General features: G+C 41.8%; 1 protein-coding gene across 1 annotated transcript; it reads right to left on the bottom strand.

Moving 5' to 3' along the window:
* Nucleotides 1-9,955: 9,955 nt before the first annotated feature.
* cmc1 (C-x(9)-C motif containing 1) lies at nucleotides 9,956-83,785 on the bottom strand. The gene is made up of 4 exons (XM_063069288.1): nucleotides 83,675-83,785; nucleotides 52,467-52,559; nucleotides 22,679-22,769; nucleotides 9,956-10,504 (listed from the first exon to the last, which is right to left on the bottom strand). The coding sequence occupies exons 1-4, from the start codon at nucleotides 83,691-83,693 to the stop codon at nucleotides 10,384-10,386; spliced, it is 324 nt and encodes a 107-aa protein (XP_062925358.1). The 5' UTR covers nucleotides 83,694-83,785; the 3' UTR covers nucleotides 9,956-10,383.
* Between the last annotated feature and the right edge of the window lie 40,010 nt (nucleotides 83,786-123,795).

The following is a 123,795-nucleotide window of genomic DNA, read 5'->3' as shown; positions in this document are numbered from 1 at the left end:
TGACTTGTGACAGCATCGCATGCCCACAAGTCACTAACCCTAAACGTACACCAGGGAGGAAACTGGAGCACCCAGAGGAAAGCCACACATCATGGAGGGAAGCGTACTAGCTTCTTACAATCAACGGTGAGAATTGAACCTGGGCTGCTGGCGCCGTATGGCGATGCAGAAACTGCTACACCACCGTGCTGCGCCCCGCCACCCCGCCCCCCACATTAGAAGGCGACTTAGAGAAAGTCGTGCCAGAGAAGCACAAAGTCTTTGGCAAAGTTGCACCACTGTTCGTACTTACAGCACTGAGACATAGAAAAACTTTCACATGTTGAAAATCACACTGGAATAATCACAAGCCCTCTTCCAGGCATCAAAGGCATGCACTGTAGATGTATAAAATAAGAGGCATAGATAGAGTGGGCAGCCAGAGAGCAGCAGTGGACAATATTTAGCACACATTATCTGTGTGCAATGACCATGGTACGAAGTGTGTTTTTCCTGAACAGCATGCTAATGTTAAAGCTATAATGTGCGTGCTAGTAAAATTGACCTTAGTACTTACAGCTTCATATTTTCCATATTTACCTGAAGGTACTGAAGCATTGGGCTGACCGGTGGTGTAGTGGCATCAGCACTGGACTTCGAGGCAGATGGTCGTGAGTTCAAACCCAGCCGGGTCCCAACCCGGCAGCAGCAGTATCTGTGCGGAAGAAAGGCCTGTGGACATACCCAGCAAATCTATAGGGTCGTGACTATAACAGAATCAGTGAAAGATCAACCAGAGTGCAGAAGACCACAAACTGTGCAAATACAAATATATATTTATGTGCAAATAGTAATAAATAATGAGAACATGACACAATAAGGTAAAGAGTCCTCAATGTGAGATCATTGGTTGTAGGAACATTTAAATGTTAGAGCAAGTGTATGTAGTTATCCCCTTTTACTCAAGAGCCTGATGGTTGTGGGGTAGGAACTGTTCTTGAATCTGGTGGTGTGAGTCCTGAGGCTCGTGACTCTTCTACCTGGTGACAGCAGCGTGAAGAGAGCATGACCTGGGTGGTGGGGATCTCTGATGATGGATGCTGCTTTCCTATGAGAGTATTTCATGTAGATGTGCTCAGTGGTTGGGAGAGCTTTACCTGTGATGTACTGGGCCAAATGTAGGATTTTCCGTTCAAAAGCATTGGTGTTTCCATACCAGGCTGTGATGCGGCCAGTCAACATATGCTCCACTATAGATCTATTGAAGTTTGTTAAAGTTTTACATGTCATGCCAAATCTCTACAGACTCCTAAGGAAGTAGAGGTGCTGCCGTGCTTTCTTTGCAATTGCAATTAGGTGCTGGACAGATCCTGTGCAATAGTAACACCCATGAACTTAAAGTTGGTGACGTATACTGTACGTTGATAATAAACTTACTTTGACTTTAATTAGGTACTGATCTGAACTATAGAGAAACATGTAGTAAAACTGTGTTACTGATGAATTAATGTGTGTTGGATGCCAGTACTGGTCTGAGCCTAAAAGAAAAGGAAAAGTGAGGGAGATCAATAAGAAAAAACTTACTTTTTTTTTGTATATTTTTAATTTTTGTGACTTTACAACATGTAACCATGATCCTGCCAGTGCTTAGCATGTGCCAAAGAGCACAATAACTAACACACATTGTGGATGTTGCTGTTTATTTGACTGTTAGTATATTTACTAGAAGCAAATATACCAAACAGGAAATATGCTGAACATGTCCTCACAAACTTAAGAAAATCAGTAACAAAAGAATCATAGATTTCCTTATAAAATGCCAGACAACAGATTACTGGTACCTGCATGATTTGATTGCTTAAATAGTGTTCTCAACTACTGGATGAGATTTTTATCTTGTAACTACAGTTTCTTTTTGTTTCTTTATTCCCTTTTCGGATCAGGATATGTGGTAAGCTTTGCTTTACACAGTTACAGATCACATGATTACATGAAGTATGTTAGTTGCCCTGCTCGGTTGATTTTGGCATATTATCCATATGATGAACAAGTAGTAATTGGAGTTTGGTAGCTTTTGGCTTCCATGGTAAAATACACTCAGTGGCCACTTTATTAGGTACACCTGTACACCTGCTCGTTAACGTAAATATCTAATCAGCCAATCATGTGGCAGCAACTCAGTGCATAAGAGACATGGTCAAGAGGTTCAGTTCAAACATCAGAAAGGGGAAGAAATGTGATCTCAGTGACTTTGACTGTGGAATGATTGTTGGTGGTATTCAGAGTGGTTTGAGTATCTCAGAAACTGATGATCTCCTGGGATGTCCATGCACAACATTCTCCAGAGTTTACAGAGAATGGTGCGAAAAACAAAAAAAAAATCCAGTGAGCAGGAGTTCTGTGGGAGAAAAAGCCTTGTTAATGAGAGCGGTCAGAGGAGAATGGCTAGATTGGTTCAAAGCTGACAGGAAGGTGACAGTAACTCAAATAACCAGACGTTTCAACAGTGGTGTGCAGGCGAGCATCTCGGAATGCACAGCGTGTCGAACTTTGAAGTCGATGGGGTACAGCAGCAGAAGAGCACAAACATACAGGAGATACGTAATAAGGTGGCCACTGTGTCTGCGCACTTATTCATCTTTGTATATTAACATCCTACACTGAAACAGCTTGTTACATATAGCAAACCACTCAAGGTGCTTTACAGGGACTAAAAAGGGAAAAACTGGGGAACTGTCTGATTTATAGTCCTTCAAGAAGTTCTATTTCTTACAATTTCAGCTTATAATTTCTAATAAAGAACAATATTGGTGTGAAACAGAACCCTCCCACACAGCAAAAAAACACATAATCTGACTCAATTTATCTTTCATTTTGAAACTACATGTATTATTCACTAATCATTATATTCAAAAAATGGGCTTTCATCACAAATATGAAGTGTCAAAGACTCTGAAATATTAGAGGAATGACTAAGATGATTTTCCATACAAACAGCAATGGCAACAAATAATAATTGTTTCCATTTTAATTCAACTTTCATAAAGAGTGGGACCAGTTTTAAAAGTTTAATTGTAAAATTAAATCTCTCCTGACTGCAGAGAGCATCTGTTTGGAAATTTGGTATGTAACATTTCAGGTTTTCCATGGCTTGTGCCCTAGAACAGAAAAGCCTACAGAAAGTGGGGGATGCACCCAGTATGTCACTGGAAAAGCCTCCCCCCACCCCACCTCACCACTGAGCACATTCACAAGGAGAACTGCTACAAGAAAGCAGCATCCATCATCACCAAAGACCCCCACCATCGCGGCTATGCTCTCTTCTCACTGCTGCCATTGGGAAGGCAGTACAAGAGCCTTAGGTCCCACACCACCAGGTTCAGGAAAAGTTATTACCCTTCAACCATCAGGCTCCTGAACCAGTGTTGATAACTTTGCTCACCACAACACTGAACACGACTTTAAAGAACTCTACAACTCATGTTCTCAGTATTAATTAATCAATCACTTTACTTTTTTGTATTTGTACAGATTGTCTTCAGCACATTGGTTGTTTGTCAGTCTTTGTGTGTAGTTTTTCATTGATGCCATTGTATTTCTTTGTTCTAACACAAATGCCCACGAGGAAATGAATCTGAGGGGAGATGGTGACGTATATGTACTTTGAACTTCGAGGTCAAAGTAAATTTATCATCAAAGTGCATATACTGTATGTCACTATATAATAGCTTCAGATTCATCTTCTTGCAGATATTTACAGGAAAGTGAAGAAATACAATGGAATTTATTAATGTATGGTCACTGAATTATAAACCAAAGATCAGTGAGACTTGAACACCACAATATTGGCATGAATCTCATAGGTGATTGCTTCTCTTCAATGACTAGATCCACGGCAGTCAGAATACTACAAATATTCTTGGTGTTACTATGCCTACAAGAGGGAAAACAGCTGATATTCTCTGTTGGTTGGAATAAAGGGCAGCACTATGGGCAAAAAAATTAGGGTAGTGGTGACTGGTACAACTACACTGAACATTAACAGGTTTTTGTAACTTAATTAATGTGAATTTGCCTGTAATTTTTCCCTCCAGTTTCTGAATCTTATTCCCAGATGTTACAAATCATTAATGAAATTTTATCCCACGGTGCATGTCAGTTATTTGGCTAAACTTCTGTAGGTTGCATTAGTGATTGTAAGTGAGCAGGTGAGAAGACAATAGCTTTACGTTCAATACACACAGCACCCTGACTGGCAGGCTTCACTGAACAAGATTGTGTGCTGAAATTCTGGAGTGTTGCCTTCTCCCTATCTGAGGGGATGAAATTAATTTTGTCCCAACATTCATGTTGATGCCACGGCCAGGAAAGCTCACCAATTCTCTACTTCCCCAAGATGCTAAAAGAAATTTGTCATGCCCCTGTCAACCCTTAAGAATTTTTATTGATACGCCGTAGAAAGCATTCTGTCTGGATGCATCGTAGCATTGGTGTGACAACTGCTCTGTATGTGACCACTAGAAGCCACAGAGGTTTGTGGGCACAGCTCAGCACGTCACAGAAAGCAGCCTCCCCCTTGACAGACTCTTGTCTACACTTCTCGCTGCCTCAGTAAAGCAGTCGGCATAATCAAAGGCCCCACCACCCCAGACAGTCTCTCTTCTCCCCCTCCCATCAAGATACAAAACCCAGGCTCAGGGACAGCTTCCACCCCACTGGTATCAGACTGCTGAGCAAACCTCTCGTACAATAAGACAGACTCTTGACCTCGTAATCTATCTTGTTTGGTTCTTGCCTGCACTGCACTTTCTCTGTTACTGTTATGCTTTATTCTGCATTTTGTTACTGCTTTACCTTGTTCTACCTCAATCAACTGTGTAATGATCTGATCTGTGTGAATAGTATGCAAGACATGTTTTCACTGTATCTTGGTACATGTGATAATAATCAACCAATACCGATACCAACCATCCTGCTGTAATGGGCTAACTCACAAAAAAACTAAAATCAACCTGGTACTATTTCTGTTCATAAAATTATTTGGAGTTGATTAAAATTTTAACAAATTATGTCAGTTCAAAGAAAGGCTAAAGGAAAACCTGGTATAAAGTTATATAAGCAATTAAACACACATCCACAACTTGCATTACATATGAGAAACTAAGATCTTATTAATGTGACACAAAATGCTGGAGGAACTCAGCAGGTCAGGCAGCATCTATGCAGGGGAATAAACAGTCAACGTTTCTGGCCCAGACCCTTCATCAGGACTGGAAAGGAAGGGGGCAGAAGCCAGAATAAGGAGGTAGAGGGAGAGGGGGAAGTACAAGCTGGCGGGTGATAGATGATACCAGGATGCATTTAAGGTCAGAGGGGTTAATTTCAAAGGATATGTGAGGGGTATTTTTTTATATACAGAGAATAGTGGCTGCCTGGAACTTCCCGAAGAAGGGTGTCGGCCTGAAATGTTGACTGTTTATTCCTCTTTATAGATGCTGCCTGACCTGGTGTTTTGCCTGGTTTACTCTGGATTTCCAGCATCTGCAGAATTTCTTGTGTTTGTGCACTGTATGGAGTGGTGGTAGAGGCAGAAACATTAGGGACTTTTAAAAGACGTTTGGATAAGCACATGTATGTGAAGAAAATGGAAAGATATGGACATTGGTTGGCAGAAGAGATTAAATAGCTATTTGATTACTGTTTTAATTGGTTCAGCATAACATTGTGGGTTGAAAGGTCTGTTCCTATAAGATTCATTTTCATGCAGGCATTCATATTAAATGAAAAGAAACAATTGAATCAATGAACCAGAATCAAGTTTAATATCACTGGAATGTCTTTGAATTTGATGTTTTGTGGAAAAACATTGCAATATATAATTTAAAAAATCTATAAATGACAATAGGAATTTTGAAAGATGTGTAGTGGAGAGTATATTGACTGGCTGCATTACGGAACTACCAATGTCCTTGAATGGAAAATCCTACAAAGTGTAGTAGATACGGCCCATTCCACCATGAGTGAAACCCTCCCCTCCATTCAGCACCATCTACATGAAGCACCATCGCAGGAAAGCAGTACCCATCGTCAGGGACCCTCACCACCCAGGTCAAGCTCTCTTCATGCTGCTGCCATCAGGAAGAAGGTACAGGAGTCTCAGGACCCACACCACCAGGGTCAGGAATAGTTATTACCCCTCAACCTTCAGGCTCTTGAACCAGTGGGGATAACTTCACTTGCCCCATCATTGAAATAGTCAATCATTGAGTATGCTGGCAGGAAAATGAATCTCAGGGTCGTATATGATGGCATACATGTATTTTGGTAATAAACTTACTTCGAACTTTTAAGAAATATATTTAAAAAATTAAATAAGTAGTGCAAAGGTGGGGGGAATGATGCAGTAAAAAACTACAAAGACAAACAAACAACTAATGTGCAAACGTTGCTACACAAATGTTGAAGAGGAAAAGCTTTCCCAAAATTTTACATCAAGCTGCCTTGATTGCTCATCACATTTTCAGAAACGTTTCTGTGATTTGCATAAAATGAATTACTGAGGTGCAGTGACTCAGTAGGCAAAAGTAAGCAGGCTGAATTGAAGCATTTTCTGCCAAGATCTAATTAAAAAATATAGAATTCTGCATGTTTCTAATCTGTAAATAAAGTAGTGGGCAACTCTAAAGCATTTATCATGCCATTACTTACCTCTAGTGTAGATATTACAGATAGCCACTGTATGTTAAAAGGTTATTTTGCAGGTCTGATTTTTTTTACAGGTTTAATGTGCAATTTGCCAGGACAGCGCAAGCCATACTGTTGCGTTCTCACACTTAGTATGCAGTGACATAGCTGTACATATTAAAGTTAAAAGCATAACTTGAGAAAACAAAATTAAGAAGCCTGCATGTCAATTAATATCAAATTGCCAGCATTAATGACCAGAAGAAATGGAAATACTTCAAAATAATTCACTATTTTTAGAATACTTGTGCCATTGAGTCAAGCTAGAGCTTAAATTATTAAAATAAAATTTACATTTTGAAAAAAAAAACATCAGATTTCACCTGTGATTACTTTTGGAAATGTTATCACGAGCGTTAGTGTGAAAGCTTAGATTTCACATGGAGGTGTTATTTAAGTGTAAATTTATCACTCTGAACAGACTGAACACTCCATGCATCTGCCGTGCATTGCAGGTTTAATGTTGGGTTTCTATGTCATCCCCAAGCATTTTCAGATCAGTAGACAGATGAGTAACTTTTACACTTACCGGACATGCCAGCTTTAGTTTGAGGCAAGTTCATTTGATTATAATGCTTTCTTTAGGAAACGTTAGAACATCAAGGACATATATATACAGAAAGGTGCCAGAATAAGGCCAGTAACACCGTGAAGGATCCCACCCATCCTGCTCATGGACTGTTTGTCCCACTCCAGTCAGGGAGAAGGCTACGTAGTATCCACGCCAGGACCACTAGACTCAAAAACTAACTTTCCCCACGATGTCAGGGTGATCAACATCTCCACTCATTAACCCGTCCCATCACTGCTACTTTATCATTTCCTGTCAGTCCCCTTGTGTACAGATACTCATTAACCTAGCGTCACTTTATGTGCCTACAATTGGTATATGTATATAAGCTAATTTTATGCATTGATGTTTATTGCGTTCTTTGTGCTGTGTTTTCTAATGTTGCAGCAGATACGCAGTAATGATTATTTTGTTCTCCTTTACACTTGTATACTGATGAATGACAATATACAATCTTGAATCATCAGCAATAAAAGTGAATTGACTTGCAACTTGGTCCATCCCCATACATACACTGTTCAATGTTAGATGAGGAAATGGTATTATCATGGTCAATCTAATGCGATCTCTTGTCAAGGAGGATTTGTGTGCAACATCATGTTGAGGCAGGAAGGAGAAGCAGATACGAGACTCCTAATTTGGATTAAAATGGTTCCCAAGAGCACTTCTGCCTTCAGTGTTTCTGCCCCACCAAGAATTCCCTTGGATAAACACAGGAGATTATGCAGATGCTGGAAATCCAGAGCAACACAGTCAAAATTCTGGAGAAACTCAGCAGGTCAGGAGGACAAGAAGCTATCAGATTGGGCAATCATCAGTCCTGATGAAGGGTCTCAGCCTGAAATGTCAACTGTTTATTCCCCTCTATCAATGCCGCCTGACCTGTTGAGTTCCTTCAGCATTTTGTGTGAGATGCCCTTGGGTTATCTCTGAGACCTTCCTTATGAAGATTGAAGACCTGCTTCACTGGGTTTCACAATTTAAATTTCATCATTCAAAAATAAAAGTATACTTCAAGTGTAACAAATAAAGAGATCCAGCTTAAAATCAGTGAGTTTTCCATCGTACTCCCAAATTGGACTTGGTGGAAATGTGTTGGTCATCTAGACGTGATGCACTCACCATAGGATGCATTTATAAGGAATGGTAAGAGTTGAGCAGAATATACGGTATTTCTGTTTTTTGCACTTTGTTAAAATCTATTCAATATACACATACTGTAATTGATTGATTATTTATTATTATTATTTTTATGTTATTTATTTATTTTTCTCTTCTATATTATGTATTGCATTGAACTGCTGCTGCTAAGTTAACAGATTTCACGTCACATGCTGGTGATAATAAACCTGATTCTGATAATGTTGAAAACAATGGATACCAGCCCCAGGACATCCTTGAACCGTGTGGGTCGTTGAGGCAAAGTGGTTCAATGTTTTTCGTGGCAAATAAAACTTATCTTAATTTTTGGTTTTACGTTTGTTGATTTAATGATAAATTAGGGTGGCACAGTGACTAGGGCAGCACATTAGTGTAGTGGCTAGCACAGCACTTTAAAATATGGATGGCTCAGTTCCTGCTGCTGCATGTAAGGAGATTGTACATTCTCCCCGTGCCCGTGTGGGATTCCACCTGCTGCTCCGGTTTCTTCCCACAGTCCAAAGCCGTAATGGTTGGTAGGTTAATTGACAAATGTAAAATGTCTCATGATTAGGCTAGGATTAAATTGAGGGCTGCTGGGTGGCATGTCTGAAAGGGCCAGAAGGACCTATTCTGGGCTGATCTCAATAAATAAGTGAAAAATAAAGGTCAAATTATCAGTATATTTTGGGAAATTTCATAACAATCCAAACTTTCCTCTTTGGATTTTATTGAAGTCTGTGATTGGAATGCATGATTATATTTTATTTGTTTGCCTATTTAACACACCCCTCCACCATAACGTTATCATTCTCTGTCACCTTATGTACAGATACTCGTGTATCTAGCACCATTTTATGTACATACAATCAGTCTATATACATAAGCTAATCTTATGTATTTATATTTATTAAAAACATGATGCTGGAAAGGAATAAACTGTTGAAGTTTTGGGCCAAAACATCGAGTATTTATTCATTTCTATAGATACTGCCTGACCTGTTGAATTCCTCCAGCATCTTGTGCATGTTGCAATTTTTTTATTGTGTTCTTTATGATGTCACTGGGTTTTTTATGCAGCATTGCATCCAGAGTAACAATTGTTTTGTTCTCTTTTTACACTTGTGTGCTAATGAGTGACAGTAATCTGCCTTTGACCTGAATTTTCCTGCACATTATTGACCATTTATTCCCACACAAACATCAATAAAATAAATACATTACACTATAGTGTTGGGCGGCATGGCTCGGTGGGCTGGAAGGGCTAAGTAAATAAAATTATAGGCCTTCAACCCATAACCAGAGGAAAACTTGGTAAAAATCTGTTGCTGCTCTGATCTGCTGCATATTGATCTGATTTGAACGTGGCATTATACAATTACATTCACAAGCTGACTCTCCTGTGGCTGATGACCAATGTGTGACTAATTTAGGGGAACTTCGAACCTCATCAGAAACCTGGGTACGTGATAACAAACTGAAAGTTAAACGGAACTTGAAAATCAAAACTGTTCTGGAAAAACATAAAAGTGAAAGCCATTTTATTCAGGTTTTTCTTCTGTACTCATAATTGCTTTACTATCAATTTACAATGCATATAGAGCCAACAATAGTTATCACATAACAGATAAATCCAAATTCAGAATTCCAAAACAATTACAGCTGTTTAAATTAATTAAGACAGAATACACTGATCAATACATTTAACTGAAAGATATACTCTCCAACTCTATTATCAGGGGACTCTGATTGCAAGAAAAAAGAATGTCCGTGAAAAATTTTGTAATACAGCTTAATAAAGTCTCAAAGTCGCAGTTGACAATTTAATAAAGTCTGCAGATCAAACATAAGAAATTAATCCAGATTATAATCAGTGAATTTTCTGGATGTATTCTTTCTGTTAGTTACTGATTTTGTGATGTGGCACGTGCTTGATTCTCCAAGTTCAGCTACATGCTACTCGGTACTTTCTGTTGCCTTTTCTTAGAAGGAATGCCAGTTCTTTGAAATTCTTCCCTTTCTTTCAGATATTCTTGCTTACATTCTTCGTATAACGTTGAATCATTATAACTTAAGATGAAAAGAACAAGAAAAAAAATTTTAGTGTGAAATAATATTCTACCAAAATGTAATTGGGAAGCAAAACACATATCTGTATTTGGTGAACGCAGGAGATCCTGCAAATCCAGAGCAACACACACAAATACTGGAGGAACTCTGCAGGTCAGGTAGTATCTATGGAAATAAATGAACAGTTGACGTTTCTGGCCAGGACTCTTCATCAGGATTGAATACTTGATGCACACTGCAAGTAAATTCTTAAAACTAAAAATGTTTAACGATGATAAAAAGTAACACATTTTTTGGAAATTCATGTACATAATGAAAGAGAACAGTAATCTGACCATTGGAAGGACATAATTATTGCAACCTAAAGGTCAATATCCTAAGAAATCATTCTTCTCTTTCAGAAGTGCACGTGCATGTGCTAATAATTAGATTATCAAGCAGTCACAATACCCTTGAGGAAAAGGCTTTAGGGTGGCTCTCTACACAAACACGACATACCTAGAAGTGGGTGGAATAGATACTAACGGAGCGAGCAGGAACAATATTCTCTCCAGTGTAAATGCCAAAGCGTATTATACACAAGTATTTGCAAACTAATGATATCGTTATTCTCCAGGTCTGTACTTAGATGTAACATTATGTGTAACCTACATAAGCAGATATTGATTCCAAAATCGCTTGAGGCTAACATCTCATTCGTTTATTTATGAGCATCAGATGCCTCGAAGTTGTCATGCATTAAACTATGTGAAGTTCTGTATTCCTGCAGTTGGGAATGATTTAAAATTAGAAGTTAATGCTTATCATTTCAAGTGGAAGTTTTATTTTAATAACAGTATAAATATTAATTAATGCCAACCAACCACTGGACATTAAATCCAGGTCTTGGCAGTGATGCTCAGACCATGAAATAATGACTAATTTAAAAAATCTTGATTCATATCCACATATTTGTAACTAACCTTACCGTAGAGCTTATGAACTTCCACTGTTCGCCTTTTGCACTATTTACTATTTTTTAACCTGTAGCAAATTTTATGTCATGCATTGTGTTGCTGTCACACAAAAAAAAACTTAACAATGTATGCCGTGATAATAAACCTAATTCTGATAGACACAGGAGAGTCTGCGGATGCTGGAGACCTTGAGCAACACACACAAAGTGCTGGAGGAACTCAGCAGGTCAGGCAACAGGCATCTCATTCTGATATATGAATTTGGATTGCAGTTGTTCAAATTAAGGATAGGTCAATGTTCTAAAATTACCTTTTAAACGACCATCATATCACTGATACATTTTGAAAATACTTGAAGATTTTCTAAACACTGTGTTATAGTTTTTCCAAAGTGCTGGTGTTTAAGACCGTTAGACATTGGAGCAGAATTCGGCCAATAACCCTGTCAAGACTGCTCTGCTATTCCAACATGGCTGATCTATTATCCCTTTCCACCCCATTCACCCTTACTAATCAAGAACTTATCAAACTCCGCTTTAGATAGACCCAATGAGTTGACTTTCACAGCCGTCTGTGGCAATGAACTCCACTGATTCACCGACCTCTGGCTAAGAAAATTCCTCCTCATCTCTGTTCAGAGGCTACCCACTGGTCCTAGACTCTACTGCTATAAGAAATATTCTGTCCATATCCACTCTGTCTAGGCCTTTCAATATTTGATAGGTTTCAATTAGATCCCCCCCTTATTCTTCTAATCTCCAGTGAGTACAGGCCCAGAGCCATCAAATGGTCCTCATACATTAACCCTTTCATTCCTGTGAACATCTCCTGGACCCTCTCCAAAGCCAGCACATCCTTTCTTAGATAAGGGTCCAGAACTGCTCACAATGCTCCAACTGGGGTCTGACCAATGCCTTATAAAGCCTCAGCATTATTATATGTCTACCTGCATAAACTGAACGTGTTATTCCCCAAACTACATTTGAGCATTTTGCAAATTTTTCTTACTGTTACTGAAAAGGAACTGGGCTTCAATCACTAAATTAAATTGGTAAGGAAAATTATTTGCCCGTAAGTAACAAGTTAATATTGCTTGTCGCTTTAAAACACTCAGCTCAATGTGCTCCCAGAGAGAACATGTTAAGACGTTTGATAAAACTAGGCAGCAGCTGAGGCATAAGAACAAACCTTGACCTTTATTTACAGTCTGATTAAAGTGTTATTTTCACAGAGATGGAAAACTTGTGAAAACTGAGCAGTTTATTATTTACAGGGCCAAATTTTCAATCATGTAACCCAGCGCATGTAATAAATCAGCAAATGAAAATTTAAAGAAAGCCTGCAGATGCTTGCAATGTGAAACAGAATTTGCTGTGCATATGAAATAGGTCAGGCTGCATCTATGGAAAGGGAGACGGAGGTAATGCTCCAAGCTGGTGACCCTTTGTCACAGCTGGGAAGGAAAGAGGAGAAGCTCATCTAGCTGCAGGGAGAGTGGAGTGGAGGGAGAACATTTGGGGTGACCAGAGGGATGAGTTATACACAAGGTTATCGAATCACTGAGTGAAGTTTGAGAATGAAAACAGTGACAATAGAGTGCAGCGGTTGCAAAAACATTCACACATTTTGTATGTCAAGAACGAATAGCTGAAATACAACTGATATAGAAACTGAAATAAAATTTAACAAAATTTGTATTTTAAAATAAAACTTATGAAAGTTTGATGAAAACTTAACAAAACTACAAAAATCATGTTTTAAAATATTAATTAGCAAATATTACAATCCTCTTGTTTATTTTCACTTCTTTAAGGCCAGAAAGGTTGCTAAAATACCGTTAAAAATTCGCACGTCATCCAATAAAACTGTACGTTTTCAAGATAGTTTTCAATGAAGAATATTTCATTAACTATACGAGGCCCTTGTTAGATCACTATTTTCATAAAATAAAACTGGAGAATGTTGCAAATGAACACTCTGTGAACAAAAGGAATCACTCCTAGCAACTTTATCCGTGTTAGGTATGTATTTCAGTTCTGACGTTGTCATAGAACACAGACTAGTACAGATTGGGACTAGTATAGCAGGAAACAGGCCCTTCAGCCCACAATGTGCCAAATCAGTTAAATTAGCATCAAACCAAACCAAACTAATCCCGTCTGCCTACACAATATCCATATCCTTCCATTTTCCTCACATTCATGTGCCTACCTAAGCATCTCTAAAGTCTCTAATGTATCTGCCTCTACCACCGCCCCAGGAAGCACATTCTAAGCACCAACCATTCTCTGTGTAAAAAACTTGCCCCTCGCATCTCAGCTTAAATGCATGCCTCTGGTATTAGACACTTCAATCCTGGGAAAAGATACTGCCTGTCTACTCTATCTATGCCTCTCATAGTCTTATAACATTTTATCAGATCTCTCCTCAGCCTCTGCTGCTCCCGACAACACACGCCAAGTTTGTCCAACCTTGCATTATAGTACATGCCCTCGAATTCAGGCAGCATCCTGGTGAACCTGCACCTTCTGCAGAGCCTCAACATCCTTCCTATAACGGGGTGAGCAGAACTGTAAGCCATATTACAGATATGGCCCGACTCAAGTTTTATAAAGCTGCCACATAACTTCCTGACTTTTGAATTCAATGCCTTGACTAATAAAGGGAATCAGGCCGTATGCCTTCGTAACCACCCTATCAACCTGTGTAGCCACGTATAGCAAGCTATCAACTTGGAACCCAACAGCCCTCTGCTCATTGACATCCTGTTAAGGATCTTACCCTTAACAGTGTACTACTCTCTCTTTGCAGTTAACCTACCATGGTGCAACACTTCCCATTTGTCCATCTGCCCTTCCTCTGCACGCTCTGAGCAGAAGGAATCACTTCCAGCAACTCTATCTGTATTTAAATACGTATTTCTGTTCTGAGGTTGTTCTAATGATGCTGAGTTCCAAAGTGTAATGATAGCAAACACTCTTCCATCACTACAATGGCAAAATCCGAACGATGATTCCCAGCAGTCCTCCAGCTCAATGGCTACTCTGTCTACATAAATCTCAACATTCATTTGAAGAAACTTTCTTAATTTCCACAATAACTGCAAATAAAAAAAGACTGTCTACTGGGACAAACGTCAAACACAACTTACTTATGGTGCAGGGTTAAGAAAACCACTCATTAACCCAAAAACAGGATTTGAATTGCATCTGGATGATAGACTTACTGAACAGGCTTAACTTAACAATAATGTTACCCACCATTCCTACCTGGAGGAAGGGAAATTGTTCTAGGGCACAAAGTATGTTAGCTGGTGACTAAGGTCCTCTAAGGTCCCAGTCCGGTAGGGTGAAACAGGAGGAAGATTATTCTCCACTCAGTGACAACCTTATTAGGTCCAGGAGTGTATCTAATGATGTGGCCCTGGGAGTGGGACCCGGTGTGGTCTTCTGCTGCTCTCGCTGGTCTACTTCAGAGATGTTCTTCTGCACACCACCGTTGTGTCACGTGGTTATTTGAATTTTTGTTGCCTTCCTGTCAGCTTGAACCAGTCTGGCCAATCTCCTCAACACCTCTCATTAACAAGGTGTTTTTGCCCATAGAACTGCCACTTACTGGATGTTTTTATTTTGTTTTTTTACACCATTTTCTGCAAACTCTATAGAGATTATTGTGCATGAAAATCCCAGGAGATCAGCAGTTTCTGAGATACTCGAACCACCCCATCATGCACCAATCATTTCACAGTCAAAGTCACCTAGATCACATTTCTTCTCCATCCTGATGTTTGGTCTGAACTACACCTGAATCTCTTGACCATGTCTGCATGTTTTTATGCATTGAGTTGCTGCCACATGATTGACTGATTCGATATTTGCATGAACAAGCTGGTGTACCTAATAAAATGGCCACCAAGTGTATATTACACTGGGATTCATATGAGATATTAAAATGCAAAAGTGTTTTAATCCCAGCAATGCAATCTCTCACTTTTATAAATCCAACCAAGAATTGAGGACAGAAGGAAGCAAACTCACCCAAAAAGGATTCAAGGAAAAACTTTCAAATCAGAGGTCTGTAAGACCATAAGACCATAAGATAAAGCAGAAATAGGCCATTTGACCAAATGAGTATGCTCCACCATTCTGTCATGGTTCATTTACTATCCCTCTCAACCACATCCTCTGGTCTTCTCCTTGTAACCTTTGACTCCCTGACTAATCAAGAACCTATCAAACTCTGCTTTAAATATATTCAATGACTTGGCCTCCCTAGCCGTCTGTGGCAATTAATTCCACAGATTCACTATTCTCTGGTTGTAGAAATTTCTCCTCATCTTTGTTCCAAGTGGACAACGCTCTATTCTGTGGCCGTGCGTCCTCTGGTCCTAGACTCTCCCACTACAGGCGACATCCTCTCCACATCCACTCTATTGAAAGATTTTGCTTAATGACAGTTAATTCACATGAAGGCAAAAAAAACGTGCACATTCACCAGTATTCAATCATCAGAGTAATTTTTTAATCTTTCACACCCCTCTCAAAGCTGCATTGCAGTCTGCTGCTGCTGACACTAGCATTGCTCGTTTGCCACGATCTATATGCAAAATGAGACTTTTTTATTTTTTGACCATTTGCAGACAATGAGACATTTAATACATTTTTATTCTGCGTCTCACACCTGGTTAACTTATCTAGCATCTGTTACAGTTTCACATAATTGAAAGTGGTAGCATTCCTTAAATCTTGTAACATTTCTGACCAACCCAGCATGCTCATTATTTTAACTTTTAATCTGCAGAATTGAATATGTAGAGAAAAAAGGCATCAAGCAAGCTAGATATTAATTGTGTAATCCTGAGACAACCACAAAAAATGAAGGTGTTAAAAATCTTGGTGTTACAGAAAAAATATTCATGAGAAAGATTATTGCAGAGTTAAGTACTTAGACTGTGAAGTATCCTGCACACCCCTGGTCACCTTGCCCACCTTGCTGTAACAACTAGGACAGTAGAGATGCCAGGCAGGATAGTTGAAAGCACCTCTTGCGGGATGCGGGAAGGTAGAGAGACGTCCAGCGTCCCTGATGACTACAACTGTGAGCAGTGCATCCAGCTGCAGCTTCTAACAAACTACGTTAAGGAGCTGGAGCTGAACCTGGATGAACTCCAGATCATTCAGGAGGCTGAGGGGGTGATAGATAGGACATATAGAGAGGTCAAGAAAGTTCAGTCGCTCAGCACTCAGGATGAGGTAGTAAATTGGATTAGACGTTGGCTTCGTGGGAGAAGCCGGAGAGTGGTAGCAGAGGGTTGCCTCTCCGACTGGAGGCCTGTGACTAGTGGTGTGTCACAGGGATCGGTGCTGGATCCTTTGTTGTTTGTCATCTATATCAATGACCTGGATGATCATATGGTTAACTGGATCAGAAATTTGCGGATGACAACAAGATTAAGGGTGCAGTGGACAGTGAGAAAGGATATCATGGCTTCCAGAGGGAAAATGGGCTAAAAAATGGCAGATGAAATTTAATGCAGACGAGTACGAGGTTTTGCATTTTGGTAGGACCAGCTAGGGTAGGTCTTACACAGTGAACAGTAGGCACTGAGGACTGTGGTAGAATAAAAAGAATCTGGGAATAAAGAAACATAATTCATTGAAAGTGCTGTCACAGGTAGATAGGATCGTAAAGAAAGCATTTGGCACATTGGCCTTCATAAATCAATGTACTGAGTACAGAAGGAAGGATGTTATGTTGAAGTTGTATAAGCTGAGTCCATGCCAACCACCCAGCACCTATTCAGACTATCTTTCTATCTATCTATACTCTGGCCCTATGAGCCACATCACCCAGCCGCTCACCTATCGAGTCTAGCCTAATCACGGGATTTACAGTGACCAGTGACCAGTATGACTCTGGATTGAGAAGAAACCGGAGCACCCAGGCAAAACCCATGCGTTCAAAGTGAGGAATGTACAAACTCCTGACAGGTGACATCGGAATTGAACTGTGAACTCTGATGCCCCCAAGCTCTAACAGCATTGCGCTAAATGCTACGCTACTGTGGTACCCTAAGTTTATAACAAATGTTCAGCCCATTGGAACATGGAAGAAAGCTGAAGCACCTGGATGAAAGTTATGGGGTCACTGGAAGAATGCACAAACCCCACATAGACAGCACCCAAAGTCAGGCCTGAACCTGTGAGACAGAGGCAAAAGATCTTCCAGTGGAACTGTTGTTTTATTTTAAATGCACTCTCTTGTCCCAATCCACTATTACCATTCGATTTGCCTCATGAAACTCTTAAACAACCCCATAATTTTGTGTCTTCTAATTCTGCCCACATATTTTTGGTGGGGATTTTTATCTCTCTCTCAAGGTGTCATCCCAGTAACTGGACACAATATACCAAACACATCACACCATTCCTATAAGGCACAGCCCAAATATTCAAAGTCAAAGTCAAATTTATTATTAAAGTAAATATATGTTACTATATACCATCTTAAGATTCATTTTCTTGCAGGATTTATGGGAAAGTGAAGAAATACAACAGGATTTATGAAAAACTATACATAAAATAAATGTTTAAACGTGCAAAAGACAAACTCTGCAAATGAAAAAAAAATTGAGAATTTGAGTTGTAAAGAGTCTGTGAAGGTGCGTCTGTAAGTTGTAGAATCAGTTCAGAGTTATAGTGAGTGAAGTTATTTATGTCGATTCAGGAACCCGATGGTTATAGGGTAATAATTGTTTCTGAATCTAGTGATGTGGGATCTAAAAACTATTCTTGTAAAATAATTTGTTTAGATTTACTATAACATTTTAACTTTTGTATTCCATAAACCCAATATTTTGTTTGGAAAAGATGTGAGGGGATACAGAGGGCCACCAAGTATGATTCTACAAAAGGAAAATGCCGCCAATGCTGGAAATCTGAAATAAAAATGGAAAAAGTTGGAAACACTCAACAGGTCACATGGTGTTTGCAGAGATTTGGCAGATCCTGCATTGTTTCACCTGCTCCCTCTTTTCCAAACTCAGCGTATAACTTTCTCCATTCACAGAATTTATTGTTTGGTGTTGTTTACAAAGATTTTGTTTTTAAAGTAAAGTTAGGTTTGTAAAACCTAAGAGAGAGGTTATGGCTATTTGGTAGGAATTCCCTCTGTTGCTTCACGCAGTTGGAGGCTCAGAGGGAAAGAACATAAAGATATTCTGAACAGAGAAAACAGAAGATATTCTGCAGATATGGAAACCCAGAGTAAATCTTACAAAATGCTGGAGGAATTCAGCAGGTCAGGCAGCATCTATGGAGAGGAATAAAGAGTCGGTGTTTCGGGCCAAGACCCTTCATCAGGACAATAAATCTCATAATTTCTCCTATCTGAAGTGCTTATCTTCTATTGTTATCTCTACTTAATCACAACAATACTTCTAACTAATTTATGGTATTTTTGGTAAGAATTTTTAAAATTTAACTTTGATTGGACAGCTGAGGCTTGCTGTCAAAACATGAAGATGGCAATAAGTTGCTCCAGCTAGGTGGCAACAGAGCGGAGGCTAATCTTTGAAGGACAGTAGTTTCAAAGCTGAAGTAAACATGGGACATATCAAAAGGATTACCTTTTTTCTCCATCTTGAACTGGAGATTAGCATACTATTTATTTAATGTATAATTAATGAAGCTTGTTTTCATTTTGATTACTTTATGATTATGAAGGGAATACATTGATGCATGAAGATTTCTTAGTGTGGCTGTCCTTACTTGCACAAGAAACAATGAGGAAATCCCCTCATTTTCTGAGGTACAAGCAACAAAGGGAAGTCCTTCCAAACAGTTATAACCTAATCCTTTTAATAAGCTGATCTTGAAGATTTGGAAACAGGAGATCAAGGCTGAGCTTCCAAGAATTTGGCCAATCTTCAGGAAGAATTTAATTCATTTGGTATTGTCCCACACATGCTTCAACCTTAAAGCTATTCTCTATCACAGAACCACTTGGCTCTGGCAAGTAACTTGTTGCCTCCTTCATATTTATGGACAACAAGTTCTGTGGGTATTAGTGGTTAGTGCAATGGTTATTACAGCTTGGGGAATCAGAGTTCGGAGTTCACTTCTGACCTCATTCGTAAGGAGTCTCTGTACGACCTCGTTGTGGAATGCATGGGATTTCTCTGAGTCCTCCCACTGCCCAAAGACGTATTGGGTAGGTTAATTGGTCACTGTGAATTGTCCCATTATTAGGTTAGTATTAAATCGGGGTTGTCAGGGGTTGCTGAGTGGTGCGACTTGAAGGGCCGGAGGGGCCTATTCCGTGCTGCACCTCTAAATAAATAAAGCAAGTAAATAAGTAAATAACTATCCACCGAAAATATATGATTGCATACACATATCCAGAATATATGCATAAGGTTGCAGCTCGTATATTCAGTGGTCGAGTATAAACGGGTCTGAAATATTTTACTTGCGCTAACATTAGCATCACATAATGCTGTGTGATGAGTTGCAATCTACGGTCAGTAGCGTATTGAAGAACCCATTTTCACTTAACCTATCTTTTGGAGCCAGGTGGTGGGGCCAGTTAGATCTACTAAGATCATCTCATTGCAAAGTCTGCAATATATTGGTGGGAACCAGACAAGCAAGCAACAACCCCCTTTCCTCTCACCTGGACTCATCTATCACTTGCTACCTTGTACTCATCCCCCTACCAACTTCTTATTCTGGTTTTTGCCCTCTTCCTTTCCAGTCCTGATAAAGAGTATCAGCCCCAAAACTTCAAATGTTTATTCCCCTCCCACAGATGCTGCTTGGCCTGCTAAATTCACCAAGTATTTTATGTGTGCAGATTTCCAACATCTGCAGGATCTTTTGTGTAAACAAACCAACAAGCTGGGACAGGAAACATTATTAGATGTGGAAGCTGATCGAGTGACACAAGAGACTGCAGATGCTGTATTCCGGAGCAATTCAGCGGATCGACCAGCATCTTTGCCATGTGTTTGTGATGCTGCTACAAATAAGTTTTTCTTTGCACTGGTGCATATACAATAAATTCGACTTTGACTTTGTGGGAGGAAAGGTATATTCAGTGTTGAGGATCAAAAATCTGCATTAGGTAATGCAAGAGAGCTACTTGAAGAAAACCTTGTCCAATTACCATCGCCATACAACCTATAGCACCAGAGGTCCCAACATACTGGAACACTGGTATAAGAAATGCCAACCATTCCATGTCTAGATTGCATTTCAGTAAATTGGATCACTTGGCCATCCTTCTCCTACCTACATACAGGCAGAGGCTAAAAATCAAAGCTCCAGAGATTAGGACTACAAAGAGGTGGTTGTGGGATGCAGAGGAGCAGCTATGGGATTGTTTCAAATCTTTGGATTGGGCTATGTTCAAGGACTCATCTGTGAACCTGAATGAATACACCAAGGTATCACGGACTTTATTAAAACAGTTGTAAACAAGTGGGTCCTAGAAAGATGTCGTAGAGTTTTTACCTGAGATGTTGACAATTCCTTTCTCCTACAGATGCTGCTTGAACTGCTGAGTTTCTTCATTAAATCAATGTCTGGTACCAGATCAACACACACAAAATGCTGGAGGAACTCAGAAGACCAGGCCAGCCTAAAACATCAACAGTACTTTTTTCCCATGGGTGCTGCCTGTCCTACAGAGATCCTCCACCATTTTGTGTGTGTTGCTCAGGTACCTGATGTTGCTCTGTACCTTTGTTCTTTTTGACAATGTCACTATGATTCTCAACTTGTAGGTAAGAAAACAAAAGCTACAGAAAGGACTGCTCCAGACGACTGCATTACTACCAAGATTTATCTGTTGCAAGAATTCCCTACAATTCTTCTAAATTTTAAATTCTATTTTTTTTGGTAAAAACATTATGGACTGTCTAACTTTTAAAGCTCTGGGTGTTGTGCTGTGAGGTACCACAGTAGTCATTTAAACAAGATGTGAAAATTTGATCACAAATTCTGAAACTAATAATCTGATCAGATACTACTCGATCTGCTGAATTCCTCTAGCAGATTCAAGCTAGTCCACTTTCAATTGAGCACTCTTAGTAATTTTCCAAAGGGGCAAGCCTCCTTGACTTAAAGGCATTCTCAGCGATGCGCTTAGTAAAATCTGAATGAGACAATTAGGAATACTTGAATCTTTTTTATCTCAGGCACCAAATTGGAATTGAACTTTAACAGGCTACACACTTATTCTTACATTGGAAGCAGCAAATTCTAACTAACAGATTACATTAAATCAGAAAAACTTCACAATCCTACTATCCATACTGAGAGGCAACAGTGAGAAATATGGGATATGTTTATTAAGATGATTATTACAATGAAACAGCCAGCGAACATCACTTCTTTTATATCTTTATTTTCTTTCAAATGCGGTTCTGCTACTGTTGGAACTTGTGATCTACTGTTCAATGCCTGAGATCTACACTCTGATGGTGTGTTTTTGGGTCAGGAGTGATCTGGTTCTGTGAGGCTTCGAGCGAAGCACGTGGCCTCGAGGCCAAGAAGCCAAGAGACAGAGCGCGAACCCACAATCGACTCCATTCCTTGCCGTTTAAAGCGCCGAGGAAGATTGAAATCATCAAGGAGTGAACAGAAGGCGAATGGGTGCTCAGCGCTGCCTACCAGCCTCTTGGTTGCTGATGCAAGAGGAAGGTGTCTGTGTGTGATGGTCTCTCTCTCCCTCTTGGTTGCTGGTCCCAAGGAAGGTTTCTGCCTTCCAATCATCTCTCTCTCCCTCGATGCTTTCGGAGGATGGTGCTGGAGCAAGGTAATTCAATGCGGTTTGTGGTTTGGACTCTGTAGTTCACGTTATGATGTGTTTCTGGTTTCTGGTCATTTCTTTTTTTGTTACTATTTTGGGTGATTTTGTATTGTGGTGGCCTGCAGATAATGAACACTGACCTGAACTGAATATGCCTCGACTCCCCCTTCAATTTTGTGTTTTATATTCTGTGCTTTTTTTTATTGCTGTTTGTGCATTTCTTTTTGCAAGTGGGGAGGGTGGATTGATGTTTTTCTTTGAACGCCTCCATGGTTTTTCATGGCTGTCTGTGGGGAAGACGAATCTCAGGGTTGTATAAGGTACACATACTTTGAAAATAAATGTACTTTGAATCTTTGGTAAACATTTCAATGTCCATAATTTTATCATATATCACAATACTTACTGGCCAGTTAGACATTCTTTTAGTGCAGCATTTTCTTTTCGACATTTTACAACCATTAAAAACCCATTTTTCTGGCAGCATTGGGTAAAATCTGTAATGAGACAGTATAAATAGGTCAGAAATTAAAAGTACATGATTCTCTTGAATATCAAAACAAAGCCAATTAAGTATTTTAACTGTGCTTCATAATGAATGTGATAGAACTTCTTAAAATCATCACAAACACATACACAAAAACACATTAAAAATGTCTTAATCTAAAGTAAACCAGGAGGCAATTAAGCACTTACAGTATTTAATTAATTTAAAGAATAATTTAATAATTTAATTTGCTTAATAAAACCAGCTGCCTTAAAGATTTAGATTAAAAGATTACAAACAGTTCAGAGTAAATTTTATTATCAGAGTACGTACAACCCTGCGATTCATTTTCCTGCGGGCGTACTCAGCAAATCTACAGAACAGTAACTAAAACAAGGAAAGATCAACCAGAGTGCAGAAGACAACAAACTGTGCAAATACAAATATAAATAAATAGTAAGAAATAACGAGAACATGAGGTAATGAGAAAAAGAATCCTTAAGGTGAGATCATAGGTTGTGGGAACATCTCAAAGAATGGACAAGTGAGTGTAATTATCCTCTTTTGCTCAGGACCCTGACGGTTGTATGGTATTAACTGTTCTTGAACCTAGTGGTGAGAGTCCTGAGGCTCTTGTACCTTCTACCTGATGGCAGCAGCGAGAAAAGAGCATGGCCAGGGTGTTCAGGATCTCTAATGATGGATGCTACTTTCCTAAAACAGCATTTCATGTAGATGTGCTCAATGGTTGCGAGGGCTTTATTTGCCACAGATACATCCCATCGAAACACACAGTGAAATGTGTCATATCAAATCAACAAGCATTGTGCTGGGGAAAGCCCATAAGTGTGACCACACTTCCAGTACCAACATAGAATGCCCACAAATCACTAACCCTAACCCATACATCTTTGGAATGTGGGAGGAAATTAGAGCACCCAGAGGAAACCCATGCGGTCATGAGGAGAACATACAAACTCCTTACAGACAGCAGCGGGAATTGAACCCTGATGTTTTAAAAACTGAGGCTGTAAAGCATTGCATTAACTGCTATGCTACTGGGCTTATGTCTAGAACTGCTATAGTCTTTAGCCAGCATAGACAGATATGACATATCATCTGATGCTCGTCTTATCAAATAACAAATGTCATGAGATTAGAAAATCTAGTCATACAGGCGCACAACCCAACATACCTCAGCAATACACTATTAACTGTCAATTAACTGGTTGTGACACAGGCGAAATCCGTTTCACTGCAGCGCAACTGGAACATATCCAGAGCACTCAGCTTGTATCCATATTGTCATGTGCTCACACACAGGAGGAAAAAGATATTTAAAATCTGAGAAATAATATAATTATTGAGCACATTATGGAACATAAGGCAGCACCCACCTGATGTAATAGAACATATAGAAAATCCAGTACTATGCAAAAGTATTAAACATATATACACACACACACACACATATATATATATATATATATATACACACACACACACACACATATATATATATATATATATAGCTAAGACTGTTGCACAGTACTGTATATTGGTTAAAATAGGAAGGTGGTTGGAAAACAGAAATAAAAGTACACAGCTTTGTATTAGCTCAGTAGTACTGAGTGTGATTTGGTAACTGAAAAGACATAAGATACAGTACTCTGCAAAGTCTCAGGTACCCTGTTTAGTACAGCACAGTGTAGGCTCTTCGGCCCATGAAGTTGTACCGACCTTTTAATCTACTCTAATATCAACCTAACCCTTCCCTCTCACATAGCCCTTGTTTTTTCTACCATCCATGTGCCTATCTTATATGTTCCTAATATATCTGCCTCTACCACCACCCCTGGCAAGGTGCTCCATGCACTCACCACCACTCTGTAGAAAACCTACCTCTGATATTTCCACTATACATTCCAATTATGCCCCTTATTAGCCGTATCTTGGTCAAATACTAATTATTATCAAAGCTACTCTGCATAAAATAAAGGAAGTCACTTTCTGACTGCTGTATTGGAAATTAATGTCAGGTACCAGATGTTGCTCCGTACTTCTGTTCTTTCTGACATGGTCACTATGGTTCTCAGCTTGTAGGTAAGAAGTAGGAACTGCTCCATACTACTGGATTATTATCTAGATATATCTTTTCTGAGAATTCCCTTTTAATTTTCTAAAGTTTATTATACTTCTTTTGAAAATAATTGTGAACTGTCTACCTTTTAAAGCTTTGGAAGCTGTGCTGTGAGAAACCACAGTACCCATTTGAACGAGATCTCAAAATCTGATTGCAAATTCGGTAACTAATAATGTAATCTGAGGCAGTATGTGCTCAGTCAGCAGGCGAGGCAGTATCTATGGAAAGAGAGATAGTTTATGTTTCAGCTCTGGAACTCTTCATTATTTTCTACATGAAACCCCTTTTTCCTGGGCATCTCTAGACTTGCAGCTCATTAGCTCCTTGCTAACAGCCACTGGACTAGGTGTTAAGAAACACACACAAAATGCTGGTGGAACACAGCAGGCCAGACAGCATCCATAGGAAGAAGCACAGTCGACGTTTCGGACCGAAACCCTTCATCGGGACTAACTGAAAGAAGAGATAGTAAGAGATTTGAAAGTGGGAGGGAGGAGGGGGAGATCTGAAATGATAGGAGAAGACAGGAGGGGGAAGGATGGAGCCAAGATCTGGACAGTTGATTGGCAAAAGGGATACAAGGCTGAAGAAGGGAGAGGATCATGGGATGGGAGGCCTAGGAGAAAGAAAGGGGGAGGGGAGCCCAGAGGAAGATGGAGACCAGGCAAGGAGTTATTGTGAGAGGGACAAAGAGAGAGAGAGAGAAAAAGGGAGGGGAAAATAAATAAATAAATAAGGGATGGGGTAAGAATGGGAGGAGGGACATTAACGGAAGTTAGAGAAGTCAATGTTCATGCCATCAGGTTCAACCAGCATTTTGTGTGTGTTGCTTGAATTTCCAGCATCTGCAGATTTCCTCGTGTTTAGGTGTTAAGAAAACCACCTTTCTCAAACTCTGTACGCCTAGGGTCGAAATGACTTGGGTCTCACCAAATCCGTGAGGTTGAAATGTCTTCTCCCCCTCCAAGTCCCGGTTTGTGTGAATACAGTGATTTACTGCCCCATGCAATCGCCCATCGGCAAGAAATAACAGATCGTACACTGATACAATTATAAAGAAAGTACATTTATAAATGTTAACTTAACCAAAGAGTTATTAAAAAAAAAGATAAAAGCAAAAAGGACCCATTATAATTAAACAGTCACGTGTGCACAGGTTGGAGCTGAAATCTTCCAAAAGCCAATGTGTCTGATGTACTCATGGCACCAATTCATATTTACCTATCCCTGGCAGAAATCCCCCTCTTGGGCTCCATCTAGATGGAATCCCATGGCCGGTTCTCATGGGCTTCTTCTCTCTCCATCTCCCGCTGAAAAAGACCTCGACCCACCTCAATGTCCATCAGAAAACCTCTTTCCCAGTGTTCTCTGGAACCTTCTCCCAGTTCCACCCTCCTGCTTGGATAACACAACATTTCTAAGGATCCCTTATCTTTAACGGTAACCCATACACTACCAGCAGAACACAGTGGTTCTATAGAAAACAATTACAGTAAAATCCTTCATAGGACGTTACATACAGATGATGTTTGACCTTCTGAGCGTGTCCGACATTTTCAGTTTTGTTTCAGATTTCCAGCATCTCTGTTTTTTTAACATGATTTCACAAGACTGCAGAAATAGATTGGTTTTGGTAAATTTTTTTCTGTTAACAATCGATTTTATGCTTTCATTTTACAACTGAAAGTTAACAAAAGAACTAGCAATAAATTTCATGGAGCGACAATGCAACATCCCAGTGAAATAGGTTACTGTACTAATTTTATAGTTCTTAAAATAATCAAAACAATCTTGATGCACAGGCTTGCATGCTTTGAAGCTTGGGGAAATCTAAGTACTTTGACACTATTTAAATTATTTTTAAGTGCCCTTTTTGTACCACAAAAGCAAGAGCAAAATATCCCTGCATTTTGAAAGGGCAAGTGATTGAAAAGACATGTTCCCTTCCTTGACACTTTTTAGCACTGACTACAACTTTGAAATGGAATACAATGTGCTCCTAAAATTGAATTTATGAATTCAAATTTACAATTTCCACAAACTGCTAAAATTTTTTGCTTGAATTATGCAATGGTAATAGCCATTATCTAACAATTTGAAAATGTGTAAACCTTTAACATGCCACAAATTTGACTTAGCACAGGGCAGAAAAAAAAATTCCAGAGTTTTACCATGTGTAAGAGTGACACTGGAAATCATGTGATCTCGAGTAGAGAAATGACAATTTTTAATGAGTGACATTAATAAACAGTGAGTGACTTACCAGCACATTCAAGTGGAATAATAATTCAATATCCTTCAGAAAACTGTGCAAATAAGCTTTCAACTTTTAAAAATACAGTGAAAGTAAAATGAAAGCACAGCTTTATGTACAAATGTTTTAACTTTAAAGATACACAGAATTTAAATGCAAGTGATTAGAATGTACACTAACAAGGGCTAAAATACAAATAATATTCAGTAGCTAATCAAAGCAACACTAAAGTTAGAACTTGATTGCAGATTTATTACAATTCAACTAGGTCTGTGGCTATTTTATTTACTTTTTTTCAAATTTAGAGATAAAGCCTGGTAACGAGCCTGCACCACCCAATACCACCCACGTGACCAATTAATGTGGAAGGAAATCGGAGCACCCAAAGGTAACCCCTACAGTCACAGGGAGAGTCCGCAGACTCCTTACAGACGGTGGTGGAAATGAACCCGGGTCGCTGATGGTATAATAGAGCTCGACTAACCGCGATGCTACCGTGCCGCAAACAGTAACAAACTTTGAGAACTCCATTCCATTATTGTATGTTGAAAGTACTAAATTAGTTAAATTTATGATATGCACAAATCTTGCCGCATATAAACTGGTGTGATACTTTACAATTTAGATATTTCAAGGATCAAGGATCAATTTTATTGCCATATACATTTACATGCATTAGGAATTTGTTGACATGCAACAAAAACAACATTCAATAATTAGGCAAAATAAAAAATATATAAAAATAAAGATAGAAGTTAAAGTACAGATACGGAATAAAATGAGCATAAATACGTAAATACCAGCATGTAGTTACAATGTAACCATCAATATAAAAATTAGTTTGAAGTGTCTACAGTGCAGAACGCTGACTGAGCTAATAGATGGGGAAGGTGCTGTAAAAAGAAATGGTTGATCTGATAACTGCCTGGGGAAAGAAACTCTTAAGATGGCGTGAAGTTTTTGTTTTAATAGCCCTGTAGTGCCTTCCAGAAGAGAGTTTTTGGAAAATGCAGTTTGCTGGGTGAGGAGTGTCCTCAGTGATTTCTCCTGCAGTGATGGTAGACTGCAGCCGATAGCCTTTTTCTGCTAACCTGACAGTTTGCTGAAGTTTTTGTATATTGTGAGAAGATGCTGAACCAAACCAGACAGTAAAGGCTGATGGTGCAGGATCCTCTTACAATATACAAAAACTACTTTTTGGTCATTTTACTGGGAAAATCCATTATCAAATTATAACAGGGACTTTAAAACCATCACTCACAACTCATAAATTCAGATATTATGTAATTGAATTATAAGAACATATTTTGGATTGGGTAGAAGAAAATGTGTCCTGTGCTACTTCCTCAGAATTTAAAACTGAACTGATGAATAATTGAAATTACGTTCAGTAAAATAACAGTCTGATTCTACAGGAATAGCTGACTTTAAACATCTCTGTCATCAGTCTTTAGGAAATTTATGTTCTGTATATTTGTTCTGCAATCTCATGAACCCAATGTTGATTATCCAAACTGATTCAATTTCATCGTCAAAAAAGACTACATGACAAAACTTTTTATGACCTATTTAATATCTAACATATGCCAGTGGTAGATTTTAAGCCTTAAATTAGCTATTATCAATGTTTTGTCACTTATTTAACAACCAGGTTTTAATTAGTTTTTTTCTCAGTAATCTGATAATTTGTTTGCCAGGAAGATGCAGCAAGACTGCAGACCAATTACCAAGATCGCACACTGCATGCTAATCCAATTTAAATTTCAGCAAATTGCTGTCAAACCTGATTAATAAAGAATTTTAACAAATTCTCTTGCTCCATGTAAATTCCTAATTTACTTTCCTCCTTCCTTTCACAATCTACTATTCCAACCCACATTAAATTGAACCTGAACCAGAAGACAGACAGCCTATTCACATTGTTTTACACTGAAACCGCCAGATGGAAAAATAAAAAGGAAAATCAGCCAATTTAAAATAAAACAAAAAATGCTGGAAATATTTGGCAGTTCAGGCTGCATCTGTGGTAAGGGAAACAGAGTTAGACCATGAGACATAGGAGCAGAATTAAGCCATCAATCATGGCTGATTTATTTTCCCTATCAATCTCAGTCTCTTGCCTTCTCCCTGTAACATTTCAAGCTCTTACTAATCAAGGGTGTATCAACCTCCACTTTAAATATACCAATGACTTGTTCTCCACAGCCATCTGTGTAAATGAATTTCACTGATTCACCACCCTCAGACTAAAGAAATTAATTATCTCTGTTATAAAGAGATTCTGTGGCTGTGTCCTCTGTTCCTAGACCTCCCATCATGGGGGATCATAAAACTATAACACATAGGAGCAGAATTATGCCAATCGATCCATCAGGTCTGCTCCACCATCCCATTATGACTGATTTATCATCACTCTCAACCCCGTTCTCCTGCCTTCTCTTTGTAACCTTTGGTGGCGTGACTAATCAAGAACCTTTCAAGCACTGCTTTACCCGCTCCATCTAAGCCTCATTCAATAGGTTTCAATGAGATCCCTCTTCATTCTTCTAAACTCCAGCGAGTACTATGCACCGACTGCAGTGGCCTCTGGTCCTGGACTCTCACTATTGGAAACATCCTCTCCACATCAACTCTATGCAGGCCCTTCTCAACTCAAAGGAGCTGTACAAGTGAGTTGAAATTTGATTCAGACTTGAACTACTTTCGAATCAGAATCAGCATCAGGTTAATTATCACTGACATTCTGTATATCATGAAACTTGCTGCTTTGTGGCAGCAGTACACAAATATTATACTATAAATTGCAATAAGAAATATATATATAAATTAAATAATAGTGTAAATAGAGAGCAAAAATAGTCAAATATTTGGAATTAATAAAAAGAGTAATTAAAAATTTTGGATAATTATAATGAAATCAAAGGACTGGCAAGCTTTGATTGTGTTCTGTTGAAAGGTTTCACAACCCACAGAACAGAAATTTGCAGACTACACATTGATGGCTGCAGTTTTTACTCCTGAGGTTTACAAATTTTAAAGGGTTAAACATAGCAAAATGAATTAACAAGTTTTCATACATGCCAGTATTTTTGCATTATGTACAACATACAGTAATACTCTAGAGAAAATTCGGTTTAACAAGCCAAGAGTGGGTGCACAAATTTGGAAGAACTGATAAGTGTCAAACTTGGAACCAAGGGAGGAGGAGTAAGGACTTGCAAAAGCAACACAAAAAAATCATTTATACTGAATTATTAATGCAGGTCACATCTCACAAAGTACTTCATAAGATATAGGAGCAGAGCGTAGAAGAATGAGGGGAGATTTGATAGAGGTATATAAAATTATGATGGGTATAGATAGAGTGAATGCAAGCAGGCTTTTTCCACTGAGGCTAGGGGAGAAAAAAACCAGAGGACATGGGTTAAGGGTGAAGGGGAAAAAGTTTAAAGGGAACATTAGGGGGGACTTCTTCACACAGAGAGTGGTGGGAGTGTGGAATGAGCTGCCAGATGAAGTGGTAAATGCGGGCTCACTTTTAACTTGGACAGGTACATGGATGAGAGGTGTATGGAAGGATATGGTCCAGGTGCAAGTCAGTGGGACTAGGCAGAAAAATGGTTCGGCACAGCCAAGAAGGGCCAAAAGGCCTGTTTCTGTGCTGTAATGTTCTATGGTTCTATGGAATTAAGCCATTTGGCCCGTTGAGTCTGCTCCACCATTTCATCATGCCTGATCCATTTTCCCTCTCAGTTCCAATCTCCTGCCTTCTCCCCATATCCTTTCATGCCCTGACTAATCAAGAACCTATCAACCTCTGCTTTAAATATACCCAAAGACTTGGCCCCCACAGCCCCTGTGGCAACAAATTCCATAGATTCACCACTCACTGGCTGAAGAAATTCTTTCTCATCACCTCAGAATGCAAAGATTCCTCATCTCACAAGATACTTCACAGAAGCATTAATGCTTAGGAGAGTGACACTGATCTACATTAAAGAGATATTAGGGACTATGAACAAAATATAGAGAAGGGTTCAAGTTAAATTGCACTTCTAGTAAAAGCGAGAGGTGGAGAAGTTTATGGATGGATATTCAGACTTCAGGGTCTTGGCTGTAGAAGGATAATTACCATTGGTGGTGTGGTTACATTGGGTATTGTGCAGGAGCCCAGAATTAGATAATAAAGACATTAATTAGTTCGAAGATTTTCAAGTAAGAATGGGAACCTTAATACTGAGGTGTTGCTTGGATCAACAAGATAACAATATCTTAGCAAGCACAAAAGCATTTGGTGAATGGGCACTTACAAGTGTACATGCAACAAAGTTTGTATAAACTCAAGTTTACCAGTAGAAAAAACTATAAAAGCATTTCAGTACTCAAGTCTAGAGAAAATAAAAGCACGGCTAAGGGTTACAACAGTTGAGCAGAGGCAGAGGTAGGGCTAGGTGATAGCATGGAAGTTGAAGTATGCAGCGTTAATGATTACATGGAGAGGACTGAGACATAATAGTGGGATCTTCGATGATCAATGTTGCCTTCTTGAGGCAATAGCAGTTAGTTGGCTATCAGCCAGTTAGCTCAGAATGCATATGGTCCTGTAAGCTACTGTTGTCCATGTTGAAACATGTTAAGGGCCAAAAATGCTTGTGATTGCCTCTGACACCTATCTGCAACCTCCTTCAATTCATAGGAGCAAAAATCCATCAGCTTGGTTGCAGTGTCAGAGGTCTGTGGTCTGCAAAATTGCTTGGAAAACAGACAGTAAGTTAAATTGTAGCATTTAAGAGAAGTTTGGATAGATACATGGATGAGAGAGGCATGGAGGACAATGGTCCAGGTACAAGTAGATAAGACTAGACAGAAAACCAGACTGGCATTGGCTGAATGGGCTGAAGAGCCTATTTTTGTGCTGTAGTAGTCTATGACTCTGTGACTCTATAACCGGGGGCTGAAATGTGACTGCAAAATTGTGTGAAGCCAAGTGTGAGAAAGTTGATGGAGAAAGGAGTGGAGTTAGTGGAGTCAATATAATTCCATCGACACCAGGAAATAATTTCTGTCTTCTCAATATTTAACTGAGAGGAAATGTTTAACATATTGCAAAGGGGGGAGGGGAAGGCAAAAGACAGGAAATTATGGGCTGGTTAGCCTGACCTCAGTGGCTGTTAAGACTTTTAGAATCGACTATTAAAGATGGCATTCAGAGTACTTGGAAGTATGTGCTAAAGTAGGGTGAAGTCAGCTGTTTTGTTAAGGGGAGATCTTACCTGACAAATCTATTAGAATTCTTTGAGGAGGTAACAAGCTGGTTAGCAAAGGAGAGTCAGCTAATGTAATTTATTTCGACTTCCAGAAAGCCTTTTGCAAGTGGCTGCAAACAAGACTGCTATACAATTGCTCGCCAAACAAGGTAAAAGCCCATAGGTCAGAGGCAAGGTACTAGTATAGGTAGAGATTGGGTGACTGACAGAATTCAGAGAATAGAGATAAAGGAGCCCTTGTCAGGGTGGCTGCTTGTGACTAGTAGTGTTCCACAGGGGTCAGGTGATTTGGCTGGAGATTTTCACCTCATTCTTCAATGATCTGGATAAAGGAACTGATGACATTGGAGCCAAGTTTGCAGAGGATACCAAGATAGAAGGAGGGACAGCTAGTGTCATGGAGGTAGGACGTCTGCCCAATGACTTGGACAGTTTGCGAGATTGAGCAAAGAAGTGACAGGTGGAGTATGGCATAGGAAATTTTGAGGTTAAGCACTTTGGTAGTAAAAATAAAGGTATAAAATGTTTTTTTTTAAATGGGAAGAGAATTCAGAAATCAGATGTACAAAAGGATTTGAGAGTCCTCACTCAAGATTCCCTTAAGTTGAGTTATTAGTAAAGAAGGCACATGCAATGTTAGTATTTATTCTGAGAGGTTTAGAGCATAAAAGCAAAGATGCTGAAGCTTGAAAAGGCATTGATCAGACCTCATGTGGATCACAGTGAGCAATGTTGGGGCTCATATCTAAGGGATAATCTGCTACACCTGGAGAGAGTCCAGAGGAGACACACAAGAATGACCTCTGGAATGGAAGCCTCGCCCTAGAAAGAGCATTTGATATCTCTGGGCCTGTACTTGATGGAGTTCATAAGGATGGGGGCGGCGCGATCTCATTGAAACCTACCAGATACTGAGAGGCCTGGATAGAGTGGATGTAAAGAGTAGGAGAGTCTAGGATCCAAAGACAAAGCCTCAGAATAAAATCAGTAATATACTGATGCTCATAATTCATTTGTACCTAGTTTCACAACCTGGTCTTTAAAAAAGAGTTGATTTTTTAAAAAAGTTAAATAAAGGCAGCACTGTAGTGTAGAAGTTAGCCAGTGTCTACAACCTGGGATCAATTCCACTGCTGTTTGAAAGGAGGACACACATTCTCCGATGACTGTGTGGATTTCCTTTGGGTGCTCAGGTTTCCTCCCACATTCCACATTAAGGTTAGTAAGGTGTGGGCATGCTATGTTAGTGCCAGGAGCATGGGGGCACTTGCAGCCTGCCCCCAGCACATCCTTGGACTATGTTGGTCACTGACAGAAACACAGAAAACCTACAGCACAATACAGGCCCTTCAGCCCACAAAGTTGTGCCAAACATGTCCCTACCTTAGAAATTACTTGACTTACCCATAACCCTCTATTTTTCTAAGCTCCAAGTACCTATCCAAAAATCTCTTAAAAGATCCTATCGTATCTCCCTCCACCACCGTTGCCGACAGCCCATTCCACACACTCACCACTCTCTGTGTAAAAATCTTACCCCTGACATGTCCTCTGTACCTACTCCCCAGCACCTTAAACCTGTGTCCTCTTGTGGCAACCATTTCAGCCCTGGGAAAAAGCCTCTGACTATCCACACGATCAATGCCTCTCATCATCTTATACACCTCTATAAGGTCACCTCTCATCCTCCGTCACTCTGAGGAGTAAAGGCCGAGTTCACTCAACCTGTCTTCATAAGGCACGTTCCCCAATCCATGCAACATCCTTGTACATCTCCTCTACACTCTTTCTATGGTTTCTACATCCTTCCTATAGTGAGGCAACCAGAACTGAACACAGTACTCCAAGTGAGGTCTGACCAGGGTCCTATATAACTGCAACATTACCTCTCAGCTCCTAAATTCAATTCCACGATTGATGAAGGCCACTACACCGTATGCCTTCTTAACCACAGAGTCAATCTGCACAGCTGCTTTGTGCGTCCTATGGACTCGGACCCCAAGATCCCTCTGATCCTCCACACTGCCAAGAGTCTTACCATTAATACTACATTCTGCCTTCATATTTCACTTCACACTTATCTGGGTTGAACTCCATCTGCCACTTCTCAGCCCAGTTTTGCATCCTATCAATGTCCCGCTGTAACCTCTGACAGCCCTCCACACTATCCACAACATCCCCAACCTTTGTGTCATCAGCAAACTTACTAACCCATTCCTCCACTTCCTCATCCAGGTCACGTATAAAAATCACAAAGAGTAAGGGTCCCAGAACAGATCCCTGAGGCACATCATTGGTCACCGACTTCCATGCAGAATATGACCCGTCTACAATCACTCTTTGCCTCCTGTGGGCAAGTCAGTTCTGGATCCACAAAACAATGTTCCCTTGGATCCCATGCTTCCTTACTTTCTCAATAAGCCTTGCAAATGTCGTATGTTTCAATGTTTTGATGTGCATGTGACAAAGTAAGGTAATCTTTAAATAACACACATAAAAAATGCTGGTGAATGCAGCAGGCCAGGTAGCATCTATAGGAAGAGGTACAGTCAACGTTTCGGGCCAAGACTCTTCGTCAGGACCAACTGAAAGAAGAGATAGAAAGAGATTTGGAAGTGGGAGGGTGAGGGGGAGATCCAAAATGATAGGAGAAGACAGGAGGGGGAGGGATGGAGCTAAGAGCTGGAAAGTTGATTGGCAAAAGGGATACGAGGTTGGAGAAGGGAGAGGATCATGGGACAGGAGGCCTAGGGAGAAAGAAAGGGGAGGGAAGCCCAGAGGATGCGCAAGGAGTTATAGTGAGAGTGATAGAGGGAGGAAAAAAGAGTGAGTGAGTGAGTAAATAAATAAATAGATAGATAGATAAGGGATGGGGTACAAAGGGGAGGTGGGACATTAATGGAAGTTAGAGAAGTCAATGTTCATGCCTTCAGGTTGGAGGCTACCCAGACGGAATATAAGATGTTGTTTCTCCAACCAGAGTGTGGCTTCATCTTGACAGTAGAGGAGGTCATGGATAGATGTATCAGAATGGGAATGGGACGCGGAATTAAAATGTGTGGCCACTGGGAGACCCTTATATTCCGTATTCCATCTGGGCAGCCTCTAACCTGATGGCATGAACATTGACTTCTCTAACTTCCATTTATCCCCCTCCTCCCCTTCGTACCCCATCCCTTATTTATTTATTTCTCTCTTTTTTCTCCCTCTGTCCCTCTCACTATAACTCCTTGCCCATCCTCTGGGCTCCCCTCCCCTTTCTTTCTCCCTTGGCCTCCCGTTCCATGATCCTCTCTCTTCTTCAGCCTCAAACCCTTTTTGCCAATCAACTTTCCAGCTCTTAGCTCCATCCCTCCCCCTCCTGTCTTCTCCTATCATTTCGGATCTCCCCCTCCCACTTTCAAATCTCTTTCTATCTCTTCTTTCAGTTAGTCCTGATGAAGAGTCTCGGCCTGAAACGTCAACTGTACCTCTTCCTATAGATGCTGCCCGGCCTGCTGCATTCACCAGCATTTTTTATGTTGCTTGAATTTCCTGCATCTGCAGATTTCCTCGTGTTTAATCTTTAAAAAATCATTTTTGGATATTGACAAAGCAGTTGTGTTGCTTGAAGGGTCAACATTCATCCCTCTAAAAACTGAGATGAGATGATGCACGGGTGCATGACAAGGCTGTATGTTTAGCTCCCTGCTCTACTCAGTTTATACCTATAACTGTGAGGTTAAGCACAGCTCTAATGCCGTATTTAAAATTGCCAATGACACCACACTGTTTTTGACTGAATCAAAGGTGGTGATGAAGGAGAATGAAAATCTGGCTGAGTGGTGCCACAACAGCAACTTCTTACTCAGTGTCATCAAGACCAAGGAGGAGGAAGCTGTAGGTCCCTGAGCGAATCCTCAATGGAGGATCAGAGGAAGAGAGAGTCAGCACATTTAAATTCCTCAGTGTTATCATATTGGAGGACCTGTCCTGGGTCTGACACGCAAGTGCAATTACAAAGAAAGCATAGCAGTGCCTCTACTTCCTTAGGCACTTACAAAGATTCATTATGACATGTAAAACTTCGACTAACTTCTACAGATATGTAGTAGAGAATGGAAAATCCTACAAAAAGTAGTAGATACAGCCCAGTCCATCATAATGAGCACATTTACATGGAGCACTGTCACAGGAAAGCAGCATCCGTCATCAAGGACCCCACCACCCAGGTCATGCTTTCTTCTCACTGCTGCCATCAAGAAGGTGGTACAGGAGCCCAGGACCCACGTCACCAGGTTCAGGAATAGTTATTACACTTCTTGGACTAGAGAGGATAACTTCAATCATCCCATCACTGAACTGTTACTTTGAACTTTGAATTTCTTCAGCCTGAGGCAGTGAATCTGTGGACTTTATTGCTGTAGAGGCTATGTCATTGGATATGTTCATAGCAAATATTGACAGGTTCTGAGAATGGGGTTGAAAGTAAAATCAGTCATAATTGAATGGCAGAGTAGTTACTGGGCTGAATTGCTTAATCCTGTTCCTATATCTTATGGTCTAATGTTTTTTTGCTGGACATACAGACAAATATTGAAAAATAGTACAGGAAGTGGCCTAGAAACTACCCTGCTACAGTATTTTGCATTCGAGCAGAGTTGTGTTACCTTGATGTTGTTTGTGAAAGTCACATTATGTGTGAGAAATTAAACTGCAGTGTTCAAAGAACAGTTTTGTTGAATGTCCCAATGCAATGCCACAATGAAGTTCGGTTCAGCATGCTCTAACATGGTCGGGTGTTGCAAGTTCTCACACTTCTCAACACACAATTACTCTTAGAAGGCCATAAAGTACCACAGCTGGGGTATCCAGGGAGGAGTAGAGCCTTTGGTGAAGGGACTTGTTGATTCCATTCTGAGGTAGCTCCCTCACCTTTGGTCCCCATCAGACACTCAGCTTTCACCTGGCTTCAAGTAGCTGTTTATATGCGACAAAAGCCCCATCCCAGTAACCACTTCAACAGGTGGGCTAAACCAGGTGAGAGACTAATGAGGTTGAGAAACTTAGTGCTTATGAATTATGAAAATGCAGTTGCAAGAAAAAGCTTGTGAATCCTTTGCAATTACCTGGTTTACTGCATTAATCACTCATAAAATATGATCTGATCTTCATCTAAGTCACAATAATAGACAAGCACAATCTGCCTAAACTAATAACACACAAACAATTGTAATTTTCATGTCTTTATTCATTTTTCATGTTTAATCATTCACAGTCCAGGCTGGAAAATGTATGTGAACTCTTGTGTTTAATAACTGGTAGAACCTCCTTGAACAGCAATAACCTCCACCAAACATTTTCTATAGCTGCTGATTAGACTCACAGAACGCTGAGGAGGAATATTAGACAATTCCTCCATACAAAACTGTTTCAGTTCATCAATATTTCAGGGATTCCTTTCATGAACAGCCATCTTCAGGTCACGCCACAGCATCTCAAGTGGGTTAAGAGATCTGGTCTCCGACTTCACCATTACAAAACATGAATTTTCTTCTCTTTAAACCATTCTATCATTGATTTACTCTCCTGTTTCAGATCATTGCCTTGTTGCATCATCCAACTTCTATTAAGCTTGAGGTGACAGACCGCTACCCTGATATTCTTTGTAAAATGACTTGATACAATTAGAATTTGTTGTTCCCTCAATGATTGCAAGCCATCCAGGCCCTGAGGCAGAAAAACAGCCCCAAACTATGATGCTCCTTCCAGCATGCCTCACAGCTTTTTTTGGTGTTGTGTGCTGTGCTTTTTTGTTCTCTAAACATAGAGCCAAAAAGATTGGTCAAAAAGATTAACTTTTGTCTCCACTGTCCACAGAACATTGTCCCAGAAGCGTTGTGGAACATCCAGGTGGTATTTTGCAAACTTGAGATGTGCAGCAATGTTTTTGTTTGGAGAGCAGTGGTCCTTCCATGAACACCATTCTTGTTCAGTGTTTTCTTATAGTGGATACATGAACAGAGACTTTAGCAAGTTCTAGAGATTTCTACAGGTCTTTGCTGTTATCCTTGGGTTCTTTTTCACTTCCTTCAGCATTGCATGTTGTACTCTTGGTGTGATCTTTGCAGGGAGAGTAACAACAGGACTGAATCTCCTTCATTTGTAGAAATTTTCTCTTACTATGGACGGATAAACACTCAGGTCTTTAGAAATATTTTTTGTAGCCTTCCTAGCTTCATGCACCTCTACAATTCTTCTTCTAAGTTCCTCTGAAAATTGTTTTGATCAAGGCACGGTGCACATAAACACGGGATAGCCAGAGGCTTTTTCCCAGGGCTGAAATGGCTAACACAAGGGGTGATAGCTTTAAGGTGTTTGGAAGTAGGTACAAGGAGGATGTCAGAGGGAAGTTTTTCACACAGAGACTGGTGGATGCGTGGAATGCACCACCAGCGATGGTGGTAGAGGCAGACACAATAGGGTTGTTTGAGAGACTCTTAGATAGGTACATGGAGCTTACAAAAATAGAGGGCTTTGCGGCAGGGAAACTCTAGGCAATTTCTAGTGTAGGTTACATGATTGGTACAACTTTGTGGGCCAAAGGGCCTGTAGTGTGCTGTAGATTTCTATGTTCTATGTGAACAGATCTTTCCTGAGAAGAGCAGGCTCTGTCAAGAACCTGACCTTGTGTGTCTTTTTTATAGGGCAGGGCATTTCTGCAACCCATACCTCCAATCTCATCTCATTAATTGGAACACCTGACTCCAAATAGTTTTTGCAGAAGGCATTACCCCAAATTGTGTTTGTCTATTATTATGATTTAGATGAAGATTACACCACATTTTATGAGTAACTAATGCAGACAACTAGGTAACTGCAAAGTATTCACAAACTTTTTCTTGCAAATGTAATTCTATTACTGATGCTATTTGGGGAAATTTTGACTTTGGAAAATGTGAGGCTTTAAAGAGGGTGCAGAAGAGGTTCACACAATGATGTCTGGATTAAAGAGTATTAGCTATAAGGAGAGATGGGTAAAACCAAGGTTGTTTTCTCTGGGATGTCAGAGGCTGATAGGAGACCTAACATAAATTTATAAAATTAAGAGAGACATAGATAGGGTAGGAAGTCAGTCTTTTTCCCAAGGTAGAAATGTCAAATACTACATGGCATAGTATTAAGGTTAGAGAGGGATAAGTAAGTGTGGTAAGTTTTTTTCTCCCCTACAAAGAGTGGTAGGTGACTGGAAAGGACCAGCAGGGGTGGCAGCAGAAACAGACAGGAGAAATGGCATTTACAAGGCATTTAAGCAGGCACATGAACTGGGAATGGCGGATTCCACGTATCACCTTCCAAGCTCTGTGTATACCTCCCTCCCACTTCTATATACTGGCCATCTTCTCTCTCAGGGTCTTGACTTGAAAATTCGACCATTCCATTCCTACCACAGATGCAGCTTGATCTGCTGAGTTTTTCCAGCAGTTTATCTTTTTCTGGGTGAATTTAATCCTGGATTGGCACGGGAGAGCAGAAAGACAGAGGAATAGCGATGGAATGAAAAAGAATTTTAAGGGAGTAGTAAAATGCAAAGATTGCTTTACATTCAAAGTTGTTGTAATTTCAAATAGTTACAACATTTTATTCAATGATAGGATGTCAAAAGCATTCATCTGTACCATGTTTATGCATGAAATGGGGTAGGTTTGGGTTCATGGCAACACTTGAGGGTTGGCCACAGTACAATCCATGGACTCACATTTCACAATATACTTCAATGTTTTGATGTGACAAATAAAGCTAATCCCATAAGGGCTTTGTTTCTAAATAAGATGCCATGGTGTTAAAGGGACTGTCTTTTGTTTGAAATGTTAACCAAGTACCTACCTGGTCTCTCAAGTGAACCGAAGCTACAGGAAACGTCCTTGCTGTTCTGCCCAATACTTACTCCTCAATCACCTCATTAAAAGACAGATGATCTAGTCACTTCATTTTACTGTTCTGTGTGATTGAAAAAAAATCCCAGATTTTTGAGCTTCAGGATTTAACAATTAAAGGGCTCTTTGGTGATATAAATAATAATCAAAATTGAAGTAATCAATTGAGCAGTTCAAGAGGGAAGATTAAACGGCTGATATTTGGAAGTTTGGAATGAAGCAGACTAAATATTTGAGGTAGAATAAGGACATCATTTATAAAGGATCTCAGCCCAAAACATCAACTGTTTATTCATTTCCAAAGATGCTGTCTGATGTGCTGAGTTCCTCCAGCATTGTGTGTGTATGTTGCTCTGAATTTACAGCATCTGTAGATCCTCATGTTTAACATTTAAAATGAATATATTTCAAATGTATGGTGAACAAAGTAAGACTGTAAGATATCGGAGTAGAATTAAGCAATTCAGCCCAATAAATCTGCACAACCGTTCCATCATGGCTGATTTATTATCCCTCACAACCTCATTCTCTTGCCTTCTCCCTTAAACTTTTGATGCCTTTACTAATCAGGAACTTATCAGGAACCTTCGCTTTAAGTATATCCAATGATTTGGCCTCCACAGCTAACTGTGACAATGAATTTCACAGATTCACCACTGACAGACTAAAGAAATTCTGCCTCATCTCTGTTCTAAATGGACATCCTTCTATTCTGAGGCTGTGCCCTCTGGTCCTAGACATCCCCACTCTTGCAAACATCTTTCCACATCCACTCTATCTAGGCCTTTCTCATGAACCTTCTCTGAACCCCCTCCAATGCCAGCACATCTTTTCTTAGATGAGAGGCCCAAACTGTTCACAGTACTCCAAGTGGGGTCTGACCAACGCCTTATCAAGCCTCAAGCATTTCATTCTTGATATAATGACAAATGACAATCGTAATTTAAATTCTACACACAAAAACTATTTCATAAAGACTGAGTACATAATATTTGGACTTTTTAAATCACATATTTTATAAAACAGTATTTCAGCACAACTTGAAAAATTAAGCCTCCTGTCTCATTGGCCTAAAATCACACCGTGTGAAATAGTCGAATAATAGAAATACATTACGCAATTTAAATTATGGGGTTAAAACTATCCAAATGTACATTTCTGGTCAAGATGGCGCCTGTATACAACACTCCTTCAGTTGACATCTTTTGGATAGATCATGAAACCATATATTTCACTTCTTTTATGTCTTTTAGTTTGTTTTTTTTTGTCTTGAATGGAATTCTGGAACAGTTGGAGCCTGTGATTTGTAGTTTGGAGATCGTTTGGGTGTTTCAGCACTCTGCAGTCTCCAAGGGGATTCCAGAAGGCAGAGGTGGCATGTGGGAACCTTGTGGTGAGAAGGCTGCAAGCTGAAGTTTGACTCCATTTCGCCAATTAAAACTGCCATTGTTGGCCAATCAAAGTGACGAGAGAGATTGAAACATCGGCTGCCTGCCTTTTTAATTGCTGAAGGATCACTCTGCTGCCGGAGAGGGGGAGACTGCCATTTTATTGCTGGTGAGATTGCTGTGCTATGGAGAGGAAGAATGTTGCCCAGCTTTTCTGGATTTTGGATGTGGACTTGGACTGTGGGCTTTTTATTCAGTCTTATAGTTTTTTTTGCATTCTGTGTTTTTCACCTGATCTTTCACATTTCTTTTCGTATGCAGGGGAGGGGAATTTGAGGTCGATGTGCCTGTTCTGTTTTGATCGTTTTTTTTAATGCAGGGAGGAGGGATTTGGGGGGGTTGATGATTGTGTTGCCATTCTTTTGTTCTTGGCTTCCTGGCTATCTGAAGAAGAAGAATTTCAGAGTTGTCTACTTTGATAATAAATGAACCTTTGAACCTTTTACGCTTCCATTATAAAACTTTTAAAAAATATTTCACCTGCAGCAAAGTGGCCAAGGACACCCCTGAGGTTAAGAAAGGTGGATACAAGTGCAAGAAATCATTTCTTCCCTTTCTATATTAAGTTTTATTATTACAGGGAGTTGAGCCAAATAGTGCGGTGATTTTGTTTTAAGTGCATAGTGTTATAATTAGGACATTCAAGAGACAAGCCACTGCTCCTCTCCTCTGGGCCAGCTACAAATCAGAGTGTGACAAAGGTAAGACTAAAGCCCGATTTATACTTCTGCGTACGGGCTAGGCCATAGCCCTGATTTATACTTCTGCAATGGCTCTACGCCGTAACGAGCATGTGTTGGTGTGTCTGCGTTGCTCTGCAATTCACCACCAAAATGCTAGCTGGTGGTGGGGTTTCTATGCCACTGTGTTGAGTTTCTTCATGAGAGACACGAACGAGGAAATGCATTTCAAATATTTTCGGATGTCAGCAAGTAGATTTGATGATTTGGTTCATCGTCTCCAACCATTTCTTTTGCATTGGTGTATGCACAGTATGCCTACAGACATGGCAGAGAAAAAGCAACCGGAAATGCGTAGAAGGAAATGCGATGCTACCACGCGGACCAATCACAGTTGTTGTGGTCTGTGTGGCCGCGACGCGTAAGATACATTTTTGGGGAGGTGCGCGTCACCCTATGGCATAGGGTACACAGTACCTACAGTATAGATTTGACACAGAAGTATACACCAGGTTTAAGGTTGCCAAAGTACTTGTTTTTTTTCCAATGATTTATTGACACCCTCAATTAGTAGACCAACACCCTTAGGCAATTGTTAAATGTCTCTTATATCATGAAGACTAGACTCTGGGTGCAGTTTTTAAAAAATCTGCCTCTGCTACCAACTTCACACAGGGAGGTACACAACATAATTGGGATATATTAGTATGTCTGCTCCATTACTGAAAATGGAAAGATGTATTTCTCCATCAGTCAGGCAGACTACATTTTTTATTCTGCTGTGCCTTGCTGTTTAAAGCATTCACAATAAATGGCGTTTTATCAGAAAGGAGATACCCCAAGTAAAAATATTTTTCAAGAAGTCATTTTTCTTCTTAGAACAGGTAATGTTTTATACAAGTATACAACTTTTAAATCCATTTTAACAGTTAATTCAAAAATTGAGCTGCAGTTTTTCCAAAACATAGTTTATTCTTGAACTTAATTCTCATTCTGATCAGTAACAGCTTATTGTTGTTGTGAAGTCCTGCATTAATGAACCTGCCTTTAGCAGACCCTTCACATGACAGGAGGCTCCTTTTGCTTGTTCATTGGATCTGGATCACCTCCCCAGATTTGATTGGTGAGGAAGTATGATTCCTAAAAACAAGGCTCAGGACACAATACCCTCTGTCTTTAGCTCCAGAAGGCACTGTCTGTTGGTATATAAGCAAAACCGTTTGGAAGCTAGTCTCCCAATAAGCCTTAGATCATTAAGCATGGTAAAACAGCTCCAAGCTATGAAAGGAAATAATAATCAATGCATTCTAAAAAAGAGGGATGCACTCTGCAGCATATAAACACAATACTGCTTTAATTACTCATTTCACTTCTTCTCTATTACGTTGCTTAATCCATCAGATAATGATTCACGAATAATCATCGTAAAACAAGCTCATTAACAAATGATAATCAGTAGATAAGAAGCTGCTGGGCCCATTTTGTCGGAATATCCTATGGTCGCAGAGTTTTAACTTATGATTTTCTTGTTTTGAATTCATAAATACAGTCTTAATTGTCACCATTTTAAACTACCCATTTTTTTTATTCAATCAATGCGAGAACTTTAATGATGCAAGAGGACAAAGATAAACTTTGTATCAAGTAAAAAACATAGTGATTCAGAATATTGAATGCAGTATTTTTCTGGTTTAGCATTCAAATGTTTCCTTACTTATAGTGACATTTCAATGCATGCAAAGTGACAAATAAGCAAACTTCATGCATTCCTCCACTTAATGTATTTGAAACTTTCCTTTCCTAAGTTTATTGTGCTACTTGAGTACAAACAATAGCAGCAGAGCAATAATGCTATTACTATACATACTTTTGAGAGTCTGGGAGTCACTTAATGAAGAAGTTAATAAATAATATTTGAAAGATAACATTTAAAATGTAAAAAATAATTTATAAAGGAAACAATCTGGCAACTACCACTGTAAATATTTAAGATCGAACATTTTATAACAAATGATGAGGATGAACTCATACTTATTTAAATATAAGGTGCATTGGTAAAAAAGTTGAAGGTAACAATTTGTTATTTAGGTGCCACGGTAGCAGAGCAGTTAGCACGATGCAGCTTGGGGAGTCAGAGTTCAGAGTTCAATTCTTCATTAAGTGACTCCCAAACTCTTGAGTATGTATGTATAGTAATAGCATTATTGCTCTGCTGCTATTGTTTGTACTCAATTGGCACAATAAACTTAGGAAAGGCAAGTTTCAAATATATTACTAAGTGGAGGAATGCATGAAGTTTGCTTATTTGTCACTTTGCATGCATTGAAATGTCACTATAAGTAAGGAAACATTTGAATGCTAAACCAGAAAAATACTGCATTCAGTATTCTGAATCACTATGTTTTTTACTTTGTACATTTTGTACATTCTCTCTGTGCCCATGTGGGTTTTCTCCAGGTGCTCTGGGTTCCTCCCACAATCCAAAGACATATTGGTTAGTAGGTTAATTGGTGATTGTAAATTGTAATATGATTAGGCTAGCATTAAATAGGTGGGTTGCTGGGTAGTGTGGCCAGCATTTCTAAATAAAAACAGAAAACTACAAAAAAAATGTTTTAATGATTAATACAATACTAACTGTATTTACTCAAAAAGAATCACTGCTTACTGGTAATGTAGTAACATACGGAAGGTTATTATATATTGCACAGCAGAAACTATTTGACATTTTCAACGCCACTACAATCATAGCTTCTAGATTGATCAGGGTTCACTTAACATCACTGAATATCTAATACCCTCAGTCTATTAATTCTTACCTGATGATGAAGAAGATATTCAAACTAAATCAGCTCTCCAGTCAAGTAGAAAAGGATATTTCTTATCTTGTTTTTAAATTAGAAAATAATAAAATATCTCCATGTTTGGTATGGCTTGAGTAGTGTTTTCTATTCTAACATCATAGCATGCATAAAGCTACTTATTACAAGACTCAAGATTAATTTGAAAAAGAATGAAAGACCAGAAGAAAAGATTAATTTGATTGAACACAAAAACAGAATTAAGTTATTATATTCATCATACAATAAGCCAATGCAGAAAATTAATAATGAATTCAACACACTGCTTATGAGAAACAAAATACTTGTAAATAAAGCAATGTTGTGATACATAATCAGAATTCTGTGTATAATGGCAGAAAAAGCATTGATTTTTCTTACTGGAACACCTTTCCTTTCTCCAAATGAAAATATCAAGATAAAAAACAACAGTACCAGCCTTGATGAGAAGCCATGATTTTTTTCAGCTGCTGAAGGACAATAACAAATGGAGGAAATCAAACATACAACTTTTTTTTCCAATAAGTAAAACTGTCTACTGACACAAAATGCTGGAGGGATTCAGCAGGTCTATGGGAAGGAATACACAGTTGACATTTCGAATACAGACTCTCATCTACACTGACAAAGAAATTGTCGTTCCAACCCCAGTATTTAATGTGGTTACCACTGGAAGGGATTTAAAGATAGTTTAGGGTTTGGTAACAAAAGGGAAAAGAAATAACACCTTCAAAGTTGAGAACAAATGATTATACCACATAAGACTGCAAAAGAACATTGCAGTATTCTGAATTCTAAACTGCTTGAATTGCATTTATAATCATGTTTGCCACAATGAATTTATCAAGTTTAGTTAGAACTTACAAAAACCAGTTTTTTTGCCTTCCCAAACATTGTATCATTTTACGTAGGACTGGAAAAGGGTCTCAGACTGAAACGGCGACTCTTTACTCCACTCCAGATACTGTCTGATCTGCTGAGTTCTTGCAACATTTTGTGTGTGTTACTCTAGATTTCCAGATCTGCAGAATCTCGTGTTTATCCATTAATATATTCTGTATCGAGTGCTATGGCTAGTTGAGCTGCTGCTAGACAATTTCAGCCATCCAGGTTCAGTCCTAACCTCCAGTGGTGCTAGTAGACTCTGAATTTATTCACTGTGAACACATAGGTTTTCCCTGCATGCTTTAGTTTCCTCTCAATCTCAATGATAAATGTTTGGTAGGTTAATTAGCCAATGTAAATCACCCCACATTTGTAGATGAGTGCTAAAATTTGGGACATGCTGACAGGAATGTTGGGCGAGTTTGGAAAATGTGACTACCAATATTCAATCCTTCAATATTTTATTTGCTCTGGTGAACCTGTTCTACAAAGCATTAAAGCAATCTCAAATCAGCAATAGCGCAGTTCTACGTGTATAACAGAGAGCTGGACTTAGTGTACGAGGCAGTTTTTCAATTCTGGCACACATCAATGTGTTGGATGAAGATTGCTGGGTTTCCTGGCTGAAATTGGTTTTTGATATGGTGCTTTAATAGATAATACACTCAGTGGCCACTTTATTAGGTACACCTGCTTGTTAATGCAAATATCTAATCAGCCAATCATATGGCAGCAACTCAATGCATAAACGCATGCATACATGGTCAGAGGTTTAGTTGCTCAGATCAAACATCAGAATGGGGATGAAATGTGATTTATCTCCGTGGAATGATTGTTGGTGCCAGAAGGGGCGATTTGAGAATCTCAGAAACCGCTGATCTCCTGAGACTTTCATGCACAACAGTCTCTGGAGTTTACAGAGAATGATGTGAAAAACAAAAAAATCATCCAGTGAGTGGCAGTTCTGTGAGAAAAAATGCCTTGTTAATGAGAAAGGTCAGTGGAGAATGGCCAGTCTGGTTCAAAATGACAAGAAGCTGGCAGTAACTCAAATAACCATGCGTTCAGTGGTGTGCAAAGAGCATTTCTGAAAACACGAGTCAAAAGTTGAATGGATGGGCTACAGCAGCAGAAGACCACAAATATACATTCAGTGGGCACTTTGTTAGGTACGCTCCTGTACCTCAAAGTGGCTACTGAGTAAAGGTGATCTCTTTGATCCTATCAAAATAACTTCCAATAAATATGGGTACCAGAAAATAATCATATCAGAACTACTAATTAGCACCATTATAACTCATGTGAACCAAGCTTGGCTTCAGCCAATTTAGAAAGAACATATGCTTAAAATAAACAAGCACAATGCTATCAATGATCTGAAATATGTCTGCAGCTACACACCGACTCAGGGATGCTTTGGCATCTGTACACCCCTAGGGGGCAACTATGTTTCAGCTGTTTGCATTCTTTAGTTTCCCAACTTTTAATTCTGGACAGTGCTATACCTTAAAAACTGCATGATTTGTTCAAATAAACAGTGATCATACAGTGTGCAAGTTCTCTAAATTACCACATAATATGCATTATCACACTGTACATTAAAGAAATTAGACCAGTTTGATATTTAAGAAGGTGAAAGAGTGAGAATGCAGCAGATTCCTTTGCCACTCACAGCCACATTTATCCAGAAGCAGAATGATAGCATATTTACAGTCTCTTTTGTTACTCACATGTCTGTCACATGCAAGGATCAATATCTTAACAATAGCGGAATAATGAAAAGAAAAGGGAAATTAATTTCAGAATACCCTACAAGTAAGATGGGCCTACTTTTGGATGTTATTATTTTATGACAGTCTACCTAGTGTACTTTCCCAGGACACTTGGTAGCAATACTGCTGTATCCCAAGAATTGCGGGTGACCAGAAAATGCAATTGCATCAACCACATAAATAAAACGGCTACAAGAAATGATAAGCTGGATATCCTTTGGTGAATGAATTTGTGAGTAAAACTTACTTTGTAAAGCCTGAATACCAAACACAAAGTATACCAAGAATTTGAAGGAGACCCTCCACTTTCCACAGCTACAAGTTCAAATGGAGAATCTATCCTTGAGACTCCTAACCAAGTCAGTCACAAGTTGTAAAGAGCTTGGTCTAATTCTGTAAGGAAGAGAACTTTCATGGCACCATTTGAAGAGACCTCATCTGAGAACTTAAAGTTACTGTACCTTTGAAGGGTATTGGCAATGTGATTAATTTCCTTCTCTCAAGAACAACTCTCTTTGGAGTGAAGGTGGATGAGAGATGATGATAAAGGTGTACAAGATGATAAGAGGCATAGATCCAGTGCACAGCAAAACTTTTTTTCCCCAGGGCAGAAATGGCTAATACAAGGTGGCAAAATTTTAAGGTGATTGGAGGAAAGTACAGCGGTGAGGTCAGAGGCAAATTCTTTACAAAAAGAGTGATGGGTGCATGGAACACCCTGCCAGGGTTAGTGGCAGAAGCATAAATATCTAGAGTATTTAAGAAAATCTGAGATAGGCATATGGATGATATAAAAATGGAGGGTCATGTAGGTGAGAAGGTTTGGACTAATCCTTGAGTGGGTTAAATATCATGGGCCAAAAGGCCTGTACTGTGCTGTAGTGTTACATGTTCTGACTCACAATTATGCCTCCATTTAAAGATTACCATTTTGTTTTGCACAAAGCTAGATGGTGCCTTTGTTGAATAATTGTATTAAGGGATATTATACTTTTTTTTAATCACTAAAAATACAGACATCTTATAGGCAAAATTAGAGTCTTCAACAAAAAAATGGTACAATGGGCAGAATGAATTACTTCAGATAGCGGAAACCTTATTGAAATACGAACAAAAATGAGCAAACTTGTATTCATGAAGATACACACGAAGTAAGATAAGGTTTGCATTTGATCATTTTGTACTTTCCCATCAGGGGTTTAATCCACTTCACACTTTACCTAGGTTTGTTCCCCATCCTAAATCTTAATTAGCTCAGGCAACCCACACAAAATACTGGAGGAACTCAGCAGGCCAGGCAGCATCTATGGAAAAGAGTACAGTCGATATTTCGGGCCGAGACCCTTCAGCAGTCCATAGATGCTGCCTGGCCTGCTGAGTTCCTCCGGCATTTTGTATGTGTTGCTTGGATTTCCAGCATCTGCAGATTTTCTCTTATTTGTGTCTTAATTAGCTCACGCCATTTTGGACTAAGCATCAACAGTCTGGATAACAAAGAAACTAATTAATGCTATCACATTATTTCAAGTCAAAATCAATAATGGCCAGGTTAAGTGTTCCTTGGTAACTAATGTCTACTGAACCATCGCTTTGAATTAAAATCATTGTAGCTACCTTTCCTTACAAACTCACTGTGACTTCACTAACAATAGAATTGAAAAACTAGTATTTTCAAGATTTTCCAAGGGTCCAGCTTGACAGCAGAAGCAAATATAAAGTTTTTAGACGCAGAGCAGATGAATGGATATGGAGGCACTCAAGCTGGAAAGAGAAGGGAGCAAAGATGAGAGTTGGGGTTGCTGTGCATTGGAAGATCACACGTCAGACAAGAGGAGCTTGTGGGAAAATAAAAGTAGAGGAGGGGGAAGAGAAATGCTGGATGGGAGAGCGAGTGGAGAATGATAGTTCAAAAAAAAGGGAAAGGGAATGAGTGAGGAGCAGTAATGGATGGAGATAAGACAGCATCCCAACAACTGGAATTGGGTTGGAGAAATTTTTTACTCAAAAAATAAACTTTATTACACAAAGTAAAAAAAAATACAAAACTCCTTATATTCTTAGCATTCAATAGTGTTTTGTTTTAAATCATTGTAGCATTGCCACTTGAGGCCACTTGAGGCAATACACTCTTTCATTGTTTGAGGGGTTTCCCACTCAAAGCAGCTACTCCATGTTCTGTAGCAGAAGCATCCAAAACTGGTCCTTCCTCACAGATACTTTGCATTGCCTTCCCCGAGCTTCAGTGCACATACTCCTGCAGCCTGGAACATGTTAACCAGCAGCATTCCCTTACAGAAACTTACTGTATTGGAACACCAGGTTTACAGTCAGACCAAAGTGCATCTTTCACTGAGGTGATGATCTTCCAGCAGCAGTCTGTTCCTGGGAATAGCCTGTAGCTCAGCGAATCCTCTGTTACGGGACGAACCAAGACAAAGACCCTTGCATCCTTCTTAACACCCTCTTAACAAATCCAGTCCGCAAAGAGATGGGAGACTTCTCCCCAATACTTTAGATCTAAGGGAAGCATGCATTGTGTATGACTATATAGGAAGGATCTGACTAGGTGGGACCATTCTCACTACCAACCAAATGAGGTCTTGGTGCTTGTTGATGAGTTTTGGCAATGGGACATCCTGCTATATGATTTGGACAATTTGCTCAGGAACCACCTCTTAGCATCTGCAACACCAGGTAGAGCATCAACATGTAGTGACACCTGTTGCCCACACACTTTGGTTCCTCGCAAGGCCTGATGCAGCCACACACAAAGGTGGTCATTAAGAAGAGGCCATTGTTGGGTTCACTTTCTCCCTCGTTATCCATGGACTCGTGCATTGTGGCCCATCAGAATTATTTATCTTGGACTTGGGTGGGGGAATAAGCACTTGGTAGAGGTTGTATACGAACATACAATAAGCTCAGGGGTGGGAGTGTGTTTGTTGATCAGTAATGAATATATGTTTTAAAGTAAAGCCAAAGGAAATGGAAGAAAGAAAGAGAAAGAGGACTGTTATAATAGAGCTTTGCACTTTATTGCCTCAATGTGACAGTTTAGGTGAGGCACGAAAGAAGGAGGGGGTGTTTGGAAAAGGTAAGCTATTACTAATTGGTTCTTCAAGGAGCTTGATGTAATTGGAGAGGCGGAAATTAAACCATGGATTATATAACCTTACCCATACGTAATATCCACCCAGAATACTGTAAAGATCAAAAGAACATAAAACATAGAAGCAGAATTACGCCATTCAGCTCATCAAGTCTGCTCCACCGTTCTAGCATGGCTGATTTATATTCCCTCTAAATCCCATTCTCCTGCCTTCTCATAACCTTTGATGCCCTTACTAATTAGGAACCTATCTATCTCTGCTTTGGCCTCCATAGGCATCTATGGCAGTGAATTCCACAGATTCACCACCCTCTGGCTTAAGCAATTCCTCCTCATCTCTGTTGTAAAGGGACATCCTTGCATTCTGAAGTTGTCCCACACTGTAGGAAACATCCTCTCCATGTCCACACAATCTAGGATGATACATGGGAGAAAATAAGCAGCCACCCAACATCTTTACAATTCTTCTGCACCCACAGAAAGATACCACTGAAAGTATTGAAAATGAATCAAAATTGGGTTTATTATACGTAACTGGCATGGATTGTGAAATTTGTTAATGCATTGACATACTGATGACTTGCATTTTCTGCAGTAATGCCTCTTATCATCCAGGTCAAGGAATTGCACCTGAGGTGTCGTGTGAGCTTTTCTGTAATTGAAAGTCACCTAAAAAATGGTTTCATGGTTAGATGCTGTACTATTTTGCATATAACTGTGATGATCACCAAGTTTTTCCATTAGTATAGAATTACAGTTATGGCATGGTAGCAAAGCGGTTAGATTACAGAGCTAGTAATCACCAATTGGAGTTCGACTCCCTCAGATGTCTGTAAGGAGTTTACACATTCTCCTCATGACCATGTGGGTTTACTCCGGGTACTCTGGTTTCCATCCACATTCCGAAGATGTCCAAGATAGTAAGGGTTAGTAAGTTGTGGGCATGCTATGTTAGCACCAGAAGCATGGTGACACTTGTGGGCTGCCCCAACACATTCTCTAACTGAATTGGTTGTTGATACAAAATGATGCATTTCATTGTATGTTTCAATGTAAATGTAACAAATAAAGCTATCTCCTTAATGACATGTAAAAATTAAGCAAAGTTTATTACTACAGGTATTGGAATCCTGGCTGCTTTTCATTGCTTACTAGCCTAATTGAAGTATGGATGTCCATCTGTCAGCCTGGTTGATACCAACTAGCACAGAAGAATCTGAAACAATTTAACCTGTATGGTTCACAATATCTATATATAAACCTGCTTATTCAACTCTTAAATGTTTCTGCTAAAGAAGGTGGTGTTGATTACACCTTTTTTCACAACTACTACAGTATGAGTACATTGCATATATCCAACACGAACTCATAAATTCAAAGAATAAATTGTTACCTTCCACTTTATCGGAACAAAGTTCCCTGGCCTTCTCTCGCACCATTTTGGGAATAAGTACATCCTTCTCCACGTGCCGCAAATGTTGCGTCTCTGAGAAATAAAAGTGGAAACATTAGCAGCTGCTGTGCAGAAAGTAGGCAGCAGAAGAATGCCGGGATTTTACTCCAACAACCAGATTTGCTGATTAAGCAACTGTGTGACTCAGTAAATTGTCGAGTGTTGATTTAATGCCCAAAGACTATAAGACATAGGAACAGAATTAGGCCATTGTTCTATTGAATCTGCTCTGCCAATCAATCATGGCTGATCCTTTTATCCCCTCCTCAGTCCCACTTCCTGGCCTTCGCCCTGTAATCTCTGATGCCACGTCCAATCAAAAAACTTCGACGCTGTGTCCAATCAAGAACCTATCAATCTCTGCCTTAAATACACCCAACGACCTGGTTTCCACAGCTGCCTGTGGTAACAAATTCCATAAATTCACCACCCTCTGGCAAAAGAAATATCTTCACATCTCTGTTTTAAATGGATGTCCCTTGATCGTGAGGCTGTACTCTCTTGTACTACACTTGCCCACCATGGGAAAACATCCTTTCCACATCTACTCTGTCTCGGCCTTTCAACATTCAAAAGGCTTCAATGAGATTCCCCCCCTTCATCCTTATAAATTCAGCAGGTTAAAAACCCAGAGCCATCTTACATTCCCTGTATGATACCCCTTTCATTCCTGGAATAGCCACAGCTCCGCACACCATCCTTACACATCTGGAGAAGAAGGATGCTTATGTGAGAATGCTGTTCTCGGATGACAGTTCGGCATTCAACACCATAATTCCTTGCAGTCTTGACAAGAAGCTCAGAGACCTCAGCCTTGTGCAGCTGGATCCTGGACTTCCTGTCAGATCGCCAGCAGGTGGTAAGAGTGGGCTCCCTCACTTCTGCCCCCCTGACCTTCAATACAGGTGCCCCTCAGGGCTATGTCCTACGCCCCTTCCTTTACTCTCTGTATACCCATGACTGTGTCGCCACCCACAGCTCCAATCTGCTAATTAAATTTGCAGATGATACTACATTGATTGCATAATCTCAAATAATGACGAGGCAGTTTACAGAGAAGTCATCACCCCAACACAGTGGTGTCAAGAAAACAACCTCTCCCTCAATGCCATAAAAACAAAGGAGCAGGTTGTGGACTACAAGAAGAATGAAGACGGGCTAACCCCTATAGACATCAATGGATCTGGGGTTGAAAGGGTGAACAACTTCCAAGTTTCTCGGCATCCACATCACTGAGGATCTCTCGTAGTCTGTACATAATAGGTATGTGGTGAAAACAGCACGACAGCACCTCTTTCACCTCAGATGGTTGAAGAAGTTTGGTATGAGCCCCAAGTCCTAAGAACTTTCTATAGGGCATCCTGACTGGCTGCATCACTGTCTGGTATGGGAACTGTACTTCCCTCAATTGCAGGACTCTGCAGAGGGTGGTGCAGACAGCCCAGCACATCTGTAGATGTAAACTTACCAATATTGGTGCTGTTGTGCTGTTTTCAGGATATTTATAAAGGCAAGTGTGTGAAAAGGGCCCGAAGGATCATTGGGGACCCAAGTTACCCCAACCACAAACTGTTCCAGCTGCTACCATCCGGGAAACTGTACGGCAGCATAAAAGCCAGAACCAACAGGTTCTGGGACAGCTTCCTTCACCAGCCCATCAGACTAATTAATTCACGCTGATACAATTTCTATGTTATATTGACTGTTCCGTGGGAAATACTATTTTTTTTTACAAATTACCATAAATTGCACATTGCACATTTAGACAGAGACGCAACATAAAGTCCTTTACTCATGTACTTGAAGGATGTAAATAATAAAGTCAATTCATCCTTGTGAATCTCCTCTGAATGCCCTCCAATGCTGGCACATCTTTTCTTAGATGAGGAGCCCAGAACTGTTCCGAATACTCAAGGTGAGGACTCACAGGTGCCTTATAAATCCTAGTCATAGTCATACTTTATTGATCCCGGGGGAAATTGGTTTTCGTTACAGTTGCACCATAAATAATAAATAGTAATAAAACCATAAATAGTTAAATAGTAATATGTAAATTATGCCAGGAAATAAGTCCAGGCCCAGCCTATAGCCTAAATCCTCAGCATCATATCCCTGCACTTGTAATCTAGACTTCTTAAAATGAATGCAAACATTGCATTTGCCTTCCTCACCACAGATGCAACCTACACAAGGACTCCCAAGTCCGTTTGCAGCTCAGATTTTTGGATTTTCTCCCTGTTTAGAAAATAGTCTGCACAATTATTTCTACTACCAAAGAGCATGACCATGCATTTTCCAACTTGTATTTCATTTGCCACTTTCTTGCCCATTCTCCTAATCTAAGTCCTCCTGCAGCCTACCTGTTTCCTCAACACTACCCGCCCCTCCACCAATTTTCGTATCATCTGCAAACTTGGTAACAAAGCCATCTATTCCATCATCTAAATCATTGATATACAGCATATAAAAGAAGTGGTCCCAACACCGACCCCTGTGGAACATTTCTAGTCACTGGCAGGCAAATAGAAAAGGATTCTTTTGTTCCCACTCGCTGCCTCCTACCAATCAGCTAATTTTCTAACAATGCCAGTAACTTTCCTGTAATACTATGGGCTCTTAACTTGGTAAGCAGCCTCATGTGCGGTACCTTACCGAAGGCCTTCTGAAAAACCAAATATACAACATCCACTGCATGCCTTTATCAATCCTACTTGTAATCTCCTCAAAGAATTCCAACAAGTTCATCAGGCAAGATTTCCCCTTAAGGAAACCATGCTGACATTGTCCTATCTTGTCCTGTGTCACCAAGTCAGTGCCACTTGGGTCCTTAAGAAACGAATCAGCCACCACCCTTGGGTGTTCCAGTTTTCTCCCACATTCCAGTCATGCACAGCTTGGGGTTACTGAGTGGTGGGCACGCTATGTTCGTGCCATAAGCATGGCAGCACCTGCAGACAGCCCCCAACACATCCTCATACTATGTTGGTTATTAATGGAAACTACGCATTTCACTGTACATATGACAAATAAACCTAATATTTACATTGTTCATTCAATTAATCTGAACATTAACTGTGCCAACAGTTTCTTAAATAATTTTTCCTACCCACCACCACTGCATTCAATCAAAAAACTCAACAACCAGGAATGCTAATAGCCAAAAAAAAGTCAAAGTGTACAGTTAATGGAATTATTAATGTGCTCTGTAATTAATAACATTCTCTTAAAACTTTATTCAAAAGGGCAGGACAAAAAGAGAATTTCAAAACACATTAGGTCAAATAGTGTAAATAATTTTATCAATTGACCAAAACATATAAATAAAAACAGAAACTGAAGTGTTATGTGAATTACATACAAACCTCAAAATTCAAAGTAAGTTTATTATCGAAGTACCTACTAAGTTGCCATATACAATCAAGAAATTTGTTTTCTTGCAGGCATACTCAGAAAATCCAAGAAACATAACAGAATCTATGAAAGACCATGCCCAACAGGGCAGACAAACAATTTGTAAAAGACAACAAACTATGCAAATACCAAATCCTGCTCATCTACACATTTCATCAGGGCAACTTAGCTCCAGGCTTCAACGTAACCTTGGCCCAAATGTGGGACAAAGAGAAAGTCCTCCTTTTAATCAATACAGCATTTAACTGAAGGTGCGATCTAAGGGCATTGATAAAACTGCCATCAATGAGTATAAAAGCATTCAATGGCTGGAGTCACACTTAGCACCAGGAAGATGCTTACAGTAGTTGAAGATTAATCTGCTCCAGAACAGCAGTACAGAAGTTACTCAGAGAAGTGTGTAAGGCTCAACCATCTTAATCTGCCTCGTTAGTTACCACGCCTCTATCATACGATCAATAGCTAACAAACATACCTTGCTCATAACCGCACAATGTTTTATTCTATTCGCAACTATTCAGAGAATGAAGCCTTCCATTGCTATACGCAATAAGATTTGAAATAATATAAGCATGGGCTAGAGGGGCACAAGTAATATGCAGATTAATGTCAGACTATGACTATGACTATGACTATGGATATACTGTGGTGAGCGACACACTGCCTAACTCCTTACCTGGATGAAAAAGCTGCAACAACCTGGAGAAGCTCAAGGCCATCAAGGTGCAAAGAAGTCCACTTGATTAGCAAACCATTTAACAACTTGAAACACTCATTCCCTCCCTATTGGTGCACTGTGGTGCAGTGTGTACCAACTATAAAACACCCAGTTGGTTGTTCAATAAGGCAATTTTGACAATGCCTCCCAAAAGTGCAATCTTCACCCCAAGATGGCCAAGAGCAGCAGTGACAGGGATTACCTTCACCTGTATGTTCACCTCCCTCCAAGAGGACCACTACTTTGTTGTGGTTTGGAGGCTTGCATACCTCAATGATCTGCAGAGCTACGTTGGCTGAAGACAGGGGTTTATGCTTTGGCTCTTGGTAGGGTCACCCATGCCTAATAGGTTAAAGGGGTAGAGGCCAGACTAAGCGTCCTCCAGGTTCAGGGATTCAGCTCCGGGATAACAACCCGAAATGGTAAAATAAAATTGTTACGGAAACAGCAATTAAGAATCCTTCTACATTTGAGTGCGACAGTATTCCTGAGACTCCAGCTGCGACTTGCATGACTGACAATAATGAAAACAGAGAGGAAGCTACTGACACAATTAAGGAAAGCCCAAACACTACCACAGAGATGGAGGACCTTTATTGCAGCCCTAGACACCAGTGGTGTAACAGACAGTAAGTAAGTATGTTCACCTCCAGGTCACACATAATCCTTACATCCTTATATAGCACTGGTCTACTAGTCATTGGGTCCAAATCTTAGAACTTCTCCCCCAAATGCACCATGGAAGTACTTTCATCAGAGAGACACACACAGAGGTTCTCCACAATGTCGGCTGGAATACCTACAGCTAGAAAATGAAATAAGAACAAAATGTCCTACCGAAAAAGTGCTATGTAAGAATAAACAGCCATTCTTTACACTATGAAAACTTCAAATTAACAGAAATGATATGGACAAAAATTACTCTGAAAGTTTTCAGAAGGACCAGATTTGTGATTACATCAATACTGCTCACAGTTGAATTTTTAATGCTCATAACAAGGATAGCAGTATTTTTAATCTAGACTGCTAAAGTTAAAAAAAGCTCTGCCCAGGAAGGATCACAAACGTTAAATTGTTTCATTTAGCAGTTTGAGATTAAGTTAAGTGTTCTGAAACCGAACACACCCTAAAACATAAAAGTAGCTAAGTCAATCAGACACAACCACAATCTTACTTAGAGGAGTGATTTTGCACATTGTCGCTCAGTGAACTTTAAGACTGGAGGCTTCAGTGATAACAATGAAGAAACATAAACTCACCATTTAAATCAACCTGTTTTTATGCCATAGACCCTTACCATTAATCTAAAGGTCCATGGACCTGAGGTTGGGAACACCTGATTTAAATTAATTCAGTAAAAATCATGAAGAAGGCAAAAGTAAAATAGTAAAAACTGAATTCTTAAAAACAGCAGAAAATGCTTCAGTTTCATGAGAAGTTGGGAAGCATCTGAAAGAAAAAAGGTGTATTTCAACTGAATTATATTGAACAAATCTATTTAAGTATGTGCTTTTTTTTCCATATTAGGATTAGTTTGCACTGCAAATCCTGATGGAAAATTACATAGAACTCAAGTTTATCAACACTCAATCGTCACTTCTAATGAAGTTTTCACCCTTAGTACTGAATTTATTGCACATTTTGTTCTGAAGAAGATCTGTAATCTGGTTAAAATAGATTCTGACTATACTCAGCACAACTAAATATTCAGCTTTTGTGTAAAATGTGCATGGGAAGTAACATTCAACTAACAGTGAAATAGATTTGTTGAAGATATTTAACTTATGACTGATCTGGAATCCTTAACAACAGAATGAATTTTCTACTGCAAAATGCCATGGCAACTGAGTCATTGAATATAACCACGGCTGATCTAGAGTTTGCCATCATCATCAAGAAAGGAGACAAGTCCAACTGTGGTAATTACAGAGGGGTCTCTTGGATTGGACTACATAATTGTTATTTTCCTTCTAATTTAACTTTCTTGTACTTGTTTGTATTTGTATATCATTACCTATACATGTGTAATTGTTGAGTGTGTTTTTTCCAGACCTTTCTGGAAACAACCTAGTTTCAGTGGTGGGTATTGCTTTACTTGAATAGGGGCTGTCTTATTGGTTAATTAAAGCAATGGAATTTGAATTTGAATCCATCATCAGGGGCCCCCACCACCCAGCCTATGCTCTTGCGTTGCTGCCATCAGGAAAAAGATACAGGAGCCTCAAGACTCACACCACCAGGTTCTGGAACAGTTATTACCCTTCAACTGTCAGGCTCTTGAACCAAAGGGTTAGGGACACGGTTAAAATGTTCCCACAACCAATAGACTCACTTTCAAGGATTATTCTGTTCATTTTCTCAATATTTATTGTTTGTTCATTTATTATTATTTATTTCTTTTTGTATTTGCACAGTTTGTTGTCTTCTGCACTCTCGTGAATGCCCTAGTTGGGCAGTCTTTCACTGATTCTGTTATAATTATTGTTTTACAGATTTATTGAGAATGCCCACAAAAAACAAATCTCAGGGTTGCATATGGTGACATATATGTACTTTGATAATAAATTTACTTTGAATGAAATCTATTGTTATCAGCAATCTGGTATAAGAGGACCTGATCACATTGGTTCCTTCTCTGTTTCTTCATCTACCCCTTCTGCAACCATGTGTCCCCCCCTCCCCGTCTCTGTCTGTCTGTCTCTCTCTCTTTCCCCATGCATCTTCCTTGTTCTTGTAATGCTTAATAAACAATCATAACCTACAAGTTTTATGCCTCATCCTTGACCTCCAAAGAACCTCAGACCAAAAATATCAGGATCCAACAGTCTCTCTGCTATCTGGTGCAGGGAAAACCATTGGAAGGATCTTTCATAACTCCCTTCTTCATGAAGAAAGTTCTCTTCCTATCAAAGGCTAGTATGAACTTGATCTTCATCATGTTTTTAAGGTGATTGGAGGAAAGTATGAGGGGGATGTCAGAGAAATTTACAGAGAAAATGGTAACTGCATGGAGTACAGTGGCCCTGGGTGATGGTAGAGGCAGATACATTAGAGACATTTAAGCGACTCTTAATTAGGCACATAGATGTTTTAAAAAAATGGAGGGCTACGTGGGAGGGAAAGGTAGGATTGATCTTGGAGTAAGATAGGCGGCACAGTAACATAGTGGTTAGCACAATGGTTTACAGTACAGGCGACCTGGGTTCAATTCCCAGCGCTGCCCGTAAGGAGTTTATACATTCTCCCTGTGACTGCAAGGGTTTCCTCCAGGTACTCCGGTTTCCTTGCACAGCCCAAAAACGTACTGGTCGGTAGGTTAATTGGTAATTGTAAATTGTCCTGTGATTAGCCTAGGGAACTGGGGGATTGCTGGGTGGCATGGCTTGAAGGGTTGGAAGGGCCTATCCCACTCTGTATTTGAATAAAAATAAAAAATAAAATCAAATGCTGGCAAAACATTGCGGGCTAAAGGACCTGTATTGTGCTGTACTGTTCTGTGTTCTGTGAGACAATACAAGAGAGCAGCAGCATTCTTAGTACGTGGCCTTTCTTGACCCCACAGACGCCTTTGATTTTGTTAACCAAAATGGAGAATACTTCTCCAATTTAGTTGCCCTCATAAATTTATAAACGATTACATGATTTTATGCAAGCTATGACCCTAAATGATGGGTTCTTTGCTGACCCAATGCCAGTATAGACAAGGCTGTGTCATTACTCCAACTCACTTCTTGACTTTGCATGCTGCAATAATTGCATCTCATCTCCAAGAAGCTTCAAGCTAGAATGGAATTAGTCTACACGAAGAATGAAATTGTTCATTCCTCATTTAATCCACTTCAAAACCAACAACACCTCAACCTCATTCTTTTGAATTACACTATACAGACAACGCCTCTGTATGTGAACACTTAGATAAGTGTCAAATCACTGCTCAGTGCTTCACTAAAATGTACAAAAGGAGTGGTCGCATTCTGAACATTTGGAATACAGCAGTCCTCTATCAACCTGTCCCTGCTACACAACATTGCCCCCAAAAATCAAGATCCATAGTGAGACTCAAAAAGATGTGATCCCTTTCCTTATCTTGGAAGCCACTTTCAAATAATAGCAGATATGAGTGGCAAAAATTCAGAATCAACTCCACTGTACCAATTCGGTTTTCAATTGACCAAGGAAAAGGGGATTCAAGGACCAAGACCTCAAACACAACAACAGAAGTTTCATGGACTTTGGTGCTGCTATGATCCCTGCCCTGCCATATGCTAAGGAGTCATGGACAATCTACAACAGATATCTCAAAAAACTAAGGGAATACCATGAACATCGTCTTCGCAAGGTCCTACAAATCAACTGCCAGGGAGAGGGAAACTGTTATGCCTTGTGACTCTAAAACATAAAGCTATTTGAAAGGGGAAAAAAACAAGAGAGCTGATAATTCTCATCCATCTTAGTCTTTACTGTAAGCAAGGCGCACATGTATCATGTGGTGGCGTGATGACAAGTGCCATTTATGTATTTTACAGAAGACCCACAATGCATAATGTAAATAACAAAATGCATCAAACAATATACTTACAATATCACTCAAATATTACTTGAATATTAAACACACAACACTCCTGCCTGCTTAGCTATAAACTTAACTCAATATAGAATGCATCTCAATTATATACACAGTATACTATATAATACAACTACTATGCAGACATCCACGGCATAGTATATTTTAAATTGTCCCATTCAGGCCTAAAGATTTAATTGCTAAAGAGGATTTCTTACTCATGGGATCACATCTTTTTCTTAAGGGAGGTCACTCTGCTTGGCAGGTGAGACTTGTGACTGTGAAAACTTTCTCAGATTCAGATTCTCTGTAGTGGTCATAGGAGGTGACTCTGAGACTAAAGGAAGTGGTTCTGACAGGCCTGGACATCTTTCTTCTCTTTTTGTCGGCTTTTCTCCCTGGATCTATTTCGATCCTTGCAACTCCCCCAGTCCTGGTTTCTTTTCTCTCTCTTTATACCACTCTTTTTTCTTTCTCACACTCATCCTTTCTCTCTCTATATATATCTTTTCTTCCTTTTCAACTTCTTGTCTATTTGTCACCTTTCTTTCTCTTCTTTTTGTTTCTTGTATCTCTGAATTTGCTAATTTCACGAGAAATTAGGTTTTGTTTACCATCTTCCATTTCCATAGTACTTATGGCATTCTCCTCTTTCTGTCATTTTTCTTCTTTCTTGATCTTGGGAAGGTGCATTTGGTTCACTCTCTTATTAATCCTTCTATTGCTCCCTTCACGATCTGATCTCTCTTCTTGGCTTCCTCATTCATAAATCCTCTGTTTTTGTATCTCCATTGACTCCTTTTTTTTTGGCCTTCCATTTTTCCAGCTGGACTTTGGTCTTTGCATCTACCTTTACAAGCATCCTTTTGTCTTCCACTTGAAGTTCATGCAATAATCTTAATATACGCAGAGTAGACTCTGGTTCATAATACTCATGAAAACCAAATGCTTGCAACTTTCCTGAAGCTCCTTCATCTCTTGTCCAGCTTAAAACCAAGCCACATTTTGCAAGTAACTGCCTGATTAACATATTAGAAGCTTCCTTAAATGTGTCACCTCCAAAAACCATTGTAACCAGACCACTGTTTTCATCACTTTCACAGTTTCTCTGAGTAACATGGTCCTTTTTTGGTCCAATATGTTTTCGAACCAGAGGCAGAGAGGTTGGCACCAACACTTGCTTGCCCTCAGTTGGACAACAGTTCATGATGTACACCATGGAGACAGTTGTAGCATTATCTAGTACATCTCTGAATTCACTTTCAGTTGACTCGATTACAGGGGATGTAGCATGCAAATTGTGGATGGATCGCCAATCAAGTTGCACTTATCTCAGCCATTCACATCCCCACAATGCTGGTTCTCCTGTTTTACCACATACAAGCCCAATGCGGCTTGTTGGTTGCTGTATTTCACTGTTACAGATGTCATACCCACAGGAGTTATCTTTTCTCCAGTGTAAATTCTTAGTTGGATATCTGCAGGCTTCAGTTCAGTATCTTTGAAAAGCCGTTCAAACTCATTTTGTGGAATGACTGAAACAACCAAGCCATGTCCAATGCCATTTTAATTAATTTGCTGTTTATTTCCTTTGTAAGCTTCTCTATTGTTAGTTTTCACATTGTAAATCCCAAGGCTACCCAGTCCCATGTCACTCCAAGTTCAAAGATTCAAAATACATTTATTATCAAAGTATGTATGCAGTATACAGCCCTGAGATTCATCTTCCCACAGACAGCTACGAAACAAAGAAAAACATGGAACCTGTTCAAAGAAAAATATCAAGACCAAAATGCGCAAAAAAGAACAAATCATCCAAACAGCCAAATAAAAAGGGAAAAAACACAGAATACAGAACATCAAACCACTAAGTCAACAAAACAGTCCAGGAATATTCACTTTCAGCTCAGTTCAGTTCAATCTAGCACTGTGTTGTTCATTGACTGCAGGGCACAGAGCCAGTCTGGCTTGAACAAAATTGCACACAATAGCAATAAAAAAAAGGAATAACCAGTCACCAGAAACACATCATAACATGCACTACAGAGTTCAGTCCACAAACTGCGTCGATTAAACCTCACTCAAGACCCAAGACTCCGGCACCATCCTCCGGGAGAGAGAGACCAATCAAATGCAGGCACCTTCCTCTGGGAGCAGCGAGCGAGAGCAAGAGAGAGACTGGTCATTTGCAAGCAGACAATGCCAAACACCCACTTGTCTTCTGCTCACATCCTTGTTGATTTCAATCTTCCTCAACGGTTTAATCGACAAGATCAGGGGAAATGGAGTCTCATCTTTGTCATGTTTTTCATCAGCAGCATCCAGATTAGTGCTCGTTTTGAAAATGTAACCTGACTTTTTATCTTATTCTGTTCCCCGTGCAGTCCATTTATTTTTGTCTGCCCAGCATACTCCCTGTATGTGTTCTTCTTAGTTGCATTTTCTGCAAGTTTTGCCTTTAATTTAGCATTGGTCATGTGTATGTGAGCCCCTGCCACAAGGTTAACATAATTTGTTCAGCCAGGCAGGTTTCTGTTTAGACAGTGCAGTTGTTCACACTCACTTTTATTCCTGACTGCAACTCAATTGCATCTTTATCTGCTGTTTCCATTGTTACTGCTATTTTAACTGCTCTTTTAAATATAAATTGTGCTTCAGTTAGGAGCCATTTCTGAATGCTTTCTTGTAAGATTCCAGAAACTAAATGATCTCTCATTAAGCCCTTTATTGAACAGACAATGCTCAGATAATCCCTTCAACTTAGACACGAATGCTGAAATGGACTCCCCTTCCTTTTGATTCTGATTATGAAATGTAACACAATCTGAAATCAACAATAATTTCAGTTCTATATGTTCTTGCATTACTTCCATAATATCAGCAAAGCTCATTTCAGCTGGTTTGGTTGGAGCAGTTAAATTTCTGAGCAAACTGTATGCCTTTAAATCAAATTACTCAGCAAAACTAGTACTTGTTTCTCATTGGGTATTCCATTTGCTTTATGTAAACAACAAAGAATGTTTAATCAAACATTATATTTACAATATTACTCGGATATTACTGAAATATTAAATGCACAACAGAAACAATTTCAGCATCCTTTTCTCATTCAATACCCAAGTAATAACATAAAATGATGGAAACACTCAACAGGTTAGTATCAGTCAACTCTGATGGATGGACCACATTATCTGCATGCTTGACTTAAGCGCTCTATTCAGAGATTTGTCAAGGAAAGAGATTATCAGGTGTACAGAGAAATAAAAATTACAAATACATTCTGATGAAGGGTCTCAGCATGACATACCAACTGTTTATTCTTTGCCATAGATGCTGTCTGACCTCTGAGTTCCTCAGCATTTTGTGTGTGTTCCTCTGGATTTCCAATATATGCAGAATTTCTTGTGTGTACAAGTAGGTTCTTTGTTATTTTGAAAAAAAAATTACATCCTCACTAATTCCTGAGAAATGATGGTCCATGACAACTCAAAATAGAAAAAGAACATTCAGGAGGCCACTAAGCACACAGAGTAGTGGAATGAGTGCAGAACATCCCAAACTATGCAAACACCTGCAATATCAATCAGTACGGCCAGATTTGGGAACAGCTTCTTTCCAACTGTGATAAGACTGCTGAACGGATCCTGACCCAGATCTGGGCCATACCCTCCAAATATCCAGACCTGCATCTCAGTTTTTTTGCACTACCTTACTTTCCATTTTTATATTTTTGATTTATGATTTATAATTTAAAATTTTAATATTTACTATCGATTTGTAATCCAGGGAGCAGGAAGCGCAGAATCAAATATCGCTATGATGATTGTATGTTTTAGTATCAATTGTTTGGCGACAATAAAGTATAAAGTAACTGTGGCACAGCCTGCTGCTCTCACATTGCAGACTTCTGCCAGCTCCAAACCTACAGGACTGAGTGGAAGCAAGACATCCTCAATCCCTTGAGAATGTCTAAAAAAGAAATGCAAGGAAGAATGTCTAAGGAAGAACTGCAGCCATAATTTAACTGAGAGGCAGAGCATGCTCCTGTTTCTTCTAATAAAAGGCAACTAGGCCAAGGAACAAAAGTAAGTATTACACAATTAACAAAGGAAATTCTAGCTGTACCCATTAGAGTAGAACTAAATGCAAATTACAAAATGAGCTTTTTCCTGTGAAACCACGTCTCACACAAAACTCTGATTTACAAAGCTTCTGATGAATGATAATGCAAATAACAAACTCATATTTACATAGAGATTGTCACATTCTTGTGACAGCAGTTAAATAAATACCTTTTCAAATGTAATCACTGGTATTGCAGAGACAAATGCAGTGGCCATTTGTTGAATAGTAAGATCCAACAAACAACCCCTGAGGTGAATCTGTTTTAATTCGTCCATGTTTCTGAACTGAAGAACATGACTGCAGAACATCTATTGTTGGATCCAAGGAAGGCAAATGCAATTTAATGGAGGCTCAAGATGTAATAACTACATTTATTCTTGAACAACATGAAGAAGATAAAAAATGCAGGAGACACAAGACAGTACAGATGCTGGAATTAATTAATTTATTTATTGAGATTCAGAGTAGAATAGGCCCTTCTGGCCCTTTGAGCTGTGCTGCCCAGCAACCCCCAAGGGTTAAACCCTAGCCTAATCATGGGGCAATTTACAATGACCTATCAATCAATACATCCTTGGACTATGGAAGGAAATTGGAGCACCCAGAGGATACCCATGCAGTCATGGAGAGAACGTACAAACTCTTACAGGCAGCAGCGGGTATTGAACCCTTTAGCTGGTACTGTAAAGCATTGTGCTAACCACTATACTACCATGCCACCCCACAAACCTGGTGCGTTAGTAGATAAGTCAAGGAACACTGCAAGACAAAAGGAATTAACAGTGGTTTGGATAATGGGTAGCAGAGTCAAAATACTGGGCTAAGATCCCATTCAAAGTTGCACTTTAACCAACTATATCTTGACTGCAAAGAAAGGCTCCTAGAAAACCTAATAAACTACACAATTCAGATGTCCTTCTACCACAATACATCTCTATCACTGAACTTATGCCTTGAACTGTATTGCTGCCTTAGAATAATAAATTTAATGATATACAGTGAATTACAGCTCATTTTCTTGTCTTGTGTTCTTTCTTGTAAATACTTCCTTTAATTTTTATGTAAATTGTGTTTGTTGTTCTTGTGGATACTACAGGAGGAAGAAATCAGCGATCCAAGAGCCAGTCCTCAAGGGTCAGTAACTTTAAATTCCCCGGCATTATCATATCATTGTCCTGGGAACAGCATGCAAGTGGCAGCACCTCTACTTTCTTAGAGGTTTGCACAGATTTGGCATGTCATCTTTGAAAGTGGAGAGTGACTGGTTGCATCATGGCCTGGTATGGAAATACCAAAGCCCAAGAACAGCAAAGCCTACAAAAAGTGGTGGCTACAGCCCAATCCATTAGAGATAAAGCCCTCCCTGCCATTGAGGACATCTACAAGGACAGCTGACACAAGCCCGCATCCATCATCAAGGGCCCCCTCCATCCAGGCCATACTCTCTTCTCTCTGCTGCAGTCGGGAAGGAGGTACAGGAGTCTTATGTCCCACTACCAACAGGTTCAGGAACAGTTATTATGCTACAACCATCAGGCTCCTGAACCAGCGTGGATAACTTCACTCACCTCAACAATGAACTAACTCCACAACGTATAGATTCTTTCAAGGACTCTACAAGTCATGCTCACAGTATTACTTATATATTTGTTTGTTTTTTTTTAGTATTTGCACAGTTTATCTTTTGCACACTGTTTGCATCTGTTTGTGTAGTTTTTCATTGATTCTATGGTATTTCTTTGCTCTACTGTGAATGCCTGTAAGAAAATGAATCTCAGGGTAGCATATGGTATCATATACCTGCTTCGATAATAAATCTACTTTGAACTTTATATGATGCTACGTGCCTGTGGAACTGCTTCAGGCAAGTTTTTCATTGCATTTACGCTCACAGTACATGTACTTACGCATATGATTCTAAAATTGACTTTGACTCAAAGCATGTTATGTTGAGGGTGTTGGAGCCCATACAGAGGTGTTTAAAATGTGCGGCGGGGATAACGAGTCTCTTCCCTGGGGTAGGAGAGACCAAAACTAGCGCCACAGATTTAGGATGAGAGGGGAAATATTTAAAAAGAACCTGAGAGGCAACTTTCCACACAGAGGATGGTGAGTATGTGGAATAAGCTACAAGAGGAGGTAGCTGATGCCGGTACAATAGTATCATTTAAGAAACACTTGGATAGGTACGTGGAGGGGTGGGACTTGTGGAGAGATTGGACTGAACACATGAAATCTGGACTAACTATGTGGGCATCATGGTCAGCACAGACTCATTGGGCTGAAGGGCCCAACATGTGCTGTATTGTTCTATGACTCTATATGTCAGTGATAACAAACCTCATTCTGATTCTTCATATCAAATCACTCAGCTAACATTAAGCAAAAGTCAGTCCTTGCTACTCAAAATTTAAGTCCTCAAATACAGTAATACTACTTAACATTTAAATCCTTAAATATCGTAATCAGCAAAGGTTAAATACTGTATCGTACAAGAACAAATTAATCTCACTATATTATCTAATGAACCTGAAGCAGTGATCAATGGCCAATCGAATATTGCAACCAACTCTGTCAGAGCATCCAGCATATCAAATAAAGGGAGTGTCTCACAGATATGCTAGATGCTACCAAACATAGTAAAAACTTGGAACACAATAATAAGTCATTTAACCACATTTGTAAGGTTGCACATAAGAAAATATATTGTTAAATATAGACAGCTTCCTGTGGCTTTTCTTGACATTTAATTATCTGGCTTTGCATCAAACTGTCACTTTCCCAGCACACCAGATTTCAGAAGGAAGAATATTCTTTCTCTTGCATTAAGTTAATCAAACACTAGCTTTCTATGAATCTTCACGGCAACACTCTTCCTTGGAAAAGAAAGTGCAAAGGAAGAAATGTAAAATGTTCATAATTTATTCAACCATTTCTCAGCATTTACTAGAAACTCTAATTTCTAACAGAGGAAACTTGCTTTTAAAAACAAGCTCTTAAAAGCAAAGGGAAGTTGAAAGAAAAGGGAAAGTGAGACAGACTGTCCACTGACATCTTTTATAATCCCACTGACTCTCATAACTACCTTAACTATACCCCTTCCCGCCCTGCAACATGCAAAAATGCCATTCCCTATTCCCAGTTCCTCCGTTTCTGCTGCATCTGCTCCCAAGATGAGGCTTTCCCTTTCAGGTCATCTCAAATGTCCTCTTTCAAGGATCTGGGTTTCTCTTCCGCTGTCATCAATGATGCCCTTACCTGCATCTCCATTTCCCGCACTTCGGCCCTCACCCCATCCTCCCGTCACCACAACAGGGACAGAGCTCCCCTTGTCCTCACCTACCACCCCACAAGCCTCCAGATCCAGCACATTATCCTCCGCAATTTCTGCCACCTTCAACAAGACCCCACCACTAAGTGTATCTTTCCCTCTCCACTCCTCTCCACTTTCCGCAGGGATTGTTCCCTCCGCGACCCCCTGGTCCACACATGCCTTCCCATGGATCTCCCACCTGGCATTTATCCCTGTAAGCGTAAGTGCTACACCTGTCCCTACACCTCCTCTCTTGCCACCATTCAGGGCGCCAAACAGTCCTTCCAGGTGAGGCAACACTTCACTTGTGAGTCTGCTGGGGTCATCTATTGCATCCAGTGCTCCTGGTGCGCCCCCTCTACATAGGTGAAACTCGACACAGATTGGGGGACCGCTTCGTCGAGCACCTCCGCTCCATCCGCCACAATGGACAGGATCTCCCAGTTGCCACCCACCTCAACTCCGCTTCACATTCCCATTCGGGTATGTCCATACATGGCTTCCTCTACTGTCATGATGAGGCTAAACTCAGGTTGGAGGAGCAACACCTCATATACCATCTGGGTAGTCTCCAGCCCCTTGGTATGAACACTGAATTCTCCAACTTCCGGTAATTCCCTCCCCCTCCCTGTTTCACCCTGCCTCCTCCCCCAGCTGCCTATCGCCTCCTTCCACTACCTATTGTGCTTTCCCCTATTCCTTCTTCACCTTTCCTGCCTATCCCCTCCCTGCTTCCCCTCCCCCACTCCTTTATCTTTCCCCTTACTGGTTTTTCACCTGGCACCTACGAGCCTTCTCCTTCCCACCCTCCCCCCACCTTCTTTATAGGGCCTCTGCCCCTTCCCTCTTCAGGGTTCCGGCCCAAAACGTTGACTGTTCTTTTCCACGGATGCTGCCCGACCTGCTAAGCTCCTCCAGCGTGTCGTAAGGGAAGTTAAAGAATGTTTCTCATATGAACTAAAATACATTTAAATCCCTCAGATTTACTATCTTCTTTTTAAATGTCTCAAAAGAATATATTTAAGACTGGGGGAGTGATAGGAGCTTGAATTCGCACATTCAATACTTCAGGAACAGCTGCCATCAGATTTTCTGAATGGTCCATGAACGCTACCTCACTATTCCTCTTTTTGCACTATCTATTTTTATTGTAACTTATAGTAATTTTTATGTCTTGCACTGTACTGCTGCCACAAAACAACAGATTTCATGACATGTCAGTAGTAACAAGCATGGCTCTGGTTCTAAAGTGCAATAAGATTTCTGTATTTTATTTACTAACAGCAAATAATAAAAAGTTGAATGGATCTCAGTAACACCTAGGAAGTTTGAATTCTTAAGTGAAATGTTGTAATTAAGCTCCTTATCTCCTTGCTACAAATAGAGTGATCCACAAACATAAATGTAGGCTAAATAGCAGACTTTGTATGACAGTTTGCCAATAGATGCCAGCAGGTCCAGGACTTCCATACACGTGTGGTCCAAAAGAGTAACCAAATATACCCATTGACAATTGGTGTCATAGCTTTCAACATTCTTCACCAATGGATTCATGAAATCCAGTGATGAAACTAGATCTTGCTGAAACTCTCAACGTTAGCACTTGGATTCTGCGCTTGATTAAACCTGACAAGCATGTTGATATTAAAAAGTTCTTTATAATTAGTTTATAAACATTTTAAATGTTTCTAAATGGTGCAAACTATCAATAGAATATGGATAATTTCTAGGCCTAAGAATAGAAATGGAAATGACAGGACATATTGCCTTTTCCAACCTCCATGAAAATATATTTTATCTGCCTATTATTGAACAAGGATAGAGAATGAAATATTATGAGGGCTTAAAGCCAAGAACAAAACTTAAACAATCAAAAGATCTGAATTTGAACTCAAGGTTGAAAAGTGCCTTATGACAACTTCAGTAATTATATATCGATTATTGCTACTATTTGCTATTACAAAACCTGAAAAACCTTAAAGAATTAGTATCAGATTTAATATGTTGGATAGGGCCAATGAACTTAACCTGTTCTTTAACAGATTTGACATTGTGGCCCCTGCCCATCCCCCACATGAGTCATCTGTTGTCGGCCCCCAACCAACACATATTCCACTCTCCCCTCCTACCCCGCCTCACAGTCCCCCACCCTGCTCTCATGACTATACCCCTTCCCCACACGAAACCACCACGGTGGGCTTCACAGCTGAACAGGTTAGAAGACAGCTGAAACGTCTCAACCCAAGCAAGGCTGCAGGACTGGATGGTGTCAGTACCAGGGTGCTCAAAGCCTGTGCCCCTCAGCTATGTGAAGTACTTCGCCATGTATTCAACCTGAGCCTGAGGCTCCGGAGGGTTCCTGTGCTGTGGAAGACGTTCTGCCTCGTCCCTGTGCCGAAGACACGCATCCCAGTAGCCTCAACGACTACAGACCGGTGGCATTGACCTCCCACATCATGAAGACCCTGGGGAGACTTGTTCTGGAACTGCTCCGGCCTATGGTCAGGCCACACTTAGATCCCCTCCAGTTCGCCTACCAGCCCTGACGAAGAGTTGAGGATGCCATCGTCTACCTGCTGAACCGTGTCTACGCCCACCTGGACAAGCCAGCGAGCACTGTGAGGGTCATGTTTTTTGACTTCTCCAGTGCGTTCAACACCATCCGCCCTGCTCTGCTGGGGGAGAAGCTGACAGCAATGCAGGTGGATGCTTTCCTGGTGTCATGGATTCTTGATTACCTAACTGGAAGACCACAATACGTGTGCTTGCAACACTGTGTGTCTAACAGAGTGGTCAGCAGCACTGGGGCTCCACAGGGGACTGTCTTGTCTCCCTTTCTCTTCACCATTTACACCTCGGACTTCAACTACTGCACAGAGTCTTGTCATCTTCAGAAGTTTTCTGAAGACTCTGCTATAGTTGGATGCATCAGCAGGGGAGATGAGGTTGAGTACAGGGCTACGGTAGGAAACTTTGTCACATGGTGTGAGCAGAATTATCTGCAGCTTAATGTGAAAAAAAATAAGGAGCTGGTGGTAGACCTGAGGAGAGCTAAGGTACCGGTGACCGCTGTTTCCACCCAGGGGGTCAGTGTGGACATGGTGGAGGATTACAAATACTCGGGGATACGAATTGACAATAAACTGGACTGGTCAAAGAAGGTCAGAGCCGTCTCTATTTCCTGAGGAGACTGAGGTCCTTTAACATCTGCCGGACGATGCTGAGGATGTTCTACGAGTCTGTGGTGGCCAGTGCGATCATATTTGCTGTTGTGTGCTGGGGCAGCAGGCTGAGGGTAGCAGACACCAACAGAATCAACATACTCATTCGTAAGGCCAGTGATGTTGTGGGGATGGAACTGGACCTTCTGACGGTGGTGTCTGAAAAGAGGATGCTGTCCAAGTTGCATGCCATCTTGGACAATGTCTCCCATCCACTACATAATGTACTGGTTGGGCACAGGAGTACATTCAGCCAGAGACTCATTCCACCGAGATGCAACACAGAGTGTCATAGGAAGTCATTCCTGCCTGTGGCCATCAAACTTTACAACTCCTCCCTTGGAGGGTCAGACACCCTGAGCCAATAAGCTGTTCCTGGACTTATTTTATAATTTACTGGCATAATTTACATATTACTATTTAACTATCTATGGTTTTATTACTATTTAATGATTTATGGTGCAACTGTAACGAAAACCAATTTCCCCCGGGATCAATAAAGTATGACTATAACTAATATCACTGGAATACGTCACGAAATTTATTAACCTTATGGCAGCAGTACATTGAAATACATGATAACTAAATATAGAGAAAGAAACTAAGCTACATTAAGTATATATATGTCTATTAAATAGTTAATTGTAGTACAAAAAGCAGGAATAAAAAGGTAGATTCGTAATGTTCATAAAAGTTGCTTGAAATTCCAGCACCTCCAGATTTCCTCGTGAGTGATGTAATGTTCATGGGTTCGATGTCCAGTTAGAAATCGGATGGCAGAGGGGAAGAAGCTGCCCCTGAATCGCTGACTGTGTGCCTTCAGGCTTCTGTACCTCTTTCCCGATGGTAACAGTGTGAAAAGGGCATGTCCTGGGTGGTCGGGATCCTTAATAATGGACACCGCCTTCCTAAGGCACCACTGCTTGAAGATATCTTGGATACCATGGAGGCTAATACCCATGATGGAGCTGACTAATTTTACACGTTTCTGCAACTTACTTTGATCTTGTGCTGTAGCATATACCCACCCCCTCATATCAGACAGTGATGCAGCCAATCAAAATGCTCTCCATGGTATACTTGTAGACATTTTCAAGTGCTTTAGTCGACAAACCAAATCTTCTCAAACTCCTAATGAAATATAGCTGCTGTATGTGGAATGTTTCCTCTGGTGCTCTAGTTTCCTCCCATATTCCAAAGATGTATGGGTTAGGGTTAGTAAATTGTGGGCATGGTATATTGGTGCCAGAAGCATGGCAACACTCAGGAACTTGAAATTGTTCACTCTCTCCACTTCTAATCCCTCTATGAGGATAGGTTTGTGTTCCCTCGTCTTACCCTTTCTGAAGTCCACAATTAGTTCTTTGGTCTTGCTGATGTTGAGTGCAAGGTTGTTGCTCCAACATCATTCAACTGGTGTATCTCGCCCCTGTACACCCTTTTGTCACCATCTGAAATTCTGCTAACAATGGCTGTATCATCAGCAAACTTACAGATGGCATCTGAGCTATGCATAGCCACACAGTCATACTTGTAAAGAGAGTAGAGCAGTAGGCTAAGCACACATCCACGTGGAGCACCAGTGTTGATTGTCAGTGAGGTGGAGATATTATTCCAATCTGCACAGATAGTGGTCTTCCAGTTAAGTAGTAGAGGATCCAGTTGCAGAGGGTGGTACAGAGAACTAGATTCTGTAGCTTTTCGATCAGGACTGTAGGAATGACAGTGTTAACTGCTGAATATAGGTATTTGCATTGTCCGGGTGATCCAAAACTGCATGGAGAGCCATTCAGATCATGTCTGTTGTAGACCTATCGTGGTGATAGGCAAATTGCAGTAGGACCATGTCCTTCCTGAGACAGGTGTTGGTTCTAACCGTGACCAATCTCTTAAGCATTTCATCACCGCAGATGAGAATGCTACTGGACAAGTCATTGAGGCAGCTCACACTGCTCCTCTTGGGCACAGGTATAATTGCTGCCCTTTTGAAGCTGAAGGGAACTTCTGAATATTGCAGTCAGAGACTGAAGATGTCTTTGAATACTCACTCCAGTTGGTTGGCACAGGATTTCAGAGCCTTACCAGGTACTCTATCAGGCCCTGCTACCTAAGAGGCTTCACCCTCTTGTAAGACAGCCTGACATTGGCCTCCAAGACAGAAAGCATAGGGTCATTGGATGCTGCAAGGATCCTCATAGCTGTGGTTTTACTCTCCCTTTCAAAGTGAGCATAAAAGGTGCTGTGCTTGTCTGGTAGTGAAGCATCACTGTCATTCACGATGTTGGGTTTTGCTTTGTAGGAAGTAATGGCCTGCAAACCCTGCCAGAGTTGAGGTGCATCCAATGTCGCCTCTAACCTCTCCTGAAATTGTTTCTGGGTTCTTGAAATAGGCCTCCACAAGTCAGATCTAGTTTTCTCATACAGACTTGGATCGCTAGACTTAAGTGGGACAGATCTAGCCCTCAGCAGACTATGAACCTCCTGGTTCATCCACAGCTTTTGGTTTGGGGATGTACTGTACTTTTTCGTAGGCACACACTCATCCACACATGTTTTCATTGAAGTCAATGATAATTATGGTATACCCATCCAGACTCAAAGATGACTTCCTGAACACAGTCCAGTCCACCAATTCAAAGCAACATACTAAATTAACTATTCCATGCATTATCAACAAAGAATGGACACATTTATATCTCGAACTACTCCTGTTCAGAATTTTCCTGATTCAAAGTCAAAACTTCAAACCCAGCACAAAGTTCATGGTTTACTAAATCGAGATCTAAAGATTAGCTTTATTTGTCACATGTACATAGTGCTGATGATCAACACTGGTGCACCTCAGGGTGTGTGCTTAGCCCACTGCTCTACTCTCCATATACACAAGACTGTATAGCAAGGCATCGCTCAAATACCATCTATCAATTTGCTGATGATACAACCATTGTTGGCAGAATCTCAGATGGTGACAAGAGGGTATACAAGAGCGAGATATGCCAACCAGTGGAGTGGTGTCGCAGCAACAACCTGGCACTCAACGTCAGTAAGACGAAAGAGCTGATTCTGGACTTCATGAAGGGTAAGATGAAGGAACACATACTAATCCTCATAGAGGGATCAGAAGTGGAGAGAGTGAGCAGTTTCAAGTTCCCGGGTGTCAAGATCTCTGAGGATCTAACCTGGTCCCAACATATCAATGTAGTTATAAAAAAGGCAAGAGAGTGGCTATACTTTATTAGGAGTTTGAAGAGACTTAGCATGTCAACAAATACACTCAAAAACTTCTATAGTTGTATCGTGGAGAGCATTCTGACAGGCTGCATCACTGTCTGGTATGGAGGGGCTACTGCACAAGACCAAAAGAAGCTGCAGAAGGTTGTAAATCTAGTCAGCTCCATCTTGGGTACTAGCCTACAAAGTACCCAGGACATCTTCAGGGAGCGGTGTCTCAGAAAGGCAGCGTCCATTATTAAGGACCTCCAGCACCCAGGGCATGCCCTTTTCTCACTGTTACCATCAGGTAGGAGGTACAGAAGCCTGAAGGCACACACTCAGCAATTCAGGAACAGCTTCTTCCCCTCTGCCATCCAATTCCTAAATGGACATTGAATCTTTGGATACACCTCACTTTTTAAAAAAAATGTACAGTACAATTTTTCTGTTTTTGCACATTTCTAAATCTATTCAATATATGTATACTGTAATTGATTTACTTGTTTATTTTTTTTCTCGCTGCTCGATTATGTATTGCATTGAACTGCTGCTGCTAAGTTAACAAACGCCGGTGATAATAAACCTGATTCTGATTCTGATATTATATGAAGAATGCAGGTTATGGCTGTGTGAGAGAATGAACACAATCTAGCAGCATTGTGGTAGCACTGAAGCTATCTGGTGTCAAACATTAAGGAAGAAGGTAAAGATCTGATACATCAGCCCATCTGTGAACTACAATCCCTGTGTTAGCATCTGAAAGGGTCTTGATCATTTCCCTGGATGGGTACAATCGCAAGAAGTACTAAGATTGTTCAACACCAAACCATTTCATTCATCAGTATTCTTGGCAATGGACTCAATTTCCTTTCCCTGCATGCTGGGTGAAACACATCTTATTTAGTATAGGACATGCAACAGACCACACTCACTTTGATAACATTGCTAAATCTCAAAAAAAGCATTACTGACGGCCATGTCATGAGAGTCTTTGAGTGTCATCTGTAGACGCACCTCAGAACACTTGAATTCCTCTATAGGGCCAGTGAAAGGTAGTTCGAGGACTCCTTTACCATAGACTGATGTTACTGATACACCTTGGGACACCGAGCCACTTCTTTACGAACGACGTGATGGTTTGCTCGAGCTTCTTCACAGTTGCTAGTGAAACCTCTTACACAGTGAGTGTCCAGATCACCTGGGGTAGAAGTCCAAACTGTAGACAGCAGAGCTTCAGTTTTCTAGGTAGCATGGTCTTGTCAATATATTCCAGGCCATTGGTGATGTTTTGCTTTAGCTTCTGTACTTGCTCTTTGTCCGTGAGGCTGGGGTTGAACCATCTACCCAGGCTTTTTACAGGTTGCTGAGACACTGTTGGAATTGGGTCATCAGTAATGAAGAACTTTACAGATGCCTACTTCCAGTCTCTGCCTTGTCGTAGTAAAATCTGCTGTTGTGAAGCAAAATTGCAGGTCTTGAAAGTACAACTTCACCAGTGTTGTGATGGGCTCTGGTATCTGGATGAAATCAAATGCTTCCCAGAGGAGTGCACGGCGAATTGAGCCGAATGCATTGGCGAGGTCCAGGAAGATCACATAGAAATTTCTTTTGTCCTTCCTAGCTGCTTGGATCTGATGCCATCTCATATTTGTATGTTCCAAATCCCTGAAGAACGCTGGAATTCCTGCTTTCTGTACAGATGCATTAATGTACTTGTTTCTCTCCAGGTAACTGGCCAGCCTCTGTGCTATTACAGTGAAGACGATTTTCCCTTTGACGTTCAGAAAGCAGATTGGTTAAAGCAGACTGATGTTTTCTGCATCCTTTTCTTTTGGAATCAGGACATTGCCAGCTTTGGGTATTATTCACCTCTGCCACACCATTCTCATAAGCCTCCAGAGAAACCTCAAGGCATCCCAGGTGTTCTTACAAAGCCTGTATGGTACTCCATAATGCCTGGGAGCAGATGCCACTCTTGCTCGTCAGACTGCCTTCCTCACTTCTCTTCATTTTGGAGGGTTAGAATCCAGGTGGTAGGTGGGGGACTGAATTGGCAGGATGTCAGATGGAATGATCATATGTTCCTGCCTTTTCAAGTTGGTGTGAATCTTTTCCAGGTGCTCTTCCAGTTCCTGCTTTGACATTTTCAGTTTCACTTTTTTTCCAGTGTGAAAAGATCTTTAATGAATTTTAAGGAGTCTTTATAGAACTGTGTTCTTTTTCTTTCTTTCTGCACAGCTTCCTTAGATTCTCAGCTCTTCGCAACTGTGTCAGCTGGCTCTTAATGTCTGCTTGAAGTTGGTTGAGGCCTTCCCTCTCACTATCAGGGGCTTTCTTCCACTGTTTCCTCAGCCGTCTTCTTTCGCGAACCAGTCGCACTATCTCCTGCTGCCGCCTGGACTTTATTGGTGGTGATCATGTCTTTCCACTCTTCCTTGTGCTAACTCCAAAATGTTCTTCCCCATGGCAATAGATGATGTCTCCTATTGCATCCAACTTCTTTTCTGCTGTTTCATTTAACTGCTCCAAAATTTGTTGATGGTTTCCCAGTGTTTCGTATCAGCAGCTTTGGGCTACTTCTCGAGTGGTCTGTGCCCTTTGATCTTTCTCTCCTTAGGAGGTGTTGGTGGTTGGGTGGGACCCTTAGCTGGGATTTCTATGTTATCCTCCTCAACGACAGGAGCGCTCTGCGAATTTTGGTTTGTGTCTGGTCACTGCGCTTCATTTGACTTAGTTGATTGACTTTGCAAGTAGTACAGATCAATGCAAGGCTCCTATCCCTGCTCCCTCAAGCACCCTTTCCTCCCTTGTTGGATCTTCAACCCCTTTCCTGATGTTACTTTCTCTCACCCACAGATGAACACCTGACGCTGTGTCGCACTACTGCTGCTGGTGTTTTAGTGACCCCTTGTGCAGTGCTCTCTTTATTCATGGTAGGTTCCGTTCCTAAGTCTGTAGCCATGTTATCAGTCATTGAGCCATCTTGCAGGCTCTAGGGGCATCTTCCTTTGTTGCTTTTTCATAGCCGTTAATGGCTGTCTCCAAATGCTGAAACAGCTCTGAGGACTGCCGCCATGGGTAGCTAGCCCATGTCAGCCCCAATGGGGTTGATTCCCTCCTGTCAGCTGTCTTCCCATGCTGACAGAAGGTCTTTCCCTTGTCGTCAGCTGCCCTTTCACAGCAGTCACTGGACAGGTCCGTGTGGTGTGTGGCCAAGTGGTTAGGGCTTTGGACTAGCGATCTGAAGGTCGTGGGTTCGAGCCGATTGAACATCCAATTGATGCAGCATTTCATTGACTCTATTACAGTTATTACTCTATTATCGATTTATTGAGTATGCCCACAAGAAAATGAATCTCAGGGTTGTACTTGGTAACATACATGTACTTTGATAATAAATTTATGTTGAACTTTGCAAACGCCGGAGGAACTCAGCAGATCAGGCAGCATCTACGGACAGGAATAAAGACTAGGCATTTTGGGCAGAAACCCTTCATCAGGACCCCCATAAAGGCTACTGGAGCAATAATTGGCGAATCTGAATTTGTAAATACTAATCAAATTCATGGACATGTTTCAGCTTGATTTCAAAATCAGTAATTTCAAAAGCACAAAGTAGATATGGGTTTAAACTTAATGTAAATTTAAAGGAACATTTCTGTTGGATGAACACTACTCATGTGGTCATGTCAGGCTGATAATTCTGGAACAATCTAATAGTATTAAAAGAGTGGCTTCAGATGATGGCTCCCCATCATCTGCTTGGGGGGAATAAATACTAAACTGGCCAACAAAGTCAGTAAATAAAAACATGAATTCAAACTCAGTTTTCCCATCCACTGACGTCCTGACGAAGGGTCTCGGCCTGAAACGTCGACTGCACCTCTTCCTATAGATGCTGCTTGGCCTGCTGCGTTCACCAGCAACTTTGATGTATGTTGTTTCCCATCCACTACTGACCATTCTTTTATTACAGGATTTCCCTAAAATTAATACAGTGGATTCCAGTTAAATAGGACACATCAGGAACAGTACATTTTGATTCGATTATGCGGCTGCTCCAATTGGCCTAAGTTTTATTGAAATAGTTAAAAAGGTATTTAAAAATAGCTAAACTACCATTTAACTGGATAACAAAATATGTATTTAAATGAAATACAAAACAAATTAGAGCACTTTAAATACTACTGCAGGGCCGGCTGATGGCGCACTGACATCGGCGCCAGACCTGAGAGCGGAGGTTCCCGGGTTCGAAACCAGTCGGGTCCACTCCCAAGTACGATTTCCATCCATGCCGGGTTGAGTGTCAAGATCGCAACTCGACCTCGTAAAATAAAAGGGAAAAATACTGCGAAAATGCATGTGTGAGGAGTGGCGAGCCACACAGTCCCTCTCTCCCTCTGCGCCTTGTAAAAAAGCCATGAAAAAGACCTCATCACGGATGCACGCACACGCCAAAAAAAAATTAAATTAAATACTACAATACTATAAAACTGTATTAGTTCCTAATTTTAGATTAGATTAGATTCAACTTTACTGTCATTGTGCCGAGTACAGATTCGAAGCCAATGAAATGCATTTAGCATCTGACCAGAAATGCAAAGAATAGTGTTATTTACAAAATAACTGCGAATAAAAAAAGTGCTACAGCACACAAATATAAAAGTACTGAGACAGTACAATACGGATGCAATAATTATATTGGACGAATTTATCCAGTGTACGCTGCCGTGTTCTTTTGTAAATGTATACGAGGGTTGATTGATAAGTTTGTGGCCTAAGGTAGAAGGAGTCAATTTTAGAAAATCTGGCACATTTATTTTTCAACATAGTCCCCTCCTACATGTACACACTTAGTCCGGCGGTCGTGGAGCATACGGATCCCTTCTTTGTAGAAGTGGTCCACAGCAGGGGTGATTCATAAGTTATTAACTTCAAACTTTCTGCATTATCACTCAAAGAGTTGAACTGCACGTGCATGTAACGAGACTGTCTTGGACCTCTAGGTGGTCCACAGCAGGGGTGATTGATAAGTTCATGGTCTAAGGTAGAAGGAGATGAGTTATACAGCTCTTGTTACATGCAAGTGCAGTTCAACTCTTTGAGTGATAATGTAGAATGTTTGAGCTTAATAACTCATCTCCTTCTACCTTAGGCCACAAACTTATCAGTCACCCCTGCTGTGGACCACTTCTGGAGGTCCAAGACGCCGACCTCTACAAAGAAGGGATCCGTATGCTCCACGACCGCTAGACTAAGTGTGTAAATGTAGGAAAAATAAATGTGCTAGGTTTTCAAAAATTGACTCCTTCTACCTTAGGCCACAAACTTATCAATCACCCCTCGTAAAATCAGTGCAGACACCTAGAGTAGATAATAGTCTGCCTTCATACAATGCTATCGACAATTGCATCCCTCCAAATCTTCATTTTCATAGTAACATTGAAGATGATTGTTGATACCTTCAAATTCTTCATAGTCCTAACTTGTTGAAATGGTGAAATCATTTTTTTACTCCGAGCTGATCCTAGCATCTCCAAGCCTGAATGCTTGAAACCAGTGAGCAAAACAGTCCTGAATTGTCTTGCTGCCTATTTCTCAACAAATATTAGTGACAAAAATGACTGCTTTTTGAAGACAAGCAAATGCAACTGATGCTATTTAAAAACTGTTCACTTTAAGTGCGGGACCACAAGTTACCAGCCTTCCACTAGGCCATCAGACTGATTAATTCATGCTGATGCAACTGTATTTCTGTTATATTGACTATCCTTTTGTATATACCATTTATTACAAATTACTATGAATTGAACATTGCACATTTAGACTGAGACATAACGAATATATTTTTACTCCTCATGTATATGAAGGATGGAAGTAATAAAGTCAATTCAATTCAGTAAAAGGGTCATAGAACATTACTGCACAGAAATAGGCCCTTTGACTCATCAAGTATGTGCCAAACTATTAATCTACCTAGTCCCATTGACATGCACCCACCATAGCCTTCCACGTACCTATCCAAATTCCTCTGGCATCTTATTCTACATTCTCACCACCCTCTGAATGAACAAGTAGACCATAAGGCAGAGGAGCAGAATTAGGCCACCGGGCCCATTGAGTCTGTTCCACCATTCAATCATGGCTGATCCTTTTTTATCTCCTCCTCAACCCCAGTCACCAGCCTTCTCCCTGTAACCTTTGATGCTGTGTCCAATCAAGAACCTATCAATCTCTGCCTTAAATACACCCAGTGACCTGTCTGCCACAGCTACATGTGACAACAAATTCCACAAATTCACCACCCTTTAGCTATAGAAAGTTCTGTGCATCTCTGTTTTGAAAGAATGCCCCTCTATCCTGAGGCTGTGCCCTGTCGTCCTAGACTCTCACACCATGGGAAATATCCTTTCCACATATACTCTGTGTAGGCCTTTCAACATTCGAAAGTTCTCAATGAGATCCCCCCTCCTTCTTCTGAATTCCAGCAAGTACAGACCCAGAGACATCAAACGTTCATCATATGATAACTCTTTCATTCCTGGAATCATTCATGTGAACTTCCTCAGGACCCTCTCCAATGCCAGCACATCTTTTCTAAGATGAGGGGCCCAAGACTGTTCACAATACTCACGGTGGAGCCTCACCAGTGCCTTATAAAGCCTCAGCATCACATTCTTGCTCTTGTATTCTAGGCCTCTTGAATGAATGCTAACATGGCATTTGCCTTCCTCACCACTGACTCAACCTGCAAGTTAATCTTCAGGGTGCTCTGCGCAAGTCCCCGTGCATCTCAGATTCCTGGATTTTCTCCCCGTTTAGAAAATAGTCCGCACATTTATTTCTTCAACCAAAGTGCATGACTATGCATTTTCCAACATTGTATTTCAAGTACCCCTCATTGCTCCTTTTAAACATTTCACCTTTCACCCTTAACCCATGACCTATACTTCTAGTCTCACCCAACCCAATCTTAACCATCTATACCCCTCATAATTTTGTATCCCTCCATCAAATCTCACCTCATTCTCCTGCACTCCAGGGAATCAAGTCCCAACCTATTCACTCTTTCCCTGCAACCCAGGTCCTTAAGCTGTCAACATCTTTGTAAAATTTGTCTGTACGCTTTCAATTTTATTTATATTTTTCCTGTAGGTAAGTGTCCAGAACTGCATACAATACTCCAAATACAGCCTCACCAACATCTTGTACAATCCTGATCTAACTCCATGCAAACGATCCAAAAATTCAGAATTCTTTGGCACAGTGAATGGTTTTCCTTCTGCACAGTAGTGGTAGAGTGAAAGAGAAGTGTTTTGGATATCTTAAGATACAACTTACAAATTATGTAAGACCAGGGGCCTTGGGATTTCTCCTGGTAAACAAAGACCATAGGATATAGGAGCATCATTAGGCCATTTGGCCCACTGATTCTATCCTGCTTGTTACTTCTTCAAACAATTCCAACAGATTTGTCAGGCAAGATTTACCCTTAAAGAGACCATGCCAACTATGAACAACAGGAATTCTGCAGATGCTGGAAATTCAAGCAACACACATCAAAGTTGCTGGTGAACGCAGCAGGCCAGGCAGCATCTATAGGAAGAGGCGTAGTCGACGTTTCAGGCCGAGACCCTTCGTCAGGACTAACTGAAGGAAGAGTGAGTAAGGGATTTGAAAGCTGGAGGGGGAGGGGGAGATGCAAAATGATAGGAGAAGACAGGAGGGGGAGGGATAGAGCCGAGAGCTGGACAGGTGATAGGCAAAAGGGGATACGAGAGGATCATGGGACAGGAGGTCCGGGAAGAAAGACGGGGGGGGGGGTGACCCAGAGGATGGGCAAGGGGTATATACAGAGGGACAGAGGGAGAAAAAGGAGAGTGAGAGAAAGAATGTGTGCATGAAAATGAGTAACAGCTGGGGTACAAGGGGGAGGTGGGGCCTAGCGGAAGTTAGAGAAGTCAATGTTCATGCCATCAGGTTGGAGGCTACCCAGACGGAATATAAGGTGTTGTTCCTTATGCCAACTATGGCCTATTTTATCAGGTGCCCACCCCAAATCCACGTCCTTAACAAAAAAGAGAAAATCTGCAGATGCTGGAAAACCAAGCAACACACACAATATTTTGGGTGAACTCAGAAGGCCAGGTAGAATCTATGGAAAACAGCCGACGTTTCAGGCAGAGACCTTCATGAGAACACATCCTTAACAATCGACTTCAACATCTTCCCGACCACTAATGTCAGCCTAACTGGCCTATAATTTCTTTTTTTTTCTCTGCCTCTCTCCCTTCCTGAAGAAGAAAGTGACACCAGCTCTGATCAGATTGAAATTCTTGATCGGTATTGGTGTCCTAGTACCATTCACAACAAAGTTGTGTGCAGACCCTCAACCGAAAACTTGTTGCGACTACTTTGAAAGTCCAATCTTCAGCTGCAGCAGCAAGATAAAACGCCCACGTGGGCGACGTGAGACCACCGACAGCCCACGTCGCCGCCTCCCCGAAGCCGGTGAGACCAATGATAACAGGAAGTAGGAGACCTGATCCACCCACGGCTGCATAGCCAGGCCCTTCAAATTACCTCTGCCGCCGACTTCCATGGCTGCTCCGCAAACGCGTCGGCTGCCGGCGACCTTTCACCCTGGTAACGAGCCGCCACTTCCGGCGCGGGTGTGGGGATCCCGCCCAAGCAGCGGCTGCGCTGCTGCACCGGAGCCGGCGGAGCGGCGGTGGCTTCTGCTGGTTCCCCAGGTCGGCTCCAAGACTCCGGTCAAGGCACCGAACGGCCGGAGCAACTGCTGGACTAATCCTGCATATCAGTACCCGTCCTTGTGTGTCAAAGTAAATTTATTGTCAAATCATATAGTCAGATGTACAGTGCACTTTGTTAACTTCAGCAGTTCAATACATGATAATATAGAAAAAAGAAATAAATCAAATACAGTAAGTATATACATATATTGAATAGATTAATAGTCATACTTTATTGATCCCGGGGGAAATTGGTTTTCGTTACAGTTGCACCATAAATAATAAATAGTAATAAAACCATAAATAGTTAAATAGTAATATGTAAATTATGCCAGTAAATTATGAAATAAGTCCAGGACCAGCCTATTGGCTCAGGGTGTCTGACCCTCCAAGGGAGGAGTTGTAAAGTTTGATGGCCACAGGCAGGAATGACTTCCTATGACGCTCAGTGTTGCATCTCAGAGGAATGAGTCTCTGGCTGAATTTACTCCTGTGCCCACCCAGTACATTATGTAGTGGATGGGAGACATTGTCCAAGATGGCATGCAACTTGGACGGCATCCTCTTTTCAGACATCACCGTGAGAGAGTCCAGTTCCATCCCCACAATATTGCTGGCCTTACAAATGAGTTTGTTGATTCTGTTGGTGTCTGTTACCCTCAGCCTGCTGCCCCAGCACACAACAGCAAACATGATAGCACTGGCCACCACAGACCACATCTGCATCTGCAGTGTACTTTGTTAACTTAGCAGCAGCAGTTCAATACATGATAATATAGAAAAAAATAAATCAATTACAGTAAGTATATACATATATTGAATAGATTAAAATACTGCAAAAGTAGAAATAATATACATTTAAAAAGTGAGGTAGTGGCTATGGGAGGTACTCATCGTATCATATATATGGTAACAAATACTACCTTGAGATTCATTTGCTTGTAGCAATGTCTTTTCATATGTCTCCCTGCCGTCAGGCTTCTCAATGGTCCGTGAACTTAACTCACCCCATCACTGATCTGCTCCTACAATCTGTGAAATCGCTTTCAAGGACTCGTCATCTCATGTTCTCAATATCTATTTCTATTTTTATTATTAATTTGTTTTTTTTCTTTTGTATTTGTCTTTTGCACAGTGGTTGCTTGCCGGTCTTGTGTGTGGTTTTTCATTGATTCTGTTCAGGGATGCAGTGCTACCGGAGCTCACCGGAGCATCGCTCCGGCACCTCTGTTAAAAAAAAGTCAAAATAAACAAGCGGGGAATTTACCAGCGGCTGCATATTAAATAGAGGGAATTTTATGGAAGTGGGGGTTGGGGAGAGGAGGTGGTGGCTGGTGGGGAAAATACCATTAATAACATTAAGATATTTGATCGTTTTTGGTGAAATCCTGGATTTTCAGGATCCTGTGGCTGTTTTGTGAAATTCCTCCTCGCTCGACCCGTTGTCCCAGCAAACCCTGCTGTAGCCTCCCACCATTTCACAGATCCTCAGTCTCTCTCCAGCACTCGTTGTTTGAGCGTTGTTCGCTGAGAAAATAAAAATCTTAGATCTTTTGAAAAGTGGCATGTCGCTTGCCAAAGTGAGCCATAAGGTCGGTAAGAACAAATCAAGCATTCGCACAATAAAGCAGAAAGAAGCTGAAATTCGTGGAAGTGTTAGTGCTACCCCTGCAACGGCAAAAGTGGTCTCTCTGGTTTGTGATAAAGTGCTTGCAAAGACTGAGAAAGCATTAAGTGTGTGGCTAGAGGACATGTCACAGAAGCATATCCCAGTTGATGGCAAAATTATGCATGAAACAGCACTTAGCCTCTATGAGCACTACTGTGAGCGGTTGAGGAGAGCAAGAGGAAGGAGTTTAAGGCTAGTAAGGGATGGCTGGCTCGCTATGTAAAGCACTACAGCCTCAAGAACTTAAAGATCATGGGAGAATCGACATGGCAGATGTACCAAGTATCTTATCATGGAGCCGATCGAAGTACACGCTTGAAGTCTCTCAGAAAAGCAATTGTTGATCACAAACTATCAAAAGCTCACACTGCTGCTCGAAGTGCTGAAAATATAGCTAGTGAAGATGCTCTTGGAAAATTATGTGACACTGTGAATGCTTCACATCTAAAGGCAACTTGTTCAATTTTTCATTCTGCATATTATTTAGCTCAGAATGACAGACCACTCTCTGATCACTTTGGCTTATTGGAACTTCAAAAAAAATGGTATTGACATTGGAATTGGACTGCATTCATGCACTAGTGCTACAGAGATAATTAATCACGTAGCCATTAATATGAAAAAGAAAATTTGCCGGCAGATCAAGCAGATAAATGGCAAATTTTCTGTTCTTATTGATGAATCAACAAGTCCAAGCATTAAGACCGCCCTAATAGTTTATCTGAAATATGACAGTGATAAGGAAGGTGATTTCCATTTTATGTTTTTAGGTCTCATTGAACTGCCTGATCAGAAAGCTGCAACTATTGCTAAGCATCTATTGAACTGTATCAATGACCATGGGCTTGATGACTCTTACTTGAAACAGAACCTTGTAGCGTTTGCTGGTGATGGGGCGAGCGTAATGCTTGGTGTCAAATCTGGTGTTGCTACAATTCTCAAAGAACATTACCCTGATGTGATAATTTGGCACTGTCTCAATCACAGATTAGAACTTGCAGTAGGTGATTCGGTGAGAGAAGTTCATGGAATAAATCATTTTCAATCATTTGTGGACAAATTGTACTCTATTTACAGTAGATCACCTCTAAATCAAAAGGAACTGTCTGAATGTGCCTCTCAACTAGAACAGCAAATTTGCAAAATAGGCTGTGTTCTGGGCACCAGGTGGGTAGCTGGCTCGTTTCAAACAATTTCAGCAGTGTGGCAAAATTATGAAGCACTGTGTCTTCATTTTGAAAAAGCAATGAAGGATGAAACAAGATCTGGGAGTGACAGAAAAACCTACGAAGGTCTGTTGAAAAGAATCTCCTCAGAGCAGTTTCTATTGGACTTAGCTCTAATGTATGACATGTTGCATGAACTTGGCTTACTGTCAGAGTGTTTACAGAAATGCACTCCCTCGATCATTTATGCAGACAAACTCATCTGATGGAGCATAAGATCACTGCATGGACTGAAAGAGCAACCTGGTACAAAAACTCTAGAAGCTCAAGAGGTAGTTAAAAAGGGGAAGTTTGGAGAAATTACCTTAACAAGCAACAACAAAATTGTCTCCATTAATTATCTACAGTTTCTTACTAGTCTTATAAACAATTTGCAGCACCAAACTTCATGGCAACATGAACGTGGCAACATCCTTGAAAGGTTCTCAAACTTCTAAACCTCAAAATATGTATAAATCCCTGCTAAATGAAATGTGTGTCCTTGATAAAGATAACTGGCCTGCTGAAATACCATCTAATTATGGAGAAGGTGCAATATCATCTCTCTGTAAGAGGTTTAAGCTTTCTTCTTCCTCTGTAATAAATGCCTTCAGAGATTATGTGGAGGATCGTGGATGCTGCATCCCCCAAGATTTATGTCCATTACTGAGCTGTTCACAATTTATTCCTATTAGTACTGCTGACTGTGAGAGAGGATTCAGTAACATGAACTTGATAATAACAACAACACGCTCAAGAATTCTCATAAATCATGTATCAGAGCTTATGTTTGTTAAACTACATGGACCTCCTCTAGTTCAGTGGAATCCTGAGCTGTATGTCACATCATGGCTGCGGTACCACAGATCAGCAGATGACACCAGGACAAGAGTTGCTTCAGACCCCCGAACACATATTACGCCTGACCCTTTGTGGAAATTATTGTGAAACTTCTCATTGGTGGCATTTGGTAAGTAGGTAATTACTTTTAAATTGGTAAAATACATGATTACCATCTTTTTCTTTACTTCCTTGATAATTATTTTTATGATAATTAGTAAGTGCAACTGTGCAATACTTTGTCATATTATTAAATTAAGTATTATATGTTTTATTGTACCAGTTATACACTGAAATGTAGTGATAGGCTATAATCTTGTTAATATCTTAACTATCACTCTATTTCTGTGGAGCTCTGGAATTCATATATTTCTTTCATCTTGGTTTAGTACTTGGCATTATAAGAAGCCCTATTCATATATATATATGTCAAACCCAATTTGTTTACCTGCTCATTACATGAATGGAGCAAGGAAGTTGCCCACTACATGAAATGAGCAGGTACACAAATTGGGTGTGACATATATAGAGAGAGAATATAGGAAGTAGCAAGCATTTTGTCAGCTCCCGCACCTAAGGAATTACCACTGCATCCCTGATTCTATTGTGTTTCTTTGCATTTACTGTGAATGCCCACAAGAAACTGAATTGCCGGGTAGTATACGGTGACATGTACAGTATGTACTTTGTTAACAAATTTACTTTGAAATATCTTGAACACTACCTCATTATTTTTTGCACTATTTATTTCCTTTGTAATGTAGTAATTTTATGTCTGCACTGTACTGTTGCTGCAAAACAACAAACTTCACATCATATAAATAAGTGACAATAAGACTGATTCAGTGCATCAACTAATACAGGCAAGCATGCCATATGCCTTCTTAACCACCCTATCAACCTATGTAGTCACTTCCAGGGAGCTCTGAACTTGGACCCCAAGATCCCTCTGCAATGTGACTTTCACTTCACCTACCAAGGTATAACACTTCATATTTGGCCAGGTCAAACTCCATCTGCCATTTCTCTGACCATATCTGCAACTGATCTATATCCTGTTGTATTCTTTGAAAATCTAATACGCTATCCACAACACCACCAATCTTTGTAATATCTGCAAATTTACTACCCACCCATCTACATTTCATTCAGGTTATTTATATACATCAGAAACAGCAGAGGTACCAGTACAGATCCCTGCAGAGCATCACTAGTCACAGACCTCCAGCTAGAATATGTTCTTTCAACAACTGCCCTCTGTTTTCTATTGGCAAGCCAGCTCTGAATCCAAATGGTCATTTCACTATTGTTCCCATGCATCTTAATCTTCTGGATGAGTCTCCCATGAGGGACTTTGCCAAATTCCTTACTAAAATCCATTTGACAACATCCACAGCTCCACTTTCATCAGTCATCTCCATCACCTCTTCAAAAAACTGAATCAAGTTAGTGAAATAAGACTTGCCCTCCACAAAGCCATGTTAGCATGAACATTGAATTCTCAAATTTCCGCTGGCATGAACATTGACTTCTCAAACTTCCGCTAATGCCCCACCTCCCCCTCGTACCCCATCCGTTATTTTTATATACACACATTCTTTTTCTCTCTCTCCTTTTTCTCCCTCTGTCCCTCTCACTATACCCCATGCCCATCCTCTGGGTTTTTCCCCCCTTCCCCCTTTTCCTTCTCCCTGGGCCTCCTGTCCCATGATCCTCTCATATACCTTTTGCCAATCACCTGTCCAGCTCTTGGCTCCATCCCTCCCCCTCCTGTCTTCTCCTATCATTTTGGATCTCCCCCTCCCCCTCCCACTTTCAAACCTCTTACTAGCTCTTCTTTCAGTTAGTCCTGACGAAGGGTCTCGGCCCAAAATGTCAACTGTACCTCTCCCTAGAGATGCTGCCTGCCTGCTGTGTTCACCAGCAACTTTGATGTGTGTGGCTTGAATTTCCAGCGTCTGCAGATTTCCTCGTGTTGGCTCTCCCTAATTAGATTAGATTAGATTAGATTATGAGAACACTCAGTCCTCTTTTATTGTCATTTAGAAATGCATACATGCATTAAGAAATGATACAATATTTCTCCAGAGTGATATCACAGAAAACAGGACAAACCAAAGACTAACACTGACAGAACCCCATAATTATAATATATAGTTATAGCAGTGCAAAGCAATACCGTAATTTGATGAAGAACAGACCATGGACACAGTAAAAAAATGTCTCAAAGTCCTGAGTCGATCGACTCCCGAGTCCCCGATAGCAGGCAGCAAAAGGGAGAAACCTCCTGCACCGTCAACTTGCCGATACCTTGGAAGCAGCCGACCACAGCCGACACTGAGTCCATCCATCCGAAAACTTCGAGCTTCCGACCAGCCTCTCCGATACAGCCTCCCGAGCGCCATCCTCTGCCGAGCGCCTTCAACCTCTCCCCGGTCGCTGAAACACACAAAGCCGAGGATTTCGGGGCCTTCAGCTCCAGAGATTCCGGTTACCACACAGTAGCAGTGGCAGCGAAACAAGCATTTCAGAAGTTTTCCAGATGTTCCTCCGTGCTCTCACAGCTGTCTCCATCAAATCAGAATTGTGCATGGTCCCCTACTTGACAGATAACAGATATCATCACCGAAGTGGCCGCGCGCGCTACAGTTGGGCTGCCATCTTCTCCACTCTCCTGGGAGGAGTAGGCCATGGTTTTCCAAATGTTCACAAACCCTGACCTTTGAGTGGCACAACTTTATGGGCTATTGGGCCTTACTGTGCTGTAATGTTCTGTGTTCGGCTTACAGGAAAAAGGAAATACAACAGAATTTTACAAAGACAAAACTAAACATATTGCTTGGATGTGGAGGATGTAGATGATGTCTTACACGTGTACTTTACATCAAGGAGAAGGTTGTGGGGGATAGGGATATTAATATGCTAGGGAATTTTGAGGTAAAGGAGAAGGTGGTGTTGAGGCTCTCAAAGAACCTTAAGGTGGATAAGTCCACAGGGTCTGATTGGATATACCCCGGATTAATCAGAGGTAGGGATTGAGATTACTGGGGCCTTGACTAATGTCTTGGTGTTGTCTCTAGCCGTAGGTGAGGTCATAGTGAACTGGAAAGTAGCTAGTGTTGTTCCATAGTTCAAGAAGAGAGCCAGGGATAACCCTGTAAACTATAGACTGGTGATTCTCAAGTCAGTGGTAGGAAAGTTACTGGAGGGAATTCTTAGGGATAGGATTTATAAGCATACACACATACCTAGAACAGGAGCTTAAAAGTTCAAAGTCCAATTTATTATCAATGTAGGAATATGTTTACCTTGGGATTCATTATCTTGCCGGCATTTACAGGAAGAGTGAAGCAATACCAAAAAATCTGTGTAAAACCATCCTTAAGCAAAGGCTGACAAACAACCAATGTGCAAAAGAAGGTAGATGGCCGATCAAAAAAATACTGAGAACATGAGTTGTAAAGAGTCCTTGAAAGTGAGTCTTTAAGACAGAGAAAATTTTGGTCAGGCTAGACTTGTATCCACTGGAGAACAGAAGGATAAAATTTATAGGAACCCAAGGGTTCTCAACTGGTTGGTGGTAAAGAGGGTATTTCTGCATACTGGAGAACCTTGTACTCTGTGTTATGTTTAAAATTAAGGGGCTACTCATTTAAGATTGGGATTTGTTTTTTTTTTCAGTAGGCTCTGAGTCCTAGAGCTCTCTTTCTCAAAGGGCATTGGAGTCCTTGAATATTTTCAACCAGAGGTAGATATTTACATGGCAAGCAAAGGGATGAAAGACTTGATGTGAATGCAGAGTCCAACTCAGGTTTATTGTCAGATTCGGATTCATTTATTTATCACTAGACAATGGGGTGACCCATTGGGGCACCCTTTGAGAGAAGGGTAGTGCAGTCTGATGTGACCAGAATGAACATTAAATTTTCCTGAATGCTATTGGTATTGCTTTGCTTTGGAAACTGAAGTAGAAAACCTCAGTTTATTAAAGAAGAACGACGCGTAGCAAAGCAAATATAACTCCTCCTCGTTTAACGAAGGACAGTTCTGATGGCATCATTTCTGGTTTGTCTGCCACCCTTGTGCCTCTTGTTGTCATTCTGGAGACGTGCAGTCCTTTCATCCCCCGTCTCTTCATCTCTTCTGCTGTTTGTTCTTTGTCTCTGATCCTGGAGACGTGCATGCCTCTCCTCCTCTGATCTTTTTTTGTCCTGACTCTTTGATCCTGGAGTCGTGCGGCCCTAACCTCATCCGATTCTTGTTCTCTCCCTCTCCTTGCCGCTTCCTGATGACGTTTGGCATCATCTCTTGACCATAATGTCCCCCTTCCCTTTCCACGTGGCATAATTAGGCTGACCATTTTTTTTACTCTAATGCTGGATAGAAGATACGAAGCACTAACACCAAAGGATGCTGATTATTCTTGATGATGTGGTTGGCGCTCTCCTAAATGGACGTGATATAGTCACCGCTGTCCTTTGACTGCAGCAAAGGGTTTTATGGGTGTCTCGAAGTACATCATTACAATAAGATTTAATTATCTCTTATTGATAGGTGGCAGTTAGATCTGTTGCAATCCTGCACATGCTGATGGTGATTAGCAGAATGTGACCCCTCAAAATAGAGCTGCCGTGCCCTTTTGCTCCGGTAGATGTTGCTGCTGACGCTGGCCGTGCGCATGTGTTGGGCTGTCGCGTCCCGATTTCCATGATGGCCGATCAGCTCTCGGGTTAAAAGGGAGCCTGTTGATTTTTGACGAATGAGCAATTTTATACGAATATATAACCCTGAACTTTGCCTGCATTCTGTAAGTTAGCGCATTTTAATTCAATTTTAGCCAAAAAAAGTGCCACTGTAATGCACCGTTTGCGCTAATTGGAGGTCACAAACAGACAGACAGAGCATGAGAGTTTTAGTAGTATATAGATGTACATAGAAACGTACAGTCAAATGCACTGTTTGCATTAACAACTATCACACCCAAGGATGTGCCCACAAGTTCGCCATACATTCTGGCGCCAGCATAACATGCCCACATGCCCACAACACAGAACACAACAAGCAACATAACAACAGTAAAACAAGCCCCTTTCTTCCCTCCCTCCCACCCACCCACACACATGGATAGTCCTCCATTTCCAGGTCAGGCCTTCAAACTCCAGCCTCCAGCCTTCAGGCTTCGGCCATCAGGCTTCAACTTCCAGCCTTCTGATCAACCCTTGCAATTTGGGCTTCAGTATTGACCTCCGGACAAGCTGATGATGGGACCCCAAACTCCAGGCTCAAATTCCGGGCGTGCTGAACGACTGTCCCTTGTGCCTCCTTTGATTACATGCACAGGTGCAATGAAAACCTTACCTTCAGCAGCATTATACAGCACCAGAAAAACATAAAATATACATCACACAAAAATATATAGTAAAGAACAGATCTGAAGAAAAAATAGAGTTTATTGTAGTACGAAGTGCTGCTATACTGAGGTACTGATAAAGGTTGTGCTATTGGTTTTGTTGTGTTTATCTGTGTTACTGTGTGGTCGTGATTAGGTATTGGAATTGAGGTTGCAGTCAGATCAGTCATGATCTTAGGTAGAAGAGCTTGCTCGACAACTGAATAGTTGGTTGTAATTTGTAGGATGGTATGTTCACATATATTTAAGTATTCTTCTGGCATGTGAAGTAGTGAGATTATTTGATGAGAGAACCATATGTGGGAAGTCTCTGCAGTCTGCTAGGGAAGACATTGCATTGAAGCATGCCTTGCACCTACGCCACAGCAACAGCTAACCTGCAAGCCAGAAAAGGGAATAAAACACAGAAACGTAGAAGCTTCAAGCTTGGCAGTTGAATTATATATATTTTTAAAGATATTGGATTAGGGTAGATTTTTAATCATGATTTACTTACTTACTAGCCATTATGCCACTGACGTTTAGGACAGCAATGAAGGTCTTCTATATCTGTCCATCCTTGGACATCTTCTCTATCGTGCCCCAGGTGTGGTTCAGGGTCTTCATTTCTGCCTCTATGGTATGGTGCCAAGTGATCTGGTCTCCTCCATTTCCTCCACCCTTCAGGAGTCCAATCAAGAGCTGTCTTGATGAAGGAGCTGGCCTCTCTTCTCATCATGTGCCAAATGCATCTCAACGTTTCCTTATGATGATTGTGGCCATATCCTCTTAATAGCAATGAAGGAGCAGGGCGTGGTTGGAGATCTTTCTTGGGCAATTACCGGTCGCCAAGAAATGACAAATCATACACCAGCATAAAATTATAAAGACAGTATATTTACCAATTTCAGCTTTATCAAACAGTTGCTAAGAGAAGAAAAGAAAGAAAAAAAATAAAAGGGCCCTTTACAGTTAGACCAGTCTAAATGTGCACATGACCGTTGGAGATCATCTCTTCCAAAAGCTGGGTATAAACATTACTTATGGTGCTAAATTCTCATCACCAATCACCGGTAGAACTTCCCATCTTGGACTTCTTCATGTCATGAAGCACTTCTTGCATCGCCTCTTCCCGCTGGATCGAATCTTATAGGCGTCTCTCCTGATCTTCTCTTCTCTGCACCTCCCGCCAAAAGACCAAGAGCCCCACCAGTATCCATCACAAATCTTTTTCTACGCAACTCTCTCTAGAACTTTCTCCTGTTCTCACCATCCTGACTGGCTGACACAACATTCCTAGGTTGAACAACATAGCCCTTTATCTTTAGCCAAAACCAAAACACTATACTAGCAGGGCGCACTGCTTTTACAGAAAACTACTAAAATGAAATTACTCACAGCATAGCAGTAAAAATCTTAACCAGAGCATTACATAAAAAATATTCAAACCTTTTGCAAAGGCTCGATATCCCAATATCTTCAGTCCTTACTTTGATGTGGCTAAATTATTTAGAGATGTGCTTGCCTGAGCAATTTTGACAAATCTTCAATATCTGTATTCAATGCTTTTTTCATTTTCCTGTATTCATGCATATGGTTGAATGACAATTAAACCTGAACTCAAACTTGACTTTCCATAAAAGTAGGGGCTCATCTCTCATAATGAGGGAACTAGCACAAAAACAATTCATAGTGAACCTGTAGATAAAATGACCGACTCCTCTATTCAGAATAGAGAGATTATAATTATTTGTCCCACATACATTGAAACATCAAATCACAGTGAAATACATCTCGCACATCAAAGACCAAAACAGTCTGAGAATGTGCTGGGAGCAGCCCGCTAGTGTTGCCATGCTTCTGGCACCAATATACCATACCCGCAGCTTACTAACTCTAACCCATACATCTTTGGGATATGGGAGGAAACTAGAGCACCAGAGGATATCCTCATATTATCAGGGAGAATGCACAAACACCTTACAGACAGCAGCGGAATAAGACATAGGAGCAGAACTAGCCCATTGAGTCTGTTCTGCCTTTTTATCATGGCTCGTCTATTTCCCTCTCAATCTCATTCTCCTGCCTTTTCCCAATAACCTTTCATGCCCTGACTAATCAAGAATCTACCAACCACTGCCTTAAATACACCTAGTGACATGACTCCACAGCTGCCTGTAGCAATAATTTCTACATGCACCACCAATTCTCCTGTGAATTGAACCTAGATCACTGGCACTACAATAATGTTACACTAATGGCAGGAGGAGGAGATAGCAGCGTGCCGCGCGTGCAGCCCTCCGGTGAAAATGATATCATATCCGTTAAATAGGGGCCGTGGACAATTCTGATTTGATGGAGACAGACGTGAAAGCACAGAGGAACATCTGGAGAAATTTCTGAAACACAGATTCGCTGCCGCTGTTACTGGGCGATCCGGAATCTTCCGAGAGAAGGCCCCAAAATCCCCGGCTTTGCCTGCTGCTGGCGACTGAGATTGAGGTCGAATCGTTCGGATAGAGATGGTGCTTGGCACTCGGTGTCAGAGAGCTGATCGGAGGCTCGAAGTTTTCGGACGACTCAGAGTCGGACTGTGGTCGGGCATGGCAGGGAGAGTTTTCTTCCTTCTCTTGTCTGCGTGAGATGTAGGACATTTGAGAGACTTTGAACTTTTTTACTGTGCCATGGACTGTTCTTCATCAAGTTATGGTATTGTTGCACTGCTGTAACTATATGTTATAATTATGTGGTTTTGCTAGTAGTTTTTTCAGTCTTGGTCTGTCCTGTGTTTTGTGATATCACACCGGAGGAAATACTGTATCATTTCTTAATGGATGCATTACTAAATGACAATAAAAGAGGACTGTGTGTCCTCATAATCTAATCTAATAGTTGCGCTACTGTGCTGCACTTATAGTCTCAAACCCAAGGTACACAAATAGACCCAGAAACTTCATTCCTACCAATTCATTCACCACAATGAATCTCAGCTTCAACACACATTAGTATGCAATTTATTTTACATATATGAACTTTATTTAGGATATGTACAAGAAATACAATACATTTGATACATTTCTTCCTTTCATATTATCACCTTCATTGTGACAAAGGACTGATACTGCTCATGTGGTCTCTTTGAACAACAATCAAGTGCTTGAGAGGCTGTGACACAAAACCTAACTCCTCTGTGAACAATGATAGTAGAGCTTTGGATTGTGTTTTTCCCTAGGCTACACTGAGCTTAAGTGCATCTAAGTAGCACACACACCTGCACCCAGAAATGTGTCAGGCAACAGCATTCGGGTAAGGATATCTTGTTGCACTGGTAACCAACAGGTTTTCGACAGACCAAAGTGCATTATTCACCAGTTTGTTGACCTTCCAGCAGCAGCTGATGTTTTCCTCAGTCTACCTCCCTGGATGCAGCTTCTGTTACACAACTGCTTGGAACAAATCTCCACAAGGAATGGAAGGGTTAATGTATGAGGAACATTTGATGACTCTGAGCCTGTACTCACTGGAGTTTAGAAGAATGAGGGGGGGGATTCTGTTGAATCCTATGGAATATTGAAAGGCCGAGATAGAATGGATGTGGAGAGGATGTTTCGTATTGTGGGGAAGTCTTAAGACCAGAGGGCACAGCTTCAGAACAGAGAGACGTCCCTTTAGAACAGATGAAGAGGAATTTCTTTAGCCAAAGGGTGGTGAATCTGTAGAATTCATTGCCACAAACTATTGTGGAGGCCAAGTCATTGTGTATGTTTAAAATGAAGATTGATAGGTTCTTGATTAACTAGGGTGTCAAAGGTTATGGGATGAAGGCAAGAGAATGGAGTTGAGGAGAAAAAAAAAATCAGCCGTGATCGAATGGCGGAGCAAACTTGCTGGGCTGAATGGCCTAATTCTGCTTCTATGTCCTTTGGTCTTAGTATCTAAGGCAGTATGCTTTTTCAGTATGCTTGTGATTCTTTGTCAATTTAGATTTAACAGTGCTTACAATGGCATGGGCATTGATCTACAATCTGTAGTGCTCACCTAAATCCAAAACTAGTCGGTTTATTTGTGAGCCTAAAAGAAGATGAAGGAGCTACCTGGCACCTATGATATAAAAAAAAGTCTTCTCTTCTGGTATCCTCTGTAGCTGACAGACATGGACTAATTCAAGCTTGGTAGGTTTGCTACTGGGGACAAATGTGCTGATAATCGCAGCCTGTGTGGCAAAGAACACTTCAAAATTGCCATCCAGCAACCAGATGGTCACAAGTACAGCCAAGGGCCAGCGGTAACACTTCTCTCCACCATATGACTGCAGAATGAAGTTGAATTCTGACAGGCACAAAATTGAGGGTCATCAGTGATTTCTGCTGGGAGTTCTGTAACACATTACTAAAACCCATTTAGATGGAATGAAATGACAGCAGTTCATGACAAATGTGTCGGACAGGAAGAGGTATTGGACATAATATTTGTGTACCATGCATATTATGTCCAATATTCCACCGCAATGGTGGGCGAGTCGAGGACCAGAAGGCACAGCCTCAGGATATAAGTACATCCCTTTAGAAGGGAGAAGAGGAGGAATTTCTTTAGCCAGAGGGTGGTGAATCTGAACAATTCATTGCCACAGATGGCAAAGCAGACTCGATGGGCTGAACAGCTTAATTCTGCAGCTACTGTATGTCTTACAGTCAGAGCATCAGCGAGCATTGCTATTCGATAGCAGTGTTGACAACCTCTGCTATCTCTTTGTTTTTGCCCAAGAAGGTTAACGGAGAAGTAACTGGCCAAATTGAATCTGTGAATATTATTTGTTGTGTATGTGGCCTGTTTACACAACTATGTTATTAATAAAAACGCTGGAGACGGGAACTAAGTTTCATGGTTCTTTACTGATAAGGTCCGAACTTGACACACACATACAGATCAATATGCGCCTAATAGCGCATGCAATGACGTGTTACTAAAACATAAAGTAGTCCCTTATTATAATGTAGGCTATACAGTACACTCCTCCCCTGTTATTTTAATAGTGTATCAACTGTTTTTTTTACTGGGGCGCTATGCTAAACAAATATGTTTACCCTCAACATACAAATGCCTACCATTTGTTTACAAATTATAATAAAGTAACTTAGTAATATCAAATTATAACAAGCCTTTTTTTTCACTTTTGGTCTAAGACCTATTTAGAGGTCAAGTCTCTGGGGAGGTCATCTCTGCCTCTCCGGGTAATGGCTGTCCTGAAAAGTTTGCTTTGGAGAATGAGTCTCCACAGGTACATCAGGTGGGTCATTAGCATTGATAATAGGCTTATCTATAGATGAGGCTGATGTGGTCACATCAGGAGTGTTTGCTTCTATGTCAGGGGGGTCTGGACAAGGTGTTGTGTTTTTCACCTGAGCATCCAGGATTTGGTCCACATGACGTCTCCATACGTTCTCTCCCACCTCCACTGTATACATCAGTGGCCCATCTATGGCGGAAATTGTACCCGGCTGCCACTTTTCAGTCCAGTAATCACGTGCAAGAACTGACTGTCTCACACTGAAGCTCTGCGTTGACTTAGCATTCAAGTGTTTGAACTGTCTGTTCTCCACATCAAGCTGTACATCTGGTTTGAGAAGATCCATGCGGGACCTCAGGTTCCTGTTCAGAAACATCATCGCTGGAGTCTGATTAGTGGTTGCATGTACTGCATTATGATAGGCAAGGAGGAAGTTGTCTATCTTGTGTTGCAGTGGTCGATTTTCGCTGTCCATTGCCCTGATGGCTTTCTTGAATGTCTGCACAAATCTTTCTGCCAAGCCATTTGTGGATGGATGGTAAGGGGCAGATGTAAAATGCTTGATTCCATTGTTCTTCACAAAACTTTGGAATTCTTCAGAGACAAATTGTTGTCATTGTCTGTGCAGATTTGTTCTGGTATGCCATTCCTGGCAAACATGGCCCTCAGAACTGTAATGATCTTTTCCGATGTGGTTGTCTTTATTTTGATGACCTCTGGCCATTTAGAATGTGCATTATCTGCGATTAAAAAGAGAGTCCATGAGTGGTCCAGCAAAGTCGAAGTGCACTCATTGCCACGGTGATGAGGGCCACTCCCATGGATGGAGAGGGGCTTGTGGTGGTGTGTTCTGGATCTTTTGACATCCAGAACAGTTCTTGGTCAAGTCCTCAATCTGTTTATCGATTCCTGGCCACCACACATAGGCACAGGCAAAACTTTTCATCTTCACGGTACCCAGTGCACCTTGTGCAGTTCCTCCAGCACTCTGGTGTGTAGCTTGGGAGGAATCACAACTCATGAACCACACATTAGAGTTCCCCGACACACTGACAACTGCTCCTTCCTCGCTGAGAAGGCTGGAAACAGTCTGTTACCACATGCTGGCCATCCCTTTACTGTGATGTCATACACTTTTGACAACGAAGGGTCATTGTGTGTTTCCCTTTCAATGAGGCTGTTTATCACTGGTAATTGTTCAACTATTGTTGTGTGAAAGACCTCTGCTGAATCTATTTGTGTAGTTATCTCTGAGGTTGGCAGTGGTAAACGTGACAAACCATCTGCATGGCCATGTTGCTTGGTCCCCTTGTGTTCAATGTCATACATGTGACCTCCTAAGAAAAAAGACCATCACTGCAGCCTTTGTGCTGTCATCACTGGAACGCCTTTTCTTGGGTTGAAGGTTGACACGAGAGGCTGATGATCAGTCAATAGGGTAAACTTTTGACCATACATATAGTGACTGAATTTCTTGACTCCCCATACGAGGCTTAGGGCCTCTCTGTCAATCTGTGCGTAGTTGCATTCAGCTGAAGTTAGCATTCTTGAGGAAAAAGCTATTGGTCTTTCTGAGCTATCTGGAAACTTGTGCGATAACACAGCTCCTATCCCATGGGGTGGGGCATCACAAGCTAGTTGGATTGGTAAGGAGGGGTCAAAGTGCACGAGCACCCCTTCCAAAGTTATGAGTCTTTTAGTTTCTTGAAATGCTTTCTCACAGCTCTCAGTCCACTTCCATTGTGTCCCTGTCTGTAATAATGCATTTAGTGGGTGTAGGACTGTGGATAGGTTAGGCAAGAACTTGTGGCAGTAATTCACTAGACCAAGATATGCTCTCAGCTGAGACACATTTTCAGGTGGTGGTGCCTTAAGCACTGCTTCTATCTTGTCTTGAGACATATGTAAGCCATCCTTGTTGATCACATACCCACAGTATGAGATTTCCTTTTTGAAAAACTCACATTTCTGTCGATTGGCTCTGAGCCCATATTCTCATAACCTGGTGAGCACTTGTTCAAGGTTAGAAAGATGTTTGTCGTCATCTCTGCCGGTGACAATGATGTCATCCAGGTAACACTGAGTCCCCGGAATCCCCTGCAGAACCTGGCCCATTGCCCTTTGCCAGATTGCAGGAGCTGATGCTATCCCAAACACCAATCCTTTTTGTGTATTTATTATCAGGTATTTCTTGGATGCTTCATCGATTTCTATTTGGAGATAAGCCTGGGTCAAATTGAATTTTGTGAAATGTTCCCCTCCTGACAGGGAAGCAAAGATGTCCTCAATACGAGATAGAGAATGCTGTACTGTGCGGAGAACTGGGTTTACAGTCACTTTAAAGTCTCCAAATATGCGCACCTTGCTTGGTTTTCCTGGTTTTGTGCTGGAGGTTTTCTTCATCACTGGAACAAGAGGCATGGCCCATTCACTCCAATCCACCTTTGACAGGACCCCAGTCTGCTCTAGATTTTTCAGTTCTGCCTCTACTGTAGGACGGATTGCATATGGCACTAGTCTGGCTTTGTGAAATTTTGGACATGTATTTTCCTCAATCTCAGTCTTTGCCTTCATGCCCTGAAGTGTTCCTATTCCTTTCATGAACACTGCAGAGTCAGCAAGTCTCTCAAATGTAGCCTTGCTGCCCTCCTTTGCTGACACTAGTACCTTGATGGTGTGCCAATCCAACTGGATTTTCCTGAGCCATTCATGTCCCAGCAACGGTGGTCCTCCATTTCTCAGTACATAGAGGTTCAGCTGCTGTGTTTTGTCTCTGTAGGTCACTGTCACTTTAATTTTACCTTTGGGACGCACTCTCTGTCCAATGTTAAGTCTTTAGCAGTAGTTTAGTTCGTTTCAGAGGTATGTAAGAAAACAGTCGTTTGTAGTCATGTACAGAGACCACTGTTAAAGCTGAACCTGTGTCTAACTCCATTTTCAGTCTCATGCCTGCCATTTGTGGAGTGATCCATATTATTCTTTGATCATCTGTCTCTTTCACTTTTGTCTGAGTCATTTTTATCAGAACTGCTTTCTTCCATTTTGTGTACATTGTTGTATTTTCCTTTCTGGGGTTTCTTGTTTCTCTGTATTTTGTCCTTTTTCTGCTGTTTACTAGCTTTGCATACTCTGCCAATGTGGCCCTGTTTGCCACAGTTTCTGCATTTTTAAATCTTTAAACCAACAGTTCTCAGGGTCATGTGACATGTTCCCACAATGTTAACATTTCTTTCCTTCATTTCTGTTCAGTGACATTTTATTTGTAGCATATTCCATAGATTTTTGTTGTATCTCTGAAACACCCCGTGCTGCTGTTTCCAATGATATTGCAATGTTCAGCGCCTTCTCTAATGTAAGGTCTTTTTCATACAGGAGCTTCTTCTGTGTGGTTTCACAGTGCATGCCACACACTAACCTGTCCCTCAATGTGTCCAATAGACCAGCTCCAAATTGACAATGTTCTGATAATTTGCGCAATTCAGCTCAATATTCAGAAATGCTTTCATTTTTGCTCTGATTCCGTTTGTGAAATTTAAATCTTTCAGCAATGACCAGTGGCTTGGGTTTTAAATGCTGTTGGAGAGTATCTACTATTTGCTTAAAGGTTTTGTCAGCTGGCTTTTCAGGGGTTAACAAGCTCCATAGCAGCCTGTATGTTTTTGCTCCCATAGCACTGAGTAAGACGCTAGCTTTCTTTTCATCATTAACACCGTTCACATTACAATATAACTCCACTCTTACAATGTAAATTACCCAGTTTTCAATGCCATTATCAAATACTGTAATGGTTCCAATCATCACCATCTTTGTTATGTTAATTTGTCCCGTTTTCCCTTGTTTTCTTTTTATCTAGCTCCTTGCAGTCACTGCACATTTCACTTGACTCTTGCTAGCGCAAAGAGCGCACTCCGTCTAGATGTGTGTGTTGCTCCTTTTCATCTTCCTTCTCTCTCTTCTCAACCGTGTCGGTATGAACTAAAACACAGCGTTCCAATAAGATGTAGGTTTATAATTCTCATCACCAATTTGTTGTGTATGTGGCCTGTTTACACAACTATGTTATTAATAAAAATGCTGGAGATGGGAACTAAGTTTCATGGTTCTTTACTGGTGGAGTCTGAACTTGACACACACATACAGGTCAATATGTGCCTAATAGCACATGCAACGACGTGTTACTGAAACATAAAGTAGTCCCTTTTTATAATGTAGGCTATGCGGTACATTATTCAAATTCATGGACACATTTTAGCAAGAACTACCAGTATTTTCAAATACACAGTGTAGACAAGGGTTTAAATTTAATGCTCTTATGTCCTATGGCAACACAAGCTAAGTCACACAATATCTGTAGGTTGCAATGAATGTGGAATTAAAAATGTTTATAAATGTCACATGTACCCAGGTACAGTGACAAGCTTGTCTTGCATATTGTTCATACACATCGTCATTACATGGTGCATTGAGGTGGTTTAAGATAAGACAACAACAGAATGCAGAATTTGAGAAAGTATAGTGCAAGATCATAATGAGGTATATTCTGAAGTGAAGAAGCCATCTTATCATATGAGCGATCCATTCAGTAGTCTCATAACTGTGGGGTCTTAAACCTGAGACTGCTTCCGTGGAAATTCAAAGTAATTTTGCTATCAAGTACACATATGTCACCACATACAAACCTGAGATTCACTTTCTTGCGGGCATACTCAATAAATCCAATAACCATAATAGAACCAATAAAACACCACATCAACTAGGTGGACAACCAGTGTGCAAAGTACAACAATCTGTGCAAATACAAACAGAAAGAAAAAAAAATGAAATACAGCTACTACTACCCCTAATAATAATAAGTAAATCAGCAATAAATAACAAGAACATGAGATGAAGAGTCCTTGAAAGTGAGTCCATAGGTTGTGGGAACATGTCGATGATGGAGCAAGTGAAGCTGAATGAAGGTATCCCCTCTGGTTCAGAAGCCTCATGCTTGAAGGGTGATAACTGTTCTTGAACCTGGTGGTGTGAATCCTCAGGCTCCTGTTTCACCTTCCTGATGGCAGCAGTGAAAAGAGAGCAGGACCTGGGTGGTAGGGATCACTGATGCTGGATGGTGCTTTCCTGCGACAATGATCCGTGTAGGTGTGCTCAATGATGGGGAGGGCTCTTTATCTGTGATGGATTGGGCTGTATCCACTACTTTTTGTAGAATTTTCTGTTCAAGGGCATTGGTGTTTCCACACCAGGCTGTGATGCAGCCAGTCAATATCCTCTCCTACACACATCTAGAGAAGGTTGCCAAGGTTTTAGCTATCATGCCAAATCTTTGCAAACACCTAAGGAAGCAGAGGCACTGCCATGCTTTCTTCACAATTGTACTTACATGCTGCTCCCAGGACAGGTCCTCTGAAGTGATAACATTGAGGAATTTAAAGTTGCTGACCCTCTCCACCTCTTGTCCTCCGATGCGAACTTGCTCATGGACCTGCGGTTTCCTCCTCCTGAAGTCAATATGCAGCTCCTTGGTCTTGCTGACATTAAGTAGGAGGTTGCTTTTGTGGCACCACTCAGCCAGATTGTCAATCTCTTTCCTATATGATGATTCATCAACATCTCTTGATGCAGCCTACAGCAGAGGTGTCATAAGCAAACTTAAATGTGGCATTGGAGCTGTGCTTAGCCGCACAGTCATAAGTGTAAAGCAAGTATAGCGGGGGCTAAGCGCACAGACCTGTGCTGTACCTGTCCTGATGTAGACTGTGGAGGAGATACTGTAGCCAATCTGAATTGACTGGAGTTTGCAAGTGAGAATATTGAGGATCCAATTGCACACGGAGGTATTGAGGCCAAGGTCTTGAAATTTATTGATTAGTTTTGAGCAGATGATAGTATTGAATGCTGAGCTGTAGTTGATAAAGAGCATCCTGATGTATGCATCTTTGCTGTCCAGATATTCCAAGGTTGAATGAAGAGCCAATGAAATGGCATCTTCTGTGGACATGTTGTGCTGGTAGGCAAATTGGAGCAGATCCAAGTCGCTTCTCAGGCAGGAATTTACATATTTCATCACTAACCTCTCAAAACAATTCATCACTGTGGATGTAAGTGTTACTGGACGATAGTCATTTGGGCAGGTTGCCACATTCTTCTTAGTTAACGGTGTAATTGAAACCTGTTTGAAGCAGGTGGGTACCTCAGACTGCTGAAGCAGGAGGTTGAAGATCTCAGTGAACACTCCTGCCAGTTGATCAGCACAGGTCTTTAGTACTCAGCCAGCTACCCAATCTGGTCCGAATGCTTTCTATGGGTTCACCCTCCTGAGGGATGCGCTCCTTTCGGTCTCAGAGACTGAAATCACAGAATCATCAGGGGCTGTGGGAGTTTGTGATGGGTCCTCCATGCTTTGCCTGTCAAAGCAAGCATAGAAGGCTTTGGAAGCCAAGCGCGGTTGTCACCTATGTCGCCTGATTTCATTTTGTAAGAGGTGATGAGCATCCTCCTGCCACAGCTGTTGAGCATCCTTCATCGATTCAAGTTAAGTCCGGAATTGCCACTTCACTGGTGAGATGGCTTTTTGCAGATCGTACCTGGATCTCTTGTAACTTTCAAGGTCACCAGACTTGAATGCCTATGATCTGACCCTCAGCAGAATGTGGATCACATGGTTCATCCCAGGCTTCGGGTTGGGGAGGACTCTGAATGATCTTGTGGGGACACACTCATCCACAATTGTTTTTATAAAGTCCATGGCAACCATGGTATATTCATTCAGATCCTTGAACAGATGAGTCCTTGAACACGACCCAGTCCACCAACTTGAAGCAATCACGTAGCTACTCCTCTGCCTCCTGCAATCTTAGACTGATTCAGAAGAATTCAGACTGTAGTAAAAATACTCCTGTATCTGGAAGGCCCAACAGCTGGTGCATCAGTATCCTGCCAAAAATGACACCATAAAGAGAAAATAGCACTCCTAGCAATTCCACAAAAAGGTTATTGAGAAACGCAAGTCAGGAGACAGATACAAGAAAATTTCCAAGTCACTGAATATCCCTCAGAGTTCAGTTAAGTCAATCATCAGGAAAAGGAAAGAATATGGCTCATCTGTGAATCTGCTTAGAGCAGGTCATCCTCAAGTACTGAGTGACCGTGCAGGAAGGGGAACAGTAAGGGAGGCTACCAAGAGACATCCGACAGCTCTGGAGGAGTTACAAGTTACTGTTATGTTTGTTCTTAATAAAGGTAAACAGCATAGGTAAAAATGCTGGCACATATTTATTTACTGGAAGTGGCTTCGGCCCTCCAGGAGTCACCAATGTCACTCCCGGTTCTGGGGTGAACAGCCCACATTGGCCACTGGGAACAGTAGTTCTTTATTATGTAAACACATAATAACATGATGGTGGTGAGATGGTGGCATGCGCTTGTGTTGGGCTGAAGCCATTCTGTAAATAAAATGTGTTAGTTTTACCCACACTAAGTTTGTCTTTTGTGAAGAACAAACAGAACGTGGTGTCGGAAGTCAGCGTGAGGACTCAACACAGAGTGTATATGAATACCGTGAGTGACTAAGAAAGAGATGCTAGTTCCAATGGGGAAAAGAGAAGACGCAGCAAGTGAAGTCAGCCAGCAAGGTGACAGAGCACATTGTGTCCAGAAGTTCTCTGGATTCACCAAGGGAAGTCCAGGTAAATGCCCTTCCTGAATAACCTAAGGCCTGCCGCACCTATGCAGTTTACCAACAATCTGACTGATAACTAGAAACACTTCATGCGTGATTCAATACATATTTAGCGGCGAGTAGAGCTGGAGGGGTAGATGAAAAACTGAAAGTGTCTATCCTTCTACAGATAATTGGCGAAGATGCTTTGGACAACTACAACAGCTTTCGAATTGTTGAAGCAGCCTTTACATTGGACCCTCTGACGACAAGGTTTGAGGAGTATATTGTCCCAAGAAAAAAATCACGTTTGAAAGATATGCGTTCTTTTCCTTTGACCAGAAACAAAGTGTTAGCTTTGATCAATACTTAGCTGGGCTTCACATACTGAGTAAATCCTGTGAGTTTGGAGATTTGAGAGACCCACTAGTTAGAGACAAAATAGTTTACGGAACTTCAGCTAATGGGCTCAGAGAAAGATTACTCCATGGAAAAGGCTGTAAATGTGTGTACTGCAGCAGAAATCACATGATCTCAAGCTGAGGAGCTGCAAAGGGCAGAAGCAATGTGCATGCTGTGAAAACAGAGGGGCAGAGCACCAGGCGTTTCTCAAAGCAACACAGAGCAAGGAAGAAGTACGCTCAAACAGCGAATGTGGAGCACATTCCAAAGATGTGTCCTGCTTATGGAAATCCTGCAATAATTGTGGGAAGAAGAATCATTTTTCAAAGTGTTGCAAAGCATGGCCTACCAAAAGAAAGATACACATGGTTGCTGAGGAAGTGGAGGAAGACTTCAATCTACAGGTGCTGGTAAAACAGAATGGATTGTTCTAGTGACTGTGAATGAGACAGTAATTCCATTCAAGCTTGACACTGAAGCCTAGGTGGATCTGTTGTCTGTGGATGACAACAAGACTCGCAAAGTAAAGTGCAATATTTACCCAGTGAAGTTAAAAGTGGCAGGCTATGCCGGAGAGAACGTTCTCGTAAAAGGGGACTGTAGAGTGACTTTCAAGCACAAGGGACAGCACCTAAAGGCACAGCTACTGATTATTAAAAAGTGAGTACAACAACTATTAGACCTGAGTGCATGTGAAAGGCTCAACCTGGTGAAAAGAATTTTTGTAGTGGCTTCACAGACCAAAGATGACCACACTTCACTTGTGAAAGGGTGTGCAAATGTCTTTGAGGGACTCGGACGCTTACCTGATGTAACTCGAGAAACTCATAACAGCATCCATGCGAGCTCCAGAGAGGTTATGCAAGAGAAACCCAAGAACTCCACTTTCCAGAGACATCTGTACCAGCTACACTAGCAGTATAGTCAGGAGCAGGGTGATCATGATGAAGAAGTCACCAGTCTTGCTTCCACAGCATGCAGCTTTTGATTCAAAAGCTGTCTCTCATTGACTTCCAGTTAAAGAATGGAAATCAAAATAGATATCTCCATGATCCTCTCCAATGTTGAAAAGGTAAAATAAAAAGAAAGATGGGAAGATCACAAAGACCCCAAGGACAGAACAACAGCACCAGTTCAGCGCAGGAGGCGTTGCTGTCTATGATATGTGGCCAACAGAAGAAGCTCTGTGAATTGAGACAGGGTCACTTGGAACTTGTGTCACTGTGAACTTGGAACTGTGAATTGAGACAGGGTCACTTTGGAACAAAAGATATTTTGGCTTATCATGTCTGTGCTGGCCATTAAGTATCTTCCCATACTAATTTCATTGTTTTGTCCTCATTCATGGCTTCCTATTCCATGGTGTTTCAACAATTTATCGAATTACATTTTAAACATTGTGGGAGTACAGTCTATCTGTCTCCACCACTCCCTTGGGCAGCATGCTTTCTGATTTCAACCATGCTGTAATTTCCTATAACTCTCCTATAACACTGCAAAGTGGTAAAGTTTCTCAATAGCTTTCTATGTCCCTCATAATTCTGTAAACCTTGATCAGTCCCCCGACTCCAGACTTCCCCAGACCAAAGAAAACGTGCAAGGCCTCTCCTTGTCGTGAAAGTATTTCCTACCAAGCAAAATCCCAGCAAATCTCCTCTGTGTCCTCTGCAGGGGTGACCAGAAGTGCACACAGGTCTCCAGCTGTGACTTAATTAAAGTTTTATGAACTTGAATCGTAACATGATTCTTTTTATATATTTGCCTTGGCTAATGAAGGTAATTATCCCATCCCAAGTGTGAGTCCACTGGGAAAGTTGAAGGCCCAGTGTCTGCAACTGGGGGCTGAAGACGGCCTGCCCTAGAGTTGGAGGCTATGTGGTTGGGTGGGTGGTCCCATGTTATGTTTTGCTTTGTTCTGTTTTGTTCTGCTTAACATTGTGGGCAGGTTATGCTGACACTGGAATGTGTGGCAACACTTGCAGGCTATCCCCAGCCCATCTTTGGGTGTGTTGGTTGTTAATGCAAAAGACACATTTCCCTGTATGATTCGATGTACTGTATATATGATAAATCTGAATGTGAATCTAAATATGAATCTGAATCTGAATTTGAGTCTGAATCTGTCTTCTGATCCCCTTTATCTATCTATGTTGTTGTCTTCAGGAACCCTTGGACGTGTACACAAAGATCTGGGAAATAAATAGGACTGCAGATGCTAGTATATGAAACAAAAAAAAGAGAACTATTGGAAGAATTCAGCCAGTTAAGCTACATCCGAAGAAAGAGAAAGCACCTAATGTGTGCCAACGTATTGTAGTGGTTAGTGCGATGCTATTACAGTTCGAATGCTCTGGTGTTCGAAGTTCAATTCTAATGCCATTCTGTAAGGTGTCTCCGTATGTCCTTCCCATGAAATGGATGTGTTTACTCCAAGTTCTCCAGTTTCCTTCCACAGTCCAAAGATGTACCGGGTAGATTAGTTAGTCATTGTCACTTGCCTCGTGATTAAGTTAGAGTTAATCGGGTTTATTGGGGGTTGTTGAGGTACCGTGGCTCAAAAGGCCAGAGGGCCTACTCTGCACTGTATTGCTAAATAAAATAAAAGTTAATAATGTGGTAGGTCAAAGGTCCTTCGTCAGAATCAAAGTCCATCTGTGCTTCCTCTGGTCAATTATTCAATGTGTGTTTATTGTTTATATGCTAGTTCAAAGTTCAAATTTCAAAGTAAATTAATTTCAAAGTATGTATATATTACCATATGCCACCTTAAGATTCATTCTCTTCCAAGCATTTAAAGAGAAAAAAGAAATACAATAGAATTTACATTAAAAAATATTCATAAATGAAGACTAGCAAACAACCAATGTGTAAAAGGTTCAAAGGTTCATGTATTATCAAAATATACAACACTGAACAACAGTACGATCATCAACCCCCAAATCCCTCCTCCCTGCACAAAAACTGAACACATTGATCCCTGACAACCGTCCTCCCCCACACATAAAATATGAGAAAGATCAGAAGAAAATCACAGAATATAAAAACTGTAAGACTGAAAAAAGTCTATAGTCCAAGTCCATATCCAAAATTGCAGAAAACCTGCAAATTGTCCAAATAAAAGATTCTGAATGCTATTTCCTGGCTTGCTTTTGTTGTTTGCACAATATGTTTTTTTTTCTCTGCACATTGGTGTTTGATGGTCTTTTTTTAATGGGCTCTTTTGGGTTTCTTTGTTTTGTGGCAGTCTGTAAGGAGACAAATCTCAAGGTTTCATAATGTATACATATTTTGATAATAAGCTTTTAGAGATATGTAAAAAGGAGAAGACTGGTAAAAATGTAGGTCCCCTACAGACAGAAACAGGTGAATTGATTATGGGGAGCAAGGACATGGCAGACCAATTGAATAATTACTTTGGTTCTGTCTTCACTAAGGAGGACATAAATAATCTTCCAGAAATAGTAGGGGACAGAGGGTCCAGTGAGATGGAGGAACTGAGCGAAATACTTGTTAGTAGGGAAATGGTGTTAGGTAAATTGAAGGGATTGAAGGCAGATAAATCCCCAGGGCCAGATGGTCTGCATCCTAGAGTGCTTAAGGAAGTAGCCCAAGAAATAGTGGATGCATTAGTGATAATTTTTCAAAACTCATTAGATTCTGGACTAGTTCCTGAGGATTGGAGGGTGGCTAATGTAATCCCACTTTTTAAAAAAGGAGGGAGAGAGAAACCGGGGAATTATAGACCAGTTAGCCTAACGTCGGTGGTGGGGAAACTGCTGGAGTCAGTTATCAAAGATGTGACAACAGCACATTTGGAAAGCGGTGAAATGATCGGACAAAGTCAGCATGGATTTGTGAAATGAAAATCATGTCTGACGAATCTCATAGAATTTTTTGAGGATGTAACCAGTAGAGTGGATAGGGGAGAACCAGTCGATGTGGTATATTTGGATTTTCAAAAGGCTTTTGACAAGGTCCCACACAGGAGATTAGTGTGCAAACTTAAAGCACACGGTATTGGGGGTAAGGTATTGATGTGGATGGAGAATTGGTTAGCAGACAGGAAGCAAAGAGTGGGAATAAACGGGACCTTTTCAGAATGGCAGGCGGTGACTAGTGGGGTACCGCAAGGCTCAGTGCTGGGACCCCAGTTGTTTACAATATATATTAATGACTTGGATGAGGGAATTAAATGCAGCATCTCCAAGTTTGCGGATGACACGAAGCTGGGTGGCAGTGTTAGCTGTGAGGAGGATGCTAAGAGAATGCAGAGTGACTTGGATAGGTTGGGTGAGTGGACAAATTCATGGCAGATGCAATTTAATGTGGATAAATGTGAAGTTATCCACTTTGGTGGCAAAAATAGGAAAACAGATTATTATCTGAATGGTGGCCGATTAGGAAAAGGGGAGGTGCAACGAGACCTGGGTGTCATTATACACCAGTCATTGAACGTGGGCATGCAGGTACAGCAGGCGGTGAAAAAGGCAAATGGTATGCTGGCATTTATAGCGAGAGGATTCAAGTACAGGAGCAGGGAGGTACTACTGCAGTTGTACAAGACCTTGGTGAGACCACACCCGGAGTATTGTGTGCAGTTTTGGTCCCCTAATCTGAGGAAAGACATCCTTGCCATAGAGGGAGTACAAAGAAGGTTCACCAGATTGATTCCTGGGATGGCAGGACTTTCATATGAAGAAAGACTGGATGAACTGGGCTTGTACTCGTTGGAATTTAGAAGATTGAGGGGGGATCTGATTGAAACGTATAAAATCCTAAAGGGATTGGACAGGCTAGATGCAGGAAGATTGTTCCCGATGTTGGGGAAGTCCAGAACAAGGGGTCACAGTTTGAGGATAAAGGGAAAGCCTTTTAGGACTGAGATTAGGAAAAACTTCTTCACACAGAGAGTGGTGAATCTGTGGAATTCTCTGCCACAGGAAACAGTTGAGGCCAGTTCATTGGCTATATTTAAGAGGGAGTTAGATATGGCCCTTGTGGCTACGGGGATCAGGGGGTATGGAGGGGAGGCTGGGGCAGGGTTCTGAGTTGGATGATCAGCCATGATCATAATAAATGGTGGTGCAGGCTCGAAGGGCCGAATGGCCTACTCCTGCACCTATTTTCTATGTTTCTAAATGCACTTTTAACTTTAATACTGAGAACAAGGGTTGTAAAGAGTCCTCAAGAGTGAGTGTATAGGTTATGGAATCAGTTCAGAGAAGTGGTGATTGAATTTATCCATGCCAGTTCGAGAGACGGATGATTATAGGGTAATAACTTTTCCTGAACCTAGTAGTTCGGGACCTAAGGCTTCTGTACACTGGAAGTCCTGTGAAAATGCTTCATCTCACACTTTTGAGGATAAAACTCACATAATTCTTCCATTTCTCTGGCCTTAAATATTTTGCTGGATAATGCTATTAGAATCGCAAACACGAGAAAATCTGCAGATGCTGGAAATTCAAGCAACTCACACAAAGTGCTGGTGGAACGCAGCAGGCCAGGCAGCATCTATAGGAAGAAGTACAGTCAACGTTTCGGGCAGAGACCCTTCATCAGGACTAACTGAAAGAAGAGATAGTAAGAGATTTGAAAGTGGGGGGGAGGGGGAGATCGGAAATGATAGGAGAAGACAGGAGGGGGAGGGAAGAAGCTAAGAGCTGGAAAGTTGATTGGCAAAAGGGATGCAGAGTTGGAGAAGGGGGAGGATCATGGGACAGGAGGCCCAGGGAGAAAGAAAGGGGGAGGGGAGCCCAGAGGAAGATGGAGAGCAGGCAAGGAGCGATTGTGAGAGGGACAGAGAGAGAAGAAAAAAAAGGGGGAAATAAAAATAAATAAGGGATGGGGTAAGAAGGGGAGGAGGGGCATTACAAGATTTAGGAAGGGGGCTGCCCACGTCTGCTGCAGGCTCACTGGTGGCTGACGAGGCCAATATGGGACAGGTAGGTCCGGCCACAGTGGCTGCAAGGGAAATTCTGTTCTGGGTTTGGTGCTGCTGTGTCACGGTTCTTCCCCCTTGTCCTTTTGTCCTCAATGCCAGCCCTGAGTGCATTCTCGAAGGAGGAGAGAGAATGGTGAATGGTGTGTCGCCAGGCCTCGCAATTGGAAGCTAGATTAGACCACTGGCGATGTGACAGGCACCAAGGGATTTCTTCAGAGAGTCCTTGTACCTCTTCTTTGGTGCCCCTCTGTCACGGTGGCCAGTGGAGAGTTCGCCATACAGCACAATCTTGGGCAGGCGATGATCCTCCGTCCTGGAGACGTGCCCTGTCCAGCGCAGCTGCGTCTTCAACAGCATGGCCTCGATGCTGGTGACCTCCGCCTGTTCGAGGACTTCGATGTTGGTGACGAAGTCACTCCAGTGGATGTTGAGGATGGTGCCGAGGCAGCGCTGGTGGAGACGCTCAAGGTGTCGTAGGTGGTGACAGTAGGTGACCCACGACTCAGAGCCGTACAGGAGGGTGGTCAGTACAATGGCTCTATACACGCTGATCTTTGTGCCTTTCTTCAAATGCTTGTTGTTCCAGACTCTTTTGTACAGCCTGCCGAATGTGCTGTTTGCCTTTGCCAGTCTGTTGTCAATCTTAGTATACTATACTGACCACCCTCCTGTACAAGTATATACATATATACATGTGCCTAAGACTTTTGCAAATACTGTATATTGACCACGTCATGCAACAGGTAAGGTAAAAACACTATGTGCTTTAGACCAGGCTGGCAGCTTATAAAACTTATTTTCAGTTTATAAAACTTTCATAGCACAGTGTAGGAAAGGAATATTCTCAGAGGATTCAATAATTAAGGAAGGAGAGAAGTGTTTCTGGGTGGCGGGGTAGAGATAGGTCTCTACTCTGCTAGCCTGCAGGTCACCCTTGGGCAAGGTGCAGCCACTTGCTTAGCCCCTCAATCAGGGTCATGTGAGGCCGTGGGAGCAGTTGGTGGACGGTCGTATGAGCATCTGGTGCATATCACAAGTCCTAGATGTGTGACCACTGAAGAGTATTGATAATGGCTGGGCTCACCCGTCTTGTAAAGACACTGCCCAGAAGAAGGCAATGGCAAACCACTTCTGTAGGAAAACTTGCCAAGAACAATCATGGTCATGGGAAGACCATGATCGCCTGTCATATGACTCAGCACATGATGATGATGATGATGATGATGATGGTGATGAAATAATTCCTGCAAGGCAAGGTGCTAACAGGACATGGCCTCTTCTCATTGCTACCTTCAGAGAGGAGATACAGGAGCCTGAAAACACACACTATGTGCTTTAAGAACAGCTTCTTCCGATACAACATCAGATTTCTGAATGGTCAGTGAACTCATGAACACTGCCTCACTATTTTGCCCTTTTTGCACTACTGATTTAATTTCATTATCTGTACCTAAATGCTATTGTGTGCCTTCAGGCTTCTGTACCTCCTTTCTGATGGTAACAGTGAGAATATTTCGGGTAGATCACATGTTATCCAAAGAGAGCTAGCAAATTCAATGCAATATTGGCTAAATGGTGGGAAACAGAGGAGGATGGTAAAAGAATGTTTCTCTGACGAGAGGTCTGTGGCTAGTGATGTGCCCATTGTTATTTGTCAAGTGTATTAATGAGTTGGAAATTTGCAAGTTTGCAGATATCACATATTAGGTGGTGTTGTAGACAGTGCAGAGGATCACCCAGATTTGCAGTGGGGTCTTGATCGGCTGGGTATTTGGGCAAATAGAATTTTATTCCAATAAATGTAAACTGCTACATTTTGGAAAGACAAATCGAGGCGGGGCTTTTACATTGAACTGAAGAACACTGGGTCCTGTTGTGGAACAGAGGTACTCAGAGTACAAGTGCATAGTTCCTTTAAAATGGTGTTACAAGTAGATAGGATGAAGAAGAAGGCTTTTGGCTTACTGGCTTTCATCAGTCAGGGCCTTGAATATAAAAGTTGGTAGGTCATTCTGTGATTGTACAAGACATTGATGTGGTCACACCTGGATTATTGTGTTCAGTTTTGGCCACCCTGTTATAGGAAGGACGTGATTAAACCGGAAAGATTGCAAAGACAAAATGTCTTGCAAAGATGCTGTTCAGGCTGGAGGGACTAAGTTATAGGTAGAGGTCAGACAAACTGGGCCTTTACTCTTAAGAGAACAGAGACTGAAGGATGAATTCATTGAGATATAGAAAATCATACGGGGCTTATATAGGTGAATTGTCTTTTTCCCAAGGTTAGGCAATTGAAAACTAGAGGACATAGGTTTAGAGGAAAGGTTTAGATTTAGATTAGATTAGATTAGATTATGAGGACACACAGTCTTTTATTGTCGTTTAGTAATGCATGCATTAAGAAATGATCCAATGTTTTTCCAGAACGATATCACAGAAACACATGACAAACCGGCTGAAAAACTAACAAAAACCACATAATTATAACATATAGTTACAACAGTGCAAAGCAATACTGTAATTTGATAGGAACAGACCATAGGCACGGTAAAAAATCTCAAAGTCTCTCGAAGACGGTGAGCCTCCAGTGCCGCAAACTTGCCGATGCAGCATCCTGGAAGCATCCGACCACAGTCCGACTCCAAGTCCGTCCGAAAACTCCGAGCCTCCGACCAGCTCTGCAACACCAAGCACCGAGCAGCTCTGCAACACCAAGCACTGAGCACCATCTCCGCCGAGCGCTTCGGCCCCGGCAACAGGCAATAGGCAAAGCCGAGGATTTGGGGCCTTCCCCTCCAGAGATTCTGGATCGCACAGTAGCATCTGGAGCGAAGCGGGCATTTCAGAAGTTTCTCCAGGTGTTCCTCCGTGCTTCTCACGGCTGTCTCCATCAAATCAGGATTGTGCACGGCATCCTAGTTCACAAATACGATATCATTCGGAACGGCCGCGCATGCTGCATCGCGCCGCCATCTTCTCCTCCCTCTCAGTTTAGTAAGAAACTGAGAGACAACTATTTTACAGTGGATGGCAGCTGCTATATGTAGAACCAGCAGCAACAGGAAGTAGTTAAGGCAGATACTGTTGATACATTTAAGAAGTGTATGGGCAGTTGAATGGATGATAAGAGTTTATAAGGATATGTGCCAAGTACAGACCTGTTTTTACTGACAGGAGAAGGGGCAAAAGCAGGTTACTGGTGCCTTAAAACCAATCATTTCAGGCAGATGGGGCTTGACAGCCAAGGTTGGCAGATCATCTAAGAGAAGAAAAATTACAATCTCAAACCTGTGCTGCCTTGCAGCTGTACACGCTCATGGGGAAGGCTTCAAGAGTAAACCCAGAGGGAAAAATCTGGAGCTGGAGACCCTAAGGCAGTCCTACATTGAGTTCGACACTGATTGGCAACTTGTGCAATGCTACTGGTACCAAACTGAATTGGTGTTTGCCTTTCCTTTGGGTTCATCAGATACGTGGAGAGGGGGAGCTTGCTACATGGGCAATAACTTGCTCTCCTTATCATACTGCACAGGCTTGCGTATCTAGACAGCTAGGACAGAACATCTATGGTCGAACTTGCCCAATGGAGGCCTCACTAGGGCCAAGTACAGGAGAATGGGATTTGTTTGAAAAAACTATATATATATCTTGGTTGGCTGAATCACCTTTTTCCATGCTTTACAACTCTATGACTCTATGAGAGAAGGGGTCAATTTTGAATCCTGACACACAAGAGGAAAGGCTAGGAGAAAATCACGGTAGCATGTGAATATTGCAATCACTTTACAGCACCAGCAATCACCAATCGGTTCAATTTTGCAAGGAGCTTATACTGTGACTGATGGGTTTCCTCTAGGTGCTCTGGTTTCCTCCCACATTCCAAAGACATAGGGGTAAGGTTAGTAAGTTGTGGGCATGCTATGTTAGTGCTGGAAGTGTGGCAAAACTTGCAGGCTATCCCCAACACATCCTTGAACTGTGATGGCCATTGACACAAATGACATATTTCACTGTATATGTGACAAATAAAGTTAATCTTAATCTGAAGAGTTCATACCTTTAACCAAATATCTCCATAGCTTTAAATATATTTGGTCAAGATGGTGTTGATGAATGACAGCAATATCCTGTGGGCTATGTACAATACCTCTAAATATATTGAGTATACCCACAAGAAAACGAATCTCGGGGTTGTATATGGTGACATGTATGAATTTTGAACTTTGAACTTTGATATGGTGTAGGGGATTAAAAACTCACCATATAACTGAATTTCCCAATTCCTGGTTAAGATTTCTACTGCTATGCCTTGAGGTATTTTATTTTAGCAGTTTTCGGTAACAGCAGTGTGTCCTGCTGGTAAGGATGTTTTGGCTTTGGCTAAAGATAAGGAGCAACGTTGTCTGACTTAGGAATGTTGTGTCAGCCAATCAGGAATGGGATGGCATGGAACATTTTTGAGAGCTGGGCAGGAAGAGTTTTCTGAAGGGCAGTAGACTGGTTTGGGTCTTCTGGTGGGAGGTGCGGAGAGAAGAGCACCAGGGAAGATGCCTGAAGAATCCCATCTGAAGGGCAGACCCAGTAGCAAGGAGTACTTCGAGAGGCAGTAGTTTCCAAGAAGAGAGGTTCCATCTATGGTTGGTGATGAGAATTCAGCACTATGATTACATCGAGCTACTTTAGAAAGGCGTTCCAACGTTTATGTGCACATTTAGACTGCTTTAACTGCAATGGGCCCGTTTTCTTTTTCTTTCTTTGTTAACTGTTTGATAAAGTTGAAAACTGGTAAATATACTTCCTTTATAATTTTATACTGTTGTATGATTTGTCATTTATGGGCTACCAAGAACTGTGTATGGGCAGTTTTTACACAGCATTTGCTCAAATCGAGACTCTTTTGAATCGGAACATCCTGACCTTCCTGTTTGAACCCCAAAACATACATGTATTGCGTATGAAGGGCAGCCTTCTCACTGCTGAGTCACATGGCTGTTGGCACAGTTAGCTGATGAGCCAAGCTGGTGTAGGAGCCCCAGTGAGAGGGTTGCACTAGCACAATTCCAGCAACTTTATTTCAGTACCTTCTCCAATGCTTGATATCTTTCTCTAAACATGGTACCCAGGATTTTGCAAACTTGAACAGTTTAAACGAAACTTCTTTGCTTATGCATTCTATCGCAACCTTAGCAAATTATATGACCCTTCACATGTTATTAACAGTATTCTCGACTTGTGTTCTCTTAAGCCAAATGCTAACCTTATTTACCCAACAATTCTGAAACTCATTTGTTCTGGCAGCAATTTAGATTGCTATCTTTGAACTCTGTTCCTTAACGATTAAAGATAGAGATTAGCTTCATTCGCAGTAATGAGACGGCACTCCTGAGGATGAGTGACAACATACTAGTGGTTACCAAAACTAGAAGCACAACTAAATACTTATTAATAACACTTGTTCTGTAAAAAAAATTATTGTAACCAATCACCGCAAACAATGAAGAGGCAAGCGAAGGCAAGGCAAGAGTCGAAGCATGTGGGTGCAAGGTGAAATCGGGCTGAGGTCGAGGCAGTTCGAGGAGAAGTTGGGCTGAGGTCGCATGTTCAAGGTGGAATCAGGCTGAGGTTGAGGCATGTTCGAGGTGAAATCAGGCTGAGGTTGAGGCATGTTCGAGGTGAAATCGGGCTGAGGTTGAGGCATGTTCGAGGTGAAATCGGGCTGAGGTCGCATGTTCGGGGTGAAATCGGGCTGAGGTCGCATGTTCGGGGTGAAATCAGGTTGAGGTTGAGGCATGTTCGAGGTGAAATCGGGCTGAGGTCGCATGTTCGGGGTGAAATCGGGCTGAGGTCGCATGTTCGAGGTGAAATCGGGCTGAGGTCGAGGCATGTTCGAGGTGAAATCGGGCTGAGGTCGCATGTTCGAGGTGAAATCGGGCTGAGGTCGCATGTTCGAGGTGAAATCAGGTTGAGGTCGAGGCATGTTCGGGGTGAAATCGGGCTGAGGTCGCATGTTCGAGGTGAAATCGGGCTGAGGTTGAGGCATGTTCGAGGTGAAATCGGGCTGAGGTCGCATGTTCGGGGTGAAATCGGGCTGAGGTCGCATGTTCGGGGTGAAATCGGGCTGAGGTCGCATGTTCGGGGTGAAATCAGGTTGAGGTCGAGGCAGTTCGAGGAGAAGTTGGGCTGAGGTCGCATGTTCAAGGTGAAATCAGGCTGAGGTTGAGGCATGTTCGAGGTGAAATCGGGCTGAGGTTGAGGCATGTTCGAGGTGAAATCGGGCTGAGGTCGCATGTTCGAGGTGAAATCGGGCTGAGGTCGCATGTTCGAGGTGAAATCGGGCTGAGGTCGCATGTTCGAGGTGAAATCGGGCTGAGGTTGAGGCATGTTCGAGGTGAAATCGGGCTGAGGTCGCATGTTCGAGGTGAAATCGGGCTGAGGTCGCATGTTCGAGGTGAAATCGGGCTGAGGTCGCATGTTCGAGGTGAAATCAGGCTGAGGTTGAGGCATGTTCGAGGTGAAATCGGGCTGAGGTCGCATGTTCGAGGTGAAATCGGGCTGAGGTCGCATGTTCGAGGTGAAATCGGGCTGAGGTCGAGGCATGTTCGAGGTGAAATCGGGCTGAGGTCGAGGCATGTTCGAGGTGAAATCGGGCTGAGGTCGAGGCATGTTCGAGGTGAAATCGGGCTGAGGTCGAGGCATGTTCGAGGTGAAATCGGGCTGAGGTCGAGGCATGTTCGAGGTGAAATCAGGCTGAGGTCGCATGTTCGGGGTGAAATCGGGCTGAGGTCGCATGTTCGAGGTGAAATCAGGTTGAGGTTGAGGCATGTTCGGGGTGAAATCGGGCTGAGGTCGCATGTTCGGGGTGAAATCGGGCTGAGGTCGCATGTTCGGGGTGAAATCGGGCTGAGGTCGAGGCATGTTCGGGGTGAAATCGGGCTGAGGTCGCATGTTCGGGGTGAAATCGGGCTGAGGTCGAGGCATGTTCGAGGTGAAATCGGGCTGAGGTCGCATGTTCGGGGTGAAATCGGGCTGAGGTCGCATGTTCGAGGTGAAATCGGGCTGAGGTCGCATGTTCGGGGTGAAATCGGGCTGAGGTCGAGGCATGTTCGAGGTGAAATCGGGCTGAGGTCGCATGTTCGGGGTGAAATCGGGCTGAGGTCGAGGCATGTTCGGGGTGAAATCGGGCTGAGGTCGCATGTTCGGGGTGAAATCGGGCTGAGGTCGCATGTTCGGGGTGAAATCGGGCTGAGGTCGAGGCATGTTCGAGGTGAAATCGGGCTGAGGTCGCATGTTCGAGGTGAAATCGGGCTGAGGTCGCATGTTCGAGGTGAAATCGGGCTGAGGTCGCATGTTCGAGGTGAAATCGGGCTGAGGTCGCATGTTCGGGGTGAAATCGGGCTGAGGTCGAGGCATGTTCGAGGTGAAATCAGGCTGAGGTTGAGGCATGTTCGAGGTGAAATCGGGCTGAGGTCGCATGTTCGAGGTGAAATCGGGCTGAGGTCGCATGTTCGAGGTGAAATCAGGCTGAGGTCGCATGTTCGAGGTGAAATCGGGCTGAGGTCGCATGTTCGAGGTGAAATCAGGCTGAGGTTGAGGCATGTTCGAGGTGAAATCAGGCTGAGGTTGAGGCATGTTCGAGGTGAAATCGGGCTGAGGTCGCATGTTCGAGGTGAAATCAGGCTGAGGTTGAGGCATGTTCGAGGTGAAATCGGGCTGAGGTCGCATGTTCGGGGTGAAATCGGGCTGAGGTCGCATGTTCGAGGTGAAATCGGGCTGAGGTCGCATGTTCGGGGTGAAATCAGGCTGAGGTCGAGGCATGTTCGGGGTGAAATCGGGCTGAGGTCGCATGTTCGGGGTGAAATCGGGCTGAGGTCGCATGTTCGGGGTGAAATCGGGCTGAGGTCGCATGTTCGGGGTGAAATCGGGCTGAGGTCGCATGTTCGGGGTGAAATCGGGCTGAGGTCGAGGCATGTTCGGGGTGAAATCGGGCTGAGGTCGCATGTTCGGGGTGAAATCGGGCTGAGGTCACATGTTCGAGGTGAAATCAGGTTGAGGTTGAGGCATGTTCGAGGTGAAATCGGGCTGAGGTCGCATGTTCGGGGTGAAATCGGGCTGAGGTCGCATGTTCGAGGTGAAATCAGGTTGAGGTTGAGGCATGTTCGTGGTGAAATCGGGCTGAGGTCGCATGTTCGGGGTGAAATCGGGCTGAGGTCGCATGTTCGGGGTGAAATCGGGTTGAGGTCGAGGCATGTTCGAGGTGAAATCGGGCTGAGGTCGCATGTTCGGGGTGAAATCGGGCTGAGGTCGCATGTTCGAGGTGAAATCGGGCTGAGGTCGCATGTTCGGGGTGAAATCGGGCTGAGGTCGAGGCATGTTCGAGGTGAAATCGGGCTGAGGTCGCATGTTCGGGGTGAAATCGGGCTGAGGTCGAGGCATGTTCGAGGTGAAATCGGGCTGAGGTCGCATGTTCGAGGTGAAATCAGGTTGAGGTCGAGGCATGTTCGGGGTGAAATCGGGCTGAGGTCGCATGTTCGGGGTGAAATCGGGCTGAGGTCGAGGCATGTTCGGGGTGAAATCGGGCTGAGGTCGCATGTTCGGGGTGAAATCGGGCTGAGGTCGCATGTTCGGGGTGAAATCGGGCTGAGGTCGCATGTTCGGGGTGAAATCGGGCTGAGGTCGCATGTTCGGGGTGAAATCGGGCTGAGGTCGCATGTTCGGGGTGAAATCGGGCTGAGGTCGAGGCATGTTCGGGGTGAAATCGGGCTGAGGTCGAGGCATGTTCGGGGTGAAATCGGGCTGAGGTCGAGGCATGTTCGAGGTGAAATCGGGCTGAGGTCGCATGTTCGAGGTGAAATCGGGCTGAGGTCGAGGCATGTTCGGGGTGAAATCGGGCTGAGGTCGAGGCATGTTCGAGGTGAAATCGGGCTGAGGTCGCATGTTCGGGGTGAAATCGGGCTGAGGTCGAGGCATGTTCGAGGTGAAATCGGGCTGAGGTCGCATGTTCGAGGTGAAATCAGGTTGAGGTTGAGGCATGTTCGGGGTGAAATCGGGCTGAGGTCGCATGTTCGGGGTGAAATCGGGCTGAGGTTGAGGCATGTTCGGGGTGAAATCGGGCTGAGGTCGCATGTTCGGGGTGAAATCGGGCTGAGGTCGAGGCATGTTCGGGGTGAAATCGGGCTGAGGTCGCATGTTCGGGGTGAAATCGGGCTGAGGTCGCATGTTCGGGGTGAAATCGGGCTGAGGTCGCATGTTCGGGGTGAAATCGGGCTGAGGTCGCATGTTCGAGGTGAAATCAGGTTGAGGTTGAGGCATGTTCGAGGTGAAATCAGGTTGAGGTTGAGGCATGTTCGAGGTGAAATCAGGTTGAGGTCGAGGCATGTTCGAGGTGAAATCGGGCTGAGGTCGAGGCATGTTCGAGGTGAAATCGGGCTGAGGTCGCATGTTCGAGGTGAAATCGGGCTGAGGTCGCATGTTCGAGGTGAAATCGGGCTGAGGTCGAGGCATGTTCGGGGTGAAATCGGGCTGAGGTCGCATGTTCGGGGTGAAATCGGGCTGAGGTCGAGGCATGTTCGAGGTGAAATCGGGCTGAGGTCGCATGTTCGAGGTGAAATCAGGTTGAGGTTGAGGCATGTTCGAGGTGAAATCAGGTTGAGGTCGAGGCATGTTCGAGGTGAAATCGGGCTGAGGTCGCATGTTCGGGGTGAAATCAGGTTGAGGTTGAGGCATGTTCGGGGTGAAATCGGGCTGAGGTCGCATGTTCGGGGTGAAATCGGGCTGAGGTCGAGGCATGTTCGAGGTGAAATCGGGCTGAGGTCGCATGTTCGAGGTGAAATCAGGTTGAGGTTGAGGCATGTTCGAGGTGAAATCGGGCTGAGGTCGAGGCATGTTCGAGGTGAAATCGGGCTGAGGTCGCATGTTCGAGGTGAAATCAGGTTGAGGTTGAGGCATGTTCGGGGTGAAATCGGGCTGAGGTCGCATGTTCGGGGTGAAATCGGGCTGAGGTCGCATGTTCGGGGTGAAATCGGGCTGAGGTCGAGGCATGTTCGGGGTGAAATCGGGCTGAGGTCGCATGTTCGGGGTGAAATCGGGCTGAGGTCGAGGCATGTTCGAGGTGAAATCGGGCTGAGGTCGCATGTTCGAGGTGAAATCGGGCTGAGGTCGCATGTTCGGGGTGAAATCGGGCTGAGGTCGAGGCATGTTCGAGGTGAAATCGGGCTGAGGTCGCATGTTCGGGGTGAAATCGGGCTGAGGTCGCATGTTCGGGGTGAAATCGGGCTGAGGTCGCATGTTCGGGGTGAAATCGGGCTGAGGTCGCATGTTCGGGGTGAAATCGGGCTGAGGTCGCATGTTCGGGGTGAAATCAGGTTGAGGTTGAGGCATGTTCGGGGTGAAATCGGGCTGAGGTCGAGGCATGTTCGAGGTGAAATCGGGCTGAGGTCGCATGTTCGGGGTGAAATCGGGCTGAGGTCGAGGCATGTTCGAGGTGAAATCGGGCTGAGGTCGCATGTTCGGGGTGAAATCGGGCTGAGGTCGCATGTTCGGGGTGAAATCGGGCTGAGGTCGAGGCATGTTCGAGGTGAAATCGGGCTGAGGTCGCATGTTCGGGGTGAAATCGGGCTGAGGTCGAGGCATGTTCGAGGTGAAATCGGGCTGAGGTCGCATGTTCGGGGTGAAATCGGGCTGAGGTCGCATGTTCGGGGTGAAATCGGGTTGAGGTCGAGGCATGTTCGGGGTGAAATCGGGCTGAGGTCGCATGTTCGAGGTGAAATCGGGCTGAGGTCGAGGCATGTTCGAGGTGAAATCGGGCTGAGGTCGCATGTTCGAGGTGAAATCAGGTTGAGGTTGAGGCATGTTCGAGGTGAAATCGGGCTGAGGTCGAGGCATGTTCGAGGTGAAATCGGGCTGAGGTCGCATGTTCGAGGTGAAATCAGGTTGAGGTTGAGGCATGTTCGGGGTGAAATCGGGCTGAGGTCGCATGTTCGGGGTGAAATCGGGCTGAGGTCGCATGTTCGGGGTGAAATCGGGCTGAGGTCGAGGCATGTTCGGGGTGAAATCGGGCTGAGGTCGCATGTTCGGGGTGAAATCGGGCTGAGGTCGCATGTTCGGGGTGAAATCGGGCTGAGGTCGAGGCATGTTCGGGGTGAAATCGGGCTGAGGTCGCATGTTCGGGGTGAAATCGGGCTGAGGTCGCATGTTCGGGGTGAAATCGGGCTGAGGTCGCATGTTCGGGGTGAAATCGGGCTGAGGTCGAGGCATGTTCGGGGTGAAATCGGGCTGAGGTCGCATGTTCGGGGTGAAATCGGGCTGAGGTCGCATGTTCGGGGTGAAATCGGGCTGAGGTCGCATGTTCGGGGTGAAATCGGGCTGAGGTCGAGGCATGTTCGAGGTGAAGTCTGGCTGAGGTCGAGGCATGTTCAAGGAGAAGTTGGACTGAGGTCAAGGCAAATGCAAGACAGTTTGGGGCGAGCGGAGTGGAGAACAGTCAGAGAAAAGAAGGAGAGGCAAATTTAGGCCCCTTCCACCGAAGCCATGAGCGAGGTTTGATCGATCTAAGCACTGGG

Source organism: Mobula hypostoma, chromosome 17 (assembly GCF_963921235.1).
Source record: "Mobula hypostoma chromosome 17, sMobHyp1.1, whole genome shotgun sequence".
In the NCBI taxonomy this organism is placed as follows: domain Eukaryota; kingdom Metazoa; phylum Chordata; class Chondrichthyes; order Myliobatiformes; family Myliobatidae; genus Mobula; species Mobula hypostoma.
The sequence above is the reverse complement of the archived record's forward strand: the minus strand, read 5'-3'. Positions and strand labels throughout refer to the sequence as shown.

Bases quoted from the DNA above. Each gene is read 5' to 3' on its own strand.
- cmc1 (XM_063069288.1), bottom strand. The intron at 22,770-52,466 runs GTAACAATTTAT...GTCTCATTACAG, and splicing joins TTGTTCCGATAAAGTGGAAG to ATTTTACCCAATGCTGCCAG. The intron at 10,505-22,678 runs GTAAGTATTGTG...TTTCATCTTAAG, and splicing joins AAAGAATGTCTAACTGGCCA to TTATAATGATTCAACGTTAT.